Source organism: Zonotrichia leucophrys, chromosome 5 (genome assembly GCF_028769735.1).
Source record: "Zonotrichia leucophrys gambelii isolate GWCS_2022_RI chromosome 5, RI_Zleu_2.0, whole genome shotgun sequence".
Taxonomy (NCBI): Eukaryota; Metazoa; Chordata; class Aves; order Passeriformes; family Passerellidae; genus Zonotrichia; species Zonotrichia leucophrys.
Window position 1 is genome coordinate 55,697,297 of NC_088175.1, and position 123,830 is coordinate 55,821,126.

At 38.0% G+C, this 123,830-nt stretch overlaps 2 protein-coding genes across 3 annotated transcripts; both read left to right on the forward strand.

Moving 5' to 3' along the window:
* Positions 1 to 33,618: 33,618 nt before the first annotated feature.
* On the forward strand, positions 33,619 to 110,863 carry LUZP2 (leucine zipper protein 2). 2 transcript variants are annotated; one of them, XM_064715777.1, is made up of 13 exons: positions 33,619 to 33,709; positions 39,879 to 40,269; positions 73,821 to 73,938; positions 75,990 to 76,060; positions 78,988 to 79,066; positions 85,131 to 85,193; positions 88,291 to 88,353; positions 90,241 to 90,303; positions 94,992 to 95,066; positions 96,127 to 96,294; positions 106,729 to 106,821; positions 109,606 to 109,683; positions 110,224 to 110,863. In XM_064715777.1, the coding sequence occupies exons 2-13, from the start codon at positions 40,208 to 40,210 to the stop codon at positions 110,326 to 110,328; spliced, it is 1,038 nt and encodes a 345-aa protein (XP_064571847.1). In that variant the 5' UTR covers positions 33,619 to 33,709; positions 39,879 to 40,207; the 3' UTR covers positions 110,329 to 110,863. The 2 variants fall into 2 exon arrangements, with proteins under 2 accessions (XP_064571847.1, XP_064571849.1); XM_064715779.1 differs by lacking the exon at positions 33,619 to 33,709 and adding an exon at positions 34,035 to 34,116.
* Positions 110,864 to 115,692: 4,829 nt separating this feature from the next.
* SVIP (small VCP interacting protein) lies at positions 115,693 to 121,342 on the forward strand. Its single transcript, XM_064715780.1, has 4 exons — positions 115,693 to 115,975; positions 117,490 to 117,540; positions 119,656 to 119,769; positions 120,573 to 121,342. Exons 1-4 carry the CDS (start codon positions 115,913 to 115,915, stop codon positions 120,585 to 120,587), a joined length of 243 nt encoding a protein of 80 aa, XP_064571850.1. The 5' UTR covers positions 115,693 to 115,912; the 3' UTR covers positions 120,588 to 121,342.
* The last annotated feature ends 2,488 nt before the right edge of the window (positions 121,343 to 123,830 follow it).

Consider the following 123,830-nt stretch of genomic DNA (forward strand, 5'->3'; position numbering starts at 1 on the left):
ACTGTGGAATGCCCCTGTTCCTAAGAGGCAGGAGTTTGATCTTACCCTTCTTGTGCTAATAACTCGTCCCTTGACCCAAACCCTAACTCCACCCCTATGATACCCTGTAAAACCCCACAGCCCTGCCTTTGCCAGGTCTTTTGCCTTTGTCCTATCCCTTCTTCCCAGGGGTAATAAATGGATTCTGGAGCTTTAGGAAACGAAGCCCATTATTGTAACACATCCCTGTCCCACAGAAATGTCTTCTCCTGACAAATTTTCATCCATGTTGGTACACAGATGCACAGGAGACAAGTTCCTGCTGCAGCAAAAATGAATTTTGTCCAAAGAAAGTAAAGATTTTGACCTGAGAGTAAATCCTCGTTGAGGAAATATCAGTTAATCTCTGTTAAATATCAAAGACCTTCCTTGTTTTCTTCTAGACCAAGACATAATTGGAATAGTTCATCTGGGTTAATGTGGGTCTGTAGGCTTTTACCTGAACACACATTATAATTTGGTTTTACACAGAATACAGTTTAGCAGTCATTTTATCCTGAATTAACCTGTACCTATGCACTGTGTGAACATTCCAGTAGGTTTTGTTGTTTTGTAATTTGTAAAGAAGCCGCGAGATGTGCTGCTCCTGTGGGATGCAGTACTTTGACACAAACAGCTCAGTAACAGTGCAAGCTGCAGCTTCTCCCACTTACAGAGGTCTGGAAGCCTCACTTGGACAAGGATAAGGATGCTGACCCCACCAGGAGCAGAGTTCAGCAATGCAGGAAGGTGAAGTGTGTCATTAGCTTATTTCACTCCAGTAGGTCTGAGTAAGCTTCTCTAAGGCTTCGTGTGTTAAAAGATAAACAGTGTTAAGTACTTTGCTGCATCAGGATTAAAGTGCTAATTGAGTGCCTAATCCTCCCTCATATCCCGGTGCTGGAAACTCTGTGTGTGTTTGAAAGGGTTCACCTAGACCTGGAGATTTGAGTTACACAGCAAAGTCGGTCAAGAGTTCATCTGTGCTTGCATTTATGTAAATTTCGCTTCTGGTTTCAGGGTAACAATAAATCAAACTATCCTCCAAGCAAAGAGGGATGTGCCCTCCAGAACCTGGCAATGGAGTAATGGGCTCATTGGGGAAAGGCCAGCAAGAAAGGGGATGAGCATCCCCTGCTTCTCAGCTGACCATTTCTGCTGCTGCTTTGTTGATCACATCCATCTCCACTACCCCTGTTCCCCTGGAAGATGCATTTTCTGTCTTTGGTAAAGGGAGATGTCACAGCTGATGCCAGCAAACCAGGGTGTGACAAGGGTGCCTCTGCAGCCTGGCACACAGCAGGCAGAGTGATGGAAAGAAATCCCTCACTGTGTTACTTAAAACACTAGTAGGTAGTGCATCCTTCTTGGTGACTATGTGATAATTTTCCATTTTTTCTTAAAGACACAAAATCCTTCTACTGCTCCTACAGATGTAGGGAGAAGCACTCGTTCAGCTCTTCAGTCTATTGAAAATTTTAACGTGAAAGTGGTTCAAAACCATCCATCTGTGTAAGACCATTAAATCTTTAATACATTTGTGTGTAGATAAGAAACAGTACTAAATGGAATAAAGTGCTTGTGACTAGGATAATACCATACACACTTATCCTGACTGTCTTCCTACTTTCTTATGCACCATTCCACATTAAGGGGTGAAATGAGGCTGCTGTTTAAATATGAAGAGAGTTTAATGTTTTCGTAGCAAAAGCAATGAGTGTTTGAAGTATGTAGTGAAGCATAATTTATAAATAGCATATGCTTTCCCAGGAGCAGCTGTCTTCAGGGTCAAAAATATCAGCAAGACCTGAACAATAACAGTGGGTTTTGAACTATGACAAAATAGCTGGCATTTATGTAATTTTTAACATCTGGACATCTTTAATACTTGGGTGAGAACTGAATGGCTAAAAAGAAGTAATTCTAGTTGAAAATGTAGACCTGTATGCTGTACTGCCCCAAAATACTGAAATTTCTTGTGTCTTTTCACTGTTTAATGTTGTTTTGATATAATATCTAGCACAAAGAAAAAAAAATCAAACTGTGCTTTATGAATAACCATACTTAATTTATACAAACTAACATAGGACTAAAATTTTACTTTTGAACGAAAAAGCACATTTTAAACTTCATTACACTTTTGCTTAAATAAATAGAATTGTTTTTAGAAATGCGTAATTGCAGAATTCTTCAAGCAAAGGATGAATTAAAATTATTACTGTCTTTGACAGCTTTGAGAGTACGATAGCCTCTGTCCAGGGTTCTGTCAGTCTCCACATTATCTCAGTTGTTCTATCTGCAAGCAGAGATTAGCACAGAATGCTAAATTTTGCTGCAGTAGAAGGAAAAGCACTATTAAAAAATGGTGTGTGATCTTTTTCCGCACCATGAGCTACACAAACAACATACGCTCTGGAACTTTTTTTTGCTTTAAAACAATTGCCACGTGTTTATGTGGTATTTGCACCTGAATTTCCAAGTTCTGAATAACTGAGAAAAAAATTCTGTGCTTAGAACCGAAGAAGCCGTACCAACAAACAAATCCTTTTGTCTGCTGCTCCTCCACAACTGTGCAAAGAAGTCCCAGCTGAAGAGGCTGCTGCCTCTCAAAGATATCCTACAGAGAATGCAGCTTTTACACCATGCCCCAGAAAAACCTTAATTGCTTCAGTGAAGGGTTCTCTCCCGGTTTAGATGCAGAAGACCTGACATGCCTGACATCCTGCCTGACTCACTGCACCTAGTGTGGATTGCTTTTAGCCTGATGGGTGTTTGGGAGGGCAAGAATTAAATGGTTTGGCCTTTTTCTCTTCCTAAACTGGGGTCATGTGTTCTGATGCCTGCTACTTGCTTCTCCACTTTATTTTATGGAAAAATCTTCTGTTAATAAAGAGTGACTTCAGGCATGAATATTTTAGTCCTCTGTGGTTTACTAGGGTTATTTTTAAAGAGCACAGGTTGCAGAAATTGCAGGCATGAAACAGCCCCAGGAGTTTTTTCAACAGGTAACTCAAGTCTGAATGTGTGAATATTATTCAGCAGTGGCCTGAAGTAGAAGATGCCAGAGTGGTATCAGCTAGTGGTCACTAGCCAAGCAGTTTCAAAGAGAAGCTGTGTCACAAAATATGTTTGAGAAGACAGTCCTAAATGCTTAAATCCAGTGCTTGTCAGTAAGTGAGCTCTGAAAGGAGATATTATGCCATAATACCATGATAGGTGGCTGTAAATAATGAATTGCAGCCTTTTGAGGAGCACTTGAGGTCGCTTGGGCTGTTCAGGTGTGCATTGCTTAGAACACCATGTATAGAATAGCACTGCATCAGAATTTATTTGAACCGGTGTTCAAATCAACAGTGTGTGATCAAGGTTAGCAATATCTTGGCCACGGTGCTCATTCAGTGACAAGGTCTGTAGGACACTGATGTTTGGTTCCTGAAGGTACAAGATTTTGTAATTTTTACCAAGCTAAAATGAAACAGGCTGAAAGTCAGTCTTGGCACCACGAAAAAGAAAATAATTAGACAATCTAGTGTACCTTAATGCAAAGGAAAACATGCTGCCTTTTTCTATCACAGATTACAATTACAATTTTCTGATTAAAATGTAATTTAGAAGCTGTTAAATTATATGTATCTGATGCTGAAGCATTGTTAAAAATTCTGGTTTTACAAGTGGCTCTTTCATTTTAGAACAGAAGAGTCTAAAGTAGAGTTGGCCTTTGAGCCATCTAGCCTCTCAGCTGTTATAATGTAATTTTTCCCTGGTTGATTATAACCTCAATCTTGAATCAATACTCTAAATTAATATTTCTTGTGTAAGACTTCTTCAAAGTATTAATCCATTCTTTTTACACTTGAGATTACAGCTGAGATTTTGGCCATTGCCTTTGACATATAAATTAACAAGAAATGAGAACAAGGGAAGTGGCTTCTGAACGTCTTTACAGAAACTCTGCAATACTGATGGGTTTTTTAACAAACGAGATATTACAGATTTTTTAAAGTATATATATATATAAATCAATCATCAAGAGACATGGGAATGGACTCTGCCTTACTATATCAATGCTCTACTTCAATATCTGGGATAGTTTTTACAAGACACGTCACTGAGCTGTAGATCTGAGTAGATAATTCAGTTTCATAGCTAGTAAAAATATCCAAGAGGAACATTTTCTTATTGCTTTGTGGTCTTCCTTCAGAGAATTTTTACATCCATATGTTAGTCACTGCTCATATCCTCTGCTCCATGCTCAAAATTTAATTTTGGATCTTGAGTCTGAAACAGGTCACATGATTTGTCATGATTGTTTAAATGAATAGCGACTGCCCCTTGTTGTTGTTGTTGTTGTAATTCTCAGATTAGGCTTAATTTAATGTTAGCAAATAATTAAGTGAGCATATTTTAGAAAGCCAGAGCGTATTTTGTTGTTGAACCATGAAAAAAAATACTCTGAGCTATGTGGTTGAATCCTAGCTCCAAATCAGTTTGTGCCAGCTGAAGGTCTGATCATTAACATACTAATTGTGGGAAGGTAATTGTAAGATCCATTTCCTTTGTCTTTTGCTTAGACCAGTGCATTTAGAAAATAATGATGAATTTTTGCTTTTATACATTGTATTCATTAACCAGTAAATGCATAGTTCTCTGTGACCATTGCTTTCACTGGGCCTTGGCAAAATGATGTAGCTTGGACAGCTCCACTGTCTGACTTCTTTTTATATCATCCAGGCCATTTCTAGTGAGAATATAAAAGCAAAAGAGCCCTATTTTTTTATTTTTTTTTTACTCTATCAGAAAGATTTGTATTCACATTCCACTCAAACTCTAAAGCGACAAACGCTTAGTCAGTGTTATTTAACTGTTAAAAATTCATCAAAGGCTTGAGAAAAGTGTGCTCTTTGGGGAGGGAAAGGGACCTGAGGCTGCTGTGGAAGTGTGGTTTGCATCAAGGCTTTTGAAGTGCAGGGTTTCACTGGAGGGATGAAGCTCCTCTGCCAAAGCTGGTGCTCCCATGATAGCAAGCATCAGAATCCCATTTTATTGTGGGATACCAGCACTTCTGTACTATTTTAGGGAGACTGGTAATGTGTACTGCAAGGATTAGGTTGAAATCACATACACAAATTTATGCATATAACAGCATCTCTTGCTTGCAGACTTTAATGGGATTTTCTGTTTCTGGTAAACCTGTTTGATTTCATCTTCCTGCAATCCAGGTCTAATTTTCAAAATTCTGTTTGCTTTTGCCAAGGCATCCTGTTATCAAATCTCTTATGTTAAACAGGCCCAAAGTCCATCTGTCCTGTGTCCCCAACATTCCAACATCTCCCCCTTTCAGCCAAAATTACTCTTTTAATGGCCTTGATAATTAATCTCTGCACACATTGAAAGGTATCATGATTAATACAAATATTATCAAAATTACCACATAAATACTTATCCTAAAAAGAATCTTTTAGTCAAAAATTCCAGCCACTAAAAAGCTCAGGCTTGATCTTTATGAACTAAAAACACTCATGGAGTGTTGTGGTGTGTTGCAATATCCTGTTTTACCTTCTCCCTTCCCCCTCGCCCCTCGCTGAGTGTGCCCTGTCAATCAGGCTAACATACCAGCAAGGCGTCGTGTGATAGGTGTCCCTAGTACCTTGAGACCCTGCCCCTTCACCTGGTTGGTGACTCACCTGTCCCCTCCCCTTCCCCTGTCCTGAGCTTAAAATGTGAATGAGACCATGCGGCTTCATTCTGTTACCAGCAGTGGCCCAGTGCAGACGTATCTGTACTCATGGAATAAACATCTGGCTACCTTCTAGCAGAATCCATTCCCTTTCTCTCCACCATCGGCAGAAGCTCTCTCCTGAGGAGAACGGAGTCCTGTCTTGTGCCCCGCCGCACTTTGCTGCCAGCCAAGGTACCTCTGGGGTTAAACACCACAGTGCTGCCTCTGGCCAAGCAGCGAAGGTCAGAACTGGCCTAGGCACCATCTAACTGGTTATATTGGGATACATATTCCAATATATTGGCGTCCCTGTGGGTGGCTCGACTCTGCAGCCCGAAAAAGGACTCGCAGTTCCTCAGAGAAGCTTCTGCCAGCCGTGCATCCAGCTGAAAGGAGCCTGGCTTCAAGACTCCCAGCTAGAGACTTTGGGAATACTCCCAGAAAAAGTTTCGTGGACTGTTCGGTGCCTTTGGAAAGCCCTGCTTCATTGTGGTGAACAGATTTTCCAGAGGAAGAAAAGGGTAGCTTCTCTTGCACCCAGAGAGAGGTCCTTTTCCGGTGGAGAGCTGCCTGCCTGTACCCAGCCTACAGCTTCCATTTCACGTGAGTATCTCTGCTTTCGGTAGAGCAGAAGCTCAAAAACAGACTCTGCCGCGAGTTCTGTTCCTTTTTTGCCTTTGCATTTTGGCTGCGCAGCCCCACAGACGAGAATTCATAGCGTTCTAGTTTAGCTTTCCTGCTGCGTGTTTCACTGTTTTTTAGAATTCGCGCCGGAGCGGGATCGCTCTCTGCCCTTCCCCCCCCGGCTCAGCAGCGTGTTCAGACACGTGTTAGGAGACTCTCTTTCTCTTTCTCTTTGCGGGGGAGGGGGGGGGCTCTCTTTCCACGTGGCCGGGGGACCTGCGAGGTCGGGCGTGCTCTGCACACGCGCGGCGGCGGGGGGGGGGGCGTCCCGGTTTCGGCTGCCACGTGGCGTGGCTGCTGCCTCTGCTCCGCGGGGGGGTTGCATTCCACGGCGGGGGAGGCTTTGTTTCTGCCTCGGTTCGGCAGGGTGTGCCGGTTCGGCAGGGCGTGCCCTGCCGCCGCTGCCCGGGAATTTTAAAAGCAGTATATACAGCTGCATTGTGAAGCTTTTGTCTGCTCGTTATCGCTTTCTATCTGTGGTTTTTTTTAGAAATTGGTAGCTGATTTTAGCTTTGTTTTTGGTCAGGCGGGATTAAGTACTTTGCTTTTTAACATGGGTTCCAAACTTAGCATTGTACAAAGGGGAGTGTATTATCATATTGTTAGCATTTTAATCAAGAGTAATGTGAAATTCTCTAAAGGAAAATTGAAACAGTTTATAAGATGGCTTTTTCTGCAGTTCCCAAACATTTCCCCTGAAGAAATCCACAATATTCAATTCTGGGATAAAGTTGGGAATGAATTGATAACCTTAGGACAATCTGGCAAATTACCCTCAGCTAAATTTGTGTTCTGGAGTTTACAAATTCGAACAGCATTACTCAAACAAAAGGAAATGGAGAAAAAGCCAAATGTAAAGCCATGTGCCTCTGCTCTCCCTGTTCCTCCCTCTCCCTCTAAAACCCCTAAACCTCTTTCCCCAAAAAAATCCCGAGCACGTGTTAGCTTTTCGGAGAGCAGTGATGTCCAAAATGGCCCCCAGTCCCTAGGGGGTGCACAAGATGGTGGGTGCCACGTGGCATCTTCCCAAACCTGGTCTTCTTCTTCCCAAAATCCTCTTAAGCATCCCAAAATTCCTGCCCCATCCCCCTCTCCTCCTGTTCCTCGTGACACCTTCCCCCCTCCCCCCGCCTTTCCTGCAGTACCCTCAGCTCCGCCCCTCTACTCCTGCCAGGGGGCGGCTGCTGACGTGATGTCACCAGGTGACCCCGCCCCCTGTTCCCACGGTATCCCCGCCCCCTGCCAGCCCCTTGACCCCGCCCCTTGTTCCCACGGTTTCCCCGCCCCTTGCCGGCTCCCTGTCCCCGCCCCCTCCCCGGGTTCCCACGGTGGGGACACACCCACTGCCTGTCCCCAAACCTGTAGCTGTGATCCCAATGCTTCTGATTCAAGGGATACAGAGCAGGGGACAGCAGACCCAATGCATGGTGCCATGTTGTCACTGGCTCCTGTTACGTTTCAGCCTGCAGCTCAAGCTGGAGCAGCCCCAACTGCTAATTGGAGTTCTTTTGGACGACAATTGATTAAAGAGATCTGTAAATCTCATAAAGAATATGGTCAACACAGTCCATATTTCCGTGGCCTTTTAAATTCTGAATTAAGTAGGACTATTGTGGTTCCACATGATTTAAAACAATTGTTTTCATGTCTCATGACATCCACGGAATTCAAATTATGGGAATCAGCATTGAAACAACTGCTAAAAGATGCTCTCCCAAGCTTACAGGCTGATCCAAACACAGCAAAAGACAACAATGGTAACCTTATTACTATTGACCACCTCTGTGGTGAGGGTCAATGGTCTTCTCCCTCAGTCCAAGCTGCTGCAATTCCTGCAGAAACACTTGAGAAAGTAAAGGAAGCAGCTGAAAAGGCATTCTTTTCCCTCCAACCTGAGGGGCCTTTTGAGCCCTATAGTAAAATCAAACAACTACCATCAGAGCCTTTTGTGAAATTTGTAGAAAGGCTAACTAGAGCCATTGAAATACAAGTTAAAAAGGAAAATGCAAGGGAAGCAATTTTAGAAGAAATAGCGTTCACAAATGCAAATGAACAGTGTCGAGCGGCAATCCTGAGCCTTCCTATGGAACCTTCCCCTACATTAAAAGATATGCTTCTAGTCTGTAACAGGAAAGTGCCTCTGATGACTGTAGCTGAAGACACCAGACCAAGGCTGCTGCCAAGACCACCTCAGCGTGTTGCTGTTGCCAGCCCTGCACCTTCTCTTTCAGCACAGCAGTACCCTGGGCAGCAGCGGAGACCGGCAATGGTTGAGCCCACTAAACCATGCCTGCTTTGTAATAAGCTAGGGCACTGGAGTAACCAGTGCCCCCTGAAGAGGGAATTTGATGAATTTAAAAATAGCAGGGGAGGAGAACTGCAAGCCCTCCCTGGGGGTCAACAACAAAAAAACGAAGAATAAAGCGCCAGCCTGCCAGGCGTGCAGACATAAAAGGAGCAGGCCAAGAGAATAAGGGTAGCAAAATAAATCAAGCGCGCGATAATATTAACATTTGTGTAAGTGAAGCAGGTGCTTCAAAGACCAAGTCTGCTAGTCCACTGTTGAAAGTGAAACAAAATAACCTTTGTTGTGATTTAAGTGATTCTGTATTAACCGCATCTTCTGTCAATGAGCCTTACAGGTTGCAGCTGACAGAGTCACTCCACCTGAAGGACACTGACTGGCATATTGTCTCTGTAAATCCTGAACAGAAAGGTACTTGGAACCAAATTCGTTGTAAGTACATCATCACTGGGGACAAAAACACACCACAAGAGATCGAAATTGCTCCGGGAATAACAACATCAGATCCCAAGCAATTTGTTCTCAGCCTGCACTGTTTCCACCCACCCCTGTTTCTTCCTAAGGGACAAATTGTTGCTCAAGCTATCCCTGTGCCATCTTTACCTGAAAATGTCGATAAACAAGGGCCCACAGTCGCCCGGGTCCAAGTTATTGGGACAGATAAACCCAAATTGTGGTGCAATGTCAGTGGGGGGGGGGAGTCTAAACGCATTGAGATGCTTGTAGACACAGGTGCAGACTGCACAGTGATTCCAGTACAAGACTGGCCAGCACACTGGCCTTTACAAAATGTTGCTGGTCACCTTCGAGGTGTAGGAGGTCTGCAATTGGCAAGGCAATCCAAAAGCATTATTCAATTTGAGGGTCCAAACGGACAATTGGCAAATATCCGTCCATTTGTGTTAGATTATTCAGAACCTTTGTTAGGGAGAGATTTAATGGCCCAGTGGGGTGTCACAATTAATATTCCAGACTCTCCACAGCATTTTTGTGCAGCAGTCATTAAACAACAGCGCCCCACCCAAAAACTTAAGTGGAAAACAGACGAACCAGTTGATGTGAAACAGTGGCCACTCAGTAAACAAAAAATAAAAGTGCTTGAAGAACTAGTACAAGAGCAACTAAGAAAGGGCCACATTGTGGAGACCATGTCCCCATGGAACTCTCCAGTGTTTGTCATCCAAAAAGCTGACAAAAAGAGTGGCGACTTCTCTGTGACCTCCGACAAATTAATAATGTAATTGAAGATATGGGTTCTCCCCAGCCTGGTATGCCATCCCCAACAATGCTTCCTCAAGATTGGAAATTAGCTGTTATTGATATTAAAGATTGTTTTTTCCAAATCCCATTGCACCCTGACGATGCACCGCGTTTGGCATTCTCTGTCCCTTCTATCAATTCAGAAGCTCCTATGAAAAGGTACCATTGGACCGTTCTTCCTCAGGGCCTAAAGGTATCTCCAGCTATCTGCCAGTGGTATGTCTCTTCCCTGCTTTCCCCAGTTCGTGCAGCCGCAGAGAAGGCCATCATCTACCATTATATGGATGATATCCTTGTGTGTGCCCCCAATGATGATTTACTAACACATGCGCTTGACCTAACGATCGATGCATTGATTGTTGCAGGGTTCGAGCTCCAGGAACAGAAAATTCAAAAGATGCCACCTTGGAAGTATTTGGGCTTAGAAATTGGAAATAGGACCATTGTTCCTCAAAAACTAGAAATCAATCCAAGGATCAAGACCCTTGCGGATGTCCACAAGTTGTGTGGGTCTTTGAATTGGGTAAGACCATGGCTTGGTCTGACTAATGAAGACCTTGCCCCTCTTTTCAATTTACTGAAAGGGGGAGAGGACCCAGGTGCTCCTAGGTCTATTACCCCAGAGGCACGGAAAGCTCTAGAAAAGGTTCAGATTGCAATGTCCACAAGACAGGCCCACCGATGCCGGCCTGATCTGCCATTCAAATTTATCATCCTAGGTAAGTTGCCACACCTCCATGGAATTATTTTCCAGTGGGAGGAAAAACAAACACCTAAGGCAAAGGACACACCAAAAAAGGACCGGGACCAGAGGGACTCTCTCTTGATCATAGAATGGGTTTTCCTCAGTCACAAAAGGTCCAAGAGGCTGACAAAGCCTCAAGAGCTGATAGCAGAACTGATCCGGAAAGCAAGGACCCGGATCAGGGAGTTAGCAGGATGTGATTTTAAGTGCATTCACATTCCAGTTGAGTTAAAATCAGGTCAAAATACTATGAAAATACTGGAACAATTGTTTCAAGAAAATGAAGTGTTGCAGTTTGCTCTGGATTCCTACTCAGGACAATTTTCGGTAGCACGGCCCGCTTGCAAATTGTTTGAACAAGATGTTCAATTTACTTTAAAATTAAGAACTGCTCTAAGTAGGAGACCTTTAAAAAGGGCTCTGACTGTCTTTACAGATGCGTCCGGGAGGTCCCACAAGTCTGTTATGACTTGGAAAGATCCTCAAACCCAGCAGTGGGAGACGGACATTGCTGAGGTGGAAGGTTCACCTCAGGTTGCTGAATTGGCTGCAGTTGTTAGGGCTTTTGAAAGGTTCTCAGAACCATTTAATCTGATTACAGACTCTGCATACGTGGCAGGAGTAGTATCCAGAGCAGATCAAGCAATACTGCAAGATGTATCTAACATTGCACTTTTTGAATTGCTTTCCAAACTGGTAAAGTTAGTCACTCACCGAGAGCAACCCTTTTATGTGATGCATGTCAGGTCACACACTGACTTGCCAGGGTTTATCGCTGAAGGCAACAGAGGGGCAGATGCTCTTGCTGCACCTGCAGTGATGGCCACTCTCCCAAATGTTTTTGAACAGGCAAAAATCAGCCACCAGCTTTTCCACCAAAATGCACCTGGCCTAGTTCGCCAGTTTAACATCACTCGAGAACAGGCCAAAGCGATTGTGGCCACGTGCCCAAATTGCCAACAACATGCACTCCCTACAGTGAGTACGGGAGCAAACCCAAGGGGACTGAACAGTTGTGAACTGTGGCAAACAGATGTAACACACATACAGGCTTTTGGACGGCAGAAATATGTTCATGTTAGTGTAGATACCTTTTCTGGAGCGGTCTATGCTTCTGCCCACACAGGAGAATCATCTATTGATGCTATTAAACACCTCTTACAGGCTTTTTCTTTCATGGGCATCCCCAAGGAGCTGAAAACTGATAATGGGCCTGCTTATAAATCCAAGGAATTCGGGAGCTTCCTGCAGCAATGGGGAGTAGAGCACAAAACTGGCATCCCCTACTCCCCTACAGGTCAAGCCATTGTAGAAAGAACTCACCGTGATATTAAAAGGGTCCTGGACCAGCAACAACAGGTTCTGAAGGTAGAACCTCCCCACATCCGGTTATCCAGGGCGCTATTCACAATAAATTTTCTGAATTGTTCTTTTGACAGCCTGAACCCTCCCATCCTACGCCACTTTGGGGGGAACAGTCACAGGTTGATGAAAGAAAAACCTCCAGTTTTAGTAAAGGACCCTGAGACTTGGAAAATGGTGGGACCTTACAAATTGGTTACTTGGGGACGTGGATACGCCTGTGTGTCCACCCCCTCTGGTTTAAGGTGGGTTCCTTCCAAATGGGTAAAGCCCTATGTTCCCAAAGTCTCAGAGAAATCTGCAGAAGCACCCCAGGTTGCTCACGCTGCCTGGAGAAGAAAACGCCGCGCACGTTCTCTGGAGGAAATTCCATTTAAGCCTCCTATCTGGAATAGTTTGTAATATATGTTTGTCTCAAGTTTTTGTACCAGTTTAGATCCCACTGTTCGTGTGTAGCCTCGAGACGTCATGAGACCGAGCCTGCTTCTCGTCCTACTCGTGATCATCCCACCTGCAATCTCCTACATAGTACCGCAGCCCAAACCACGTATGGACTACCTTGACAAAGGCTCTCAGACATCAACAGAGAAACTGACAACGAGCTGAATGGACTTTTCAATGGCTGGGGACTCTCGGGCTGGTTGGGATCTATTCTGAAAACTGTAATTTTAGTGCTGTTTATTTTAGTTGTAGTTATTGTAGTTTTTAGCATTGTTTTTGGAGTAATCAGACGCATGGTTCTCAAGTTAATCTCAAACTCATCTCCCCCTCCTGAAGTCTACCATTTGGAAGCCCTCAGTGCTCCAGTGGATGACCTGGAAGCCTCAGTAGAATCATTCTGCACCATAAACACAGCCCTCTTCTTTTTAAACAAAACTAGGGGGAGATGTTGTGGTGTGTTGCAATATCCTGTTTTACCTTCTCCCTTCCCCCTCGCCCCTCGCTGAGTGTGCCCTGTCAATCAGGCTAACATACCAGCAAGGCGTCGTGTGATAGGTGTCCCTAGTACCTTGAGACCCTGCCCCTTCACCTGGTTGGTGACTCACCTGTCCCCTCCCCTTCCCCTGTCCTGAGCTTAAAATGTGAATGAGACCATGCGGCTTCATTCTGTTACCAGCAGTGGCCCAGTGCAGACGTATCTGTACTCATGGAATAAACATCTGGCTACCTTCTAGCAGAATCCATTCCCTTTCTCTCCACCATCGGCAGAAGCTCTCTCCTGAGGAGAACGGAGTCCTGTCTTGTGCCCCGCTGCACTTTGCTGCCAGCCAAGGTACCTCTGGGGTTAAACACCACAGTGCTGCCTCTGGCCAAGCAGCGAAGGTCAGAACTGGCCTAGGCACCATCTAACTGGTTATATTGGGATACATATTCCAATAATGGAGATATTCTAGCACCTTCCAGTGCCTGAAGGGACAACAAGAGGGCCAGAAAGGGACATTTTACAAGCCATGTGGTGATAGGACAAAAGGGAATGTCTTTAAACTGAGAGAAGGCAGATTTAGAACGTAAATTGGGAAGAAACTCTATTTTGAGAGTTTTGGCTGCCCAGAGAAGCTGTGGCTGCCCCATCCCTGGAAAGTGTTCAGGGTTGGAAGGGGCCCTGAGCAACCTGGTTAGTGGAAGGTGAACCTGCCCACATCCTTTTAATGTCCTTTCAAACATGGTTAAATAAAGTATTGAGCTAAACACTTGTGCTTAATGGCAAACTGAAAATACAACTTCTAATGCAGCACCTGATACTCCACTTTTGGCCAGAATCTTGTACATATCTTTTTATTGCTATTGATTCTGCTATAAAAAAAATCAATGGTGTGGTGGTTTTTGTGGAGTTTGGGGTTTTTTTGCTGACTTCATAAGGCATATTCTTAAACATTAAAATACCAGCACGTATCACCAAAATTTGTGTGAAAAAAAGCTTTGTACTTCCCTATTATAGTGTTAAGAAGTGAGTGGTATAATGGGAAGGCTAAAGGTCAGAGTCTATCATGTGATTTAACCAGTGGAATAAAAATCTCTGCTGGTGTTTTTGACTTCTCAAATTTTAAGAGTTCTTGGCATCAAAGTTCCAGGATGATTTTTCATTCAGTTGAGGTACTGAAATTCTGCAAACAAAATTAAATTAGGGCAATCAGAAATGAGCTATTATACAACTTTAATTTTAAGTGGGTTTTATGTACCTTTTGGTGGAAGGCAGCTTAGGTTACTACAGAAAATAAGATCTTTAGCCTGGAAGGAATTCCATGTTGGGAAAAGGGCACATCAGTAAATAAGCTGATGTAATTCACATGCCCACAAATCCACATTAGATGGATGGTGATGACAACTAGAACTGTTCATATCAAGAAATAACTGAGCACACATTGAGTCTTCTGGAAGGAAAGTGGAGCAAATGAGAGAAAGAAGAAACATTCCAGGAAGCTGAAAGGATTACACAACTTTTCCTGTACGTTGAATTTGCATCACTTGAGCTGTGAACTTTTAGTGTTTGTAAACAAAGCACGGCTCAAAGTGTCATTTTTTCTTTAATAGGAGGCAGAGAAGGAATATATAAAACCGGCTTTGCAGAAAATAGAAATTACACTTTTCCAGATGGTGCTCCTTCATCTTGCTTTTTGTTTTATGAAAGCCCCAACAGGGAACTCATGGGCTGAATGGGAAAAAACATATGACTATAGTTAATCAGAGACAAGATTTATTTTCCCTCTTCTGTTCTACAGTGTCTGAACGATGTACAAATATGTGACCTGTAACTCACATATAAGAAGGGGGACTTCCACACCAGCAAAAAGGTTTGCTTAGATTTGAACAGCAGGGAGCTGAAAAAATTAAAGCATGTTAATTGTACAAGATGGAAATAAATCCCTGAGGTTTGCAAGTGGATCATTAGAAAATGCATGGGGGGATAATGAAGGCAAATTACCAGTTTGGACACCGGGTGTTCTGAGTTTGATCAACAAAAGAGAGAAGACAAATACCTTTCTGTTCAGAAAAAAAGTAGTTGGAAGTGTTAGATTGCAAGAGATAAATTTTACTGGTGATCCATCCTAAACTAAAGAAGGAAACTTTTTTTATTGGGTAGGATAGTACCTGGCATTTGTATTTCAACAATAGTTCTAAATGAGTTTTTGTTAAAATTTTGTTAAAATTTTTGTTGAAATTTTGTCATAGCAGAACCCATAAGTACTGAATTATTCACCATATAAACTGCTTTTGGTTTTGGACTATATGCTGAAGAAATGCAAATCAATATGCTTGTTATCCTCGCTGCTTACATGGCTGGGTACAAGGGTTGGTGCAAAAGAGCCTACTGAACTGAAGGTTTATTCACAAGATTTCTTTTTCATTTTTAAAATCACGTCAGAACAATGTAAGTAACAATAGAACAGTGTGATCTCAAGACTCCTGGGCTCTTAACTTCTGGAGGGTCTGCTGCTTTATTCTTTGGATGTCTTTGTTCAGACAATGTATATCTTTTTTACATTTTTATTTTGGGAAAAAAGGTAATATTTTCATGAAGAATAAGGGAAAGGGATTGAATAGGTCACAGGCCATGATTTACTTGTTTGTGGAGTTTGTGTGTGTAATAGATGCTTCAGTGTAGGTAGTTGTGCTTTAGTTCAAGACAGCATCAAGAAATGTCTCCTTTTTTATAGGTAAAATGTTCCATTTCTTTCTGATCAAGTCCTCGAGTCCTAAACTCTGACACACTAGGTATATTTCCATCTGCATAATTTGGAACACCTCTTGGCATTCTTGTTAGGAGTATAATAGGAGTATGAATAATGTAAATATTTTGGAGTTATTTGTGCCTTTATTTCCCTTCTGTATAGATCACAAAGCAGTGATATTTACAAGCCTGATGAATCTGATTTGGGGACTTTTGCTTAAATGTTGGTAGGAGAAACTGACACATGCTGTTGGTTTTAAACTGTTCCATAACAAGTCAGGTGATTCCTGCAACATTGCTTTTTGATCACCAATTTTAAATAAGGGCAAAGCATAAACCTTCTAAAGTGCATTTAATTCCCAAAAAACGTCTGGCCTGCATTTTGTAGTGTGGATGTGGTGGTGCTCACAGAGCACAAATGAAACTGAAGAAGGATATTGGGACCTCCTCTGGTTCTGATTAAACTAAAACATTATTTGTTCATCCTCTGACTGGTTCAACACTCAGATTTCCACTCTTCTGCTGCTCTGATATTTATTAATGGCATTCCATTATCAGGTTTCACCACATGACTGTATGAATAGTTTGATTTCTTTTATAACATCTCAGCATTTTTCTCAGATTACTTTTTAAGTGGGCACATCAGTCAAGAAATGCATGTTAAAATAGAATTGGTAGTACATGGAGTACTCTTTCAAATAAATGCTTCTGCAGAACTGGGTCTGTTTCTAAGCCATTTGTGAAGAAAAATGTAAAACTACTTCACAAGCAGGAGCCTGTCTCTATGTGATCAGCATAGGCATTGCTTATTTCCCTTTCCACTCTGAATTTTATTACAAATTTGTAAATTCGCACATACATTTGGGAATACACAATGCCAGTCAGTTGACACGTCTTGAAATGGTTTAAAAGCTGAGGAGAAGAAGAGTTGATTTACTGGAGGTTTCTTGCTTTTATCTCTCTTCTTGGTTCTCAATTCGATGTTCTTTGCATTGGTGTTTTGAAACATATCTATATATTTCTAGTTATTTAACAGAGGGGACCTGGGCTTGCATCCCTCTCTCTCCCTCACATGTACTACACCTATTTCCTGAGTTCTTTCAGTTTCCATTTTGGACCTGAAGCCCTTGGGACTAAATCACTCAGCTTCTAACTGAGTAGGGTGACTGAAAAAATTATGTGAACCAGACACAGCATTTCACTGCTTACAAGGAACTGCAGACTTCAAACAGTGCTCTGTCCAATAGATTTTCTGCACAAAATAACCTCATCTTTTGCAAATTACCCTTTCTGTTAAATTCTTGGAGCCCTAACCAACTTAATGGCAATCCTTGTGTGGCAGAGGTGGCTTGGGGATGAGCAGCAGCAGAACTGAATAGTATAGCATATATACTGAAGTATAACAATATTGGCAAAATAGGGTCATTGTATCTCAGAATACAACTTTCAGGTAATTTTATTCAGATTTATTGTTATTTTTTATATTTTTCAGACTTCAGTATTCCCTTTTTTTTTTTTTCATTTTTCATGCTTTTTTTTGGTATTACTTTAAATATTTTGGTTTACTGCTAACATTCTTAGGAGCATGCTCTGGTTTCCTGAGCCTGGCTCTTTGCAGACCAACATGTTCCCACATTTGTCTGCTCCACACACCATAATTCCTTAAGCATTTTCTTTATCCCATGAATGCATCTTTCTGATCCTTCTTTATCAGGATTTTTCAATTTCCAAAAAGTTTTATTGGAAGTTGTCTGGTTTTCCTTGATTGTCTTCAAGTTACATTTTACATCAGGCAAGAACGGTTTCTGTCTGGAGGCTGTCACTTGCCAGATTTGGATAGTTTTCAGGCTTATATTACCAATTATCTATTATTTATTATTGTGTTCAGGGAGGATAATAGCTGTGCCAATTTGTTTAGAGTAACATGCCAGTTCATAATTTTGAATTATCCATTCAATAAGTCATTATGCTGTTTTAATAATAATTTTAGTTCTAAAAATGAAACTGCAAGCACCTAAATTCTCCTTCATAGGCTCCTATCTATTATGAATGAGATGTAGCTTATGTTACTATGGGTAATAAATAATAATTGGAGGGAAAATAAAGTTGATATATTAACAACAACATTTTGAAACGAAATGAACGGAAATTAATTTTCCTTGCACATCGTTTTGTGTAAATCCTTTTACTGTGTTCTCTTTTTTTTTGTTTTTTTGGTTTTTTTTGTTTTTGTAAATTCAGCACATTTATTTAGAGGTCTTGTGAAGGCCTTGTGGACTCCTTTGTATACTTTCTGTGAAACCATCCTGAGAGTTTTCTAATTGGACAGAACTTAATGAATCGCCAAGAGTGGGTAGCATCAGGGAAGAGGGCCTTTGGATTAGTACATGCCATGTAACAAAAACTAATGGAAGATAAAGAAATGAGTGGTTTTGACTAGAAAAAAAGAATTTATTTTTTCTTTTACAAAGCCTTCCTGAGAAACAAGAAATCCATTTGGACAATTTGATGACTCTAAAGTTCTTTTCCAACCTTAACGATTCTGTGATTCCAATTATAAATAAGATTAAACAGCTGATAGAATGCATTATTTAAGGAGAAGCTGGAAATGAGCATCACCTAAGTGCTTTCTCTGGTAAATTCTTGATTTTTTTAAAATGCATTTCATTTTTACACCTGTAAGTAAATTCTACTCTAAGTTTGCACATTTGTGAATAACATTGCGAGCTTACTGTGGTTCTCAGTCTCAGCAGTGCTGCATATTTAGCCAAAGAGAACATTTTCATTTCATATATCTAACTATACATTTCAGGGGTTGGAATAAATTCAGCAAGGTGGTAAATTCACAATTATCACAGTGTACAATGATTAATTCTGTAACATGTCAGCTGCAGACATGATTTACCACATACACAAACATGCAGCATGTGTGTAACCACTGCTCAAAGCAGTTTCCTCATTAATAGGTAACACTCATCACTTAAATAAATGTACACAGGGTCCCACAAGTTCAATGGCATTGACTGAACTTGTTTTACTGAAATTGAGGGTGTAGAAAAATCCAAGCATGCATCTCCTGGCTCTGAATTCTGAGGCTTAACTTCTGTATCTGTAGCAGGTGAGTAAAACCTGATCCTTAACTGCTCTGCAGGCTTTGTGAACCAGGAGCATATTCCATATATAGTGATTTGTATGCAAGACAAGTTCTGAATATAACAAGGCTTAAATTGAAAAATAACAAAAAACCCAGCAGTGGAACTAACATGGGCAGTCAGCACTGAGAGAAGTATGTGTCAATAAAAAGAGACTATGACAGCAGATTTATCTCTGAATTTCATTGTGGAGAAGATCTAGCAGACATAAAGAAACATTGGTATGGAAAGAAGGAATAACCATCAAAGAAATTAGTTTTGCAAATTATGTTTTTTGTGACAGAAATGCATTCAAATGACACAAGACAAACATTTAGCAGTGAATGAGAGAAGAAATATACATTATACAGGTAGGTCACTGCTGCTACAGGATCTACACAGCTCAGGATCAGTTGGCTATGGTAACTGCATAATTTTATTTTTGCTTTGCATAATACCATAATTCTCAGTTTGTCATTGAATTTCAACTTACATATAAAACTGGAATGCTCCTTCTTTTTAGCACTAAAATAGCCTGGAGCTGTGCTGTGTTGGAATACAACAGAATTATTGAAGGTAAAACGTCCTTGACCAGAATCAAATTTAAGTTATGATTGAAACATATTTTGCCCTTTTCTCTTGATCAGTGTATGGCCATACTCTGGGGTTTCTAGATGGGTTGAGCAAGTAATAAATTATATGTGTGAGCATGCATCTGAAACAAACATATCAAAAATTCAAATGTATGGCAAAAAAGAGCAAGTAAGGAGTATTTAATAATATTGAAGGCTCAGAAGACTTGAAGGGAGAATAAAAATGCAGAAAACAAAGGTCAAAGATGACAGGAAGATTTCAGAAAGGGGTGTAGTAAAAATAAGAAACTTACGAGCAACAGAGGTCGGTAATGGATACAGCTAAGCATCTGTTCAACAGCAGCACTAATTTACTAACAAAATAAATTGCAGTGCTAAGAAATTAAATGAATTCTGTTTCAATGCTTGCAAAGGCAAACAGGAGTGAATGCCAGGACCAGTCATAAATTTCCTGAGAGTGAATAACAGCAGTGAATAAACCACAGGTTGTGCCAAAAGAAGCACTTTAGAAATTAGAATTTCTGAACCTGGGTAGATGGCAGAGCTGAAGCTTGTGTGACTAACCCAGAGCTGTAGGGAACCTTTGTCCTTCTCTTGATCAATTCTGGTTTTTTTTTACCCTCACCTGGTTTTTATGTTTTATAGAGAATTAGTTAGGATATTTTTCTAACACAGTAGCTGTGCCAAAGGTGTTACTGCTGTAGCTGTGCCACACCTGGTGGGCCCTCAGTTTGGGCAGCTGGAGAACAGAAATGTCTCCAGGGAACCAAAGGAAATGTGGTGCATTTTGTCCGAGAGAGAAATAGGGCAGCTGAAGATGAGTAACCAAGTGGGAGCATGAGTGTGTGCTGAATACAGAACAGGAAGGGTCGAATAAGAATGAAGTAGAAATTCAGAGAGGTGGAAAATGTATTTACAGTTTAGGGAAGGGTAAAAATGTTCTGCAGGGTAATTGGCTGCCTTAAGAAAGAGGAAATAGGAACAGAGGAAAGGTGGAAGGGTTTTGGAGCAGGTTACAGCTTCCTGCTGAAGCTGGGTCGGGCTGTTTGGTTTTCACCCTTCTCGTTCTTTGGGAGCTGAATTGGAACTGCTCTGGCTTGGGAGAGATCCTGGTGCTCTGTGATTTCATGGTGCTCATAACAGGACTTACCAAAGGATTTAAAAACACTCACCAGCAGTAGGTAGGAATGGAGCCATCTAATTAATCTTATATTCTTTTCTGTGGAGAAGATTTTGTAAGTTATCTGTGAAAGAAAATGTAAAATACTTCCATTTTAAATTGTTTCCTACAAGTGACAATATATAAATTTACTAATGAAACTTGTGATAAAATATGATAAATTTGAAAAAATCTTCATTGTTTTGTCTCTGGAGAAGATGCAGCTTCATCTAAATAAGTCTGTCCATGCTTTGATAAGACATTTAGGGGTGAAAGCATTATCAATTATTTGTTTGCATTCAAGAACTTTCAAAACTTCTGTTCTGAAATTTCAGTTTACAATCTGCTGTATATGGAATGAGAAACGTCCGTAGATCTTTCAGACAATCTGGAATTATTGTTTGGATCCTGATGTCTTGTATCTCTATTTGCTTAGGGTACTCACAGAGGAAACATATTTGGGTGGGAGAGGAAAGGAGGTGTCACTCTCTGGTTTTTAGCAAGAGATCTCTGAATTCATTGCAAAATTGGAAATGAAAACTATAGCCAGGCAAAACCTTTACCTGGTTATTAATATTATTATTAATTAAATATTAATTAAATTAATTAATGAGTTTTTCCATGGTGGTAACAGAGCAGTCTCATGGCATTGTCAGGCATTTCAGACTGTGTCACTGGGCAATATTGGGAATTGTGCATCATCAGCACGTTTGTCATCACAACCAGCAAATTAACCAAGCTGTGTGTTTCCACCCATTCAGATCACAAGGTGTGAATATTTTATCTATGTATATATATTAAAATGAAATATGTGTACATACCCATGTTATTTTTAGCAGCAAGAACAGCGTCAAGCTTTGATTAAACACTCTGGCAATGTTGGTTCTAATTGCTTATTAATTTGTGGAGTTATACAAAGACTGCTCTTCAGTGAATGAAATCTGACCTGGTGTTGAAAAACCAAATACGGTGAGAACACAGGATTCTGCTTTGCTGGTGCTGAACCGCTTTCTCAAAAATCGCTGAAGTTTAAACTTGTGACTCCAGAAATGCAGAGAACTCTGTGCAAGTCATCCAGAGTAAATTGGGCTTGGCAAGGAACTCTAGAAAATAAAAGCTCTTTTCTTGAGTCAGTCTGCCTGGTGTGTGTGAATGGGTTTATCCTCTGTAGAAGCTTCCTTGCCTGCAGCAATCCCAGGGAGGGTTTGGAATTTCCTTCAGGTGTTTGTAAATTGGTGTCTGCATTGAGCGAAGATGAATCTCTCAATATCTTTGGAATAAGAGAAACAAAGCAGACCTTGCCATTACAACTGAGGCTTTCCTAATGCCTGCCTTACTTCATTTTGGCAGTCTTTAATAATTGCTAAATGTATTTGGAGGACTACCCCTGATGAAGATTAGTAAATAACTTTGGGGTTTTTTTTATTATTATCAGTTGCACTAAAAATTATTTTTTCCTCATTCTAAATGACTTTTTTTTTCTTCCTTTGCTGTTTTGTCTCTATTTCTTTGATTTTTTTTTTTTCATCTGTCTTCTTTTCCTTCCCTTATGCCTTTTTTCTGACTCTATCCTTCCTTTTGCTTCCTGGCTGGAACATCCAGATTGGAGTTTTAATGAGTGAAGAACCACAACACAAAACACAATATTTCATCTGCAGAATCACAGACGCACATGTGCTATGAAGGAGATTGCTATGAAGATTTTTGATATGGTTCAGGTGCTGTTTAAATCATGTGAAAAAGTGTGCAGCTAACAAATGTTTGGGTGTCCATCAAGAGGACAGGGACAGTTGTGCAGTATTTCTTTCCCTAAAAACAGATGAAAGATCACAGTTTCTAATATTTCAGTTTTCCCTGCACAGATGCATAAAAACTATTTTATTTGTGTTATGTTATTTTTGGACATTATTTTTTTATGTAAAAAGATTTAATCCCATCTCTATTTTCTGATAATATTTTTTTTAATTCTGGCAACTGAGCTTCTAGCTTCAGTTTTCTTCTATGATATTCAAACATAATGGTACACAATTGAAGAGCTGAGTAATGAAAAAGAAGAAATGTCTTCAACAGAGGCCAAAATCTGTGATATTGGGATGTAAATATCTCATGAATACAAAAAGGACTGGTCCACCCAGAGATTGCTAACGTTTACATATTTAAAACTTTATAAATATATAAAGTTTTATAGATTTTTATATATAAATATATATTTATTTATTATATAAGTATATATAATTTTAATATATATAAATATAATATATAATATATAATATATAATATATAATATATAATATATAATATATAATATATAGTATATAAGATATAAGATATATAATTATATATATATAACTAAATAAATAAACATATGTATATATATATGTGTATATATATATATATATATATATATATATATATATAAAAGGAGTGTAGGGTATTATTTGTGCAATGCATTGTTTCTATCCTTCCAAAATTTTTCATTTTTCAGAAAGGCTGAAAGGCCTTCATTGGGGAATAGAAAATTCACCTCCACCATTTAATTTTGAAAGCATTTTTGTGAGGCTTAATTACTTTGAGGCCTGATCAATATAGTAAATTGAGTTTTGCTGATTCAGATGTCAATCACATTAGTAACTTCCTTAGACTTCATGAAGAGCATCTCAACTTTCTTCTCAGCAAAGTCATTGCAGAAGTGTTAAAAATGCTGTTGCATAATAATAAAAAAAATTGTGTAAAATTAAGCCTATATATGAAGTCTTCTTCAGTCATGTTATTTTCTACCTCTGTTATAAGGGACTTCAAGTCCTTTTATCTCTAAAATCTGCATTTTGATGATAGATGGGTAAGAAAAGAGTATTAAGGAGAAGTCCCAGCTTGGGGAATATATGCAATAGAAGAGTCTTTTAAAGCTGGTGATAGATACTTTTTTTATCAATGATGGAAAAAAAAAAACCAAGAAAATAAGAAAATTGAGGTACTGATTTGGCAAGGTTCTGTTGAGTAATGAACTGTGCTGGAACCTCATATGCATACCAGCTCCTTTTAGGAGCCGATTAAAGAGCAAGCCTTGATTAATGAAAATTTTCAAAAAACAATTTATTTACTAAATAGTCCTTCCCCTCTACCTTCTCCCCTTAGCAGTCATTTGTCTTAGCTATCCTTTGGTGTGGAAGCTGAAGAAAACTTTGCAGACACCATATATCAAAATTGTCTACTGTTTCTAGATAGTCTTTAGGAGGACTTTCTTCACCCAAATTACCTGCAGTAATGAACAGGGCTATTTTTTGTCTCCTGCACTTTATTTTCCTCCTATAATTACTTAAATAAGCTAACATTTCAAAATACACCAGGCCAAGCCCTCCAGTATGAATTAGTTGTGTGTATGAGTTTCAAAGAACTCAAAATATGACATCTCTATTTTGTTGATGCTTTTGCATAGAATAGGTCTAAAAACAATATTTATGCTGCCAGATTATGGCTGAAAGGACATGACTTGGTTGAAAAAAGAGAAGAAAAAGTTTCCAAGGGTATCACTGTCTTGTGGCTTCAATATTTAGAGGGAATGAACATTTTCAGAAGATGATGTGTCAGACCTGAAGGGGAGAAGGAGGTGAATGGCTGGGGAAGATCATTCCCTACTGTTCCCCCAAGAAACTGAGTGAAATTTTTGCTAAAGCCCTGGAAGCAGCAGCTGAGACCAGGACAGGCAAACAGCAATGAATACACATCCCAAATAATATCCATTGTCTCTGATGTTATCTCGATATGAGCTGGTACCACAGAGTATATCAACAAAGCAATCTTGATTTGTGCCCCTGATCCAAAAAAGATTCATTTTGTGGGCAAATTGCCCAACAAGCACCCAGGATTCAGTGCTGCAGCCTCGTGATCAGACTGAGCAGAATGGTGTGACCAGTGAGATCTGTACACAATAGACAAAGGTTTCGGACAAAATTGTTATTTTTACACTTTCTCTCTCATGCCCCTTTAGTCGGGCAACAAACTTGTCATTGTTTAGGAAAATTTTAAGAAGTGGGCACTCTAAAATGAGCTGCGTCCCCTCATGGCTTTAACCAATCCCTTTCCACCACCAGGGAGAAATGAATGCAAGTAGACACAAGCGAAAAAATAAAATCTGACTGGAAAGACTGCTCCTTCTTTAAGCTGAATCAGTAGTAAAGGTGGTGGAGAGCTATTGGGAACAAAAGAAAACTCAAAATGAGACCTCCACCTGTGCTGCCCCTGCTCTAGAGCACAAGCCAAGAAGGAAGAAAGATCCAAGACACAGCCAAGAGTCAATCCAAGGGGAGAGAAAGGAGTCTCTGAGTGCTGCTCCAAGCTTAAGAAGCCCAGGGCACCTCCTGCTCCTCCTTTCTGTTCCTCAGCTGCAGCCTCTTAAACAGGCAGCAACAATTTTGGGCACAGTTCTATATGGAGTGCAATAAGAATTGAGGTCACCTAGGACAATGGTAAACATAAAATTCTGATATAGAGATTTAGGTGGCCTAATTTTAACCAAAACCTTGCTGTTTGCATTTATTTCTAACTAATTTGATCTCTATCTATTAGAGAACGACATCTAATAATTGGAATTTGGTCTGCTGAATATTTTGTGAACAGGTTTTGAACCACTCCAAGCGACTCTGAGTACATCAGTAAAATCAGACCACTTTCTTCCACTGGAATCTGCATTCATAATATTCAAAATAAAACTTGACCAATATGCAGGTGGTTTTTTGGGTGGCTTCCTTAATTTTATGTCTTGAGCTTTTCCACAGTCAGTAAATCCTATGAACTGTGCAATAAGGAAGGATTGCATTATTATTCATCCCACAGAGTAAAAGAATGGTATCTAAGAGTTGTAATGTGCTGCCTTACAGCATCTTTGTGATTTACAGTCTTTTTTCCAGCAGGCTTATCCTCAGGGAGCTAAAGCTAGGAATTCAGTATGCTTAGGAGGCATTGTTTAATTAATGAACAACTATTCTGAGCTATGCATTAAACTTCCTGCCTTTGAGTCTGTTAATTAGCTAAATGCAGTCTCTTCTATAAGAACACAAACAGAATGTGATACTTTGAAAACAAAAATATGATAACAAATAATGTTTATTGTGTTTATGTCATGTAAAAATGACTAGCTAATGTATCACAGATTGTTCAGGGTGCTATTCTTGGGGACTTTTTGTTCCACACAGCTCTGCTGTTTTACATAGCTAATGTGTAAGAAGACTTGGATGTGGCACAAATGTTTGATGTAGTTGAAGCATGTCCTAGAGGGATGGTGGAAATCCTTGGGTGTACCTGAAACTCACGTGAATTTCCCAAAATATTGAGCAAATCAGACAAGTGACTGTGCCAGTGGTTATGTAGTATTGGGGTTTTCAACACTGCCAACCATAGGAAACCAAAACCTATTCTCAGTGGTAAAACTCTAACTTTATGAAAAAATCAGGGCTGCTTTGGCATTAGGCAATTTCATTTGCTAACTCAGGCTATAAATCTAGTCTCTAGTTGTTCCATTAGGGCAGAATAAAGTGATTCTCTGTGAACCTCTGCGTGCCCTTTCATTTTCAGAGCAGGAGTTAGTTCATCCTCTCCCCAAACAGGAATGAAAATCCACAGGAGCTTTGAAATATCCCAGCATTTCTAGAGTCCTCCTGGGCAATTCTGGCAGCAAACCAAGAGTATAGGAACAGCACTTCAAAATCAACTGATTTCCATGTGTTCACAGCAATGTGTGCAAGCCTTTATCTGCTACAACGAGACTCTGGAGTTTTTACTTGGTTCTCAGATGATATAGATATATATTAGATATAAATATAGATTAGATATAGGTATAGATCATATAGATAGATATAGATATAGATATAGATATATCTATATAGATATATATAGATAGATATAGATTAGATATAGATATAGATATATTTACATCTAATATATATATTTAGATGTAAATATAGATATAGATATAGATATAGATATAGATATAGATATAGATTTAGAAATATAGATTTAGAAATATAGATATAGATATAGGTATATATAGATAGATATAGATTAGATATAGATATAGATGATATAGATAGATATAGATTTAGAAATATAGATATAGATAGATAGATATAGATATATATAGATATAGATGTAGATGTAGAAAGACACAGATATATGGGAAAATCTCTGTACTGAAGAATCTTTAGCTCATACATTGCTCACTATTCCATCCATCATATATCATTTTTCAAATACATCGGTTTTGACCTCCATTAATCAAAGCAGCATGGGAATTTTAAGCACACACAGTATGAGTAGTTGCTAAAATTGTTACAAAATACTAATATTCCTCTTTACTCACATAAGTTTTCTTTTGTGAATATGAGTATGCCAGAAACTTGACTAATGCTTCTGGTAGCTTATGATTTATAACTGCAGTTGATTACTTCTCTGAAATGAAAGGCTTTGAAATTGTTATCACCAGAATTCAGAGGGAAGCATTTGCTGCTTTCCTCTCCATTAGACTGAAGAAGCTAATCTCCTTTAATGACTCATCTCCTTGGTTTGATCTCTGTTTGAGGCTGGAAGAAAGCTAAGCTGATTTTTGAGGTGTTATCCGCCATGCAACACTACTATGTTGCAAAAATAGTTTGGTTCTTGACTTTACTAAATATGGCTAGAAGATCAGGGAACTTCCATTCCAGCTTAGTTTTATATATTACTTGTGCTGAACATATATATTCCACAAATATTTTAACAGTCTCTAAAACAGTCAAGAAACATGGGAGTGAAGGACAAGCAGTGAGGCATTGGAAAGCAGTGTTCTCCTCTACATTATGAATAATAAAAAAAGCCTAGTGAAACCAGCTGTAATCTGGACTGGTAAAATACTGCCACTCACAGAAATATGTTCCTGGTTGTTATCATACCCCAGTAAGGTCTTGAATCATCTTCAGTATTGGGGGGTTTGGGTTCTGTTGTTGTTTTATGTTTGGTTTTTTGGGCCATTTTTGGTTTTTTGTTTTATTTTCTTGTCTTTTACTTGGCTCCAGTGTACTCTTAATTAAAAGAATAAAATTTCTTATAGTCTGAGAAGTTTCTGATTTGGTATTTCCAGCTTTATAGAGGAAGTATGGAGATTTAATAATTAACCTGATGAATATCTCCATGCAAAGTCTGTCCAAAGCTGCCTTCCTCAAGAGCTCCTTACTCCTAAATGTGTGCTTGCTTTTTGCAAGTCATTTAGGTTAGGTGCTGGGAGCCCTCTGCCAGCACACACTCTGCATCTCAATATCTTGAGTCTAAACTCAAAAAGAATCAAAAAACTCATGCCAAGTCTTCAGAAGAAGTTTCTCTGCCTTGTTCAGGAATGCTCCAACAGTATTCAGCTTTCTGTAATCCAGAAAGGGATGAGTTGTAGAACAAAAGCCTTTGAGGTGAGGAAGGGTTTGAACGGAGCCACTGTTTGGTCAAGGGCTCTGACCTGTAACTTTCTTCAGAGAGTTTGAAAAGGAAGCAACAACACTGCACTGTGTGACATTTTCTGAGAAGGATTTAACCCTGTTTGGGCTCATTTCTGTAGCAAAACTGAAATTTCTTGAGTGCATGCTGCTGCATGTTTGAAGGCTGAGGAGCTAGGAAACATCTCTTAATTTCATGCTATTTAAATTGCTTGTAAAGAATGCAAAAATTTTCAGCAATCTCAGTAGACTTTTGCAGAAATTTTGAATCCTTTTCACTCTGATAATGCTGACTATGTGGTTTTGATAGCTGCCCTTGGTGGCCACAATAACTGTCAGGCAGTCTGGGTGATGTGGTTTCTGTTTTCCAGGTCATTCATTGTGTGAGAAAAAAAAATGGCATGGTTAATGAATTGAATTGCTTTCAATTCATTAACCAATTGCTTTCAATTCAATTTTCAAGAGACCTTTCCTCTCTTATTTCATAGCATGGGTTTCAGTCTGCAGTAGCTTAGAGTGTAAAGAGTCTGTGACAACTTCTAAATTCAGCAATGCTCCAGGTGAACAACAGCACAGCTCTCTGAGGCTATTTTTGTAAAGACTGTTTTTAAAAGAGAAAACCCATGTAAAACCCTGTACATTTTTTTGGTCATTCTTATGACATACGAGGGAAAGAAATAATTTGGATGCGATGCTGAAATAATTTGCTATTAAACCCTTGATCCAGAATACTTCATACTGTTTCAACAGTTTGAGAAGTGGAAGAAAATCTTTCATTTTTCAGATTCATTATGCATTTGCCATCTTGGTTAATAATTTCTCACTGTTCCTGACACAGGGATAACCACGACAGTTGCTCACCAGTCTAAATACATTTTACATTACAATGACTCTGTTACACTCAGGCATTAACCTGCATTCAGAACCCAGGCCACATTTTATTTTCATTTTCATTTGATGCAGTACATTGATAGTGAAAATCAGATCATTAGTTGGATTTATGGATCAAATCTATCTCTATATAACCAGCTCTACCTGTTATGGCCAGAAAATTAACCTTTTCACTTACTCTTTGAAGAATCTGAATATACTCAACATGAGCAATGGAAATGACTGACTATCAAGTTTCTGGTTTGACTTTGGAGGTTGTTACTGAAGCAGTTAAAACAGATTGGTATCTCTGAAAGCATTTCAATACCCTGAATTTTGAATTTCCTGAACGTTTTTTGAAATTTCTGAAAATTTAATTTCAATGTATTGAATTCTTATATTCAAAACAGAATTTCAGAATTCTAAGTAACTGCTAATAACAGTTAATAGCAGATATTTAACAGCAGATATCTAAGTAAAATTTCATGGTGGCAACTCTTCATAAATGAATGATTCCTGCATCTCTATTTATTTCAAGCGAGTTTAAAGAGTTGTTCAAAGCACACCAAAACCCCCAAAAAACTACCAAAAACAAAATAAAAAACCCACCCCTGTAGTAAATTCTTGTTTCACCTGCTGAATTACTGTGTTGAATAATAAATGAAAACAAAACACAGCCCCCAATTACTGAGCTGCAGTACTCAAGTGGGGCTGAAACTGTCTTCAGATTTATGAGATATGAAACTAATACATTTTATTTAGAAAGTGTAATAAAGGGATTTGTGGCAATTTTGAAAGAGTCAATACTTGTTATCTGTTTTCTGACTTTTTTCATAGGAGGTGGTTTGGAGTCTTTTTCTTTCTATGTTATTGAATATGAAAGTTTTGCTTGTGCTCTGTTAGGTTTTTGTCTAAATCTAATTTTATGAGCTCTGAATAGAAGATAAAAATAAAGTATTCAAACTTCTTGACAAATTGTCAATAAAAATGTATAACTCCTTTCTGGTTTAGCTGAATGTTGTCAGGGACCAAAAAATTGAAGGAAAGACATATTGCTATCATATTAGGGACGGGAAATTGATTTTCAAGCCAGATGTACTGAAGTACATTATAATAGTATTTCTCAGAAGTATGAATAAAAGAGGATGACTGAAGTGGCAGAATTATAGCAATTTTAATGCATAGATCTCAGTGTTCTATAAAGAAATCCGTTTTGAAAGAAAATAGAAGTAAAGTAAAGCTCGTTCAATGATGGACAGGAAGGAAATTTTCAATCTGAAGAAATCGCCTCTACAGATTCTGTTGAATTAACTTTCTGGATGACTTGATTCTGATGGACTCAAAGCAAGGTACAGCTCAGTAATTTGAATTAGGTCTGATTGCTGTTTTATGTAAGTTAGACACACACCTGATGACTAACCTGCCCTGCACGGAGTGATGCATTTGATGACTTAGTCATGTCACTCGACTTCTGCAATTCTGTAAATGCTTCCAGCTGTAAAATTTTAAAGTTCCAAATTCCCTAAGCATCCTGATGATGATTCATGCTGTTACTGTTTATAACCTCTTACAGAGCTGCATTTCTAGTGTCTGGCTGATTAATGTATTTATCGCTTGAAGCAGAGGGGGGATAAGTTTGTAACAGCTTCTTTTATGTCAAGTGTTGAAATATCAAGAACAGTCTTTTCCCTGAAAACTTGATGTATATAAGGGGAAAGTTAAGATGTATAATGTCAACATCAGTTCAAGCTCATTCTTCTTTGTGGATTAGTAAGCAGGGATTTTTATTCAGGATTTGCCATCAAGTTAAATGAAATAAAATATACAAATCCCATATCAGGAGAAAAAATGTTCAACTTTTCCCTTCCTTCTCTGCAGAAACAGTAAAGGGATTAAAGCTGTGCGGTGAAGAGAACACATTGAAACCAGTTTTATTTTACCATTCTGTTCCTTGTGAAAAAGGTGACCATTTAACCCTTAAATTACAGTTCACAGAGTTCTAAGTGGTAGAAAGATGGGACTTGGACAGGAAGTTAGCATTGTCACAGATGGTTTACACTCGTAAATTAAATTGTAAATTGTACTACAGGCTTGCAGTCATCAGTAATTTTATCTAATTCCCCTGACAGGTAAAATGCATAAGCTTCCAAGCATTTTTGTTGGAACTACTTCAGCCTGATCCTGAACGACAGCTAGCAAAAATAAGACACTGAAAATGAACAAAACAAGAAACAACAACAACAATGATAAAACAACAAAAACCCACAAAGAAATAAAAATTCTAAGGAAGTTACCACTTGTAATTGGTGTTCCCTTAGCAAGGAGGGTCTCTTGATCAACTCCCCATGGCCCCCACCCTTTCTTAGAAAGAGAAAAATTAACTTCAAATCCATTTTGTAGGTTTGTATTATTTCCTACCTTTTGAACTACAACTACCCTGAAAAACAGCTGCTTCTGCAAGTCTCTAACTGTTGTCATTTCCATACTGTCCAGGAATTTCTGCCTTATTATTATTTATTTTTACTTCTTTTTTTTCACCTGACGATGAAACCCAGAAAAGGGGTACATATATAAAGAAAGAGGAAGAGCTTACTCAGAACAAAGAGATGTCTGTTTTGGTTTAGAATACATGGCAATTGAACCAGCAATGTGAATTTGGTTTAGAATACATGGTAACTGAACCAGCAATATGAATTTATTTCCAGGATAGTAATTCAGAAGTAATTGATCTTCCAAATATCCGTCCTGAATATTGGAGGATAATTAAAAGTTGGCAGTTCTCTCTGGCAGCTTAATCAGCTTTTGTGTTTGGTCTTTGCAAGGGACTGGCAACTACTGGAGCAGCTGAAAGACTGTTCCTAAATTGCTACGGACTGCAAAAAAAAAAAAAAAGAAAAATTCATCAATAATTTTCACAATTGTTTTTGGAAGAGAAGCTGCTTATCATGTCTCATTGTGCAAGAACACAGTTGCACTAAGAGCAAATTGTATTGGACTTAAGTACTTTTCTAATTAGAAGAGCATAATAGGAGAGTTGGGCAGGTTTGGTTAAAGACATTATATTTATTCTTAGTGTGAGTATATTTAAACAGATAAAATGGAAAAATGGAGTGAGTACACCAGTTCTGTCTTCTGTTATATTTAAAAACCATCTAAGCTATCTAATATTTACTTGCCTCGCAGCATTTCTGCAGTCTACCCTACTGAAGTTATGGATCTGAAGGTTTGCCCAAGGTTGGGGAGAAATCATAACATAATGTTTTTGCGTACTGAATGTAATCTGTAACTCTAAAAATAGAAAGACTTTTCTGTTCAGAATTATTGATTCTGAAGAAAGCTCAGTAGTTCCTTGTGTGGAAGAGTGCAAACAGGGAGAAGTCCATGATGGCTTTGGAGAGTTTAAAGGTCAGCACACTGGTATTTAGAAGACTTTGGTAAAGGAACACAGTTTCCCTGGAGGACAATAAACAAGGAAACAGAGCCTAGCTACCCTAGACACTATCATGGTACTACCCAATTAAGGTTCTCAGTCATGTAGATGTTATAAAACTAACTTTTTTGGCTAATTGCCACTTGTCACTTACAGTGCTATACCAGACTGTACAATTAATATTTCTGTGTGACAGGCAGTTACAAGACAGCTGGGAGTGGAAGGGAAAAGCAGATAATTATAAACCTGATTTGTGACCCCAATGCCTCTTCTTTATGTTGTGACAGAATCAAGCTATGACAAGCTTTATGCTATGACAGAACCAAACCCAAATTAAGAAACTACAATAAGAAAGTCTTGGACCATTGAATACTAAAGGTCACTTAGTACAAAAGTGTAAAGGTCAAAGAAAATATAGGAAAGTTGATTGGAGAGGATTTAACTACTTAATGTGGAATGTAGGTTGTGGTGTTTCTTAAGAGAATGAATAATGTTCTTAAAGAACACTAAGTATACATTTGCACTTTGTACATACATGCTGATTTTTACAGTTACTCATAACATTTATGGAACTCTCCATGGTTAAATATTGATTTTGAAAAGATCAGCACTTTTATATTCCAGCCTTCACTAGCTAATAAAAAGCTGAAAGATTGTATAAAAAATTCTTCATAAACTGATAAGTCCCTCAATAGATTTCACAGTGTAGCCAGGGTAAAGATTTGAAATATCATGGCCTGCCCTAGACTAATAACAAATCTCAGCTGAAATAATGTTTGGAGTAAGCTAATCTTTCCATCACACCTGTTCTGTTATGGGTGAAAATCACTAGCCAATAAAGTCTCTGTACAGCATCAATACATGCTGATAATCCTTTCATACTTCAGAAATGGTAGATAAACCCTCTCTTCAATTCTTATCCCTTTATTGGGTTATAGTAGAGGTGGCCTTTGAGTCATGGGGTAAAATATGTATTGTCAATCCTAAAATATGTATAATTGTTAATCCTATTTGAACATGTTTCTGTAATTAAAGGAAAAGGGGGAAATATAGGTGGCCTTTGAGTCACAGTAAAATATATGTATTGTGTAAGTGGCCTTGCCCCAATCCTGGTTGTTCTAGATGGGCTGCAGCTGGGATGTCCTTAATTGGGCAGCAGCTGTGGCTAATGAAGATAACTGGGATAAAAGGGGGTGAGTTGGCTGGTCAGGGGGCAGTCTTGGAGGAGCCCTGATGAAGAAGCAGCAATGGGCAGAAGAAGGAGTCGGTGCTGTGAAGATCTGCAGCTGTAGGAAACCACCAAGAGAAGGTATGGGACTCTAGAAATATAAATACAGCAATTGGTGACCCCGACATGATGGCAGAGATAAGGCAGCCAAGAGCTGTAAAAGAACATGGCCTTTGAGTCAAGGAGCTGTGTGTGTTGTACATGGCCTTTGAGTCATGGGGAAATGTATGTATTGTACTTGAATATCTGTAAATAAAAGAAAAGGGGGAAATATAGTACTTGAATATCTGTATATAGGCCTTGCCCTGATAAGCCCTGGTTGTTCTTGATGGACTGCAGCTGTGGCTAATGAAGATAACTGGGATAAAAGGGGGTGGGCTGGCTGGTCAGGGAGAGCCTGGAAGGAGCCCTGACTAAGAAGCAGTAATGAACAGAAGAAGGAGTTTGTGCTGTGAAGATCTGCAGCTGTAGGAAACCACCAAGAGAAGGTATGGGGCTCTATAAATCTAATAAAAACAGTATGGGACTCTAGAAATATAAATACAGCAATTGGTGACCCTGATGTGATGGCAGAGATAAGGCAGCCAAGAGCTGTAAAAGAACGTGGCCTTTGAACAAGGAGCTGTGTGTGTTGTACATGGCCTTTGAGTCATGGGGAAATGTATGTGTTGTACTTGAATATCTGTAAATAAAAGAAAAGGGGGAAATATAGTACTTGATTATCTGTATATAGGCTTTGCCCTGATAAGCCCTGGTTGTTCTTGATGGGCTGCAGCTGTGATGGCCTTAACTGGGCAGCAGCTGTGGCTAATGAAGATAACAGGGATAAAAGGGGGTGGGCTTGGCCAATCAGGGAGAGCCTGGAAGGAACCCTGGCTAAGAAGGAACCACATGCAGAAAAAGGAGTCCATACTGTGAAGATCTGCAGCCATAAGAAAACACTGAGGAGGTATGGGACTCTAGAAATATGATAACAACAGTATGGGACTCCAGAAATATAATAACAACATTGGGTGACAGTAAATACAAACATATTGCTCCATACTTTGATTTGCTTTACCTTGATAATGGGCTTACCCTTTGGTAAGTCACAAACCAGAAATTAATATTGATGAGAAAAAAGAAATTAATATTGATGACAATTTAGCTATAAACTTGATAATTCAAAAGGAATGCAGAAATTATGTTGTTTGGTTTTGAGGCTGAAGTAACGTGGACACTCAGCCTTACTTGCAAAGAATCCAAGCCATCTCCTTCCATAACTGCTGCTTTATATAGAAACCAAAACACTCCATTATGCCTTCAACATAGATGGAGTCTAAGACCAGATGAGCAAAAATGTGTCAGAGCAGATTTGCAGATAATGTGATCATCTAAATAGCTCTTCTTTATAGTAAATTATTTTATATTATGTTTTTGTTTTGGGGTTATTTTTCCTATTTTCCCTAATTTTTATTCCAGCTGTGTTCATATAGGACAGCCTTGCACTGGTATCTTGGCTACAAAATATGATCTCTTTTTGAAGTAGGCCTGTTACGTTGCCAGTCTTTCAACAGCTTATTGTAAAATATGAAAAATACCCCAGATTAAATTCAGAGCTACTTACCCCTACCTACTGTGAAAAAGACACAGAATAAAATTTCAGAAAGACTGATCTAGAAATGTCAGAAAAGCTTGGGGGTTTTTGCTATCTTTTTAGTTCAGGTGATATAAGAAAGTGAATATAACCACAAATTCAGGTGAAAAGATAGGATCAGCTGGTTCCAAATACGTGGTTTTGTAAATGTAAATTATGTAATAGAGCGATATAATATGTATTTATCATGTGCCTTTAGGCAGACCTTTAGGAAACTCACTGTTGGTGGGCTTAGCAAGGTGTTATCACCTTTGAAATTCTGCTGGAATGTGTTTGGTCCCTATTTTAAACAGAAGTGGATTAAATGTCTCAAGTGTGCTAAATGTCAAGTGCTCTATATCACAAAAAACTGTTCAATACAGGTAGAATGAAGACTCAGTTTTTCTAGTGAATTACACTAAAAAGCACATTTTCTAGAGGGTTTTATAAAAATGCCAGTGTACTGAGAGCCAAATCATTCTACCTCATGCATAGTTCAAACAAATTACTTTTCCACAGAACCTATTGTGGTTAAAGAATGGAATTTGAAAGCTGCACAGTTGTGTGTGTACATGCCATGCTCTGTGCAGTGCTTTAATGCCTGACTTCTTTGTGTGAGCTTTTTCATGATCCAGTTCCTTGCCATGGCAAAAAAAGTCATATCCCTTCTCCAACCTTGTAGCCTGAGTATCTCTGTGGCCACATTTCTCTTCACACAGAAATGCAAGGCACAGTTCTTCCCAAGGATATTTCTGGGATTCACATTCTCTGAACCTCAGAGGAAGGAAAAACAAAAACCAATTCTTATCTCATTTGCTGCACCTGTGTTGCTCACAAGTGGGATGCATTGTGGAAGATGGTTTACCTGAAGGGAATTGGTGACTGGATTCTGGGGTGATCCAGGTGTGTGTGGGACTGTCACTGACAGTCACAGATGCTGGGCAGATCCAGTTCAGATGTAATGTAATATAGAATAATCTAGTATAACAAAGTAACTAATTAGCCTTCTGATAAGATGGAGTGCACCTCATCATTCCTCCCGGACATCAGGGGCAAAAACATCTACTATACATCTCCACAAAAATAGTGGTTACAGGTTAGGTTCTCCATTGAAAAAATCCTAATTTTTTTTGAAAGAAATGCAGCAGTTCACCTATCCATAAGGTAACTTCATGGAGGCTGACTTCTAGCTTGCACCCTGACACAGTCCCTTGTGTTGTTGGCCATTTGAATGAAGATTCATATTTATGAACTAAAGTAATAAAAGCAGAATATTTTTGTAGAACAAAAATGTGTATGTCTTGGGGAGAAAACCCCCAAAACCCTATATATCTAGCTGGTTATCATGGGATTTAGGCTGCATTCATTTCAGCATCCTTTTAATCATCAGAATTCCAACTCGGGTTTTTGGAAAATAAGTCTCATCCGTACTGTTTTGCTATCTTGCCAACTTTACTTCTGTAAGGTCTTGAAAACTGAGCATGTGTGGGGTGGTGCCTTTCACACCTCTAGTGTCTTTTCCTTCAGTCCTGCAGCAACCTCCACACAGCAAGGGAGGGCTTTTCTCTTTACCTTTTTCACTGTGTTTATCCACATTAGCCTTTCAGGTTTCTCAGATACCTTAAAAGCAGCCTTATGAAGCCTTCTTTTTAAATTAATTTTTTTCCTTTTACATTTATAACAGCTTTTATACTTACATGAGCATAAGTTTTCATTCTACTTTATCTAAAATAAGTAAATGGGGGGATGTCTTGGTTTAAGACAAGTTAAGGGAGCGAACACTCCAAAATGAATTACTGTCCTGGTTTAGAGACAAGTTTAGGAGGAAAACCACACTGGAATGAATGTTTTGTCTGAAAAATAAAACGGTTCCAACAATCCCTTTCTGCCAAGAAAATAAGTATTAGTGGATAAAAGTAAAACTGATTTATTTCCATATCTTATTTTCCTTTCTGAAACATTGAAATTTTACCAGGAGAGTGAACCTCGTTTTTCACATAAACAACTGACCAACCAACCAAAACACAAACCCCCCTCTAACTTGTGAAGATCAAGGTCATTTATCTCAATAGGAGGGAGGAAAAGGATGGTTTTTTGTGTCTTTAGGCAAACAGCTGGAGTACAATCAGGTCTGACAAGAACAGCATTGAAGATTAAGTGCCCAGCCCTTAATTATAGAAATTTACCTCTAGAAGAGCAGATTTTCCTTTTGTCCCACATGCATTCACTGCTAAGCATTATCTGCACAGTGATGCAATTGTACCTGTGTCTAGCTCAGCATTTAGGGGTGCAGTCTCTGCTTAGCCTGGCTGTGTGTATGTGTGCTTGAGTCGATTGGGGGTTCCCATGGGCCCACCTGAGTTGGGAAATCTTGCTACAAACCCTGTGTGCTGAGTTCTTGAGGTGTTTACAGGCTCAAACTGAGCTGTGCCAGCCTTTATAGGGTGTTCCCTTCAGAGCAGGGCTAAAGCAGCAGTGCTGGGGAGCATGAGAGCTTCACCTCTTGTGGAGATAATTCTCCCTTGCAGGCCTTGAGGTGAAACCAAGAAGCAGCAGTTGTGTAGGCCTCTGTATTCCACCCGCCCCCTTCCCAAAGAAAGAGGCAGAGCGGTAATAAATTAAAAAATTAACTTCCTGAAATTGTGAAATTTCACAAGATTACTTAAGATCACTCAGCATTTTTCACTTGATGCACTAGCACCTTCCCCTCTGTTCCACCCTGTATGAATGCACGGAAAAGTGTGAAAAACACCAATCACTTGTTTTTAAAATTTTAAATGTTTAATAGTAATAAAATAGTTATTACTCTAACTATATTGATATTTTTATAATAATTTGGACAATTTGGATTAGGACAATATGAGACCATAAAAACAAAGAGTTATGGACAGGCCGGGTACCTTTTTCTGGGCAAAATAAGCCTGAAAAAGGACCCACGTTAACAGAGGATTAACCCTTAACAGCAACAGCCTGTTGCATATTCATACACCTCATCCATGATGCATAAATTCCATTCAAACACAGGATTCTGTCTGAGCAGTGTCAGTTTCTTCCTCTGAATCCTCACAGCATCTTCATGGCTGAGCAAGGCAAGAAGAAGTTCATTTCTTCTGGTAATGGGGCAATAAATTCTCTTTCTCTGAAAGATTCAGGCATCCTGTGGCTGCTATCTCAGTCTGAGTTCTTTCTTTACAAAAAGAATCTTACATAGCACAGTGTCTAGTTTAACATTGTTATAACCTAAAACTGTATTTAACACACTACTTAAGAAAATTAATATTGCATAACTTTGTAACATAACACATACAATATTAATTTTAATATTTGTGAAAAGCTGATCATAAAATACACATTTTTCACAAGTATTAGAAGTATTAGCTGCTGATACATTACTATGAAGTGCCTGGTAGACTGGAAAGGTTGGTTCTTTCTAGAAGGAAAATGACTAGCTAACAGTTCTTTTTATGACCTTTTTACCATGCTATTATAAGTATCCATGGTAACATGACTGTTCATTCGAGCTGGTATGTAGCATCAAAATAACAATAAATAAAGATTTAAATTAATGAGGTTGAATAGAATGTGCTGCCAGGTGTGCTGAGGAAGATACTAAAGTTGGGACACAAAGTCAGAAATTAATTATTTTGTTCCTTTTTGGCTGTGTATATCACCTTTTTATGTTTTTGTTTTACCTCCCATCATTCTTGGTTTGCTATTGAAGGATGTAATTTATTAATTTTGTTTGCATTCACCATATACGTATCATATTAAGGGACAATACTAAATTTAAAAAGTCTTCCATTCATTTCAAACAGCAAATTTCTGTTTTCTGTGATGGAATACAAAATTACTCCGCAATAAGGAGCTGAATGCAATGAGTAACCAGTTTAAGGAAATTTTTATTTCATGCTTGTGATGTATGATGTAGTTTCTGGATGTCTTTTGTAAGGGCAGAGATGCCCATAGGTGACCAGATATGTTTCTTGTAATGACCACAATTCATTCACTTGCAGACAAGTTTGTTTGATTGGGGTTTTGCGGTCTTGCGGAGAAAGATTCCTTCTGTTTAAATCTTTTACTTTCATATGATTAGCCATCAGATGGACTTGTTTTAAGGTAGGCAATTATCTACACACTGAAAACACTTGTAACCAAATTTGCTGATTTATGTCATTTATGATTAAGATTGGGACAATACGAACTCAGGAAACATGAGAAGGGTATTTATTTCTTTGAAGGTCTTGTCCGTTGTTTCAGGTGATGAAGGGCTTTTAGCGATGACCTTGTTCTCAGTCCCATTCTGCGATTTTAGCGATGACCTTGTTCTCAGTCCCATTCTGGGATTTTAGCGATGACCTTGTTCTCAGTCCCATTCTGGAAGCTCTTTCTGCTCCTACCTCCAACTCGACACGGGGTGAATGAACACCTGACAGAATCAGCAGCTGGTGTGTTCCAGCTTTGCAGAAATGACACGAGGCTCCGGGCAGAGCTGACAGGCTGCTCTGGGGCTCGACACCCCTTGGAACAGCTCCTGTGTTATAGTCGCATCACACAGAGACACTAACAGCAAAACACCGCTGCTGGTTTAACTGCGCCTATCTCGTTATTTTTTTAATTATTTTTTTTCTGTTCCAGGCAGGCTTTCCCGGCCGTTCCGGTGGGATGGAGCTGCCAGCCTCACGCCGTAATCCCCGCCGGGCCGCCCCTCGGGGGCGCGTCCTGGCGCAGCCGCCGGCGCTGGAGCGGCGGGGCGGGCTCGGGGCTGCCGCTGTGCCCTCGTACCGCTGCCGGAGCTCCATCCCCGCTGCCGGAGCTCCATCCCCGCTGCCGGAGCTCCATCCCCGCTGCCCGAGCTCCCTCCCTCCCGCCGTCTGTCTGTCTGCCCTGCCGGAGCCTGTCCGCAGCGCCCCGGGCGAGGCGAGGCTGGAGGAGACGCGGACGGAGGCGCTGTGAGAAGGGCCGGGATGAAATTCATCGCTGCTTGTTACGTGCTGCCTCTGTTCCCTGCTCTGGTCCTTGGCACTAGGTGAGTACCGCCAGCTCCTTTCCTCACAGTGCTCCTGCTTCGTTTCCTGGCTCATGTTCAGTGCTTGGAAGAGAAATAATACAGATTTCAGGTCTTGCTGGGGTGTTAAGTTTAGAGCAAAGATCGTCTCTGATTCTTTTCTGTCTCGCTCCGGCTCCTGATCGTCTCAAGACTGAATGTGATGCTTGTTGTTTGCTTGTTTGGGTCTTTTGGTTGGTTTTTCTTGGTTTTTTTTTTTTTTGGCTGGTTGGTCGATTTTTGTGGTTTTTTTGGTTTTTTTTTATGCCCCTGTGTAATTGACCCACAGCTTTGCGGGGTGTAACAAGGCAGTGACAAATGTAAGCTTTATATATAGAGCAGTTAAACCAGACAGGCTCTATTTCACTGTAAAGGCAAACAGGTGAAGCTGAGAATTGCTAACGTTTTCCCTTCTGGAGTGCAAAACACTTGAACAATCTCATTTCAGGATTCTATATCTGAATAATGACCGGGGACTGACTTTTTTTACTGTGAGATATTGTATTGTTAATCAATGCCAGTAAATGTATAAAAAGTTGCAGCAATCTAGAATAATTCCTTTCTGTGAAAGCGAGAAAATATGAACAAAATTTATTGCAGCTACAAAATAAACCTGATCTGAGCTTGCCGTGTTCTGATAAGGTAATGTGCTGTGCTCACTTGCTCAGAGACGGTATATTATTGTCTGTGTTGTCAGTTCAGCAAAGAAAAGGTAAAGCTGAGACATCTTATCCCGTTGTACATCTTGATGTACACACATGAGAAATTAATGTTGGGTACAGAGCAGATCTATTATGATACTGCTGTTTACACTGCTCAACTTCCAGTTCCTCATCAGTAAACCAAGCTGAGATTTTGACTGTGATATTTCTCTGCCGTGTTGGGATAATAACACAGAAATAAGTGTGTAATAAGTAGTAATGAGTATTTAAAGCGTGTTTTTGGAGGATATACATGTGTACATTTTTCAGAAAAATGTGACTTTTCCCTTTATGCTGTGTCTCCTGTAAAATGGGCATCAAAGCAGCCTTTTGCAGAACCATTGCATGTTTTAAGGCTTAAAACATAAGGTATTCACTGAGATGTGAAAAAAAAAAAAATCGTGCCTGCTACATAGTCAAGTAAGGGGGCAGCAGGAGCTGCATACACAGGCAAAAAATAATTGAAAATTTCTGAACAGGAAAATGTCTGAATGCAGGAGAAATCAGGAAATTGCTTCAATTATCCAGTAACTTCCTTACTTCAGAATGGGTTTTTATTGGGACAAGGAGACAACTTTTTTTTGGTAATGTTTCTGGTTAGGGCTTCCACAGTGCTGGTCCGTATGAGCCATGCTGATGTGCTTTGGAATATAGCCCTTGGAGGAATATATTGTGGTTCAATTCTTCTGATTTAATTAAAAGGTTTAAGGAAACTTTCACTGGCAGTCATGTGAATTAATTTGGATTAATAATTTTATGCTCATTAAAGAGTGATGCATCCTTGGAAGAAGAGTTGAAATGGAGAGGGAGTACCAAACCAGCTTTTGTAGATGCAGGTTTGTATCTTCAATGAGCTTGTGCAGATTAATCTGTACAGAAAAGAGATATGGAAAGTTAAAAACTGCCTGAACATTCATAGTAGTTAAGGCATTTAGTGTAGAGCACTAAAATTGAGTCCTTATCATCTTGAGCAAATGTTACCACTATGAGAAACGAAGCGTAGTTAATTCTGGATAGTTGTCAAAAAAACTAATAAATTCAAATCCTCCCTCAACTTTAAAAAAATAGTTGTAAAGAGTATCAAGAAGTTGAAAATGGCATGTGGATGCTAATTATGAAAATCGTAATTCTGAGGAGTGTGTATATTATTGTAAGAGCACAACGTTGTGGCCTGTGATGGTTTATGTTCTTAGGTAATGAGAGATGAAAATGATCAGTGGGAGGGAAATTCCAGTTAAAGTTCTACCCAAGTATGGTATGTGTTGCAAAGTGAGTTTTGGTACCAGATTGGTCATCCCATTACAAAGGAGGCTGAAATTCTTTTGTAGAGCTGGAGATTTATGGAAGTCCTGGTCTGTTCTCGTCAGCAGTCACTTGGTTTTAACCTGGCTGTGGAGAAGATCGAGTTCAGCATTTCAACAGCACACAGAGGAAGTTTCAAGCATGCACTGATGACAACATGCCATTTTCTGGGAAGAAATTGTGCTTTCATCTCCTTCAGCACAAGGCAGTTAATGCTTGTTGCAAACCCATGCCTCATTAGTTGGTTAGACCCAACAAGGCAGGATTGCAGGACTGGTTTTTCTCGCAAAAAATCAGAGTGCAGTATCTTTCCATGTGAAATTGCTTAGCTAAGGCAAAATATTAACTTTGCAGGACAGAGTTTTTCATCATGAGGGTTTATTTTTGTCCAAGTTTGTGCTCTGTTTCATGCATTGGTGCTGAAATGAGTGAGCACAGTACATCTTGCAGAGGTGGACAGCTCATGGGTTTTTGTTCCTTGTCAGGCAGTGATGCCATCCTTTCTGCATCATGTTATGGGGATTGTTGGGAAAGATCTCACATGTCTTCAAGCCTCATTGCAGACAAATATGAATTAATGAGTTAAGCTATGTTAAGGCAACCTGTAATCTTACTTGATAACAACAAGAAGAAAGTACACAGCTATCACCATTATTTCATAATTGTATGTAACTTCTAAACTTGGTCTAAAATCATACACATCAATCAAATTGCCATAAGATTACAAAAATTACATGATTTTGAAATGAATTATCTTTTCTGCATTATCTGAACTGGATTTTGGTATGGCTTTGAGACACAATGATAAGTCTTACTCATATTTCTGGTCGGTTGTGGTGCCAGAGAGGTCCTAAGATTGAATTGAATTTGTCTATCCAGTTAAACATGTATGTTTTAATGGTGTGAGCAAAAATTACTGCTCTAAAATCAGTCTCTCAAAATGCAAAGAGGAACACTTTTGAAGATTATTTTAGCTTGGTAAAAAATATGAAATTGGTGTTTTCCTGTCCACTTTCACATTTCCTTTGACATTTCGCTTTTGGCACATTGAATGTGATGTTATAAGTTGATTTTTTTTTTTTTTTTCAAATGATGCTGAAGACAACATCAGAAATGAGTTTCACTGTGAGTTCAGGGAGTAGACACAGTGCACAGTAAGCTCGGGGTGTTATTCTGTGGCCACTTCTTGCTTTTGTGGCCCCAAATACCTGGACAGTCTGGAATGCTGCTTGTAGAAGTGAATCCTACATGAGGGCAGTTGTTGGGGTCAGTAATTACGGTCCAGATGATCTTGTCTAGTGAGACCTCCCTACTTTTAGCTAAAAGGACAGTTTTCTGAATATTATTTGAACATTACTATTGAGATGCTGTATTCCAAATTTTTTTTTTCTGAACAACAACATACAACTCCTTAGAAGCAGCCTGATGTGAAACAGAGCTTTCCTCTTTTTTTCTTTTTTTTTTCTTGTGGCAGTGCATTCCTTTCTGCCCACATGTGAAATATGACAAAGATACAAGACACTGAATAGTTTGATTGCAGTAGAATGCTTCATAGCAGAGAACAGGACCGTAAACACAACAAGATGCACTTCAATAGCAATTGTAATGTTTCTACTGCAGCAACTCATTAAATGAATGTAAAACAACAGGGCTGTAAAAGGCAGAATTTTTTAATTGTGGAGAAGTAGCTGGTGGTAGTTTTTTTCTAAAAGTGCAGTTAATTGTCAGTCTTACTGCAGTGGTGTTACAAAGCAATCTAATGCAATGGCTTAAGAATAATGCATCTAATGTAATGGAATGGCTTAAGAATAATACATCTGGTTTTTGTAGCGGGGTAAAAGTAGTGTGCTCATTTCAAGCTGGTTAATGAATGCACAGGTGTTGATCTGGTATATGTCTACTGTTGGAAGTGATAAAAAATGATGAATTTCCTAATTAAGCTTGAGAATGGTTGAGCTTTCCTTGGGTGTGTTTTTTAGGTCAGCTATTTTCTTTACGTTTGTTGGGTTTGGTAATTATTTTTAAGGGACTTTGAAATCATTTTTCCCTCCTTTCAGATAAAGGTGTGTCAATACCTCAGCTGTCTGATGTTACCTGTTCTGGCATGGAAAGTTGAAAATCTGAAGATTAATTCTGCACAGTGGTAGTAGGCTACTTATGTAGGAGAAAATGAGATACCGTATTTTGCTGTAGGTTCTTAACATGCTTTCTGAATTCTTTCAGAAATGCAGGGGTAATAAAAATAACTTTTCTTCTGTGTAGAGATCACAATTTTGTTGTCTAAATTTTCTGGGCCCTAAAAGATTTCTGATTTCTATCAGTGTGGATGATGATGCTTGTTTGGTTGATGGCTTGTAAGGATCTATATTTGAGGTACAGATGTGGTGTTTAGATGTGACTTGTGGCTGTACTATAGCTGTAAACTATGTGCTTTTGTTTTGGGCTGTGTTTAAGCATAATGGGTGCTTAAACCAGTGGTGCAGCTCCATAATTTCATGGAATGTGTTTGCCTTGATGGCTTTATTTTGATGGCTTATAAGAAAGTGCCTAACACAGCAAACTAGAAGCTGCTTGCAGCCAAAGGAACAGAGAGAAATGCATTGGCAATATTGATGGTGCTCCATATATCTAACATCGTGAAGCCAAACTAAAAATCCAGAAAGAAAGTCTCAGTTTGGCCAGAAAAACTAAAAAAAAAAAAAAAAAAAAAAAAATCTTCTGTGATGTATAATGCATTTCTGCCCAAGAGATTTGCCATGGAGTTACTTTTGACATTTTACTGTATTCTTTAGTGTTTAGAAAAATTAGAATGCTGACACTTTCCTGTGTCTCATTTATTGCTTTACAGTCAGGACAGAAGATAAGGATATCCTAACCTAAATTGTAATCCCTTTTTCAGTGAGATTGCGAGCTCAATGTTATTTTCTCTATTTAATAGAGAACTGCTCACAGACAGTATTCCTTGTGATGTACCACTCTGCAGACAGAGAAACCTCATTTATGCCACTTGTCAAAGCAGTGTTTCTTGCCATTGTCTAGTTTGGCACAGTGGGTGTGCTGTCTGTCTTGTAAGGGTCAGAGTGTAAATATTCTCTGTTTGGAAGTCAAGTGATACGCTTGTTGGAAAGCAAAAGAAAATTCTCAAGCCATCCTTCAGTATTAATATTCTGCAAAGGTTTCAGATGTGTGTTGTTATATTTGCTATTTCAAATGCATTGGAGGGCAAGTACCTTTTAGAAATACTGAAGAATAAATATGACATTTCATCAAATAGCAGTTTTTATGTGCTTCTATGATTCTTTTACTCTTTCCTTACTTGCTCATCTTCCCGTTTACATAGTTCCAGTATTTTTTAATGTTTACTTTTACTGGTTTTTATCTTAGCAATAGTTTTTGTAGTGTTCCCTCTTTTTCTGCTGTATTTTTAGATACAATAATTCAGTCAATTGTTAGAGAAATCAGTATGTGAATCTTACAATCCGAAGAAATAGGTGTGTACAGAATTCATTGAGATCTTACTTGTTGATATTGATTAATAGTTTCTATGGAAAAAAGTAGAGAAGTGTCAAAAAATTCTGGTATATTTTGTCTTCATGTGCTGTCTTAGGAAGAAAAGACTCATTTGCTGCCAGCTAGTATACATTACCCAAAATGCTGATTTTTCCAGCCATTGACATAGTCTTGTTGTTATTTTTGAATGGTCACATTTAGTCAATTTGTGGTCAGTTTCCTTGCAGGAAATAGGAAGGTTTTCTTTGCGTTTGTTAACTAAGGAAGTGGAAAAACAAAGTAAACCTGCTTTGGGCAGATTGAAGCACTTAGAAAGCAGAGCATGTATTTGCTGAGTCACATGTAATTGCAGAAGTGAAACCTTTCCCTTTCAGTTGGAGATGGAACTGCAGGAGAATATCTTTCTATGCCTCCATTTAAAAGTCTTCCAGGCCACCACACTTCTATCCATGACCCAAATATCTGCCCTTGCTTTGACAGCATCAAAACACCTCCTATGCAACACCAGGGAAGCAGGAATTTATGGAAACAGGGCCCAGGCTCTGGAATTTCACCATTGTAAAATCACACAAAATTAACAAATCATCAGTAGGTTTTATGGTGTTTATATAACTTATTTTGGTGGAGGGAAGGGAGGCAAATTACCTGGTGTAGGTGGTAAACAAGGTAGTTTATTCATGCTTTATGTTGTTTAATGCTCCATAGCTGATGCAGTTCTTCAGGCTATTTGTGTTTTTGTTGGTATGAAAGACTACAGAAGTAGGAGCTGTGACTTTGTACCTCAGAATTGCTGGGTGAGCCAAGAGCAGCAATAAACCCAGCAATTCATCCTCATCATGCTCGCATGATTTTGCAGCCATGTGTTTGTTTCAGGCTAGTCTGTGGCAATAAACATGGGGAAAAAACTGAGATTTTACTGAAATGTGGAAGAGAAAAGAAAAAAACGTGTGGAGGAATTGAGCTGACAAGACTGAAGAGCAGCAGCTGTGCTCTGGTAGCATTAGATTGTTAAGGAAGTTTCTTCCTCCTGAGGCAGTGTGATGAAATGTGTGCTTGATGTGCAAAGAGAGACTGTCTCTCTTGAAAATGGAGAAATAAAATCAATTTTTATACTGCTTCACTTAGATTTTTTTTTTTAATTAAGAAGTATTTTTCAGGATGGGGTGGAACTCAGCAAGGTATGTTTAGGTGTTTAGCAGCTGAACCTTTGAGATGCTGTCCTGAAATGAATCAGTTGATAATTAATTGTTGTTTTCAGTGACAAAGTGTCCAAAATAGCCACTGTATTGGTACTAATTATCAAAGGCTGGCATAGTCCCTCAGTCCTGCTGTGCTTGTACCCCTCTGTTCTATGAAGAGCACAGAAGCTCCTGTTATCTCCTTGTCTGAAAATAGATACTGTTGTGTTTTTGTTGGTTTTGATTTGTTTTCTTCCCCCTTCTGTGAAGGGAGCCAACGTTTGCCAAGGGACCAGATATTTTTGAGGGGCTTAATACCTGTAATCTGCAATGGATTTTCTTTTAAGTGTGCTGAAAGAGTCGAATTTGATGACTTCTGAATTTCAGAAGGAGGCAGCTGGTTAACTGCACTAATCTTCTGAAACTCTGAAACAAGAGCTATATTCTGTGACACTCAGACTGTTCTTTAGGTGCTGAATGGCAGGGGGGATACCGAATAGCTGTGATTGTTAGGAATCCATCCTGGCCTCTTTTGGGAAGTTTAGCCTTGCAGCTGCCTTCATTTTAGCCTCAGTTGGGGAGTAAGGTGATTTGGCTCAGTGCAAAGGGTAATTAATCTGTAACCACGGTGCCTCAGTGACACAGGGCACTGAGGGAGGGTCAGAACCCATTACAGCATTGCTGCTTTCCTGCTCTTGCCTTTAAGCATATTTCATGTTGCAATTAGTGCAGCCTATGCCATTTAATTTGGTGAGAAATCCGTCTCAAATTCAGCTTTCTGTGAGGTCACTGCGTTCACATATAAATATTTATGAATATATGCATACATATGCGTTCATATGTGAAAAAAACCACTGTCCTCAAGTGCATAGATAGTAAATAGAGACTCATCTGCTTTTTTGTTTGCTTGTAAAACCACTCTGCTCTTCGGTACACAGGTGTGCTGTATTTGGCTCAGGAAAGTTCATGAAAGCAGACATTTAATTTAATGTATTTCATTTACTCTGTTCCCATTTCAAACATCCTAGTTCTTTCCCTAATTTTTACTTAGATGGAGTAAATACTTTGGCACAAGGGCAGACTGTTACCTGTTCCTGGAAGAGCAGATTACAGAAAGAATTAAAATGCTGTAAAAATTAAATAGTAAGAGCAGTTTTAAAGAAATAATAGTCAGTCCATTTGACTCAGAAAAAACCTTGCATTTCTGTTTTAATGTCATAGTGTGTGGTGTTGCCAGTTGCATATGTACCAAAACTGGCAAAATTTAGATGGCTTCTGAAAATAGCTGGGAAGATCTACAGGACATGTATAGCAGAACTAAGGGTTTAAGGAATATCTGTTTGTGTGAGGTGAGTACTGCATCACTGGCCTATAAAACATAATTGTAACTGTCTAAGCCATTCCCATCAAATATGTGATGTGCAGAAGTGGATACTGCAGTCAGGTTTAAATATTTTAGTGTTCGCTCACATGGTATGTTTCTTTGTTGTTAAATCTTGCTGGTCATGTCACATGTTCAAATGGTACTTTTAAATGTAGTGGGAAACTGTTCCCAAAACTATTCAGTAATTACGGAAGTGGAAGTTTTTAGCATGCTAGATTAAACCTGATGATGCTCACTAAATTTTATTAATAAATCACACAATTGGCATGGAAATTGGTATGTTACTGCCTGTCCTACTACATCAGCACATGGGAGTGTGTCAAGATGGAAAGAAGGGAAGGGTGCTTATTTCCAAGAATTAGAATAAGGATGTTTGTCCTGGCAAAGTGCTGCCTTGCCTCTGCATGGCCCCCTTCTCCAGCAGCCTCTTTTTCTTTCCCACAGTGTGTTGAAACACACACATTTTGCCATCTTTTGGGATTCTACACGAGGCCATGGGAGTTGGCCTTGAGAATATTAAGTGGCTTGGCAGGATTACACTAAAGTAAAGTAAAACTTGAATAGCAGCCTGTAGCTTTAAATCAATTATTTGATTACCTTCAGTAATTACTCAGTCACCCATTTGATCCCTTCATAGTCATTGTAACATCCATTGAGTTCATGAATCCCCACTGATGACAGAACAATATCCTAGCATCTTCCTAGCACGTGTGAAAAGAGAATAAGAAATGGACATTCAGTATAGCAACACCTGAACCAAGACAACACAGATTTTTTTTTTAAAGATATGTTCTTCTCTTATTTAAATACAAGAGGGTTATGGACTTTTTTTTTTAAATTCAGCTTTTGCTATTTAGCTCTAATTTCTCCAAAATAGAAAATCTCAGAGTTAAAGCTTCTTGTGTGAAAGTTGGCTTTTTAATTCTTTTAAAATTTGCTTCATGTTTAGACCCTTGAAGATACATTGAGTGAATTCTAGTTTTTCTTTTTTTTTCTTTGTAGCCTTTATATTTTTTTTAATGCACATCAGATTTACTACTCACTTTAAAGTCCGTGGAGCAACAGTAACTGTGGCATGCATAATCTACAGATCTGTCTTTTTTTGGTCAACAGATTTCTTGTTTTACAACCAGCTAGCATATTTACTTGAGTTCTGTGGGGGAAGGTCATACATCTTGTTTATTTCATTATGGGGAAATAAGGAGAAAGGGGACACTCTTGATACAAGAGTTTGTCACTTGTGTTATGGAAATACTCTTTCAGGCTTTGCCCTCTTCCCATTTTACTTTTAGTGTTTGGTGTTCTGAGGGATACTGTTCTTAAGCAGTTTTATAAGTTTTTATTTGTGTAAGGAGGACAAGAATTAACTGTCCCGACTTTATGGCATCCCACTGCCAAACACACAAGAGCTCTCAGGTATACAAACCTTTCTAACTTACCTTCCTTTTATATTTCTCTGAGAGTCATCTTATCCTGGGAAATAAAAGGCATTGTTCTTCCAAGTTCGTGAAATTTCTTTTTATTTTCTGAATGATGTTTATGAAAGTTTTGTGCTCAATGGGTGCCTTAATTTTGCCCTTAATTCAGTACCTTAATGGGCACTGAATGGGTGTTACAGTAGTGTGCACCTTTAACACCTCCAGTTCATTTATTAATTTAACATTTTAAGCCTCTGTTTTAGAAGTTTGCCTTTTGTTTTTCTTCAGTTTTCTGTTTAGAGTGGTTCATAGGATATTGCTAGGCCTCTGCATAATATGAGGAGGGAAATACCAGCACTCATCAAATTAGTACTGTGAAATACAAAGCTGTGTTTCGTGTCAGGTACAAACAGGTGACGTGTGTATTTGTGAGTGCAAAATGTGTGGAGACTGACAATGGGAGAGCTGTGAATTCTAATAATAACTGAGGAAAATAAAGCATGGAAAAAGGCCTTTGAACCTATCTTTTGTTGCAATTAACCCTGGTTGATTTAGGAGCATTAAATTGTTAAAGATGTTGCTTTTTGCTTGCAGTTAATCCATAAAGAGCTCTGCAATAATAACCTTTTGAAGTACAATTTTAGAATATTACTTATATCCTTGAAACTATAGCTTTGGAATATATATAAAGGCAATATACTTCTCATGCCTTATTGAAGCAGAGAAAAACAGTTTGAGAAAGGAAGATGAACATCACCTCAAGGGTTTATGGTTTCAACAAAGGGAAGCTGGACATCACTGTTATGAGATTTATGGTCTCTGCAATTAAAAGGTGGACACACATCTGGGGAGCTGGACCCCACCAGATGGGATTCGTGTTTCTTCTTTTGGAAACCAACCACCACCATCTGGGGATATTCCTTTGAGATACATCCTGAGAGAAACTAAATCACAATAGTGTATAGAATTGTGACATAAAAATTGGGAATAGAATCTGCTGATGAGTAAAACTTGGAAATAGAAACTGCTAAAAAAGCTGATCAGTACCCCTGTAAATACCTGTAACCATCAATTACTGGTGTGCAGTTGGAGGGAAAACTTCCCCCACTGTATGCCCCAGTGCTGTATTGCTCATACTTTCCATATTAAATAATAAATTGATTGCTGCTTGACTATTGGCCTAGTCAAGCTTCTTATTCATAACAGTACTGAGCTTAATCATGTGCCTTCTAATATGCTGAAGTGGAGAATGCAGCCATGGCAAAGCTGTATTTCCATTTCTCTTAGAATTCAACAGGCAAGGCAAAAAAATGGTTTGTACCTGTAAGGAATTGGGCATTGGATGTCAATAGGAAGAGTTGCACATCACACCTCAAGGATGTTTCTGTTGAATGTTGAATCTGGATGTTTAATGTTGAGGTTGTGGCAGAATCTGTGCCCCCAAGAAAAGAAGAAAATGGTTGACAATTGCAAGACCCAGTGTCTGAGGTCAGTGCCCTGTGGAGGGCACCAGCTTGGAGAAGGAGCCATCCCTGTTTCAAGGAAAAAACCAAATATGCTAAAAAAGGCTACAGATGCAATTGGCAAGCTTCTCCATGTAGCCTGTGTAATTTCCCAGCAACAGTATAGATTTAGACCTGTGAAATTGCTACAGAGGTGTCAAGTACAGGGGGGAAAATACAACAGAGCAGTCCAACTAGTACTTGTGCTATGCATTTAACCTGCACACATTCATGGAGTAATGAGGACAGGGCAAGGCTTTTAAATAAGTTCACCATGAAAAAGTCTGGCTTTTAAACTCAGGACTCTGACAATTTTTAAGCCACCCACTCCTCTGGTTGGTTTTAATCCCAGCAGTCAGAAAGGATGTGTTGGCAGGGTCAGCTGCTGTTGAAATTGTGTGTGGAACAGTGTGCATTCAATGGTCTCTACAGCAAGCAAATGGAAGAGAGCAGCACCATGAATTGGGAATTTTCAGGCTGCAGTCATACAGAATATCTCAGACCTGTTTTTTCAAGGTTTTAATTAGGAGCTTTTTGTTTTTGGACTTTGTGTATGGTTAGCAGTCTTTGATGTCAGTAGATTAACTTTGGCTATAATAAGTGTAGTGTATATAACTGGCTGTTTTTTCTAATGAGTGTAATAATTCATTCTCTTATTAAGATCATGACATTGGATCATGTCTCTCCAATGGAAATAAGGGAAAGACAAAATATGTAATTTTTTTCCACTTCTGTACATTCTAATGTCATATCATAGCTATTTCTCATCTCTTTCTTTCCAAGTGAAAGTCAGGTCAGTAGTTAAATTTGGCTTGAAAAAAAATTAAGGGAAAATGTATTTGTATATTCTTGAATAGCATGACATTAAATCATTATATGATTTAATTTTAATTTTACAATAGTAACTATACAGTCCAGTAGAACTTTATAGGTACTATTTAAAGGACTGTGTGAATCAGACTTCCTTGCTGCGTTCCATTTCAGTGTGGATTTACATGGTGCTGCATACCACACTTGTTACACCTACACCTGCTTTGTCAGATACCCAGCTAATAGCTGGGCAGGGGGTTGACTATAAAATTGAAATCAAATTGAGGTAAAACTTCAGGTTAAAAATGAATAGCAAAGAAAAAATATTTGATTGTTGTTTCAAATTTTTTTAATAGAATATTCAGCATAGCAGAATAATGTTATTTTTACTTGGAATCTTAAAAGGGTGTGCCTAAATTTATTGCAACAACGTATGTTATTGACCAAAAAGAAATAGATTTGTTTTCTTCTCTTCAGAAATTGCATTTCCAGTTTAGAAAACAATTCTTTTTACCAATTGGAATGAATACTCATGTTTTAAAACAGTGTGGGCGGCTTTTCTACCCTGATCAAAATATTGACGTATATCTAGCATTACTAGACTAAGGTGGATGCCTAGTGAATTAGGAAATATAAAGAAATTAAAGCTGGCACAGATTATTTCTAAAGCTTTAAAATGCTCACATTTATTTTTCTAAATAATCTGTTGGATACAGGTATATTGGATGATCTAAAAGGATTGTACTATACTGATTATCAGGACCACTGTCAAAACAAACAGCAAACCTGATTTTACTGCTTTTCATGCCTCTCTGAAACTTCTCTTCTTGTACCTTTAGCAGACAGGACTGTTACTGCAGGAGCAGGTAGAAGTGATAGAAATTTGGGGTGTACAGGACTGTGGGGGCTGAGCATTGCTGTTGTTATTGTGGAAGTGCACATTGCTGCAGATCCCAAGAGACCTGAGGCAGGAGACTCCCCTTAGTCATTGTTACAGGAAATGCTGGAGTGTATTTTATAATCCTCTTTTAAGAAATTTATTTCATGTATTTTTAAGAGACTAAAAAGTTTTATTTTAATTTTTATAAATTAATCACTAGTTAAGCAGAATCTTAGCCAACTCTATTGAAAGGGCTCATAATATCCCTGAACACGAATGCAGGCAGGAGCAGCGTTATGTGTGGACAAACATGTGAGAACCACAGAGAGAGGCAACCAGCAGGTTTTGAAAAGACAATTCATATTGTCATTAAACAAAATGATTAATCGTAAAACATCAGTTAGATGTTTCATTTCTTTTCTTTGGCTTAGCTTTGAATAGTCAATTTGGAATTCAACAGAGAGTAAGAGGATTCCTTTTGTAGAAACTATAGGATGGATTAATGTCCTTCTGTTCTTTTAATGTCTTGTAAACCATAATTCCAGAATCACAGTGTGTAACAAGCTATTTTTACAGTCATTAGGTGACTTACAAATTTGATATGCTGTAGTTGAGATCGATGTAATTAGAACTTTTTTTTTTCTAGAGGTATTTCAGTGCAGACTTTTAGTTTTGTTTGATTCTTCTCCTGACGTTACTGAATAGAAATGCCGTGAGATGTGAGGTGGGACGTGATGCAGTTGCCATCAGAGAGGAGTGTTGGGATGATTTACATGGCTGGGGTCCTGCAGACAAGCAAGGAGAGGCTCTGTGCGTGAGGGAGTGCTCTGAGTGCATGGATTATAAGAGTGAGGATCAGTGGGAATGCCAGCAGGGCACATTGGCAGTGTGTTATGGGCCATCCAACCAGGATGAGGAGGGAGATGAACTATTCTGTGAGTAGCTGCCTGATGTTCCATGGTTCCTGGCCATTCTTCTTTTGGGAGCCTGACTTGCCAGGCGCCTGCTGGAAGTGCAGCACATCATGGAGAAGTTGGTCTGGGAGATTCCTGGGCTGTGTGGAGGGGAAATTCTGGGCTGAGCTGGCCTGTGGGCCTGCTGAGGTGGTGCCTCGCTAGTCCTGCTGCTCACAAAAAGAGAGGAGCTGGTGGGAGGTGTGGTGGTTGGGCACAGTGCCCCTGGAATGATGGCTTTTGAGCTGTGGGGAGGTGAGGGAGGGTGTCAGCTAAATATCTATCTTGGACTTCCATGTTGGGGTACCTGTTGCCAACTTCTGGGACTCAGGCTGGGCCTTCCCTCTTGAGGGAGACTCTCCTGGAGCGGTCTTGTGTCAGGAAAGAGAGACCCACTGGATCCTTTCAGTCCTCAGCTGTGGAGGGCCTGGTTCAAGCATGGCTTAAAGAAAGAGGCCATGAAGGTGTTCAGCTAAGGGAAAAATAGAGGGCTGCTGTAAAGCAGCGGTTCCCAGGCTTGATTCTGTAAATAATTAAGGTTCTCAGCCACCTTTTATATAAACAACAAGATTCTCAGACCCTTTCCTCAAAAACAGGCAATATTCTGTCCTTGGCTGCTCTGGGAACAGATATAAAGGTTTTGAGAACTTTTCATATCATGGTGAGAACACTGATCTTGGTTTCAGTAAACGAACTTCAGGTATTGTAAACAAAAGGAGGAGCTGAAGTTTTCTCTACAGCCTATTTGTGCAATATGCACAAAGTGAATTAGCACTGTTATAAAAGGTGTCGAATTTGATCAATAAACAGGAGTCGATGCTCATCAATCGGATGGTCGTCTCCCTCCACTTCAACATTCAGGTTCTTGTTTGTTGTTATCTTACCTGGAGTTTTTCTCGCTTCTGCACCAGGCTCTCTGTTATAAAGGACCACAGTGAAACAGAAGTGACTTCCTGCACAGCTGATGCTGTTGAGAGAACAGACTGCTTTCAGTATTCTGCCTGAACAGTGTAAATTCTGTATTACCGTGTCAAGCAAGTGTTTGGAGAGTATAAGAATAAGATTTATGTGGCAATATTTAGCAATGACTCTTCATGAAGTACAAAAATAAAAAGTGTGAAAGTTATGGCATTGTCAGTTTCAGGGAGGAGAAAATTCATCAACTCTTTAAAGTCAATATTGCAATGGATTTTTTTCATTTATTAATGAGCATGTTAAGCAGAATGACATTATTGCAAGTCATTACATTACATTATTAATCATTACAAATGTAAATTGTGCAGCTATAAAGAAATACCTTCTTAATAACACAAAAAATAAAACCCAGCCTGCTTGTCTGCTTTGCACACATTAAATGTTTTTTCTGGTCTTTATTCTGATGGAGGCTCCTAGGGGTTACAGGACTCGTACTCTGTGCTTTAATAAATCACATTGCATCCTGGTGCTAACAATGCTTCATAGAGAAGTGACAGTGCTCTGCATTCAAATGACTCTCCAGCACACAGAAAAGTGAATATCCCTGAAGTGGCCAAGGAAAGGGCAGAGGAATCCATACAGTCTGCCTATTCAATGCTGCTCTGTAGGAAAGAATGAATAATGCTAGAATTTGGCATGATCAACTGGGTCCCTAAATGATGTGCTAATTAGGAAAGCAGACAAAACAAAAGCTGTGGAAGCAAAATGTAAGTTTAAGCAAAAACATGAGTTGATATGAATGGGAGGTTTTTTCCTTTAAAGAAGTCTGCACTGGGTTTATATAGCATTTAGTTTTTTTAAAACCTGTTATTCCTTGGCAGACATTCTCCAAGGAAGAGATAATCTGCTATTTCATCAGTTAGAATGAGAAATCTGTGTGGTGTGATTAATAAACATGAGCCTGCAATTAAGTACAAGAGAGAGGTTTGCATGGTGAAATAAAATAGGAAATAAATGGTCCTTTGCTCATTTTTGCTCTTCCAGATCTCAGTGGAATTGTCCTTAACTACAGGGATCTACATCTCTTAATTGTACCTGCAATTATAGACATGAAGCACCATGTGAAGAAGCACTAAAATAAGGCTTTCAATCTTTCTAGTACAGATTCAGTGAAGCAGAGAATGTCTTGTCCCAAAATAGGTTCTCTCACCTGGTGTGCAATCCACACACACAGTTGAGGTTTGTGGTTTATTTACAGCTCTGCATGGAAAGAGGGGCTGGGTGGCAAATCCATGAAGTCAGCACAACAGCCACCCAAACTTTTCACTCTTTCTACATTTTAATAAACAAAAACATGAATGTTCATTGGGTACAAGTTACCTAGTTCTTTTGTTAATTCATATTCTCTCTAATATTGGTCAGTATTTCTCTCACTTCTCGTGCTAAAGTAGTCTGCATGCTCTTTCTCCTTTGAGTTGGTTGGTTTCTTGGGTCAGTGGTTGTGGTCTTTGTTAGAATTACCTTTTACCCAGCTGGAGCTGATTCAGCACAGTTGCTGAGTTGTCCTTATTAGTTTCTTTTTTGGGGGTTCTGCCTGTAAATTTTGAATTCTTTGCGTCCACTATCAGTGGCACATCCTTCTTGCCAAGCTTTGTTAACCTCCCTCCAGGTCAGAGATAATTGAAGCATGTCCAGCCCTAAATGGTAACAAAGTCATTCTGCCAATTAGTAATTTGCCTTTCTAGCACCTGGACCTCCCTCACATTTTAGCTGCTCTCAGTTCCATGGATTAAATCTCCTTTCTTGTGGATGAGGCTTGAAAAGTATACAAAGAGCAAACCTTAAATCATCCTTTCTTAAGAAAAGTTTACATCAACCAAGTTTTGCAACAAGAAGAATGCCTTTACGAGAAGAAATCACAGCTACAAGAATGTAATATAAAAACCTATTCATAATGTTTGCACATCCATTTTTCATTCTGTATTTTTAATCTTTGCAAGGAAATAGATTCACAGAGCTGTGCAGTAGGTAGGGCTATAAATCAAGCAAGGCCTAGAAAGAGCATTCTTAGAAATGCTCAAAATTTCAAAATCTGTTTTGAGGTGACTCTAAAGCAGTTGTCAGTACCTCCATTGTTCCTGGCTTATATAGCCACTACCCATAAAAGCTCAAACCATCTCCAGTGCAAAAGGCACGTAAGTATCACTGAAGTTGGACCACAGAATTTCTTTCTGGGTAGATGCTGAGGCTTGTAAAGGGACAATTTACCCTGGTACAGAAATGTGTCCTCTCAAATATGAAGTTGGATGTGCATTATATAAATTCCAGTTTTTTGCTAGTGTAGAGGGTTTCTCTGAGTACCTTAAACTGACAAAACTCAGATACAAAACCTGATTTCCCCTGAATATTTTCTATTACAATATAGATAATCTGCAATTCCAGAAAGCTTTCCCACATTGTCTTTATCTCCTTTCCCCTTATTTGTCTCAACTTTCCCATCTCACATAAAATCTCAGTGAATATGAGTGAATTACTAATATGAATGTCATTGATGTCATTGTTCTGTTTTGCTCAGTGAAGTTGCTGTTTTCTGAGATATTGGTTTAGCATCTTGGGGAGCCTTGATCCTTGTAACACAGGACTTTCATAAACAGCAATAGCAATATTGGAGGTAGAGAGACAGAATAGCTGCAAATGGAACCTTGATAGTTATAAACATTCCAGATGCTTACAATTCAGTTTCTTTTTGAGAGAGTTTTCTCATGGCTGTGGTTAGCAAGGATTTTTTTTTGTTGTTGGTTTGGAGTGTTTGTTTTCTTTTTAAAACTAGCACCTAATTAAAAATGAAGGCACTTGTAATGTGTTTTTTTTTAACTGCTGCTATAATCAGGTAATAGCCTCTAAAGAAAAGTAATAGAAATATTAGTTTATTAAAGCAGTCTCCCCTATAATTTTAGTATATAGGGAGATATAAATCCTGAAAGTTTAGGAATGACACTCAGCGCATGGGTTTTTTGGCCAATGTTATGAATTAGTAATCCTCCTCAGTGTAATTATTTTAGAAGTCAGTGGCCTTTCACATGCAAGGAAACTGTCATTTTTGTACATCCTTTATGAAAGAGTTCTTACTTTCATAAAATGGAGTATGAAAGTAAGAACTGGAGCTGTCATTGTACCACCAGCTTTCAGAGAAAGAAGATGACTCCTAATCCTGGCCATGGTGTGGAAATATTTCCTCACTTATCAAAAACTTAATTCTATAAAGGACACACTTACTTTATCACTCTTGATCAGCTTATTTTAGTAAATATAGTAGTCTAGGTCCTATCCTGCTGTATAACCTTGGGCAATTACTACACTTGTCTCTCTGGGCCACTTGTCACCTGTGTGTTTTATCTGTTAAACAGTGTAGGGCAGAAATAATTACTTTTCATAGTATGTGGAGTTGAGCCTTTCTTGTAAGTGCCTAAGTAGCAATGTCAGTACTTCAGTCTATGGGCCCTACTGCTGAGCAAATAAATATAGTATTAATATCAATAATAGAATTTTGGATGGTAAAGTGGAAAGAATACCTGAGTTCTAAGTTTTTTCACAGTAAATTATAATGGAGACTTTATCTTGCTGTTACTGTATGTATTAGAAATAGTTCTCTTTCCTCTGTTTTCCTGCAAGCCTTGGTTATTGGAAAAACAAAATCAGAAATAAATATCTTTAATCTCTAAGGCTCAGAAACAACAATACATTTGTCACCTTACTCCATTGAAGATTGTGCCACCTTTCTCCAGTTAGACTTTCATTGTATTTGAAAAGCTATAAACTTTTCTTATCTTAAATCACAGACTAGACAAGACAAACGTTTCGTATACATTTCCTGAAAAATCCCTTTGAGTCTTAGCTAGTGCTTGTTGTGAATTCAAACTCATTAGTCAGTAAGACTAATGCAGTTGTATTAGTGGGATGTAATTAGCTGTGGTATTTCATTAGTAGCAAAGTTGAGCAGACTTTATGTAGCTTTTAAAATAATGTGACTTCTTCATGGATTTGTGCTGATTAAGTTTCACCCCTATTTTTCTGTGATCTAAATGTTTGAGTACTACAGGAAATGCTTTCTCCCAAAATAGTAAAATATCAGTCAGTAACCATTATACAAAATAGATGTAATTTTGCAGGTGTACAGTAATGCAGATTTATGCTCTAAACTCTTCTCAGAATCAAGGTTTGTTCTGTTCATTCTAGTGCATACTCTCTACTGCCTGCATCAAATTATTCACACCAAAATTCCTTCAAAAAAGTTATCCGTGAGTGACTGAAAGTTCTTGTTTACCCTGAGATGCTCTTTGATGTGTATTGCCTCCTTTTTGGGGAGTCATTAGCCAACTTCTGCTCTAGCACACCAGGACTGCAAAATCACTTTGGTCACTTTGTTCTTGATATTCTTGCATGGGAGTACAGGGGAATAACATACACAAATATTGCACCATGATAGTGAAAAGTCCAGGTCTGTGCTAGCTGTCATTTAATGACTGAAAAGTTCAGCTGAATGTAGTTAAACCAAAACCCATTCAGCACAAACAGATGATTTTTGTGTTTCATGAGAAAGGTAATAATAGGTAGCTTCAAAAAAAACCCCACATAAGTAGATGATATTACTGAATTGATGCAGTGTCAGTGAGATTAGCCAAAACAGCAGTTGTTTGCTAATGCAAATAAAAGTTGCATTTGCATCCTGAAACACTGAAAGCTTCAGTAAAGTTTGGGAGTTTTGACCCATGCTCTGAGAAGCAGAGGTAAAACTGGAAAAAGAAGATCAAGGTAGGAGCTCAGAATGCAGATTTATTGAAGAGAGAAGTTTTCTCTTGAATTTCCATCTGGAATCATATGTATGTGATACATATGCAGATATGACATATAGGCATAGTGGCAGTTTTAGCATATGTAATACCAACTTTGAAAAAGGCATCAGCTCTGGTTTTTTGTGAATGTTTATCAGTGTCTGAAAAACATAATTTTATGGGTGAAATCCAACAATGTTTTAATCACTTCTCTAAGTTATGATGTTTTTTCTTACTTTGGGACATGCCAGGTGTGAAACACAGCTTACAGAATAAGCAAATGAGAACTTGTGAACAAACACACTGCAAATGCTGGATCTCTTCCAAAGATCCAACTTCTTTAATTTCAAGTAATGTTTGAACACCTCTTCTTACAGAAATGCCTTAGCATCCTTTATGAGCCATCTGTGATGCACGATACAATTTTCCTGTGGGTGGTATGAAATGAAGAGGAAGATTTGGGATGTTTTCCAAGCTTATTAACATTTTCCCAATGCCTGGTCCATTTGAAAGCTGGAATCACCATCGTCTTGTGCAAGTTTTCAAAGAGCCCACAAAATCCTAGTAATTTCTTGGTGTCAAGTAGAGGTGATGTAGGAGGAAAAAGTTTCATGTGCATTTAAAGTTTGTCTTATGTTGATTTAGTTTACTTTGAAAGGAATGAAGGACTGGTCTGGTTGGAAGATATTTTCATTGGTTAGAAGGGCTTTAGCCTTGTCCAGTGCATAGCAACAATAATGAGTAATTATTGCAAGGTAAATCAGTCAACAGGATAATTGTTGTAGGTATTTCTAAACCTGAAAACTAGGCAAGCAGCAGTTCATCCCTTGAAGTTTCATGAAGCATGAGCTCTGAAATTTAACACATCAATGTATTTTTGATTTTAATCATGAGACATATCTTGGAAAATACTGTATCTGTATCTCAACCCATTTCTGTTACAGATTCTTAAATAATTATTAGTCTTAATTGTATGATATTACTATCCATACTAATATTTATTATTAGTCTTTGCTTGTATTTTCTTTCAGTCATTTGGAAGAAAAGTGAGGATACCACGGATTTTAATTTACAAAATTGGAGCTTTTTTATATACTGTAAACTGACTGAACTTGTTTTATCTGATCTGTTAACTGAGTACCACCATCTAGATGATAATGCCCAGATAATAATTTAGAGATGAAGTTTAATTTAGATAGTTTACCACCAATTTTATTAAAGCTGTGTAGTCAAAGTTTCTAAACTTAAATGGATTTTTCTGAGGTTTCTTACTTTCTAGCAGTCTGCCAGCAGCGGAGCAGATGCACATCCTTGGTAATTACATGGTCATGCAGGTAAAATGCTAGTGAGGGGTATTATGTTTTTCATCTCAAACTGAAAACAGTTTATTAAAACCCCTTTAACTGTTCAGGGAACTGTAAGGGTGTCCCCATGAATGCCCTTGGCCCCTGAACATCTCACCACAGGCTGAATTAAACATCTGTGGAGATCATGCAAAGGCCCTTTTTGCTTCCTTACCCTGGACTTTATTACCAGCTATTCCAGCTGCCACAATGTGTTATATCTGATGCAATGGAACAATTTCATCATCTGAGCCCCTAACATGGTATCAGCCTAAATATCCTTCAGCTGATTTAGCTACCAAAGCTCCATGTTGATCACTTGGCAATTAAACTTTCAGACTGGGAGGAAAAAAGGAATCCCTTTAAAAAAACAAAAAATTAGGGTTAGGTCTGCAGTAACAGTAATTTACATTGCTGCTTTAGGAAATGTGTTAAATAGCTAATGAATTATTCAGGTCTAGTTGTGTGTAACATTTATGGATTTTAGTTAGCTTTCCCATACTAAATTGTACTATTTCTTGCATATTTATTAGCAGAAAAGGGCTCATTAAGAAAATAAGTTCCTTAATATATTATCTCATAAAAAGAACAGCATTGTCTGTGATGTGTGTATTTCTTAATATTATTCCATATATACATATATGTGTGTATATATATAAAATATATGTATTATTACCTCTGAGATGCAAAAAGAATTTTAAAAAAAGAGAGAAAGCAAAATCAATTCCATAGGTCATATGTAAGGTTGGTTGATAGCTCATCTATTGGAAGAAAGGCAATGCTGCTATGCTTGGACAGATACTACTTTTCTTATGTTTCTAATCTGAGATAAAACAGTAGATGTGAGCTGCTCAGATAAGAAATTCAAGGTAAAGATCATGTTCAGTAATAAACTTCTTATCACCTCTCTTTTTTCTGCTGGGGATTGGAAGGAGTAACAAATAAGTTCTATAGAAAAGGATGCAGTACTCCAGGAAGGAGACTTAGTGGTGCCATGAGGTGAGAGTTCCATGGAGACAGAACATCTGTATTCTGAGTTACTAGAAAACTTCAATTTTATGCTGAAATGTAGTCCCTTCATTAAAATGAAGGAAGAATTCAAGACAAAGTGACCATTTGGAAGAGGGAAAGTCTTCTTTGTGTCTGTGACTAATGGGGCTTTTACACAGCAATATTAGGTACAGCTCTTGGGTTTTATGTCAACACAAAGTGCAAGTCCAAGCTGACTGAAAGGCATGGAAAATCTCCTTGTACAGTGTAGAACTGCTTGCACAAAGCAGAGCATGGTAGAGGTTGTTTTCCTGCTTGTTTATTTATTAATTAGTGATTTACTGAGACCTTTCTAGTAACCTTTTCTGTTCCCAGTGTAGCATCGCAGTTCTGCAGGAGAAAGATCTGTCTGCAGAAGCAGTTTTGGACCCATTCCCAAGGTATTTTTCCTGAGTCTCCTCAGAAGATAAAATGCATAGCCCTCTGTAATTCCTGCTGCTAAGCTTTGAGAAGTATGAGCCAGTATATCTCTGTTAAAGTTCACATTTTGGCCATATCTTTTCAGAGTGGGAGAAAATTATTACAAACCAAAATACTTTTCCTGAAGCATGTAAACTGAAAATATCAGCTAATTTTCAGTCATGTGTGCAAACAATTTTTATTAGTGTTTTTTTACAGTGGGCTTTTTTTTTAATCCTCTTCTGGGGAAGAGTTTCTCAGCAGCAAATTCAGGGATGCAGGTTGTTCACTGGTAGTGGAAATAAAAATACAGCACTATGGAATAGTTTCCAGTCTTTCAGCTTGAATCAGGAAATTTGCTTTCTTGAGGTATCCTAGCTTTCTCTCTTGTGTATTTTCTGGAATGGCTAAACCTTGAAGACAGTTATTTTTGAGCTGAGCTCTGTTTTGTAGTTATACAGCCATCCCTTACGAGTTCTGTAATATTTAATGATTGAAATCAGTTAAAGGGACTTGCAAGTCTTTTCCTCTCTGGTTGATCTGTTACGGGTTCTCATCTCTACTGCAAATTCCTGGAAGTGCTGATCAACGAGACAAATGGTGGCAAAGGAAATATTTGTTTCATGAGGCATTACACTCCAGTTTCTGCACTGATGAGACGTGTGTGCTTGCATAGGAAAATAGTTCTCAACCCCTCTGAAATTTTTTTCTCTAAAATGGAGCACAATATCTGTGATTTTACTCTCCTCCAGAACTCTTTGCCTTGCTGTACTGCGGAGGATTTTATTCATAGACTCAATGTCCTTTATAATTTTCTTTTTAACTATAGACTGTTTAACTCGTACTTGTTACTGTGTCACACATTTGCTGCTTTACCCTTCTGATCTACATTTTTTGATACTGGGTCCCCTAATTGTTGCTGCATTTTGTTTTGCATGAATTAATTGCAAATTACGCTGTTCACGCATGTGCATGATTAAATATTAAAATATTGCCAGTTTTCTAATTTTGTGGAACTAGAAAAAATGGAATTTCCTGTATATTGTTGTTGTTTGTTGTGGAACAACAACTGGGATATAGAAGATCTTATCTGAGGGATAAAGAATGGCAAAAATCTCCTCATCTCTTCTGTTTTGCCAGGTGATAACTTGACAATGATTTCATATTTTCCTACATGTGCATATTAATTTCAACAGGAGCTTAATAAATATTCTGAAGAAGTTTTCAGGTTACAATTAAAAAGTTAAATGCATAATTAAAAATAGAGCAATGTGGGAAGCTCTTTTTTTGTGGTTTCTTTCTTTGATTCATTGGAAGTTTGGTTTGGGGAGAAAGGGTTACATATCTTAAGTGTAATAATATTGGCAATATGGTCCTGTAACTAAAAAAATACAGGACAGCATTTTGTTTCAGTTTTGTTTGGTATATCCAGAGATATTTTGACTTTAGTTGTTCATAAAATGTATTATAGTGTTTGAACTCCACTGTGCTCCTTTCTATTGCACAAGCTCCTCAATGATGCTATTTTATTTCCTTTTAAAAATAGTGTGAAAATATGCAACCATCATCATTGCATGAAGTATGTTTATTATTATTATATTTTATAAATATTTATAAAATAATGCTTTATAAATGGAGCGGTAGCAATGGTTTAAGTTCATGTTAGCAGTCATAGTAACTGTGGAAACTACAGGGACTTGAGAAGCTCTGAAGATCACAGCATTTAGGAGTAAGGATATTTCGAAATATTTGTTTAAAACCAAGAAAAAAGCCCAAACTGAAAATTTAAAGGAAAGGAAATCTATTAAACTTCCATTCTAAAGTTGTGTCCTACTGTTTATCTCTTGCATTTCAGTAGAATATTCAAAAAGCGTGTTTGATACTGCAGAGGACATAGTTGTGAAAGCAATGTCATTGAGTCATTGAGAGCCATCCATCATTTAAAAAAAGAAAAATCTTCTTGAGGAATTATCTGAATCGTATTTTAGAGAGAGTCTGTTTTTCAGAGGGAGAGGACTTAGAAACTGGAAACAAGCTTCCTAGCACTGGGACCTGTGTGTGGGAATGTGTGCCTTTAGGTATTTACAAGCTCTAACATAATCACAAAGATTATTATATAATATACATATTATATATATAATATATAATAATATAATATATAATAATATAAAAATAATATATAATATAAATAATATATATTATATATAATATATAATATATTATAATAATATAATATATAACAATATAATATATAATAATATAAAAATAATATATAATATATATAATATATATTATATATTATATATAATATATAATAATAATATAATATATAATAATATATATAATAATACAAAAATAATATATATTATATATATTATATATTATATATATATTATTATATAAAACAAAAAGATTATTTTTGAGTTAAATTCTCAATGCCTCACTTTGCTTCCTAAATATTATTATTTTAAATTTTTTTATTATTAAGATGTATCCTTTCCTGATTTGTAACAGGATGTCAAGATGTTCTGCTTGACTTTGGTTGTTTCCTAGGTAAGTAAAGACAGCCTTGGCTCAGAGCTTGCTGGTGTGCCACAGCTCAGTCATGTGCTTGATGAGCATTCTAGGAAAGGATCACAGTTTATATTTAGCCCCAGATATAATTAGCACATCTCTGCTTCCCTAGGAGCAGGGAGTAGTAGCAGCATCACGTTGTCTGGTTGGTTTTGGGCTGTAAGGCTTGGTCTGTTAAAGGTTATCACTGGCCAAAATGTCAGAAAAAATTACTGTAATAACGTAAAAGTGTCCCTGTATCTCCTGTGACTTCTGGAAAGTGTTAGGTGTGACAGCCATTTTGAAACATGAGGCTATTGTCCCTAGGAAAAAATATTTAGAGATATCTAAGTTCTGACCACAGCATCCCAAAAAACTCACTTTCTCTCAAACCACGCCACTCGCCTTTCAAAATCACCACCAGCTCCGTTTGGGTGCTCTCAGTTTATTTGCTGGGCTTGTTTCAGACCCTTTATTTTCCTTTCTTCCATCTCTATATGTCTTTTGGACAAATGGATTTTTAAAGGACTGAAAAAGGGGAGAGAAACTAATTTTTGTTATGTGCAGTCACACAGCTAAAATACTTCTACTTTGACTTGGTTCTGTTTTAAAGACTACGATGCGCTTTCTCAAATATTGCAGTGTTTTTTCTCCTTTTCTAAAAGTGGAATAGCTGTTTAAAAGCCAAGTCTTTTATTCCTGTCAGCAAAATATGAATTGAGAACACTCAAGGCAGGTACCAGGAGTAGTAATGGGCACCTTTATAAAAACTAATTTAGTGAAAACAGCAAAAAAACAACTTTGAGGGATTCCATGACGTACCTGAAAATCGCTGCATGAACAAGAAAAATATTGAGCAGTTGGATGGGAAGTGTGTGATAGCAGAGTCAACACTTCCAAAATACATAAAAATCCTTTGACATAAATGTGTTATTTTGTAGACATAAATTGTTGACATAAATGTAGTTGTTGGTGAGATTGTATTTGAGTGTGTATGTATACACATGCATACAAAGTAATTGTGTTCCCCCAGTGGGAAAAAATTCTAGAAAGTCTAGTAAAAACTGGTTCTGATGAAGATTCTATGTGAAATATTATGAAATTATTTATTATCATGTGCATTTCTCTCTTAGAATGCTGCAGAATACCAGCATTCCCATAATGCAGAACTCCCAGACACTGGCAGAAGATGATCATGTTGAATTTAAAATGTCAGCATATTCTAAGAAAGGAAAATGCATGAAGGACCAAGGGCTTGAAACAAGATTCTTCTGTGCAAATTCAGAATGTGCAGAAGTAGAATATCCTGTTGATTTGATTAACAGAAGTCTTCAAGTGTTTTATGCCCATCCAAATGTTATGTTCATGGGTGAGAATCAACATCAGTCAACTTAAGTACTTCTGAAGATGTTTTAATTATTAAATTTGAGAACATCTCTGCTTCAGTGTGTTCTTGAATCATCTAAAGATACTTGAATTTTCAATGGCCGAGTGCTGCATGAAAATCAGTTTGCTTTTTTTTTTCCCCTAAGCCAGATTCTCTAAAAACCTATAAAATAAATTCATGTCAAACTTAGAGCTTTTTCAGTGAAGGAATTGCTTCTGAACTTATGTTCAACCCCTGACCTCCTCTCTGTTGCAGAAATCTGGAAGGATGGTTGTACAGGAAAAAGCTTTTGTTCACGTGTATCTCACAGTGATTTACACATCTCAACAAAGGCAATGGAAGGAGAGGATATAGTGATTTACTGATGATGAAATATTACTGGGATATCTCTGGTTCTTAATGTAAAAGGTAGGGAAGGGTGTTACAAGATGAGTAATATATATTATATATAACTTTTTTTATTTTTTAAAGCAACTTTAGCTGTCAGAGCAAACATCTGCCAGTTCACATAGCTTTGGAGTTACCTGTGGTGATTTGGTCAGCTTGATTATTGTATTTAGAAAAAGTATTTAGATGCCAGTCTTGTACATGGTCTAGTTCTGATTATCTAAGGCATAAGTTTAATTCTGGGGTACTATGAGGGTCCAATTAGCATAATCCTGGTTAAGTTGTTAGTGTGTTTAGGGGAGAATTTATGAGCAAAATCATCAGTAGGTGAAAGGGGAAAATATGATAATGGGAGAGGTAAATTAACAGGATTTCAGTTTGAATTCTCAAAGTTTATAGATGTCTGTTCTGTATAATTTCTGAACCTATTGAATTTAGAAACTAGCGAAAAATCTGTTGATTTGTTCTGATGGTTCTTGTGCAGTTCCTGAGGGTTGGCACACAGGGCAAAAGGAGGTGTTGAATGTCAAAATCAATATACTTCCTGTGATGCCCCTCAAGGTTTATCTTATCATTAATAAACAGGTCAGCTCATTAATGATAAAAATGGTAGGCATTATTTCAAAGAAATGGATGAAATATTTTCTTTTTCATGGCAACTACTTAATGTGGTATTGGCAAAGCTCTGAAAAGATTGATGAGTTGGGTTTCTTCATCTAATTCAAGTAAATTTCTTGAGCTAAGTAATTAAACCTCTGTGTACTTTATGTTGTGGGGTTTGGTGCTGGGTTCTTTTCCTTCAGTCTGTGTTTTTATTTTAGATTTTCTTTTCTTTCTTCTCCATGTGAATTCCTGCCATATTAATTTTAGTGTCTCATTTCTGGTTGTAGGGTGTTCAAGGAAAGCCTGATAGCAGGCAGCAGAATGAACATTTTCCTGGAAAGGAGAGGGGACTGCTTATGTACTTAAATAAATGAGAATTTCCTCTGTCTCTCTCTCTCAAATACAAGGATGAACAGCACTAGAAATAATGGCATATTTGAAAAATATCATGTCGCTGGAGACTTCAAAATAAATGGGAACATTTATTTTGAAATGAAAAAATTTCATTTTTAACGGCAGTGAAACACCTTTGCTGTTAACTTTGTGTTGAACTCCTTATTCTGCAGTGACAGGAGCTGAGGGTGACTCTTGGGGACTCACTGGTCCTTATGGAATCCTTGAAACTCAGATGATTCTGTGATTCTGCCTTCTTTTAGTCTGCCTTTTTTAATTTGGTAACCTGATAGATGCTGACCCTCTTTTCTCTCTCAAGTTAGTACTGTGTGTATTCAGCACAGGACAGAAAATAAAGATTAGATTGGTAGATCAGTAATACTTTAAATAAATGTTTCTAGGTCAATGTTGGGATGAAGCTGGGTTTTTGTTACAGGTTAGAGATCTAGAAAAAAAGTAATTGACAAACTTGCTCTCTGCTAAGTTCAGAGTTCAGGTACACCTTTTAAATCTATATGTCAGAAACATTTGTGTTTTCCTTCGTCAGTGTAGGTGCTAAATATGACTGTCATCTTAGTGGTGCTTCTGCTTTCCTATCATGGATTTTGCTTCCTTTTTAAACTTAAAACTGTTTATAAAAAATATTTTTAGGGAATGAAATAATACAGACTATATTTTATCCTGTTGTCAATCCATGGTTTTTTAACTGAAAAAAAAAGAGAGAGAGAATTTGATTTACATTTCCTACGTTTTCCACACCATAATTGCTTGAACTTAAAACAAGCTTATAGATGCATATTTTGCATGGTATCATATTTGCCTCCTTCATTGTGTTTGATAGTTCTCTGAAGGTGTCCTTCACTGCCATGGAAATCATGATGTACTCTGTTTTCAAGCTAACAGCCATATATAACAGAAAATTCAGTTCCTTGAGGTGTAAATCGCTCATACACTTCATATTAGGTGCCAATTCATAGTTGTCCAGTGTACCTGGAATGCTAATTATAACAGCAATAAAAATAGTCTGTACCTCTGGAACCTGCAGGGTGAGAACAGGTGAGTTTATGTACAAAGTATTTGCCAACCAGGATCTTAATCATTTATTAACAGATTAAAAAAATTAGCCTTTGCACCTTTTAGCATAAAATTAATAATAAATTCTTAGCTCCTGAATAGAGTGCATTTTTATTTTCTGTTCAGTTGCTGAAGGACAGTTAATTTTTTAATGTATTCCTTGACAGTGTGATGTGCCTAATTGGGCAGGCTGTAGGCAGCCTGAATATGAATTTTGTGAACTGAGAGCCACAAAAAGAAACTGCAGAAAACCTGCTTAACACAACACTAGATCATCTGTTAGTCCTTAAAAATATCTTTTTAACTGGCAGCAGTATTGTGCTCGGGATCACAAAAATAAAATGGACAATACTTGCTAAAAGAGAGCCAGACATGTTTTTTTTTTTTATTTCCTAAATAAGGGTTCATTTTCCTGTTTCTTCCATGATGTCCTTGCAATTCTGCTCCACTGGTAGATAAAAGAGGGGTTGCAAAAAGCCCTCCAGGCTGTGGAGTTCTGCTCTCTGTACCTGTCATCCTCACAAATATTTTAAATATGATGCTGTTCCAACTGTTTTCCGGTTTTCTGTGGGTGGACTTAATTGGCACAAGCTGCTTCTGGATTTGGATTGCAACGGAAATCCTGCAAGTTAAATTTTATAGGAAAAAAATGTTGTAATCTTAACAAGAGATTATAGCACCAGGAGTAGGTTCTGTCTTGCGTTTAATACCTAAATATTACAGAGCAAAGAAAGCTTCCTCCTTGAGTTTGTCACTGGACAAAAATAATGTCTGTGAAAGATATTCTGTTCTAAGATCCATCTTTGAAGCCATCAGATCCAGAAGTTTCTCCTTTTCCACTTAATCTTGTCTGTTAATGTAAATATTTTTATGCTGTTCTAGTTAAAAATCTACACTACATAAACAGATAGCTTTGCCAAAGACTTTTTTAAAGTGCAAACTGTAAATGGGATTTACAGGGCCAAGCTTAAATACATAGATGAGAATAGTGCATTTATCAGGAGGAGTTCCAGTTCATTAGACAAGTAGATTGTTCTTTGCTGGAAGCAATTAAAGATGTAGCTCCACACCTCCCTCTGCTAAAACAAACAAAAAAAGGCAAACACAAACCAGCAGTGTGTTTCCTTTTCTTGCCTTTTTTCCCCTCTGAATCGTGTGTGCTGAAGAGTCTTAACTTCACAAAGTGTTTCAGACTGTGCAGTAGAAAATGAACCATGAGTGATGTTCTGAACATCAGTTTTTGAACACCCAGGGTTCCCTGATGATAATTGCTTTCGTTTTGGGCTACATTAAAAACAGGAGCATTAAAACACTTAAATTAAACTATATGAAACTAATACTGGACTTCAAAAAACAGATTCCAGTGAGACTGATAGTGGATGATAATTGACTATATCTTTGGAAACCAGGAGTAGGGAACTATTCAAAGATCTCTCAAGGAAATAAAAGATTTCTGAATACAGCTTTAAAGCAAAGGCTGTATGCACATAAAGCTTATATACAAATTAACCACTTACAGCTGTCCTGTTGAAAATAAAACTCTCCTCCTCTGACTCTCTTAGTAATTAATTTGAACCTGTTTTGCCTTAGAGTGTTTTCTCCCGCTCCTTATCTCAACTCATGGGCTCCACTGATTTTTGTTTTCCTGTTGCCTCTGCCCAGCTCTGGCAGCAGAGAGCCAGTGAATGGCTTTTGTGGGTGCCTGGCATTTGGCCAGTGTCCAGCCACAGCAGTTCTATATCTGAGCACAGATGCTACAAGGCAAAACACATCCCTGAAAAGGAGTGGTGAGTGATCTCACGCTGCAGCTGCCCTTGAGAAAACCATTCTGCAGCCCAGGTGGGAGCTAAACCAATAAACCCTTAAAATTGCTGTTGGGTTATACAGGTTAAACTTGTTCTCTAACCTTCTTGGAATGTATGGCAAGTGTGGGATCTCAGCACCTCAGGACTGAGGTGCCGAGTCACCGAGACCACCCTTGGGGGGCTCAGGGGTCCTGGAATATTCCAGAAGTGTCTGGTGGCTGGACTTTGATCCTACACAGGAGACAACACCTGTATGAGGATAGGAGGGTTTCACCGGGGTGAATGGTGAAGGGATTAGTTAATTAGAGGGTGAGACACAGGGTTTAGGATTTCTGTACAGGGGGGTTTAGAGAAGTAAGATGGAGGAATTGGGGCGTGTCCTGTCCTTCTTCTTCTTCTTCTTCTCCTCCATCTTCTGTGGTGATGGTGGCACTTTGGGATTGGTCATTACTGAAAGTGCACCGGACAATAAGAATAAAAGGTATTGGGGAAAAATGATAAATATTGTACACGTAACTTTGGGTATAAAGATAGGTGGCTGCCCGGAGGGGGGACACAGTGTGCTCATGGCTGGCTGCTGAGCAGAGCTCTGTCGGGCCGAGAGAAAATCTTTTAGATAAACAATTAATAAACATAAAGACCGAAAGAAGAACTGAAGCCTCTTCTCGTCCTTTGATACGCGGGCTGCCCCAAGGCCACTCCGGGCCTTTCCAGGCCATCCAAACAGCCGAAAACCGGACAAACAGGAGTGTGTATTTTACAGCCTCCTGAAAGCTTCATAAGAGATCTGTCAGTCCATCCTGGGGCTTGATACCCTGTAACACAGCATCAGCAAAAAAAGCTCAGTTGTCTGAAGTTTTTTTGTTTAAATTAACATTTTTAGCTCCCTCAAGACTAAGCCATTATCAGAGGGAAGTTAAATTTAAGTTCAAAATAAATGATGTAAGCTATTTAAATAAGTTGCTTAACATTAAATATATTTAAATGCAGTTTGACCATTACCTTTCTTCCTGGTGTAGGAAAATCTCTACATTTACTGCACAGGAGCACAGCTTTAGCAGGGATGAGAATATATGCAAACTAGCTGCTGTAAATATTTCCAGAATCTTTGTTTTTCTTTTGGGGAATTAGGAGGATTTTTAAGTTATACCTAGAGTTGCTCAAATTTCAATTCAATTCCTGAACGTCTTTTGAATTGAATTTTTTCTTTGAAATTATATATTAATTTCATGTATGAAAATGAATCATAAGTATAGAATTATGGAATCTGATATCTGGGGCATTTAGAAAAGTTTAAATTCTACAGTAACACTTGCAGACTGGTGTTGGACAACTTAAATGCTGATAATGTGGGAAATTTCTTCAGAGTGAATTTAGAATACTTCAGCATTGTTACAGTAACGCCACATTCCATCCTTTTCAGTTTTCATTTGGTTATTTTGGAGATCACTTAAGTGAAAATCACAAAAGCCAATGCAAAGTGTAGAAAAATGTGTGACAGTCATGCTAAGAAAAAGTGTACATGTAGACAGTTTAATGAAGTTATGGATGGTTCAGTATTAATCTAGTAAAAATGTGATGAGTGCAGAGTGAAAGAAGATATTTTTCTGGAGAAATAATATCTTGAACCATCACCTTTACATATATTTTAAATTTCAGCCATGTTCATGTACCATTCCTTCAAAGAAACTTCATCTCACTGTCTTGCTGAAGAATTTAGTTATGTAGCATTTTCTTTCATCGAACTAGCAATGGAAATGTCATTCCAAGGAGATGTGGAAGGAGAGGACAAAAAACCCAAATAAATATATGGACACAGCTGTTGTGTAAGTTCCATATTCTCTGAGCAGGTTTAATTCACATTTCTTAGTGCTGCTCAAGAAGCATTTATGTCCCTGGGAACCTGATAAAAATAAGAACCTCCCAGTGAAGTTCCATTTAGCTCCATCCAGAAAACAGCAGATGTGGCTGCCAGCGGAGCCATCTGCTGCAGGAGGAGTTCATGTCTGAGAAAGGGAAGTCTGGAGGAAGTGAGCTGGGCATTTGTTGTCAGCGTTTGCTTTTTATATCTGCTTGTTAGCTTAGCTGCATTTCAGCAGTTCAGCAGGATTTTCTCAACAGCAAACACAAATTTGACTGAAATGTGATAAGCTTAGCACTTGATTTGCATTTGCTGTGTTGTAAATTTAGCTGTTTCTTCCCTCCCCATGTGATTTGCATCGTGATATAGTCAGAAAAGAGATGTTTTTAAATTTATTTGAAATATAGTGGGAAGAGACAGAAACGTTAATATTTGCACTTGGTAATGCTTTCCCTTATATATTACACTGTATCTTTGAAAAATAACTCATCTCTCCGTAGTTCCCATAAAGTCTCAGAAAAGGGTGAACTTGTGAAGGCAGTGATGTTTATTTATGATTCCAAGTCATGTAAAGATGAAGTAGCTATGGGATCAGTGTCCAAATGCAGGTATGGCATACAGCTGTTGTTTTTCTTTTAGTTTGTCCTTTGGCCATGTCACAAGAACGTCAGGACCTTGTCTTGATCAAGAGTTGAGTGAGTGTGGTGAGCCCTGGCAAACATGATGATTTAAACAGGAACCAAATGTGATAAGCATTGGTATGGCCTGCAGATCAATAAAAATTACAGCTACTGACCTCAGATGCTGAAATAATAGATGAAAATCAAACAAACAAAAAATAACTTTTTTAACTGCTTTGGCTTTCTTATCTTAGGTTACAAACATGGCACGCTGTTCTTATCAATACATTCATCACACCTATTTTGCTAATGCTTGTATTATTACACATTTTATTGCTATATCAGCTATACTCCATCTGGCATTGTGTAATAATTATGTTCCTATTCTTTTATTACACTTTTCTGTGCTTTGTGGCAGCTCTTCTATTATTCATAAAAATGGCAGCCAGTAAATGTTCTTGCTCACTCAGAATCAGGACATCATTTCAATGCATAAAACATCTATTCATCTGTATTAGGAAAAAATAAGTTCTACAGGTGAGCAAGGGGACATAGTCCCCTTGAAATCGTTACAGGGTGTTGGAATAAATTAAACTTGGATGAGGAAAGATATGTTTAAAGTTGCATTGAGAAATGTTTTGAAATTTTCTCATGCTTTTATTCTTTGTGTTAGACAGGGCTATGAAGACCTGGAAAGACAGCTGAAAGAAGTCTTTAAGGAGAGGAGCAACATACTTCATCAACTGTTAAAGACTTCTAAAGAACTTCAGGGAATTAAAGTAAACCTCCAGGTTAGACTCTGTCTTGGTTTCTAGAAGATTACTTACTTACCTCAACGTTTTTTTTTTATCGGTGTCTTTTAATTATCCAAAAATGTGCTTCTTTTTAAAAATTATTAAATATGTGTATAATTATTATTTTGTTTGTTTTGCTGATCTTTCACTTAGCATAAACCTGATGGCTTCATGGAAAATTTCATACTAATGTTTTGGGGCCTTTGTCAACTCAATAAAAATAAAGAAAATATGAAAATAGAACATAGGAAAAGGAAGGGAATGACAAGAAATATGCAGTATTAATGGAGGTGACACACATTTGAAGCACAGACAGACAACCCTTCAACTAATTAAAGTTTAAAAGAAGGATATTTTATTGCAGTGCTGGACAGATGTGGAATAATTTCCAAATACATGTGCAAGGAGTTGCAGATTTTGCCCTCTATTTATACAGGAAAGGTTTTACATACCCAAGTGCTTTCTAAGGAGGCATAACACATAATCATTAGCTGCCCTCTTTGTATTGGAATCAGCTGAAAATCCATTGTGGCTGCTCAGTGGTGCTCCCTTAGCTGGGTTTTTGAAGCAGGGGAGGAAGAAAGCCATCTTCCTCATGGTGAGCTCTTCACCCATGGCCAGCTGGCAGCACCTTTTGCTGCTCATGGTCCAAGCCTCTCTGAACTGTTGGATTATTCTTGAGGCGAGGTATTTCTATGGTCTCTGCTTCTTCACAGTTGCTTCATCGATCCCTGTCACTTCTAGCTCCTCTGTCTCAATATATTTGTTACCCTTTAACTAAGGTACGTGATTTCTGCTAGCTGACTTAAGTTTCTTAATTAATTTTAATACCTTAACTAAAATATGTAATCTTCTGCTGTCCCAATTATATTTCCAGCTGGCCTCTTGACTCACATTTGTGCTGGCAGCTGCTGCAAATGATGGCCTTTGCTGTTGCAGGTTGGATCTTTGCTGCTGAATTCCATATACTCGATTTAGTTGCTCAGTTTACCTTTGTGACCTGCCATCTACAAAGTCTGGCTGGATTTACTGCAGGGCATTGCTTTACAAGTTCAGCTGACAAACTCTGCTAGATGAGCTTGTGGGGAGAGCTGAGGCTTCTCTCCATTTTTTACTTCTGGATGCCGTGGTGAGGCTGAAAGGGCAGGAAAATAACTCTGAACTCACATCAGCTCCTCAGAGGAAAATCTAGATTGAAAATGCTTCCCCGAGTCCAGATACTCAGCTGAGGGAGCACCTGGCTTTTCCCTGTAGAGTCTGTTGGCCTGGTGAAAACATTTAGACTATTACCAATTGAAATGGGTCTCTGTATTTCCTGCCCTTTTAAAGGAAATTATTTTTCTGACAATACATCTCTGTCTTCGTTGATGTAGGCTAGCTGGGAAAAATAAAAGGAGAAGAAGCACTCTGTCTGTTCACAGGAGAATATTAGTGGTGTGTGTGCACCACTGCTGTGCTGTATCATTGTATTATGTTATATTTTCTTATGTTCCAGACTTCTCTGGTTTTAATTATTCAGCCCTTTGATCTTTGGGATTTTTGGTTTGAGTTCAGTTTGGGGGGTTTTTTGAGTGCTTTATCACCATTATTGTAGGCTTTTTTCCTGCTTTTAAGAGAAATATGCTCTCCTTGTAGGAAATTGATTTTAGAATATAGCACAGTTGAAGGTAGTATTCAGCAGAATTACACTGTGAAATATTTTAGACTCAACACTACAGAGATCTTGAAATGGGCAAAAAGCTGTGGTATTATCTTCTGTATATACACACTTACTTGGTCATAAAATTGTAATGCTTTTGGTCTGTTTCTAAATACACTTATTGTATTTATCTCTCATTTAGTATTTGAAAAATACACAGCTGTGTACAGTTAACTGTGTTTGAGCTACAGTAAAGAAAAATCAGAGTATTCTTCCAGTTTTCTTAAGTGAGGTAATGTCTGCAATTCACCAGCACCATTTTATGAATGAGTGCTAAATATTTTCACAGATTGTTAATAAAAAGGATCTCTTTAACGCAGTTTTGGTTTTTTTTTTTTGTTGCTATCAGTCTTTAAAAAATGATGAAGAATCAACCAAAAGTGATGTACAGAAACTTCTGGAACTGGGCCAAAACCAAAGGTAAGACCCTCACTCCTTTCCTTCTCTTTCCATTTCCTGACTAAAAGCTGTCAGACCAGCAAATTCCATCTTTCCTTGTACTAGATAGATAAACACTGCTGTATTCCAGAGTCTGCTAATTGTAACAGTACAATAAAGGCAGGAAATACTCTTTCTGAAACAAATGAGGGATTTGCTGATATTGGACATACAGTAGGAAAATGTATGGTGGAATATCTGCCAAAAAAGGCATTTTGAATTTTAAAGGAAGATTTAGTCATGAAGTATTCCTTAAAAAATAAATTCAGGCTTTTTAGAAAATTAAATAACTAAAGTGTCGAAATCCCTAAGTTTGGAGATGATGACATTTATTCAAACATTTTAATTAAATGTTTATGTGTGTAGACACTCAAAATCACTAGTCCATGGGCAAACAGGAGTACTTCCACTGGATATTTGTGATGAGTGGAGTTAGAAAGAGAAAGAAGTATTAATGATTTCAAATTATTCATTGAGCACCTGAAAAATTAGTTCCCATCAGTGGGAATGCAAGTTCCCAGCCTAGTCCTTAGCCTCAGTTTCCCCAGTGCTTCCTTGCAAGTAAGTCTCATCATTCTGTGTCTCTATATTCTTGAAATTCAGCCCAGCAAAGAGCAACATCAATACAATTTCAGTAACCAGAAAACATAACTAATAGAGTGACCACTTTTGCTGGAAAAATAGTATATAATGAGTGCATCTATACTTCATATTTCTCCCTAGGAAAAATGTTTAGTAAGAAAAATTAAGTTCATACTTCATTTATTGTTAAAAATGCAATAATTAAATTCCATGGCTTTCTTAGCTCTGCATTCACTGTAGAAGTAGCCATGGAAGTACATATGGAATTGCATTGCTGCATAGAAACCTTGTGAGAAAATTACCTTCATCTCTTAAATACCCAATATATAAGGTCTGCTATACAATACCAGTAGAATTTCTTATTTTTACTGTGATACATAGCAATCTTTCAGACAAATATATTAAATTATAAAGGAAAGACTTTAGCTGCTGTCCTATTTAAATGCTGATGTGGCTGTGACGTGACTGAAGGTGTACATCTCAGCACAGAAAAAATCCTTCATCGTGCATGAATGCAGTTTTGTGGTAGTTTGATTGTTGTGCAGCTGTCTTTTATGAAATTGAGACATGAATTGATTAAAAGTATTAATGGACTGTTTAGTCAATAGATCTTAGTTGCCGGTGAGAAAATCGAGTCTGCTAAAAGAGAATTTTAGTACATATTTCAAATATTCTTTCTGATCTCCTCTGTAAATCACCACTTGCAGTCTCTCAAGTTCCACCCAAAAATACGTGTTGGCTTTTGCTTCTGAGGCATCCAGACACTGAGTGTTCTGCACAAGAGCAGTGTCCAGAAATAAATGTGGACCAGTGCAATCTACTGCTGAGCAGCCCACTCCATCTTTCAGAAAATGAAATGTTTTTACAGTATACTACAAGGAAATGCTTTGGGGCCACTAGTGTTGCCAGCAGTTTACAGATTTACTAGATTTAATTTCCAGAGAGGTGTAAAAGTTCAACGTAGGAAAGAGGTATTAAAAATGTGCCAGGGAATCTTCCTCATAGAATTTCACTAGAGAAAAGTCAGAGTTTATTTGCCAGGCTCCTCAGGCTTCCTTTTATCTGCAGTAAATGAAGAAAAGTGATAAGTATTATGCTTAAATCTATTTCATTAAAGCCAAAATTCAAAATATATCCCAGTATTAATGTTATGATCTGTCTTTGAACAAACATGAGCTGCAAACTTGGTCTGAGTGTGACTTTGAATTTATTCTACAATGCTGGATGATGCAGTAAAGTTTAGAGTACAAGAATTTCAGCTTTTGTAAGTAAATGTTCTGCTGACTTGAAAATATTTTTTTTAGAATTCATTTTGTGCAAATTCTTCAATAATTCCGAAGTTGCACGTAAAACTTGATCACTGGCTATGATGCCCCCAGTTTTATTCTATCTGTGTATCACCAACACTGTGAAATGGTGGCATCTGCTAGTGCTGATGGTATATTGTTTTCATGCTGCTCAATCACTTTTTCAGTTAAATCTGTTCTGTACTAGTGTTGCCAAAATTGCTGAAAGTAGTAGGGGTTATCAGCTAAAAAAAGAGATGATCCAGCAGGTAGCAAGTTCTTTTAAAATTATGTGGTTCCCATTCAGTTGAATTTTCACAGGGCTAAAATGTTATATGCTACTGTCTGTAAATCCAGTTTTGGCTTGATCTTCATTGAGAGTTCATCCATGCAAGCAGCAATCCTCCAAAAGCTCTACAGCTGTCATGAAATGTGTCATTTTCCCTCTTTGCTGCATCTCCAAAGTGTGCCACATGCTGCGGGTAGAAAACTCACACAATTTGGAGAAAATCTCTGACTGAATCCGTAATGCAAAGGTTTTTCACTTGATTCAAATAAAGCAATTAACCTGTTCTTTCTTTTTGTGCCAGAATCTTCTACTGGATTTTTTGTTGTTTGTCCCTAGGAAGTGCCATATGAGGTTGAATTTTATCAGAGCATGATTTATTTGTTTATTTTAAAGCAGGTATAAACTAGTTCTTATTAATAATAGTATGTCTGGATGTCAGTGGATTTTCTCTTGCCTGCTTTCCTCACTTTTTTGGTGCCAGTCATTTTTGTTAGAAATTATGCACTGGCAGATGTTTTGCACAGCAGGCCATTCAGCAGATATCAAGAGTGGCTACTTTGCATCATAGATAATTTTTGTTTTGCACTGGCACAATACTTGATGGAATCCTTATGATTTAATTTGTGAGACTCCTAGACAAATACATCTGTTTGCTACTCTGAGTAATTAAAGGTCCATTTTTGAATCTGAATAAGTGTTTCCTAATGGTCACTTGTGTTGAAGTTTTGTGTTCTGTGTTTTCAATAACCTAGGGAAATGAAATCTCTCCAGGAGGCTTTTCAAAAGCAGCTTAATGAGGCAGCTGAGAAAGCAGAGAAGCAGCAGGCTACCGTGAGTGGTTCTCTTTCTTTCCTTTTTTTTTTTTTGGGTTTTTTCCTGTTTTATCTTAATCTTGCCTGGAGAATTTATCAGCTCAAAAAACTTTGTAAAAAAAGAATGGATTTCACATCTGTGTTAGTACTCTGCAAGCTTCAGAAGAAAGGACCTGGAAAAAGTTGTAATGTTCTGAAATATTAGGATTCCTGTCTTCCCTTATTGCTGTGGAATTAGGGATGTTTTTACACTTTTGGAGACTTTAGACAGGAAATTTAGGCCTAAGTTCTCTCCCTGGTGAGATGACCTTTATGGACCCTCAAGTCTCATCTATACTAATATAGACTGTCATACATCTGTTGACTTTTTAGGAATTACTATGGTTTTTCAGCAACAAAATGGATAGTAGAGTGTCTAATTTTGACCATAGTAGAACTAATTATCACTCTGGAAGGTATTATTAAGTCCCATTAAGATTTCATGCTTTATTGAAATTCTGTTTCTGGACAAACTGCACAATTGTTTTGACTTTCATGTAGCAGTGTAATGTTTTGGAGCATAAATAGACACATTTTGCTACTGTAGGGAAAAAAACTGTAGAATCGTATTTACTAAGATGAAAGAAGGAAATTTTTCATATGTTGGTTATTAATATTCCTGTAACATGGACACAACTGAACATAAGTTGACTAGATAATCTCCAGAGGTCCCTTCAAACCTTAAGTGTTTTATGATTTGTACTCTGGATTTGAAAACAACCTGCTTGAAGTATTTATACATCTATTTTCTAATTCATATTGGATAACTACTGGTTTATTTACTAAGATTTTGCTGTGTTCCAGGGTTAATGTAACACAGCTAATTGTTAATGTATAGCAATTTCAGAACATACTGGTTGAAAGTTGACATTTTTTCAGGTGCGTTGAACGCGTTCCTATTGACTTTATCAGCACAATGAATTCTAGTCCTACAAATGGAAGGTGGAAAACATATTTCATTATTGAATCTCTTGATTAGATTTTGATACTCAAGACTAATTCAGGTGTGGATTACATAAACCTCAGATATAGTGAATGGATTTGCTGGTGTTTGTAATATAGTGTTTTGTTGTTTTTCTTTTTTTTATTTGAGCAGCAGTGCCTTGTGTACATTCAGTCCCACTCCAGCACTTTGAAGAGCACAAGATTTGTTCTGCACAAAACAATATCTGCCATTAACTGTGAGCAAAATATCACCTGGTGTAGAAAGCAGGAAAAGCTCCTCTGAGTGTATAACAGCATCTGGCTTGGAGTCATGGCTTAAAGAATCTGAATTCTCGAGCTGCATTGCAGTACTTGACACTAATAGCATATTAAACTTGCTAATAATTCCAAGGAAATCAGAGCTGTGTCCTTGGTTTGTGATTTACTTCTCTGTGCCTCAGAGTACAATGTACATAGTGAAGCTCAGCAGTACAGTGAGACTGAATGAATATTCAAAAAGTACCTCAGGATCCTCAGATGAAAATTGCAATAGAAATGGAGACAGATATTATTCCTGACACACAAGGTTATTTTATACCTGGTTTCTCTGAAAACAATGTGAAATCTGTGAAAGAAGGTTCAAGTGCTTTAATGCAAGACTAGTGAGAGAATAGGAGCTTGAATTTAATTTTAATTTAATTAATTGTGAAACTTGTTTAAGCACAATTTATATTATAGGACTTGGTGAAATAAATCTCGATTTTCATCAGAGTAAGTGAAAGTAGAGTTACATTTCACAAAGACTGATAAAGCACTGGTGGGAGGGAGGAAGGTGGAAATACATTTTTCTGCATTTGTGCAGGAGGCATAATACAATGCTTGCTGTATGTATGGCTGTATAAATTTAAAACCTAACACCTGCCTGAAGGTGTTCTTTGTTATGTCAGTGTGAAAGTTTAAGTAAGAATTCTCAAGAATTAAATCAAATTAAATGAAAAATAACTGGGAAATTACTCAAGGACTTTGACCAAAGCAGAAGAAAAAAGGAGTCTCAACAGCTCTACATTAGATTTTACATTCATATCTTCTTGTGCAATGTGTGGCAAGGCTTCTCTACAGATCATCTCACTCTATGACTGTAGATTATTTTTATATCTAAAAGCATTTCAGAAGGACCATACTGGGTTTAGTTATACAATATGCATATAAAATATGTATGACATCATTCCAAACAACTGATGTCCTCTTTAACAATCATTAAAGGTTGAAAAAGGTTTTTGTTCTGTATTTAGCATCAAATACCTAAGCAATTTGTATTATGTTTTCATGCAGTGAAAAAAGTATTTGTAATGTCAAGCAAATATCTCTAAATGTGAAGTGGAGGCACTTCTTCCAGAAACAGTTGGAGATCATGGACTGATTTTCACTTTTGTTAACAAAAAGGCACAGAGCAAGTGGCACATGTAACTTCAGTCTGGTTTTGTTTGTTTGGGGTTTTTCGATGAATTTGAATAAATAAAGTATTGATTCTGTGTGTCTTCATTAGGTTAAAAGGCTCTCAGGGCTTTTGGGAGGCTGACTACATGCTAATGTATGCATGTTAAGAAATAGTGACATTTTTAGCAAGTTTGAAAACTTATTTCCTATTAACTGCAGCTAAAGTTTATATAAAGAGCTGGCTGGCTCTGGATGAGGGAGAAGATAAAGAAATATGGAAACGCTCAAAAAAAGTTGAGCTAAGTAGAGTAAGTTTAATCTATGATTTCTATTTTATTCTGTTTGTGTTTTATATCATGCTAGCAATTTTAAGGAAGATATGCGAATGGATTGTTTGGCAGTGCAGTTACAGTACTGTCTGTCAAAATAAAGGAGAAAATTTGTCTGTGTGATTTCCTTTTTTGCTCAGTGTTCATTATGAGAAATTAGAATTAGGTAACACTTGATTTATGACTTACATAAAGGAACCATAAACAATATGGGCATTTTTAAATCAGTAGGGTTTTTCTAGTAAAAAAATGTTAACAGAATATGGGGAATTTGATTCAGCATTATCCCCATACATGGAAGATTTTTAGTAAAAAGATCTGATGTTCTTTTCCCTTCAAAACATATTTGTTTTTTTCTGATAAAAGCCTTTATGACTATTCATAAAGTCCTAAATGTTCCTTTGTTAAAAATTTCATTTACTAATCAAACTATAACTTGCAGCTTAAAAGTTACACTCATCTTAGAAAGACTAATAGGTGAAATCTATTTAGCTTTGCTTTTAAAAGTATTTAGCGCTCTGTAGAACACTTTTTGCCCAAAGGAAAGAATAATTTCTGTGTTTTACATAATAGCCTAGACAGTTCTCTCTGGCTTTGAAGTCAATTTTTACAATATATCTTGAAAAGTAGACAAGGAAAATGAACACTGAATATGTTAAGGTTTCCAGATATGGCCAAAATAGTCAGGTGTTAATGAATGAATTTCAGTTAAACCTTAACTGCTCATTTTAATCCTGAGCAAGATACAAGAAGTCTGGAAGTAAGCAAATTTAATTACAGCTGAGTCTTGACTGTGCAGTAATGATGTTATATTGGGATTTTACTATCCTGTCATGAATAACTACTATTGTCTGCCTCTTATAATTAGATCACCACCATCTGCTAAAGCATTCTCTGTTTTGATGGGGGAAAATTTAATTTAAACATTTCAAGGTCACCAACTGCTGTGAGTAAAGGCCACTGGATGGAAACTGTTGTTTTTAATAAACATAATGAGCCCTGAAACACACAAAGCTCTGAGTACCTTGGGTGACTGCTCCAGGATATGGAAGCTGTGTCCTTGCTTAGTACTGAAAAGTTCAGCCTTAGAACAATCTGTTTCCATTACATACTCTCATAATTGCAGCCAGGTAGCAATTAAAGGCAGACAACATGTGGAAAGAGGTGAATGTTGGGTTTTTTTTGCTATTAATTTAGAGCTGGGTACAAATGTCTATTGTTGTTTATTATACTGTCAGGATTTGATGACTGAAAGGAGTATTTTTACATCTCTTCTGGAAAATTGTATTATGCCCTGTCCTTGAGATTTACTAAAAGCATCATGCAGATGGTGTGACACAGATTGATCTGCCTTAAAGCATGGAGCTATAGATACATTGGTACACCTAAATGGAGAGTAAAATTATCCCTTTAATGCCTCTGGTAGACAAGTCATATAAATCCCTCCTATGTAACTCTCCATTTGTTACAGACTTAGTAGAAGACCCTTAAAATGCTTTTATAATCTAAAGGCAAAAATTAATGATTTCCTAAATAATACTCCTCTTGTTTTGAAAAAGGACGTGATGCAAAAATATTTTTAATGTTTTAATTTGTTAATTTTAATTTTAGTTTTTTTCAGCTAAGCTAAAAGGGCAGGTTTGCACTATGTAAGGTGTCCATATCAGTGATATATGGATGCATGTGTATGTGAATAGTAATAACAAAAATTAACCAGCATAGATTACTGGATACATTTATAGAACTGGACTGTCTTAAATGCCTCTTCCCTAGAAGATCCAAGCTATGTAGAGATAACAATTTTGGTATCGCATCTCTTTAATTATTTCATATATATTCATAGCTAGAAGTGAAGTGCCTGGAAGGAATATTACTATTCCTGAGAGATAGGTGTAAGAAAGGGAGCACTCTTTAATGGAGGTCAGTATATTTATTTTTTTTCCCAGTATTTAAGGGTAGGTAGCTGGCAATTCCTTTGAACAGCTGAAAAAGCAAAGTAACCACAATAAATAGCTGTATTGTGCACCTCCCCATTCATCTTGAGCTGATATTTTGATTATGACCTTTATTTTTTTTGTTCTGAAAAATTTTCCTATTTATTATCTAGACGCGTTCTAAATTTCAGTATTTGTGGATGTCATTAGTAGGCAGGTGCTGAATAAAGCATCATTCTCTGCCAGTAGGTGGATGTGAAATGAAAATTTCCACAATCAAAGCACTTAGACAGAACTTTGGCAGAGTTTGTAAGAGAAGTTCTGCTTATGTATGTCAGGTTTCTGGTTTCATGGACTGTCTGCAGGGATGATAGCATTGTCTGACTTGGCTTTTGGTACAGGTGAGAGTGCTGTCAGCTCAGTGATGGTTTTTAAATTACTGACACATCTGCTTGAGTGTGAACATGATTACAAGGGCAGCTGTCATATCATGTAGATTCAGTATTCATTTTTTTATGTCCTTGACACCCAAGCCATTAACCTTTTGGTCAATGTCTCTGTAATCTGAATCTGTTTTCTTACAGGATTTTGTTTTTCTGTTGCAATGTCAGAACAGCTGTAGTTTCCCTTGACCCTGGGTAGAGTTTGTATCAACAGCATGGCACATAGGGTAAATGGGGAGGAGTATTTTGCTAATTGAACAATACAGAAATGTGTTCCTTTAATCCTAGTTGTTTATAATCATGTCCTCCTTCCCCCATTGTATTCCATCAGCTGTGATTAAAGCTCAGTCCTGAAAAAACTCTTTTGTAAAAATAATTTTTTAAACTGTGTTTGATTACGTTCAGTCTCAAGCCTTGTGACTGGAATTTCTACTTTCCAAGTCAAGTCTTTGACTTAAGTAGGATCTAAAGACCATATTTGAATGCTTTCATGTATGACACACTTTATTCCACGGGTGGCTCTGACTAGAAGAAAGATCTTTATCTAATCAGGACCAGCACTGTATCATTCAAATAAAATAACTGTTAGAAACCTGCTCTGATAGATAGGTTCTTAGAGGGGAAAATGTTTTTTTTTAGAAAATCAGTTAATATTGTTTTAAAAATCTTCATTTCTCTGATGATCAAATTGAACTATTGTGAAAAATAGGCACTATGTCTACTGGTACAAAGCAAAAGTAAACCTATTTACATACAGCAATTTTCTTGTTTTGATTTTAAGTTTTCTAGGTAATGTGCCAAATGTTTGTAGATTTATCAAATACTTGACTGTGGCCTATACCAGTTGGGTATGTAAGCAAAGCTTTTTGATTTGGTGGTTGGTTTTTTTTTCCAAAACTTTTAAAAGCATAAAAAAAAAATTAGTGTTTACAATTGCATCTCAACAACTCCCACTCAATATTTCTTTAAAATTGTAGATTAACTTTCTGAAGACTGAAATGGAAAGGAAGAGCAAAATGATACGAGACCTCCAAAACGAGGTAAGGGGAACACTTGATTGTCATCTCAATTCAGATTTCATGTTGGAAGCGTGTCTGGTTTGGCTTCGTATGTAAAGCATGTTATTGTAGTGGGCAAAAAAGGCACCAGTGAAATTCTCTGAACAGAAAAGCAGACAAAAATAGCTGTGTTCATTTAGAAATAGTCTTTTACTGAATACAGTGGTTGACTCCATGCTAGTGGTGCTTAGTTTGATAGCAAACTTCTGTTACTTTTGCTGCTTTTTCAGAAAGGAAGTTCTGTAGGTTGTTGACACACAGTGAAATTTTGTTCTTATTGCTTATTTTAGCAAGAGGAGGAGAAGGGAAATGCAACATCAGAACTGAGATTCTTAATAAAATTTTTAAAAAACTCAAACTCCTACGTTGTTTTTTTTAAGCTTTCTGTGCCATGAATATCAATCCTAGATTGATCCCAAAATTCCAAATGAAATATGTAACATGTTTTAAATAATGTTTATTGGTATTAAACTGAATTTACTCTGAAATTTGGTTATTAATTTAATTAAATTAATTTTTTACATTAGTCAGGAGGGAGGCATGGCCAGACCATAATGTTATTGGATACCATCTCACAAAGGTATTGGGGTACTGACCTGGGAGCCTTTAAACTCTAATAAATCCTATCAGTCTCATCCTATTGAGCAGTCATTAAAAAATCTGTTCTCTTACTGAACACAAATACATCATTAATCAACATTCAGACTGTGTGGCTGTTAGTGATTTGCTTGGGTAGGTCAGTAGACTTTTCCAATATTTACTGTATTTATAGCAAATTTTAGGAAATCGACTTTGAAAGGAATCTTTCTTTTGGCACCAAATATCAGCTACTGTGTGGAAAAGAAACCAAAAGCTATACCTGCCTAATGGCCTTCTATTAAATTTTTATACAATGTTTGTTAGTTCCCTGAAAGTAGCTACTTATATCAGCTTTTTGGAAACTTGACTGAATTTAAATTCTGTGATTTTGAGGAAATGTTATGTTATTTAGGTCCTGCCTCCAAACACTGAACACATTGCTTTTAAAAATCTCATAAATTTGGATGTGCTATATATTTAAATAATTGATAGCATTTTATGTGTAGGTTTTGAAACAATAATCTGCATACAGCTATATAGAGATAGATAATGAAAATGCTTCCTTCATAGCTGCTCTTGTTCTTTCAAATATTGCATTCACCCTCACTTTATGTTGCCAAATTGTGAATTTTGCAATCTCAGGCTCTTCTGTGACTGCACAAATAATTTCCTATTTATTTCTGTTTATTTCCTATTTAGTTCTGCCCTTTCAGCACATACCCTGGTGCCATTCAGCTTTGCCTTTTGGAGATGCAAATAGAAGGCAGCAGCTGCCATGTAGTGAGTGAGGAGAGGACATTGCACAGAAAGGCAATTTTTTGCCTATTCAAAGCTTTGGGGGAAAAAATAAACAGAAAAAAAATGTCTGTGCTATTGAGGAAAAAATGTGCCAGGTAGAGCACAAAGGGATTAGGTGTCTCAAAATAATCTGGGTCTTAGAAGTCTTTAAGTGCTTCCTGCAGATACCACAAAATAGGTGTCAGACTTGCAGCTGTAACATCATGTGGATTGTGTTAATTTAAAGGATTGGCATGTAGACAGATACACTCTTATTTCAAGCAATTTCTGTTATTGACAAAGAAACCCAGAAGTTTGGAAATGCAGAAGCACCGGTAGAACTAAGAAGCTTGCAAAAATGTGGACTAAAATAGAATATGTATAAAAAGAGATACTTTAGATTTTTCACTTGTGTAGATGGCCTGCTATAGAGTGAGCAGCTCACTTCTAGCACATCATGTGGTTTGTGGGAAATTGTGCCTGTATTGGGTCTGATAGTTGCTCATATTTGCCAGGAATATAAGCCTGTAAATGTTTCTATTTAAATCTTAAACTGCTGGGATTTTGGAATTACACAGCTTTATCATCAATGGGGGTTTTGGATTTTGAGAAATAATTATGGATAATGAGGCATGCAGCTGTTGAGCAGTAAGTTCATTAAAAGACTGCTTCTCTGAAAATTCAGCTGCTTTCAGAAATCTTGAAATACACTTTGCAGATAAAAATATGCCACTTTTAAATAATATGCATAGTCAGCTGTAGCTTAAAGAAGCATTCATGAGAAATACACCTGCTATGACCTAGACCCAGACCTTTACAATAGTTCTGAAAAGTATGTAAGCATGAAAGTTATGAAATTTCCTGGCTAGATGCATTACTTGGATTGTCTGCCTGTGACTGACAGAATAATATTCAATTTGATATAATTGGATTGGATAGATTGCATTTTTATATCCCTTCTTTTCCAAGGAAGTATTAACTAGAATGTAGTACTGTGAATGTGGATTCTGTTTATTGAATCCTTATGGGTTTGAGCAGTTTAAAAGATGTTCACACTGCAGAGAAATCTTCACCCCTGACTGTCAGTTATGGCATAATATGAGTGAGTAGTGGAAAAATAATTACTATGAAGAGTTAATTTTTAAGGGTTTGTTATTTTCCCTGAAAATGAGAAGAAATACATTTAGAACTCCTACATGAAAAACCATATTGAGTTGGCAGAATGCTATCAGGTAACTAACTTTCTACTGGTTTTATTAATTGCAGTTTTAAATGATAAAATTTAGCAGAAACACCCCTTGATTTGATCATCAAGGTCAAGGAGGAGACCTTGGCCCTATTACTCAGTTGTTAAAATGATTTACAGAAAATGATACTGAGCTGTGGAGTTGACACCAAGCAAGGATTAGAGGCTTTTCCCTGCCCTTTTGTACCTCAGCTTATTAAACCTAAATTGCTTTTGGTTGCCAGTGTTCTGGGAAGGTCTCTATGGGCAGTCCTGTTCCTGTTGAAGCAAATTTTAATGCAAATGCCTTTAAGAATTCTATAAGAGGATACTGTGCCTTGATTAATCTCTCTTGTTTTCTTTATATCTTTGTTGGTGACTTGAAGATGTTATCCAATTATAAAATTAAAATCACTATGGTCAAATAGTTAAAGAGTCCCTTAATATTTTAGTAGCACTTACTAATAAACTATTTTGGCTTTTTTGTGCCACTCTCAGAACAAAAGCCTCAAAAACAAGCTCTTGTCAGGAAACAAGCTTTGTGGTATGCACGCAGAAGAGGTAAGGAAGATCCCTGTCTATTCTAAAATCTAATGTACCCAGAAAGTTTGCATCAAAGTGTTTTGTACTGAGGTTCTGGTGTATTTTACATATACACAAGAATATATATATATACACACAAGAATACAGAATATATATATGTGTATATAGACCAGAATACAGAATATATATTATGTTTATATGGTGAGTGTTCCTGAAGTGCTGTCATCCCAACTAATTTTTGTGACTTCACAAGAAGCAGCTCAAATGTATTAGAAAGCAAGTTGCAAACTCAAGTTTTAGACAAATGAAATCATCTGGGTGTGCCTGTGATATAACTAGAGATATATTCATCTGTAACATACATAAAACTGATTTCATTTACGTGAACTCCATGTCTGCACTAAGCCAGGAATTGCCAAGGGCCCGTTTTGAAATTAACATTGAGACAGCAAAGATCTGTTATTATTGATTCCCAGAATGTTTCATTATTTCAAGGGGGAAAGGGTCACTGTGAAACTGAAGGAGAGAAATCTGCCCTCTACTGAAGTGAGATAGATATTCAGTGATACAAAAGCCCTATTTTTGACAAATTCCTCAATACCTGCACTCATGTGAGCATTCCCTTTATTTTTCTTTACATTAAAAAAAAAAGCCATTACATGTGAATCTGATTTACTCACATTACTTTAGTCTGGGTTTTTTGCATATATAATTTCTTTTAAGGTCATTGCACCTTGCCAGAACGAAACCAAAGCATAAAAAGTTTCCTCTGTACTAAAATTTTCCTAATGATTATTGAATGCATTTCCTTCATTAGAGTCTCTGCCTTTTAAGTTAGAGAACAATACTTAGGAGGTCAAGTTTCTGATAAATTCTCAAAGGTAGGAAATAATAGGGTTAAGAGTATTTTTTTTAAGTCTTTCAAAATCTGTTGTCTTCCTTTATTCCCATTGTTGGTCTCAGACGTGTCACAGTGTAGGAGTACAGATGTTATTTTCTTCCCTTCTTTACTGCTTAAAAACCAGCAGTGTGTACAAATACCCTTCTTTTTTTGGTTTCATTCTGGCAAGGTGCAATGACCTTAAAAGAAATTATATGTGCAAAAATAAGAAAAATTAAGAAAATTAAGACTAAATTAATATGAGTAAATATTTTCTGTTCCCTGGCCAGTTGAGGAGGGAAGTGATGGAGTGGCTTTGGTGGGCACCTGGCACCCAGACAGGGTCAAACCACCACACCTAGCTGCAGAATATTTGAACCTTTGGTAATTAACTTGAAGATCTTTTCTCTGATTGTATCTCTTTTAATATTTGCATCTAAGAATGAAGCCTAAGGATGATTTAATTTTATTACACTGTGACAAGCCCTGGCAGTCAGAGTTCTTTGAAAAATTAAACCTGTGTTTAATGGTAATTTTATCTATATGACTCTACTAAGAGATCCTCCCTCTCCCTTGAAGCACAGAAAATCCACAAAATAACCAAATTTTATCACAGAGAGTTGCAGGTCATACACATGCTTTTGACCTGCACTGAATGTATTTTGTATTTTTATGACTCTTAATTTCATCACAGGCTTCATATTTAGCAAATGAGTTACACCTTAATTGTAACTCTCAGATTCCTCTGCAGCCTGTTTGGATATCTTGTATATCACAGAAACTGTATATTTTATCAAACACAGCTCTCAGAATAATTCAAATTGGTGAACATTTTCTCATTGGTTTTTAGGTGATGTGGGATATATTCCATAGCTCAATTAATTGTATTGTCCAGGTCAGAGGACAGTGCTATTTAAATCTGATCTAGGTTCTGCTGTTCTCACAATTTAAAATGTTTTTTTAATATTTAAAATTTAAAAAAAAAAACAAAAAACAAAACCTGATTTGATTATCCTCACTTTCAGTCAAAAAAGATTCAAGCCCAGCTGAAAGAGCTTCGTTATGGGAAAAAGGATTTGATTTTTAAGGTAAGTTGTATTTCACTATAGTTAGCTAAAGTATTGGGGTTAATATAGCATTGGAGTAAAGTAGGAATATGATAGCTGCCTTTATTATTGCAGTTCTAAGCTTGTTATGAAAAGAGCTCAAAACACCAAGACAGACTTAATACCATAATGCATTTTCAGAAATATACTTTTATCTGTGGGTTTGTGCTCACAAAAAGCAAAATTCTAGGTTACTGGTGGTGAATAAAACCTGTTGCCCTATTCCATATATTCTGTAACATTTCATCTTTTAACTGAATAATGTAAAAATATTCTACAGATGCTTCTTGTTTTTCCTTTAATTAGCACTCCTCCATGGCAAAGTCAAGTATTGTTAACATTTGAAGCAAATCTCTGTGTTTATGATAAACTTGAGCAATGTAATGTTCCTTAGGTCTGAAAATTTAAGAAAAATCTGTTGCTTAAACAATCTGAAAGAATAGTCTGTTCTAGCTAGCACATTTTAATAATGAATAAAACATTTTAAAGTGAAGGAGGGGAAGACAAGACATGAAGACATTGCTGAGGGGCATCAAGTCCTTGTTAGCACAGGGAGAAGTTAATCCCTGTTAAAAGGAAGAGGAGAGGGATGCAGCTCACCCGGCTGAAGGCTCTTAATGGTCCTTTCATATATTCCCAGCATAAAGATGGAGATGAAGCAGTCAGCTTCAAGGGGACTAGACCTAGAATTACTTACAAAGTCATTCTTGTCAATATGAGTTCCAAATTCTTTCTCCTGGAAGTGTTTAACTCCCTCTGTGTGTGTCTGTTGTATATACAGTGCTGTAAATAGGTGAATATAGAGTAATGTAGGCCATTTAAAAGACAGTGTGATTTCTGTGCTTTTTTTTTTTGCCTTTTTTTTTGTTTTTTCTTAATATTTACTTAAGTTTATTCCAAGGTTCTTCAGGGACATTTATTTCTGGTCTCCAAAAGACCAAAACCAGGGAAACAGATTTAGAGACAAAGATTAGGTATATTATAGATCTAGGCATTTAAATTTTAACACCACCTAGCATTAACAGAAGTTACAAATCTTTCTGCAAATTCAGTATAATGGAGAGCTTGAGCAGAGGTAAAGATGGAAAATTCTAATCTTGCCTTGCTGTGAAGGTTTGTGTTCTTTGGCTGAAGCGCTGGGATTGCTCAGCACTATTACAGCCCATATTTTAACCAGGACCCTGCCTGATCAGAGAGAGGCTGCTAGGCTGGGGCAAGAACAGGTGATGTTTCATTTCTGATTGCTTTGATACTGGGAACATAACAGGTTTCATGTTAGCATTGTGGCTGTTTTATGAAGCTGTTCCTCTCTCTGATCAATGGGATGGAGAGTCCTCCTGTCGGCACAGCACGAATGTTCGGGATGAAATCCTGGCTGCTGGCTTCTTTCACATTGCTGGACTTTTACCTTTTCCCCTTCCACTCCCTTCCCATGCCACTCAACTTTATTTTCTGTGTGGCTTACTGAGGATTTCAGGGAAGTCTGCTCTCCACAGAGATCTGAGCATTGGAGCAGAAGGATGTAATCTGCAGGCTGTTCGATTTCTAAAGGGCGTGAGGGAAAGCTGCAGTTCATGTCCCTCAAAAGAATGCTTTCTCTGAAGGTGTCCATTCTGAAGATATATGTGAAATTAATAGGGGGAGATTGTGTGATTTTTATTTTACATAATAAAAATTATTAATATAATTTAATATTATTTATTATATTATTTATATAATATATTTATATATTTATTTATTTTAATTTATTTATTTATATATTTATATATTTATATTTATTATTTATTATATTATTTATATAATATATAATTTATATTATATATTATATTATTATATAATATAATATTATTATATAATATATAATATATATTATATATTATTATATATATTATATATAATATATATAATTATATAATTATATAATTTAATATATATTAATTATTAATATAATTAATATAATTGACATCAAGAAGCTGTTTCTCAAATTCTGGTACCTGTTACTGTCAGTGGCTCTGGTCTGAGCTAGATCTCTGGGGATTAAGTGGGAGAGGAAAAGGAATGGGAAGAAGGCAGTTTTCTCCTTAACATTGCAGTGAATTGGTAGATGATATCTTCTTTATCAAATCTTACTAACACTTCTTATGTTTTCAAAGTGTTTTAAAATCCACCTGATTAATTAGGGAGCATATATGGGTGTATGTTTATATTTTTAAACTCTGTTTATGTGATCTAAAGCCATGGAACAGATAAGTAATGAGCATCACAAAAATTCAATCATGCACCCAAGGTTATAGAGCTTGTCAGTATCTCTACAGAGAATATAATTTGAGTTTCTCTTTTTCACATTTTAGTCCCTTAAAGCATGCAGCATGTTATCCTTAAAGAATTGACCCAAGTTGAAATTTGCTTTGTATTATAATGAGAAAACCAAGAATTTATTAATAAATTGCCATTGAATGTTCCTAATTTTATCACTGCCTCTGTAAGTGGATACTTACTAGTTCTGAATGACACTACTGAGTTGCAATAATTTAAATTATCATCCTAAACCCCTGATTCAGTGAAGTACTTCTAAGTTTAAGTGCTCTTCTAGATTGAGGTCTGAATTTATTTCAGGCATTACAGACCACTTCTTTCTAAAATTACTTCTCCTTCATTAACTGTCTTCCCATTTTTAGGCTATATTTTCCTGGAAGAAGTCTCATGTTTTACTAAAATAGGAAAGAATTAAAAATAGTTTGTGTTTTTGTCCATGAAATCCAAACGTGTATATATGATGGTAATAAGATATGAATAAAAATAAATCCAACACTGATTTCCAATGTCAGTTTGTATAAGTACCTTGTATTACTGAAATTCCTCTTGTAAATGTGAAAGGTGGCCATGCTTCAGTGGTATGGTTTGAGAATATCTTTGCTTTTTTCTAAGGCTTCTGCTACAGATTCAGACGTATTTGATCTACCACTTCTTCTCTTTTCCCTTTTCTTCAAATTCTAAGCCAAAGTATCTTGATAGGCAGTTCTAGAAAAACAAGAAACAGTTCAAATATGAGTAGCAATTAACAGCACCTGGCCTACCAATGTATTTAATCTTTGTTCCATGGTAGTTCATTTAGGCTCCCTAACAAAATCCTAAATTGCAGCAGCAGTGGAACTGTTGAAATAGGAATTTAGCCTTGAGAGAAAAAACCTTTCAGGAAAAAAATCAGATTATTCTGCAGATTTGGTACTGACATGTAAATAACTATGACTACTTTGAATGGTTCATCAAAGCACAATTTAATGCCAGAATGTTACTCTTACCTGGTATCAGTTGGACTGATATCACCGAGCCTTTTGCTCAGTGTTCTGTGAAATGAAGTAAACATACATGAATGTTACAGAAGATTTTAGTCCATCAACATAGGACAGTTATATGAAAAATGAGATTAAGTCTTGGTAAATGAAGCATTCAGAAAACATTCATTAATATATTTGAAACCTGTTCTTTGGATGAGTAACTTTTCACCATAAACCACAAATCTTTTCAGTCAGTGAAATCAGTCAGTGTTCAGTCTTTCAGACATTGTCTGTGGCCATGTTTATTGTGAATGATATTGTATCCCATGTTTAGGAAAAAATCCAAGACATTACTGAATTCTAGCAATTTCTTATATCTCAGTAATTTTGCAAACTGAAATAGGAATTTTATCCAATTATTCTGCATGTACTAAATGTACACTCACCTAATCAGAATTTCAGAGAGAAAAGATAAATGGCTACTCCATTGTCCTTCTCTGTGGCTCCCTTTTCAAACAGGGAAAACAATGACTAGGCTGGGTTTTTTGCAGGTACAACAGGAAAAGAATCCTTAGTCCTTTTGGTTGCATAGTAATGTGTTATTAATGAAAAGGCTGAGAACTGCAGGAATCTGCTTCCCTGAAACAGAAAATTCCTGCAGGGAATGTATTTCCTTCAAGTGAGCAGGCTGGGTTTACACACCTCATAAGGAAAGAGAGAGAAAATATTTGTCTTTATTTATTGAACATTTAAAAGCATCTTCTGAACCCCTGCACTCCGTGTATGACAGGTACATTATATGGAGGCTGCTAGCCTGATCCTGACTTCAAACACAAATCTCCCAAAATGCTTTCCTGCTATGTAGCTGCACAGTCAGCTATTCTTGTGGATTTTCCTTTTACATTTCCAGGAAAAGACACGGAGAAAAAAAAATCTGGAGTTACCTCCCTATGTACTAGTAGGTAGTATAATTTCATAAGGTGTCTGCATGCAAGAATGTTTGGGTGTTTTCTAATTTGTCTGTTTATGCCCAAGTAGCTTCATGTTGGCATCTCAATGTTTAAAACTACAAAATAATGTTCAAATTGCACTCAGAAGTCAGACAAATGAGCAAAGTTTTTAAAAGACATTTTAATACCTTTCCAGAAGGATATTACAGCATAATATTAAATATTTCATAGTGTGGAATTAATTTTGCTATTGACATTGAGTTATTATAAACTTGCATTCACATCAGTGGAGCACATTTGACCATAATTTCTTTTTTCCCCCTCAGGAAAAGCAAATCTGACCCAACCCACATATATTACTTGTAAAATTTCTGTTCTTTGCTCTCTCACATGAAAAAATGCATTGGAGATTGCATCAGTTTCTTTTTCTTGATTCCCACAGGCACAACAGCTAACAGATCTGGAGCAGAAGCTATCAGTTGCAAAAGACAAATTGGAAAACGCAGCCCTTGACAAAGTAAGAAATGTCATGTAATGTAAGAGTGTTTACCTATGTCAGCTGGGGATGTTTTCATGTAATTTGACAAAAACAAATGAAAGCCATGCAATTGTTTGGATGCATACTGATTGTACCTGAGAGTGATGCTACTGAAATCAGTGGAACTAATTATGGTGCATGAAGTGAAGTACATCTGCAAAGTTATTTAAGAAGAGGATGGTCAAATTAGAAAAAAAAATGTGACCCAAAAATATTTTGCACTGATTTTTAGTAGATTTAGATATTTATTGAACTATAGTTTGTGCTGACAATGGACTTAGTGTCTGTCATAGGTTTATTTACCTATAATCAGTGCAAGATTATAGAGAACTTTGTCAAATTACATCCCTGGTTCCAATAGTGTTTCCTTCACCTGTGCTTTCATGATGTTCATTTATAGATCTCCTATCAGCAAAGTAATATTGAATTATGCTATGCACAGGATGGAAACAAATTTACTTGTTCTTCTTTTACCTTTGGATTGGCAAAATTGGAATGGCTGTGGCCAAGGAAGAGTGTGCACTGGATGGCAGGATTAAGGAATGAGAGGATGAGAAATTATCCAGAGAAATTTCTGGATGAGAGGAGAGTGATTTCAGATGGGTGCAATGTGCAGGAAGCACTAAGGGCAGATCAGACTGGATTGACTGAGTCCATATCATCATGCAAAATTAGGCAGTCTGCTACCTCTGCCCATTTATCCATAACAAATGGGGATTTATGCTGCCTGTGCAGTCACTGACTTGAAAAGTTAGAATTAAAGACATGTTACATTGAAAAGAAGTATGCTAGTATCTTCTGCCAGTTAGAAATTAAAGGGTCCCTGAGTCAAATGTGTCTGATTTAACCTAATCACATAAAAATCCTGCTTTGGACAGTCTTAATTCCTCCCATTGTCCCGTCTCGGCTGTTCATCCCATCAGTAAGAAAAAGCAGCAGCCACTCGTGAGTGTTTGGTTGAATAGAGATGGAGAAAAAGTAAGCGGTTGTGTTCATCCCAGCACATCCTGGAGCAGTGATGGTTTCCTGTTTTGCCCAGGAGTCCCAGCTGAAAGCCCTGAAGGAGACTGTGCAGCTCTGCCTGTCCTCTGTCGTGCGCCAGCAGCCTCCCTCCGTGAGCCTGATCCCTCCCAAGCCAGCCGGGAGGCTGACGGCTTCCTCCAGCACTAAGGGCTCCAAAGCCCCCTCTCGGGTCACAGCCACCAAGGTATGATCTCACTCCTGGCTGGGGTTTAATTTGAACATCTTGGAGAGTTTGTCCTCTAGGACCATCAAACTGAAACCAAGGAGGGTTTCAGATTCATTTACAGCCAAATTTCGAGGATTGTTCCAGGACTCTTTCTGATGTCAATAAATTGGTTCTGTAGCTGGGAAGCAGATACATTTTACTGAGTAACAAAATTCTGTCACTTGGTAAATAGATAATGTCTGTTGTGACAAATCTACACTGAAGATGGATTTGCATTTAAAATAAATGAGGGTGCTGATTCATAGCATCCTTTACTGTCAGCCCTGAAAGTGAGTTTGTGGTAATACAGCACTAAGCAGTAATATGGGATTGCTTATCATGGCTTCTTTCAGTGGAAAAAAATATTTTATCCAAAACCATAAAATAATCTGGGACACCCAAATCAAAATTGCCAAAATGGATCAATGAACTTGACAATAGGGAATATTCCAGTCTTGCAAGATGAAAAGGGCAGTTTCGGAGAAAGCATGAGGAAAGAAAAAGATGAAAACTGGTTTTAGTCAATAAATTCAAACAGTATAATACAGTCAGGATTCACACTGATTAACAACTGTCCTAGTAATTTTCATCTCCAGTGTTGCATTTTGCTCCTGAATTCAACTGATTGAATAGATAGATCTAGAAGAATGTGTAATTTCAGTGAAAAGGGATTTTTACAGAAGAATGACTGAAGGACACTTCAATGTCCTCCTTTCATTACAAAACTGAAATAAAAATAGGAATTGCTATCTCAGTGCCATTTGCAACTTATGTATGGCATCTGTTGGTATTTACTGTTAGTGCATAGGCTGAAGCCAAAATTAGTAATCTTTCTATGTGTAATTAAAGTACAATTTCAGAAAGCAGAATATGATTATAAAACTGGATATCACATCACTGCTCTTAAAATTATGATTGCTGGTTTATTAATAACTGGTTTGCAGGAAGAAACCATCATTCCCAAAAATTATTACCTGTGGAAAAAAAAAGCACTGTATGAATTATTAGCAGCACATGGGTATGATAGAATCCATTTAGATTAAGCTCTGCAGGATGGCAGACTTTTCTTTTGTGGTGGTGCAAGCTGAGCAGCACTCTGGGATCTCAGGAGCCTGTTGTTCCTCATTAATGTGGCTGTAGAATTGTTTGTCTTGCTGTTCCTGTCCTTTATTTCAGGCTGGAAGTGTTCATGCCTCTGTCATGAGGGAAGTGCTGAAGGATAAGGGCCAGCTAGAGAATTTGGTCTAGGGTCAGAGCCTTTGGAGAATTTGATGTTACACATAGGGACATGAGAATACAGAATAAAGATTAGAATTAGATTTTTGATATTTGACTGAAATACAGAGAACTCCTGTCGCCCTGATTTTTTAAGATTTTCTAAGCCTTCTGGTGTTTGCATTCTTGTAATGAACTTTCTCATGCACTTTATGTAAATAACTTATTGTTTTGCATTGTTTTGTGGAGGAGAGAAATTTAGTGGACTGTTGGTTTGTCCAGTGTCATTGGAGAGGTGGCACTGTCACCCTCCAATCCACTTTTGGAAATCTATAAGTGTTGGAATCAGAAAATGAAAAGTCCCTTTTTACCTTGGAAAGAGCAGTGAGTCCGCGTCGTGTTGTTTTGTGTCCTATAGAGACAAACTCTTCCTTCTTTTTTTTTTTTTTTCAATTATCATAATATATTTTGTGTTTAATGTACTTGGAAAAATGTGTCACTGCTTCTGTGCTGTAGCCTTTGAGAAACCAGCCTCTGGTCCTCTGTATCCAGAAGTGCTTGGATAAGTTAATCTGCCTGCTGATGGGCAGTTCTCATGTTTCTCTGCTCTTGGTGTGTGCCATGAAAATGTCTGAAAGAATAATGGTCTGCAAACATTGACACCTCGTTATTAAAGATCTGTGTATTATCTGTGATTATAAAACGAATGAAATCTGCTACTATGAAAGAAGTTGTTAAAGAATCATAGTCAGTCACCGTCTGCAGTTGAGCTGTATAGGTGGTTTTTTATTATGACATCCTTTCTTATATATCTTCTCCTTGGCTTTTTTTTCCCTTTGACAAACGCAAATTAACTCTTAAATAAAGATGCATTGCTCTCTTTTTCATTGTTATTAGATTTGCATAAATATTTTGATACAGCAGGCTAGTATTTGGGGGGGAATATAAATGTGTGTGATTAATTAAATGTGTTATCATACATAAAAGTGGGAACTTAAGATGATCAGCACTTACACATCTTGTCATGTCTGATAAGCAGCACTTTCACCTTCAGGCAACAAATGATAATTTGTCTGGTAAATATCTTAAAATTGTTGTCTTCCAGCCTAAAAATTACTTTCTAAAATGGCAAACTTACTTTAAACCCATGGAAGGATAAATCATACAGTGTATGATAGCTGTACCATGTGGGGGCATTTATCCCTGGGATGGGGTTGCTTCCTCATTTAAAGAAAAAAAACAAAAAAAAAGTTCCAAATAAGTAGGTTGTATATTTGTATTCATCATTGGTAATTGTGACACCTGAGAGTTTGTTACAGATATTAAGCATAAGAACCTGGTGTAGAAAGGATTACTAGGAAAGAAAGTTGCCACATTTCTTGAAAAGAAAGTACTTGGGCATTTTGTTTTTTTCTAGAGAATATGATATGAAAAAGAATAAATTAGGTTTATAAAACATGTGCAAAGCAGGGCATTATTAAGTGCCTGGATCAGTGCAAAATAAAGTTGTTGTTCTAGATAGTTCATTAATCTGGAAAATTGTGTAGTAATGAGAAGTTATTACCTTTAAATCAAGGAAAAGTAATCTTAAAGTGATCAAAAGCAGTATAAGTCTGAGGTCTGCTTTTTGACCTGTCTTCAATAAATTAATATTTGCAGAATAAGAATATAAAACACAGAATTTACCATGTTAACTGGCACTAATATTTCAATTCAAAGCCATTTTGTCTGTCATGTACCTGTCATAACACAGCTCTGGTGCCAAAAGTACACAGTGACAAATGGATTTAGAGCTCTGTGCATACAAGCTCAGTGACACAACTAAAATCAAGCATAACCAGAAGGCAGATCATTAATCCTTAACCGTGAGAGTTTTATCTTTCTGTGTTTTTATCTTTTCCTAATGCAAAAACATTGTTCCATGTACTCCCCAAATTAATTTCTTGTTTATAAACACCCAAAATACACTGCAGGCTTTGTGTAGTTTGTGAGCTGCACTGTTCTAAGAGTGGAAATGCACTTGAATTTCAAACAGCAAACAACAGCACCCATTCCCATATTGTACATAGCATAGGTTGAAAGACAACCTGTGATGGCACATCAGATTCCTTGTATCAATGGAGAAAATACAGGCTGAATGCAATGGGGCCTGATGATCTCAAAGGTCTTTTCCAACCTAGGTAATTCTGTAATTCGGGTTATTATTTGAAAATAGCTGTATGCTCACAGTTGGGGGTAAAAATAACATGTGACCTCATAACTTTATCAGAAGGAAAATCTAAAATATATGTGGTTTTACATTAGATATATAATATAAGAAACACCTAGATATGGTTTGGTGCTGGAGCTTGCAGTATTAGGTGGTGGTTTGACTTGATCCTAGAGGTCCTTTCCTCCTCAGTTTTCCTGTGTTTGTGTCTGTGGCCAGCAGGAGCGTTGAGGGCAGTGTGTGGGTTTGTGCTCCATTTAGGTCTGAGGAGTCAGCTGCTGGTTCCTCAGAATTTACCAATTCCTGTGGCCTCCACTTTACTTCTGCCACAGTGAATGATGCCACCAAAACCCGCAGTTTCAGTGACCTGTGGATCATTGTGTTTAACCAGGGGATTAAAAATCTGTAATTAAAAAGAACAAAAAGGCAATTACTCAATGTAGAGTCAGACACATTCTGTACTGTGCAGTAATGACATGCAATCATAGAAGCCTTTCCTAATGCATATACATTAGAAGAATAAAACGGCATTGAAAAATGATGCCATCAATTGTTTTAGGAGTTAATTTCCAAGACAAAGGAATACATGTCTCCTGTGATACCTCAGAAGTGTCAGGTACTGGGTGTGTCTGTGAGGCTAATGGAGAAAGAATTTTGTTTTTAAATGGATAGAAGTTAATTTAATTGTAAACACATGCCTAGCGTGACTTATTTATTCGTGTAAGTCTCTCCTATTCTGGTTTTCATAGCTGCCTTTGGGCTAATAGAGTTTTATTCTCATTATGATCATCTGGATGGCAGCTATAATCCTGTATTAATGTTAATGGTGGTTCACAAGGTTATGGCAACTCCTGCTCATATCTTTTATTTCTGAAATTTACATTAGATTATGTTTTTGCTGTTGCCTCATTGCACAGAACTTTTCCTACAGCCCTTTTTCTTCTGTTCCTAATTTTTAATAAAATTTTAATACATGCTGGAAAAATGTTTAACATCAGAGACCATGAAATTGAAACCTAAAGCTCTTTGGGTTTATTACTTACTCTACAGAAGTCTTCATTATTAGTACATTATATTGATCGTAAATTAGCTTTAGAGGGGTTTTTTTTCTTCAACTGAATACAATCCAGGGAAATGGAAACAAGTCCCTGGTATCTCTTATTTAGTCTGTAAAAGCCCACCCAACACACACATACACACAATTTCCTTCAAGTTTTAGTGGCATGATCTTTATCTTAATTTCTTTGACTATTTGACCTCACACCTCTTTGTTGCAGAGTGTAAGTGTAGCCCATCACCCCAGGGCTCAACTCTGAAATTAGCAATGTGCTAATGGGTTAAAGAGGTAACTGTTAATTGTTTATTGCTGCACGTTTTGTGGCTGTTAACTGCAGATCTGTTTGCCTGTAAATGAAAATTATTCTATATTCTCACTCCAAATACCCTTTTAAAATTAACTCTTTACCTCTTAGATGCTTCAATAAAGTCTCCCAGAATCTGTTACATATGTCTCAAAATACTGTGGATTGCTGCTTGACAGTGGTTGAAAAGGTATACGTGTATACAGAATTTAAATTTCTTAAGAAATGTTTTAAATAACATCAAACTCTGGATTGTTAGTCGTGGTGAATGGTCTCACGTGGAGCTGTGGATTAGCATTTTTAGCATACATCCATCCAGTTCACCTCATTTTGCTCCAGTCTAAAGCCAGGCCCCCAGAGTGGAGCAGCCTCCAGCTTGCTGTGATGCTCAGCACATTTCTGGACAAGCTTTTTCTCTGTCAGGAACAGACAAGAGCCCTTAATTACTTTTCAGATGTTATTATTTTAGACAGATCTTTCCTCACCTACTCACATCAAGTGATTTTTTTTGAAGTTTCTCTTTTTTTTTTTCTTTCTTTTGCCGGGTGACAGCGGAGATGATGGATAAAATGTGCACTATTTCTAATTTTAGTTGAAGTTGCGTTTAGCAGAAAAATAGTAATTTATTTTTCATCTTGTGACTTTCCTAGGTGATGTGTTTGTTACATGTTCTGTTAAAAATATGTGCATGTGAGCAATGACAGTATTCTGAATTTGTGTCTTTGCAGTTGCACATTAGTAACCCCATTTCCTTTTTTTTTTTAATATTAGCAATTTTTTCTATGGATATTCTGTGTAAATGAACACAGAAAATGTGCAGAGGAGCTAACAGATCATTTTAAGTGGTTTACAAAATAAAATGTAATTTTGAAAGTACTCCAAGGGAATTTTGCTAACCACAGATATACTGAAGATTTATTTGAAAATTATTAATGCATGTATCCTTTATAAAATATATATTATTAATCTTACAAAGTTTGCCTTGATATGTGTATAGGCAGCCAAGTGGGAAACATTGGAGAAAGTTAAAATTGCTTTATGTTAAAGCAGTTAAGATCCTTTTCTTTGACTTGAGCAAAGATGTGGTTTGGAAAATATTCGTAAAGAAAATATTCATTGAGCATTTTGGCCATTATTAGGAATTTTCGAGTAAGTTCATTAGAAGTATTGCATTGAATCATAAGGCATAAGAATTGAGGAATGAACTAGTGATTAAATCAAAGACATTTAAGTTCAATTTAGCCCTGAGCAATGTAAAATACTACTTACTGCCCTACACCTGGAATCCCATCATCTTCCAACATGGTAAATCTCCCCCTTTTTCTACATTTATTCTTTTATGCTAAAACAATAATAGATAAAATACAAAATAAAAAATAATAAATTAAATGTCATTTAGTGTGAAGGAATGTGCCCTCATATAATAGAAAAGCAGACATTCATTTGCAACAAAAAACTTCTAACATTAAGTGTATTTTAGTTCAAATCATTGAAAGTCATTTGGATGGTGCTAAAATTGAGTTTTTGAAGCAGTGGAGTAATATAATTAGTATTAAATATTTAATCATTACATATTTGGAGGTAATTTATAAATTATTTATTAAATCCTTTTTCAGTGATGTTACACAGTGTTCATTATCCCGTGGATAATTGATTTTTCCTTTAGGATGGCTGTAGGAAATGAAGAGTGTTGTTGAGTGAATGTGTTTATTTGGTGGTTTCAGTTTCTGAAGTATTATAACATCAACCTCCCACACGCAGCTGGAGATGCCAAGTATCTTAATAGTTATAGAAAAGAAAGTTCCTTTCCCTACATGAAGAGTGCCTCTTTTAACAGTTCAGGAGTGGTGGAAAAATGAAGCAGTATGTGTATTTATACATGTAGTTTATATATACATATATTTGCAAGAGCATATACCCATATATTTAGCAATCCTTGAGCTTTGCATCTGCAAAGTACTAGGTGTTTGAACTTGCCCACTCTAAAACTAAAAATGATCTAAAAATGTAGCTATTAATAAGGGAATGTGAAATTACAGGATTAAATAGAATCTAAGTAATTGACTTATAAAAACTTAATAACAAGTTTTTTTTATCTAGTAATAATATTTAGTATATGCTTGAGTATTCAACAAAATGGTATGTTTTCAAACCTTCCTTTTCTTTGTGTTTTAGCTACAATAAATTTTAAAAAGACATCTAGAGTTACTGCTGAGCAAATGATTATTAGAAGAAATCTGAAGTGAAATGATCCATATAAAGTGAGCTAACTTTATTCTGGCATTAGATAGAAGTGTTCATAGGCAAGCCACTAAAAAAAAAGGTTTGCTTTCTACCTTCACTCTCTGATGCCATAATTTGGAATCACTGATAGTTGTTTTATGCTCTGGATTTTTAATGTCATCATACACATTAAGGACAGAAGAAACCCCTGTGGACATCTTGTCTCACTCAGCATAATATTTGCCACAAAAATTATCTATACAATTTTTGATGCATGCACCTTGAAAGTTTATTCTACCATTTTACCAGTTGTATAAAAACTCCTAGATAATGCTTTCACGACCTCAGTAGCAGAAATTCAGCAAAAAAGGAGCTATAAATGTGTAACTCAGAGCTTTCCTATTTTCCATGCTGATACCCAGTGTAACAGAAGTCTGGATTTTGCCTGTTAGTACATGGACATTCATTATGGAAAAAAAATGACTAGGTAACTCTGAAATCCAGTCAGCTAGACAGAATTCTAACCATCCCTTATTCTCTATTAACCTTAAGCATATTTTGGTTTTTAGATATCAAAGAGCTGAACAGATAAAATTTTACAGGACAGTACATTTCCTTAGGGAATAATTTATCATCTGCTACTGTATCATCATTGCTGACTACTCCTAGTGCCACCTGACTTTGCTGTCCACCCCATTACTATCTGTTATTTAAACAGCTGAGTCAAGCTCTTTCCAAACACATGGAATGATGCAGTTTTTATTTTTTACAGCCTGCATAGAAATGTCTTTCCCTGTCAAGCCAATATATCACCACTGAATTCAGTGCAGCCCTGGCAAATTACACACTGGCATGTAATCCAGGCAACAGCCAAAAACATTGAAGAAAAAGGACACATCACAAAAAACACAGCCAAAGTTACTGGAAAAATGTGATTAAAGAAACAGTGTTGACATAAACACGCTAGCAAACACTATGCCTCCTGTTTATAATGAAAATTGTCACTATCTTAATGAAATCTGAGTTTAGACTGCCTTTCATTTTTCATGTTTACCAGAGGAATCATTAAGCACAGAATCAAGAGCAAGGGAAAGGTTTGAAAGCTAGAGATATTAAAACTTAAGGTCTTCTGATTATAGTCATCCTACATTTTTATTTCATTTTCCTCATTCATTTAAGATTTTATAATGACAACTACTTGCTTAATATTTCACTAATTACTTAAGGGGTCCTAGGAGTACTATGCCATTACATGTATTTTGTCGAATGGCTTTAAAAAAATTGTATTTATGGGAATACAAATGTAGATTTTGAGGTTTTATAATAGGATCTAAAACTTCTGCAGCCATCCCTAAACATCTGTGAAGTACTTAAAAGATTTTTGACTAAATACCTTCAGTTTCTTTACTTCCTTTTACAGTGAAGCTACATTTAGTTCATTATGTGTTCATTTATTAGAATTTTTATGTGTCACGTCTCCTATATTTTAGCTCCTGATGTGAAGTCTACATGTGTTTAAACATATACATTCTGTTTCTTCTTGAAAATACAAAATTTCTTATTCAGCTCTTTGGCATACATTTTGCCATGAAGGAATGTCTGTAACTGAAAGTTCAGTCACCAGGTGAAACTAAAATTATTCTGGCTTCAAATAGGATGCTTATTCTGCATTTTTAATTGCAAGATCTTTACTCCTGGTCTAAATGAAAGGTGTTTTTTATTATTATTCATTGTTACCCAGATCTGTGACCAGTTAAGTGCAATTAGAATGAAAAATACCAATGGTTACCTGTATGTTTTTAGGATTCTTACTCTCTTTATATATCTGTGCTGATTTCTGTATTATTGTCTTTCTGATCAAATAGTCTGGCTTTGAATTAGCACTGAAATTTCACAACAATCTGTTTTGCACTGCTTGTATATAGATTTTTGTACAGCAAACAGCAATGACTCTCACACAGCACGAAGAAAATCTGTTCCTCTACCAACAACAAACCTGTCATGAATTTTTGGACACGGCTATTAATTTTAGGAAGAAAAATTAATAAGAGGAAAGTTATTCAGTCATTTCACTAACACCAATATTGTGAAGCTGTTTTAAGCAATGAATGTTAGATTAGAGATGCCTCCTCCCTGGGTCAGAATTTTCTTAGCTGCTCATTGAATGCAACAGAGAAAAGCAGAAAAATGTGTTTTCAAATAAACATATTGTATATATTTATATATATATAGAAAGAGAGATAGATAATAGATATTCCCCACCATTTCCAGTTGTGAATGTAACACCATAGTTTGGACTGCCCCAACAGCAATAGTTGTATCTCTGAATCATGAGGCATTTGGGAGGAAAAAAGTGTGATTTTTGTGCTTCCATGCTTTATCTTCCTTCATATTTCTGTCATGCTATGGCAGAACATCCCCTAGAAAATCGCAAGGGTAGACAGAATAGTTTAAAGTCCAACTCCCACTGCAGATCAAGTGGAAGGAAAAAGTGAAAAATTGTCACAAATGCATGATTTTTAAGATTAAACTAGCCTCTGTAGAGTTGCATAAAATTGTTTCTGTGTGAATTTAGAGGCAAAAATAGCAGAAGCACATCACCTAGCTTTTTAAAATAGGTATTGACTTGCATAAAATCCTGTTGAAAGGCAGTAAAAGCGTTACATAAATACCAGGAGCAATTTAACTTGGCCAAGGTGACTCTTCAGCTGCAGACAATTATACTGTGCCTAATATTTGCAGTATATTTAGTGTACTGTGTCACCATGCTAATCTTGGATCTAGCCTGTGTCCAGATCCATCATTTAGAGATTAAAATGTATTTATTGTTTATTGAAGAAGTTTTGGTGCTTGGTTTATTTTTTTTTCTCAACTCTTTTTTTTTTTCCCAAATGGAAGGAGGTCTAGAGAAATGTAAAATACTAATGGGATAGATATCATAGCTTATGATGCAAACATGATACAAATGAAAGTCCAGGTTGTCTAGGTTTATCCTGCTGCTATACACTTTGTATTGTACAAATGATGTGCAACCTGTGTTTTGCAGTTGGATATTTATTAATTTCTTAAATTTTATTACAGTGTATTTCTAAAGTTTTTCTGTTCCTACGCAGAATATAAACCACAGTTTACTTGCCATCTTGATTTTTATTTATTCCCATTTTTTATTTTATTCTAGATGTGTAAAGTCTCAGGAAGCCAAACATTTATTCATTCATTTTTCATGTTCAAGGCCTGAAAGAAGACTTGTTTGGAGATGAAATTATTTCTATATTTTGCCATAAGATTCTTAAATTTGATGGACCTCTTGGTTTTTCATTGTTATCCTGAATTTTCAGATCTAGCTTATTTGAAATTTTATCACAATTATAATAATTTTCTAAATTATTATTTTATATTTTTCAGGTCTGGCAAAATGTCTCAGCAGAGAAAGAGAATTTTCACGTGGCCTCAAAAAAGGAAGAAAATCAAAGCACCCAGGAGTGCGATTCTCAAGATGTAAGATTAGCTCACCTCAAAAATAAGGCCTAATCTAGGTTGGATGAAAGCATGAATGCTTTAGGTGACTGTCAGTGGGACTTTTCCTGCTCAGGATGGCAGATATATTAATTTATAAATTACAAGTGCTGAGGAGTAAATGCTCTTTGCTGTCAGTCTGTGCCTGTATATTATCAAGGTTTCTGTTCAAAACTGAATAATGATAATAGAACTGGTGGAGCTGTTGCAGGAAGAGCAGTGGTGGAAAGTGCTGTCATTTGATGTTTCACCATTTCAAAAATTTATTTGTTCCTGGCTGAAGTGTTGCCTGCATTACAGTGCGATGCAAAACCCTTGTTTACGTATCATTATATTTAATACTAATTTATTTATTTCTAATAATCAGGCACAGATTTCACAGATGCTTTGTTTAACAAAGCAAATCCTGTGGGGAGATGTAAGACATGACAGCATAATCATTGAAAGGCTGTGATACCGTTCACTGCCAGTCTAGAAAAGCTGTAAGCTGTGTTTTTCTTGTGATATTTCTGACAGAAAACCAAATCTGCTGCTTTCACTGAGACAATACACTCAGTCAAACAGCATGGGACGAGCTCTTCACAGAAATCTCAAATGCATGGATTGTGGCTGTAATTATAAAGACACAAATAGAACAGGAAAAAAAAGCCATAAAAAATGAGCGAGACAAATTTTGTTGTGAGAGTCTGCTCTGACTGTTGAGGATTTTCTGCTCAATAGTTCAGAAAGTATAGTGATACTCTGATTTGCAGGTGAAATATAGATATATATATATATAATTCAATATATATTGTTAGATCTTGAGATAAAACAAAATCCTGTGGAGGTAACTGAGTAATTTGCTGTTAGGTGATCATGACAGTGTGAAGAAAATTCTGGAAAAAAAATCTTACATAATTTGGTATACAATATATATTTTTTCTAATTATACAGTATCCATTTATCACAAAGGTGTTAAAAGTTTGTTCAGTTATAAGTTACCTCCCTTCTGCCACATCCTCCACAGAACAAGGAGAAATTGCATAACCATAAGAGTGCTTACTTTGTTGTTGCACATTTCTTAATTTCTAAAGGTAAAGGAAACTTCAGTTGTTAATAAAATTTGAAGGAGGGGAAGAAAAGCATGTAAAATTATGAAATTGGAGTGAACTCTGTTTAGATTATGACTAGAGGTCAGTTATTCCTTGGAAAAGTTGTGTAAGGCTTGATGAAGTGTAGAATACTTTTAGCAGATGCTGATCTTTAGCTGAGGGACACAAAGATATATGTGTTGTGTTTATTTGGGTATTGATGTGTTTATATATGCATTTATATACACATAAAAGCACATAGATGCACACATGGGGGGGTGTGTGTGTTTATATATATGCCTGTTTATATACATGCTCTTCATTACACATTTTGCAACACTGTTGATTATTTGACCCATACTATCTTCTGTCCTCAAGCTGCACAACTAGAAGTCACCTAAATCCTCATTTTTTTCTGAAGATGATTCAGCTTGAAGTATCTTTTTTGAATCTAGATTAAGAGTAAATAATTTAAATGGAATTTTTGGCAGGACCACACTTATGGTTTTAAAGTATTAAAAGTCTACTAAAAATTGCTACTCTGTCATCTGACTTTTTAGTCTTTGTCTAAGACATAAACCCCATGTTTTGTTTGATTTTTTTTGTCATAAAAGGAGTAGGTGCTTTATCAATATACTTTATTTTAATCAATACCGCCTTGATTATTCCCTGTATGAATCCAAATTTTATTTGCTACTGTCTAGAGTGGGAAAATATGAAAAAGAGTTCCCCACATCAAAATCATCTTCATCATCTCAGAGGCTGACATTACTTAGCTTAAACATTACTAAAGCCCCCCACTGTTACATTGGAAAGAGTCTTGATGACTTAAAACTTTATAAAAACCCTGTCATTTTCAGTCCATTTAAATGTATCATCCCTCCATTTAAATGTATCACTTTTAATAACAAAAAAAGTAGAGAAATTCCAATGTGAACTCCTTCTAGAGTAATGACCAAGTATTACGAATATTTGAGTGTATTTCATGTTTCAACTTCTTTTCTTATGACATCCTGAATGCTACTCCTGAAGGGACAGTAGGATTTTCAGTGTTGAGTAAATCTCTGGTTTCATATCTGGAGATCTCCCTGGTTCAAAAATCTACTTTGCAATTGATTTTATTTATGCTGTGCAACTCTGTTTTCCCAGATATTAAAAAGCATATTGGCTAAGAATATAACATTATTCCTTGAATAAAATGACAGCAATTAAAGCACCAAGATTTTTCACCTTTGAGACTCATCTAATTTCCCCATTCAGTGACTTTATATTTCTATTCAGGGATTATTATACCTTCGAGATCTAGAGTTTAGACAAGAGAATAGTAATAGAGAAGTTCTAACTGTAATGCTGATTTTCTACTGTTTGTTACTATTTCCTCACCCATAAATAAAATAAACTTGTAGTTAATTTTCTGTTCCCTCGGACCTCTTGTAGAAGTAACCTGCACTATTGGGGGTGAGATTTAAGCATGAAGTAAAGAAGCTGGATGAGTATCTAGTTTCAGGCTGTTAACTGGCTGTCACAAGACTTCAGCAATATTGTTGAAGGCTATGACAGGGATAATGTGAAAACTTTGTTCCATTGCATCACCTGGGCTTAAAAGAAGACCCGGTGATTTTGGGGTTTTTTTTGGAAAACTGAATGTTTTTGGAAAAAAATACGAAGTAGTTATCTCTGCCATTTCTGTTGACAGGTTGCCAAGACATGTTTGGGGAATCGTGATGATTCAACATCTCGTTTGAAGGCAGCAGAAACAGGGACAAGCTTCCAGGTATTCCCTTTCAGGGCAATTGTGGGGTTTTACTAAAAGCTCTTGTGAAATGCAGGTGCTTAAAGTCTATTCACACATTCTTCACCAAGTTCTGCCTCAAAAGAGAAGGCTGCTTAGTTCAGACTTCGACTGCATCTGATTGCAGTTCATCTGTTCCAAATGTCTTCTGGCTGGTAACAATTTGCAAACTATTAAATATTTTAAGAGCTGGTAGTCAAATGAATTAGTAGTCAAATCACTTTAATTTGATAGTGTGATGTCTATAGCCCTGGAAGCAGGAGTAGGAGAGATTTCCAAAATAGTTAAATATTAAATCCATATATAATTGGTGTATATATATATAATATGCAGGGATATGAAGCTGTATGCAGAATACTTGTATGGTTTTGCACTGTGAATGTTGTTAATTATGCTTTCTTTAATAGAGATCAGAACCCTTTTCTAGGGACGATTCCATAGCCATGGAATTTTAACATACTTTTTTTTTATTTCTGCTTATGCATATATGTATTCTATACACCATGTTTTTTACCTCTACAGAAGTTTCACAGCCCTCCATGGCCTACACCTGAAGATAAAAAATCACCTGAAAAAAAGGAGAAAAAATACGAAAAATCAGTTAGTAAACCAGAAAAAAACCTCTAACTGCTACTAATCTGCATTGAAAACTGCCAGTCACTTCCATCCTCATGTTCTGTTAGCACAAAGGCATGAAATGTCCCAGGTTTCTAAAGCATGGATCTTTCACTATTTTATGAATGTCTGTAAATTAGTCTAGAACAGACCAATTAGTACCTTACAGCAATAATCCAAAATGGATGTTGGAAGAAATGCTTTGTAATGCAGTCCGGTTTTTGAATTCTTGTTCTACCTTATCAGTAATTGTATACTATAAATTACCTTCTTTGTAAACAACAGTCACTCTCAAGTGTATTTCTCAGATGGTTTTATTTCATGTACTTTTGTGGCAGATTAGGTTCTAATATTAAGGGGCAGTCAGTGTGTGTGGGGGTAAGATAGCTGTGTAACCATAATTGAAGTACAGTCCTTAAGTGCAACTGTAAAAAGAGAACTGTGTGCGTGGGGCTCCATATATACTTACCTTTTAGTATTTCCATCTCAAATCTACTTACTTACACAATAAAATATGTTTATTTTGTTCTTTTTTTCCTCACTGCTATCTTGACTAGTCCATTTCTGAGCACTGAAAAGCTGACAGAATTGGAGTTTAAGGGATGGAGATAGGGAGCATCATTGCTTTGGGGATTCAAGGCAAAAAATGTGCAGGTAGTAGTGAGTTACAGTTTCCTAGCTTGGATGGCAGCCGTGGGAAGTCGGTTTCATCCCCTAGATTTGTGCTGTTCTCAACAGGATAAAATGTACTTTAAAGGGTAAAGCCCTGTTTTTTCCACTACAGTTTGGTGACTCCATCAGGGAGGATTGATGGGAGTGAGCTCTGTCACTCTGGATTCTGTCAGCTTCTCCTTAGTCACACACCATGACAAGAAAGCAGAGAGAAAGGGAGGAGAAGAGACAATGTTTTGCTTGTTTGTGTGTATGTCGTTATAGGTCAAATTTAAGAATTCATCTTTTTGAGATGCAGATCTTTCAAGAACAGTTGGACTAGTAAACTGCCTGATGCAATGCCATGCTATCCCTAGCAAGAAGTGTTTTAAGCATTTGTAACTTACAAACTTCCACCTTTGTCTTAATGCACAGCTCAGCACATTTTTTACTAGATTTAAAGTAGTTATAATAATTTACTTTTTCTTGCTTTGTATCAGTTTAAAAGCAAATAGACAAATCTTTTATTTGACTTAGTGGTGTCTAAACTCTGTCTTCAGTTTTAGCATTTTAGATTTTACCTCTCCTTCAACAGTCTGCCTTTTCCTTGCTGGTATGAATAATCTTTCACCCTGGCACTCTGTGTATGCTCCTCTACTCAAAGGTAAATAGTTGCAATTTTCTCTCCCTTGAGAAAATACAATTTTAAAAAGAAAAAAACCTCATGAGCTGACCAAAGGATGACAAAGTAGGGTTTAAGAATATCCATGTTAAGAGTCAAAAGAAGTGAAATCGTGGCCACAAAATTAACCAGAAAAGAGATGTGGCTCTTTGCATCTCGTCCTAAATCTTGCTGAAGACAGTCTGCTGTCTTTCAGAATATTCAGTGAGCAAGAGACTTGTGAGCTTCTCATATCTACAGCTGGCATTAATTTCTGGTGATGCCAAAAGCAACATTTCTCTGCATATGACACACCTTAACCGCAAAGGTCACTGAAACTCTGTTCCAGTCATCTGTCAAGAAAGGATCTCCACTGCACAGTGGCTGCAGCCCTCCAGCAGGACAGAGCCTGTGAGCACAGTGCTTCCTGTGGCTTTAGAAAGAAGCCTTTGTCAGTGGGCTCCCCTTCATCAGGCAGCCTGCAGTAGATACCAACCACAAGGTTCCTTTGCTGCCTTGGGCACTGATTGTTACCTGCAGGCCCTTGCCTTGCTCATGGCTGTTCCTCAAGGACAGCTCCTCACGTGGAATCCACGTTGGATGTAGAGGGCAATCCTCCACCTCTCCTTCCTCCCCTTATCTCTGAGCAGGCTGTGGCTGTCAGTGCTGACACTCCAGTCATGGGCTCCATCCCACCAAGTTCCAGCAATGCAGCCAGGTGATAACTTCCTTGCAGCACAGTGGCTTCCAGCTCCTCCTGTTTGTTGCCCATGCTGCGTGTGTTGATTTGAAGGCACCTCAGCCTGCCTGTCAGCCATGTCACCCTCCCAGAGGAACACCCCTTTTCCTCCTTTGACAGAATTTTCTGGTGTTTTCCTGTCACCTTTCCTTTCCTGACAAAGCCAACCCTAGAACTGCCTTGGCCACTTACCTCTCCCTTGCACTTCATTGCCTTGCATGCCCATCTCCTGCCTTGACTTTCTTGCAACTTTTGTCCCTGGCCTTGCTCAGCATTTTCTGCCCTTCCTTTGCCTTGCCTTTCCCATCTGAACCTTGCCTTCCCTTACTTACACCTCCATGTCCTTCCCTTGCCCTTCCCACCACTCCATTTTCTTGCTTTGCCATAGTCAGTCACTCTTCACCTTGGCTTTCCTACCTCTTTTTTCCTGTCTTTGCCTTGCCTTGCTTTCTTCCATGACTCTGATTGCCTTGCCTACCCTGACCTTGCCCTGTTTTGCCTTTCTCTGGTTGGGAGACTGCACCTTGCACCAGAAACACTGCAGAGAAGTGCTTTCCTTCCTTCCTTTCCTTCCTTTCCTTCCTTTCCTTCCTTCCTTTCCTTCCTTCCTTCCTTCCTTCCTTCCTTCCTTCCTTCCTTCCTTCCTTCCTTCCTTCCTTCCTTCCTTCCTTCCTTCCTTCCTTCCTTCCTTCCTTCCTTCCTCTTCCTTCCTTCCTTTCCTTCCTTCCTTCCTTCCTTCCTCTTCCTTCCTTCCTTCCTTCCTTCCTTCCTTCCTTCCTTCCTTCCTTCCTCCTCCTTCCCTCCCTTCCCTCCTTCCCTTCCTTCCCTCCTTTCCTTCCTTCCTTTCCTTCCTTTCCTTCCTTTCCTTCCTTTCCTTCCTCCCTCCCTCCCTGGCAAGAGCTCACCACCAGCATTTAGATACTGCTAGCAATAAAGATCTCACAAAGAAATAGGCCCCACATGAAAGGTGGTAGGACAGAAAGTCTCCTGATCTCAGCTCCCTGGGCAGCCTGTAACCTCCACCTGAAACACTGGCATTGCATGCTTCCCTTCCCACGGAAAAAAACTTCCTGAATTTTTGAAAGGCCTGCCGAAAATTAGGTTTTGGCTTACAACTATATATTTATTCAAGGATTGCTCTCACACAAGAGAGAGAAGGACAGAAGTAAAAGTGTGTGCCACTTCATGTTCGAATACATGCTTGAAAATAAAAGTAATGTCAGTGAAATCTTTCCGTCCTCGAACATTGAGAGCAGTGACGAGACTTTTCCACGTTGGATCTGCATCTTTTGTGGTTTAAAAACACCATGTTACATTTACTTCTTTGGTAAGTGCAGCCTGCCATCTAGCGGAGCCATTGAAAGGCAGCTGTCCTGGTTTGGGGCACATTTTGGAGGAAACTTCTGAATTGGGGTCCCTCTAGAAAGCAAATCCAAGTGGCTCCTCCCCCAGCTGATTTGGGAAAAGATTTCCTTGGAGAAAAGTGGAAAAAAAATCTGTTTATTTAACAGGCAAAGCATTCACCAGCACAAAAACTGAACAATATTAATCAATAAACCCTCCTGCAGGTCTCAGGAGGTGAGAAGCTCCCCCTCGTGGGCTGCAGCTCGGCTCACTCTGTGATCAGCCACTCCAGGACAGTGGCATCGGGAAGGTAAAAGCCAACAAGTCCTGGCACCCTTAGTGTGGGATCAGTAAAGGGGGTGGGTGGTTCCTTTTCAGATCCTGCACTGGTGAGAGAGAAGAAATGTGGGTGTATATAAACCTGAAAGTGAATAATGCCGTGTTATGTGAGCACTTTAGGGACTGGGAAAGGAAGGGGATGCCTACAAATGGCATTTTGTTCCAGGATCTTGTTTTTGGGAGCACTTGCTGGGTGGTTTAAATTTTAAATATCATTTCTACAAGATGGAATATGCTGTTGAGAAGAAAAGCACATAACACCAATGTGTGTGGTGCAGTTCAAGGGGAGTGAGGGAAAGGTGAAGCCAGAACAGCTTTCTCCTCTTGCCCATTTTGTGTACAAGGCTTTTGTGTGATATTTTAAATTTTGTAGCTAGTGTCTTCAAAAGTGAAATAAGTTGATATTACATACAACTGGAGAGGAATTCATGCTGCCCCTTGAATATTGTGTGAAATAAGCATTTCAAATGGACAGTGAAGAGTTTATGCAAATTCCTTCTCAGTTCAGTAACTGCTGCCACCATTAAAGAAGTCCTACAACAAAAAAGAGTGCTGGGCATCACTTTTTCCCCTACAGTCTTAAACTGCACAACGCCCATTGTTGCTATGCTTTTTACTTTCAGCTGTGTGCACTCTTCTATTTTTTTCTCTCTCTCTGAGCCCAGCCCTGTAATTTTAATCTGGCCACAAACAGTGACAAGGACAAAACAGTTTTTGGGTTTAACATACATCAAAGAATATCAACAATGGCATGCTGCCAGGGTTTTGAGCTTTCCTCTCCTACCCTGTATACTACCATATTCTTTCTAACACACAAAACAAATGGCTCTGGCAGCTTTCCTGTAAACTGCACTACACACATACAAGTCTTCTTGAGGGAATTTCAGCAAGATTAAAATCTTGTCAAAATTAAGTCAGGATTTAAAATAGTAAAGCAATTAAAGATGACTTTGAATTCTTTTTTTATCTATGTGTCTGCCTCCTAAAGTTCCATGGGGCAGGATTTCTCCCAGACCAAAGCTGCCACAACCAAGAACTCAGCCTGCCCTTGGAGTGCCAAAGGCCTTCTCCAAAATTACATCAAAACATTGTGGGGGTGAGATATGTTTGGAAAAGGGCTGGTGTTCATGTCCAGGAGCATGTGGCCCTGAGTGGGCTTTTAAGGGTTAATCCTCTGTTAACTTGAGTCCTTCTTTGGGCTTATTTTGCCCAGAAAGAGGTGCCTGGACTGTCGGTAACTCTTTGTTTTTATTGTCTCATATTGTCCTAATCCAAATTGTCCAAATTATTATTACTCTAATTGTATTATTATTTTTATAACCATTTTATTACTATTTCACTTTTAAAACTTTAAAAACAAGTGGTTTGCGTTTTTCACACATTTTATGCTCCTCGCATAACTTGGGGATTGATGTACACACCAAACACACCAATCAAGTTCAGTCAATTTCAGGAAATTGAAACACTCAATTTCAGGAAATACGGTAATGCCGGAGTCTACTATAAATAACTGGAAGAGAAGGTTTCTTCCTTTTCTCTTAAGAAAAACTGGAAGAAACAGCAGAAGAGCCAGAAAGCGCCACCTTCGATCACCGGACTGAGACAGGTCCGGGCCTCAGAGCTGAGCTGGGGCGGCCCGGGCGGGCCCGGCACGGCAATGCTGCCTGCCCGCGGGCCCCGACACCCATCGCACCGTCCTGCCGTGCCGTCACAGGCAGCCTTCGCCATGGAACACCTTCCACGGAATTCACTACCGGGGGCACTCGCGCGTCCCCGTTCCAGCCTCCGCCCCCGCCGGTCCCAGGCCGGGGCGGGCCCTGCCGCCGCTTCCTCCGCGGGGCCGCTGCCTGCCGGGGCTCGCCATGGGGCAGTGCCTGCCCTGCATGGGGGACCCCGTCAAGGACGTGGTGGAGACGCCGGACCCGGTGAGTGAGGGGCGGCGGGGCTGCCCTGTCCTTCCCCGCTGTTTGTCAGCGCCTGGGCGGCCGCGGTGCGGGGAGCGCGGGGGCGGTGACCTTCCTTCATTCCTTCCCTCCCTCCTTCCCTCCCTCCCCGACATGGAGGCCGGGCCGCGGGGCCGCTGCGGTGCCCCGGGAGGCTGTGCCGGCCAAAGGGAGCCGCTCCTTGGCCCCCGGGCAGGGCTGCGGAGAGCTCTGGGGCCGGGACACCCGGGGCACCCCGCAGCTCGGGCCTGGGCCCCGGATCCTCCTCCTGGTGCTGCCCTGCCCCACGGTCACCCGTGGGCACCGTGGTTCTGTGCAGACCCAGCGGAACCTCCTCTTGCTCTGCTCTGCCCCACGGTCACCCGTGGGCACCGTGGTTCTGTGCAGACCGGGCAGAACCTCCTCTTGCTCTGCCCTGCCCCACGGTCACCCGTGGGCACCGTGGTTCTGTGCAGACCCAGCGGAACCTCCTCTTGCTCTGCCCTGCCCCACAGTCACCCGTGGGCACCGTGGTTCTGTGCAGACCGGGCAGAACCTCCTCCTGCTGCCCTGCCCCACGGTCACCCGTGGGCACCGTGGTTCTGTGCAGACCGGGCGGAACCTCCTCTTGGTGCTGCCCTGCCCCACGGTCACCCGTGGGCACCGTGGTTCTGTGCAGACCGGGCAGAACCTCCTCTTGCCCTGCTCTGCCCCACGATCACAATGCTGGGCACCGTGGTTCTGTGCAGACCGGGCAGAACCTCCTCCTGGTGCTGTTCTGCCCCACGGTCACCCGTGGGCACCGTGGTTCTGTGCAGACCCAGCGGAACCTCTTCCTGCTGCCCTGCCCTGCCCTGCCCCGCCCCACGGTCACCCGTGGGCACCGTGGTTCTGTGCAGACCGGGCAGAACCTCCTCTTGCTCTGCCCTGCCCCACGGTCACCCGTGGGCACCGTGGTTCTGCGCAGACCGGGGGTTCCCGTGAGGCCTGTTAGTGCAAACTGTGGCCAACTGAGCCCCACTTTTAAAAGAAATAGGAAAAGCTGTGCTTTTTTTTTTCCCGGTGGATAGCGATGCTCGCTTCTAACCAGCCTCCACCGCATGACATTTTTCCTAGCCCGTGTCTGTGGGGGCTAGGAAAAGCGGGAGAGAAGGAAGGGAGCCCCCTTTGTTGGGAGAGCAAGCATTCCCCTTTCCAGACTCTAAAATGATGTTTCATACACTCCGTGCCATTTCACCCCAGGCTGGGTTTTTTGAGTGAAGGTGCAGAAGAGCTGAATAGTGATTTCTGGTGGGGTTTGACTGTATATATGTCAGCTCTTCTGGCATATTAGTCACTAAAAACACTTTGTTCTTGCAGGCTGGCAGTGCAGGGACAGGTGATGCTAATTACCTTGGAGTTGTCATTTTGTGGGAGTTAGTATCACAGATTTGAGTCATACTTGAAAATTAAGACTTTAAAAAGAATGCAAAGACTATATTGAAGTAGAATTTCATTGTCTTTAACATTTTATCTAGGAAATAAAAAGAAGACAACTAGCAGAAGCCGCTGAAAAGAGGCAGATGGAGGTAATGTCTGATAAAATGTCATTTGTTGAAATTATTTTTAGATAACTGGTTTATGGGGAGAATGGCTGTGGCTTCTCTGGTGACACTGGGTGTCACGTTTGGATTGTGGGAATTGTTGTTAAGTACTTTCCTGGTATTATTAATGTCGTACATTTGTACCTTTTTTATGTCTATTAAGAATTTTACAGGTAGGTGCTCTAAGACCATTGCAAAGTAACTGAGCTTGTTTGGACGGGAGATATTTTACAGTAGTTTATAAAACAACCTAAGAACTGGAAGAGCAACTTCAACATTATTTTTTCCTTGTTCTAAGACTTGAAAACAAGAGATAGAGAAGTATTCAAACAATCGCAGTGGCAATTTCAAGTGGTACTGCACTTGTACTTTTCTTAAAACTGCAAGTTGTATGCACTTGCAGATTCTTCTTTATCAACAAGGCAACAGTTTGAACATGTTTATAAGCTCACATTCCAGCAAAGATGTAGTATTAACTCAGTCTTTTGTCTTTTTAAGATTGCCAAGCTTAGATATCTTTAAAGTTAGAAGAGGTAGGATACAAATGTTGTAGCAGAACAGCCAGCCTGGTTTATTTTCCTTACCTAGCTCTAAAAAGACTTACAGCATATACTGTTATTGTGGATTTGGGATGGTGTGTCTTGGAGAGCACAGCTGAACTGTGAAGAGAAAGGATTGCTATTTGTGTGAATGTTAGTGACATTACATACTGAATTACGAATTGGCCATTGTGCATGGGACCATGTTGACCTGGTTTGAAGGGAGTTTAGTGAATAATTGGAGCAACAGCTGAGTGATGCATGAGACTCCTGAAATCCTTGATTTTGTGTCATTCTATGTACTGAAAGCAATCCACATGTTGTTTTCAACCACAGATGGGTTTTTAAGCATAACTGTAGGAAACAGCCAGCTCTTATCTGGCTGAAAAGCTTTCCTGAGAGGAGTGAGAAGTGGAGCAATTAGGGTTGTGGGTGTCCTTGAAGCTTTGTGGGACCCATTATGCTGACAAAGAAAAATGCAAATATCACTGTTGCTTCTTGTTTTCTTGGAAGACAAAGAGATAAAGCATTTTTCAGGACTATCTTTGAGGTCATTTTAGCCGCTGAATGTTGGATAATGGAGATGTTTTGCAAGCAGCCATACTCAGTTTCACCCTTATGAAGGGACAAGAGAGTAGATCAGATGTCCTTCCTTCTCTGCTTCTCAGCTGCTCATTGTCCCTCCTGACATCGTGTGAGCTGTGCTTCCTTTTGGGGTGCCGCGGGCACTTTGGGGACCTGGCTCACTTGGAAAGCCAGTTTGCTAAGAGGCAGAGAACATGTGGTCTAAGTGGGTTGTCATGTTGTTATTTGCTGGTAAGATTTGTCTTGGTACCCCACTGAGAATTGAGCTTGCTGTCAGGACCTTGAAATTCAGGTGAGAACGTTGCTGGTTTGCCTTGATGGATTTTAGCATCTTTTGTATGAGTTCTGCCATGTTATTATAACCCTAAACTTAGATAAGAATCAGTTTTTAAAATTCCTTTTTTTCTAGTTCATGGTGTTAACTGTAATTCTGATGCTCCTGCCATCTAGTCTAGATTGTCACTGAACAGTTCCACAGGGATATGGAGCATGCAGTTCAGGACAGATTTTTCATTCTGCTGCCCACACAGCCTGTGACATTTTGAAGGGTGGACTGTCATGCAGGGTATTTCTCAGAGATCACAGCTGGAAAGTTTAACTTCTTCACAGCCTGCTCTGGCACTACTAACACAGGTCTTTCCCTCCCCTGTTCATGAGGGTAAAAGTAGGCCCTGACAGTGAAAAAAACAGACTAAAAATTTGTGGACTTCTGGTTCTGCATCTGAGGATTAAATATCTTCACCTGGATGTAATAACAAAGGGAAACAAAACCACCCTCACTTACCTGTGGGACCAAGAGTTGTCAGAATGAGGAAATTTCCTGGAAGGGCAACCTTGATGCAAGAGCAGCATCACTAAGTGCTTCAGTCTTTCCATGCAAACCACAGTTCATAAAACAGTGTTGGCAACACTTGTGGTTTGGTTTCTCTTCAGAAAAATCACTAACTTGGTCTTACTCAAATGTGTTTTCTCCCAGGCTTCCTCTCGAGGTATTAAGAATGTTCAGTCTGTAGAGCAGAAGAAAAAGAAACAGGAGGAAATAGAAAGAAGAATGGCAGCTTCACGTCCTGGAGGAGAAGGAGGACTGAGAGTAAGTTTAAAAAAGAAACAATGTGATTCAACTAGCTGTATATTCACTGTGAAAATCTGTTTTGTCATGTAGAAGATTGAATAACTTGAGGAAAAACCAAGAGGGAGGGAGATGGAGTAGAAGTGTGAGGATGTGTCATTGCCATGCAGTGTTCTCAGTGAGACTTCATCACTAGGACAGAGAGACAGCAGCACAGCAGCCATGGCAGAGCTGCTTTTCCCCCTCCCCTCTTCCCAGTTTCTACACAAATGATGCATCAGTTTTACAGGTCTCAGCACTGGGCACCTCATCCCTGGGCTGCCCTGTGCCCAGTGTCCTTTCAGTGCCAGCTGGGATTGTCTCTGTTCCTTCAGAGCTTACAGAAAACATTTGCACTGAGCAGGGCAGTGCTTTGGGGGCTGTGTGTCTCTCATTACAAAAGAAACATCCAGTGTTGGTATAAAATTACTGCTGTTGCTATTCTAATGGGAACTTTACCTCAGAAGGGCAGGCAGAGAGTTAGTGAAGGATTACAGCCTCTCCAAAACAATAGATGTGTCTGATCATTGGAATTCAGGCTTCACAAGCCTTCATCTTTTCCCTCAGTACCACACCTGATTCAGGAGGCAGGAGTTTGTGCAAGTTGCCACTGATACACTGCATGTCCATCACTTGCTGGGATAAAAGATTAATTGAGAATTTAAAGGTGAATGGAGAATTTATGGTAGTTTGACAACTTTACAGTGTTTGTTTGCTTTGGGATTTTTTCCTTTCTTTTCCTTATCTTCACACAAGCCTGTGGTGTGTTTTGTTTGTTTCCTCAGTGGCAGGTTGGATAACACAGGACTGGTGAGGAGGAGACGATTGATGTTTACTGCCAGTAACTGTCAGTTTCTGCAGCCCCGTGGCACTTACTCATCGTGTGGCTTTTGCTGTTTACCTCTGAACACTCAGCAGTACCTTGCCATTGTGGGACAGCGGATGTGGAAGCAGTCACAAAGAAACTTAAGAACTAATTCTGAACACTATGGTTTTGCCAGTTTCGTTTGTTTGTTTTCCATGCATGTTTTATTGCTTCCGTGCCAAGACTTCCTGTCAGCTGGAAGTGGCCTCGTGTAGTCAGCCAAAATGTGTGTACTGTCTGGTCAGTTATGTCTGTCTGTCTGTCTGTCTGTGTGTGACTGACCTGAGCAAGCTCAGGTGCCCACCTGTTGGTTTTGATGCTTATTTCAAGCTCCACAATTAAGCTTTTCTCCAAGTCCTCGTGTAGAAAGTTTTTTCACATATGTATGTATTTGAACATGTGGATGACAGCATTTCTTTTCTGTTTCCTAATGACTTGCACTGCTTAGGAATTTAGTGCCTTTTTGAAAAGAGAAAAGTAGAGTCATGGCGGGTCCTTACAAATGGAATTATTTTGTCACTAGTAAAAGAAGAAATAAAAACCTTTATAAATCCTGTGTACTTAGATCAAGAATGCCATTTTATTATGTGTATAATAATTGTTCTCGTTTTCTCATGTGGGTTTCTTTTGAGTCTGTAAGTATTTATAATGAATACTGAAAGTTAAAACATTAAATTAAAAATCCTGTTATGAGTTGTATTCATTTCTTTCCACAAGAGGGCAGTGCTAACCTCAGGATTTTGAAAAACGAACAGGAAAACGGTTACTATGTCATCACTTTGCCAGTTCATTTCCAAAAGTTTGTGTTATCTATTTAGGTGGGCTACTTACAGTGCAAAAAGGTTTTCTTTTCCCCAGAGAGCATTATGCACATTGTGCATGGGCTCACTACTGCAATTGCTGCATTTCTGACCTACTCAAGATAGAGAGGCTTTTTTCCCACCCCTTGAACTTTGTATTTTATCTTTCACATCTCAGTGCTGCCCAGTGCTGTCCTGACAGTGCAGTCTTGACTCAGTTTCCTGGCTTAGCCTTCAGAATTGAGGTGAGAAGGGAGAACTTGCAATATTAACATAATGGTGTTTGGGCTGAAAAAAAGCTGTATCCTTGGCTGAAGCCTGCCTTCAGTTTCCTTTGGTTGCTGGCAATTGCTCTCTTCAGTGTATTAACTGTTCATAATAATTCTTTTAAAGTCTAGGGAAAATGCAGATTAGAAAAAGGTATCTCAGACATTAATTTGAAATGAGAATTTCAGTCTAGCACCAGAGTAGGTGTCCTACAAGACACACATTACACTTTGTTGGTCACTTGGGGTATTTAAAACTTGAAACATTTTTCTCTTCATTTTCTGTCATGTGTTCCTTTGAAACTGCAACCATGTCTCTTGTCATCCGAGCCTCTGCTTGCATTAGTGCCATGAACACTTTCATTTAAAGGCACTGAAAGAACCTAGAGAAACCATCACATTCTTCTCTCTCTGCACCCTTTATGTGAAAGCCAGAGCTGTCTGTGCTTCTTAACAGACCTGGTTTGGAATGTTGGATTTACTCTATGGCTAAGGAACCACATCAGAGGATGTGGGAGTGTGTAGTTCTAGATTATAAATCACCCACAAAGCTGTTTCAGAAGATGTTCCTATACCATCCATATCCAATTGCCCAAATGGCCGGGCTTAGCTGAGTGGGAATTATTTGAGTAAATAAAGCCCCTTACTGTTGGTTTAAGTTTTGTTTCAGTTCACAAAGCAGAAACTGCTGCAGATCAGTAGTGTACAGCTGATGGCAGCCTGCCATGTGCCACTGAACAGCAAGGCTGGGAGCCACGCTAGCTGAGAGCTTCTCTCTCCTTGTGGATGTCTTTCCTGTCTTATTGCTTGGTGCAGCAGTGGGTTTGTGTGGACCACAAAAAGAGTTTTGTCCTTATTCCCCTCAATCCTGCATGTTTACTTCACCTCAGAGGCTGTTACAATGCACCTTTTCAAATAGATTATCTAGATGGTCGATATTTTGTTTACATCAGTACAACTCTTCTTTTTATCCCTTCATCCTCTGAAAGGATGAAATATTTCAAAACCTGGCAGGCCAGAGCCCAGTGCTGGTAAACTGGACTGAAAGGCTGACTCTCCGTGACCGTGACAGCATCACAGCATCATCTTTGTTGCAGTAACAAAGTGAAACAATTTGCCTCTCCATATGGTTAAAATACAAGGTTATGCTAGAATGCTTGTAGCAGGAAATTCCTGAGATTTGGGAAAACGCAGAAGCTGTGTGTGCACAAGGACGGGCAGCATCAGTGGGCCCTGAGGAGCACAGGTGACTTCAGCGGTTGGATTTGGCACAGTGACAACACAAAAGTGTTGGGAATTTAGCTGCTAGAAAACGGAAAAGTACAAAACCGTGGCTAATTCCAAGTCCTGCACCTGCACAGATAGCAGTGTCCTTGGGCCTAGCTGTAGTAGGATAACAAACAGTGAGAGAGACATGAGAAAAGAGAGATGTAACCCCTAAGGAATGAGGATGAGTTAATGCTATAGTTTAACCAATGGATTGCTTGGCTTGCAGAATATTCATAAGCTAATTATTTGCTGTGTAAGTGTTTGATACTTACTTTAATAAACTGGACCAGAAAGACCTGAGGGACCGGGACTGGACTGGACCTGAAGGGCCTGTGATGAACCAACTGGTGTCCTGGTCCCCTTCCTTCGACACAAAAGCACTTGAGAGGCAGCTCATCAGGCACAAGCAGTGCCAGCAGTTTATCCAGAGTCTGGTGCCACAGACATATTTTATGAAAAATCCTTTTGCCAGGATCTTTTTCTCCTGAGAAGCTGAGAGGCCTCAGAAACGAAATGTAAACAATGGTTATCTGCTGCTGTGGAATGCAACAGGTGCATCTGGGATCTCTAGGAGACACTTCTGTAACTCTGTGGTGGGGCAAACAGCTCATCTTCCAGATCTAAAGTGATGTAATAAATGTGTAATAAATTCAGGATTGAGTCTTCAGTTACATGAAACTTGTTGTACCTTCCCACACATACACTGCCTTGTCATGTCACTCATCCACACCAACAATCCTTTAACTAGCTGCCAGAGATTTTCCATATTGTCTCTAAATTGCTGTTGGACAAAAAGGTGGTACTGAAAAGGAAGAAGCAATTATCCCTGTAATAAAGATGTGA

What these genes read in the sequence shown, in the direction of transcription:
- LUZP2 (XM_064715777.1), top strand. Translation starts at nt 40,208, where the DNA reads ATGAAATTCATCGCTGCTTGTTACGTGCTGCCTCTGTTCCCTGCTCTG. An exon ending in CAGAGAAGCAGCAGGCTACC is followed by an intron (nt 79,067 to 85,130) that starts GTGAGTGGTTCT and finishes TTAAAATTGTAG; the next exon opens with ATTAACTTTCTGAAGACTGA. An exon ending in AAAAGGATTTGATTTTTAAG is followed by an intron (nt 90,304 to 94,991) that starts GTAAGTTGTATT and finishes TGATTCCCACAG; the next exon opens with GCACAACAGCTAACAGATCT.
- SVIP (XM_064715780.1), top strand. Translation starts at nt 115,913, where the DNA reads ATGGGGCAGTGCCTGCCCTGCATGGGGGACCCCGTCAAGGACGTGGTG. An exon ending in TGGTGGAGACGCCGGACCCG is followed by an intron (nt 115,976 to 117,489) that starts GTGAGTGAGGGG and finishes CATTTTATCTAG; the next exon opens with GAAATAAAAAGAAGACAACT. An exon ending in CTGAAAAGAGGCAGATGGAG is followed by an intron (nt 117,541 to 119,655) that starts GTAATGTCTGAT and finishes GTTTTCTCCCAG; the next exon opens with GCTTCCTCTCGAGGTATTAA.